The sequence below is a fragment of the Sorex araneus genome, chromosome 5, assembly GCF_027595985.1.
Source record: "Sorex araneus isolate mSorAra2 chromosome 5, mSorAra2.pri, whole genome shotgun sequence".
NCBI lineage: Eukaryota > Metazoa > Chordata > Mammalia > Eulipotyphla > Soricidae > Sorex > Sorex araneus.
In genome coordinates this window covers 90,159,163-90,284,068 of record NC_073306.1, presented here as the reverse complement: position 1 = coordinate 90,284,068, position 124,906 = coordinate 90,159,163, and the positions used below count along the sequence as shown (strand labels likewise).

The following is a 124,906-nucleotide window of genomic DNA, read 5'->3' as shown; positions in this document are numbered from 1 at the left end:
TACTGGTGTCCTCAGGTTCCATCCCACCCACCATTCTGCCTCTATGTCAAGCACGTTTCTTTTTTTTAACTCATATTTTTCCAGTGCTCTCTCTCTTCCTAACCTTTATACTTTAATAACATCTTTGTCATTTTATGTTTGTTTTTGTTTTTTTGGTTTTTGGGTCACACCTGGCGATTCACAGGGGTTACTCCTGGCTCTGCACTCAGGAATTACCCCTGGTGGTGCTCAGGAGACTATATGGGATGCTGGGAATCGAACCCGGGTCAGCCATGTGCAAGGCAAACGCCCTACCCGCTGTGCTATTGCTCCAGCCCCCCATCTTTGTCATTTTAAATAAACATTTTAATCAATTTTGCAAAAGCTCCACAAAATGCAAGAAGATTAAATGTTCTTGTATTTTGTAGAGCTTTTGCAATTCTTGGAGTATCTCAAAACAGAGAAGGCTCAAGGCTGTGGACATGACTGAGTGGTAGATTGCTTGTCTTGAGTGTGCGGGCGCCTCCTATTCAGTCCCCAGCACTTACTCCCAGAGATGATTGATTATTCCTGTTGATTAAATCATGGATACTTTCTTGGCTTTTCACACTCATATATGAGCATCTCAAAATAGTACTACCTTTTCCTGGAGTGATAGTACAGGGGGTAGGATGCTTGCCTTCACACAGCCCTCCTGATCACTGATGCCCATATAGTCCCCAGAGTGATCTGAGTGTCGATCCAGGAGTAATTCATAAGCATTGCCTTGTATGTGGCCCCCTCCCAAAATAAAAAAAGTCTTGCCCTGAGAATGATGTGTCTTAAAATATGACTGAAAAGTAAATTTTGGCTCAAAATGTTACTTTAGCCTTTAGAGGTGGGGTTCTGCAGTCAGTTTGCAGGTCCCAGACATCTTGAAGATGGAGACTCAGTTACAACTGAGATGGAGACTCAGTTACCCAGGTGCCTGGAGTCTGCTGTGGGAGTCTGGATGACCAGGAGCCATCCCCTCCCCCAAACCAAATGGTCTTTTCTCCTTTAATAACTTGTTAGAATCTAGAATGATTTTCTTAAATTTTTGTTGTTGGAGCTGGAGCAATAGTACACTGGGTAAGGTGTTTGCCTTGCAGCCGGCTAACCAGGGTTGGATCCCTGGCATCTCCCATGTTCCCCCTGAGCACAGCCAAGAGTGATTTCTGGGTACAGAGCCAAGAGTAACCCCTGAGCACCCTCAGTACTGGGGGCTAGCTGTTCCTGGCTCCGGGCTCAAGAGTGACCCTTGGTGGTGCTTGGGAAATGTTCTGTGGGACCTGGAATTCAAACCTGGGTAGCATCATTGCGGCTGACTGAGGCAAGGCAGTGCCTTCCCTCCTGGAGTCTCTCTCGTACCCAGGGAATATTTTCTTATCCATAATATTTTCTTATCCATGAAATCCTTTATTTTGATGTCTAAAGGTTTTATATCTAATATTAAAGTCTAACTAGTGAGAAATTTTAGTTAGTTTTCATCTCATGTGAGTCCTTGACCAGTTTTGTAATGTATTTGGGGAGTTAATATTCCCATTTAGGAAGTGAATGCTTTTACTGTTTGGGAGAAGGATTACAGTTAAATGGTACGGAATTTTCTTTCTTATCTAGTCAGCCCTTTGACTGACTCTTCGAGTTAGCCATGCTCACTTGAGTCCTTACTCATTCATTTGTGTTCAGAGTTCCTATTCTTTAACCACTTGCACTGTCCTTAGTGTAGTTATAATGTTAAGGTCTAGCCCTTCCCAGGAAGGTAAGGAATTTAGACAGCAGGGCTGGAAGATACCTTAGCAGACAAGTTCACAAGTGAACACGGGAGCGAGCTAATTGAAGGTTAGAGAGGAACTGTAGCTCTGTGGTGGGTGAGTGTGATCTCTCTAGAGTCAGACTTATTGGGATCAGCACTTGATACTTTGGAGGGGATAGTACGAGAGATATTACAGGGGTAAGTCCCTTGCCTTACATGTTGCCATCCTAGGTTTGATCCCCTGAGCATCTCCAGGAATGATTCCTGAGCACAGAGCCAGGAGTAAGCCCAGAGCACTGCCAAGTGTAGTCCAAAAACAAAATAAAACAAAAGAGTACTTTCCTAATTGGTTGTGAGGGTTTATTGAATACATACACCTAACCTAATGCTAGCACACAGTAGGGACTTTACAAATGATGGGGAGTGGGGGGGTAGGGAGGATCCAAAGTGACTGTGTCCTTCCTCCTGGTTCAGGGTTCTATTAAATGCGCTGAGGCTTTTCAGGGATAATGTAGAGCAGCTAGATTGGAAGAGAATCTGGGATCTGTGGCCAGGACTCTCCTAGGGTTCCAGTCCCAAATTAAGGACATTGTAGGGGTCCAGTGGTGATGAATGAGAGGTAGAAAGGGGAAACCCAGGAAAAGAGGGCTGAATAGGTAGTACGACAAGTAGAGTGGTTGCCTTGTACATAGCCCACCTGGGTTCAAGCCCCAGCATCACAAAGTGTCCCTGAACAAGGCTAGGAGTGATCCCTGAGCACAGCTGGGTATGGCTCCAAAACAAACAACCAAAAGGAAGCCCAGTAGTGACTGAAGTTGTGAAGGGCTGAGAGCCAGGAATAGAATGGCTAAGTCTTTCCAGTCCATCTCCAGAGGGCACACACCAATCCAGAAAGAAGGTCAAGAACAAGCAGCAGGGGGCTGGAGTGATAGCACAGCAGGTAGGACGTTTGCCTTGCATGCGGCCGACCCGGGTTCAAATCCCAGCATCCCATATGGTCCCCTGAGCACTGCCAGGAGTAATTCCTGAGTGCAGAGCCAGGAGTAACCCCTGTGCATCGCCAGGTGTGACCCAAAAAAAAAAAAAAAAGAACAAGCAGCAAATGGCTCCTTTAAATCATGAGCAGGATCGGAGCAACAGTACAGCACAGCGATAGCACAGCGGGTAGGGCGTTTGCCTTGCACGCGGCTGACCTGGGTTCGATTCCCAGCATCCCAGATGGTCCCCTGAGCACTGCAAGGAGTGATTCCTGAGTGCAGACCCAGGAGAAACCCCTGAGCATCACCAAGTGTGGCCAAAACCAAACAAAAACCAAACCAAAAACAAAAACCCAAAAAACACATGAGCTTGGGGACATTGATGGAGGGAAGTGGACACCGATGAAGGGATTGATTTGGAACATGGCTGAAACTTAGTCATGAATAACTTTGTAAGTCATAGTGCCTCAATACATAAAAATAAACCAGGTGCAGGGGACTGGAGAGACGGCACATGGGCCAGGCGCAGGCTTGCTTGCAGGAGGCCCGGGTTCGATCTCCAGCACTGTAATATCTGCCCCATCCTCCAGGAGTGACCTATGAGCACTGAGCTCAAGTAGCTCCTGAGTCACACAGAGCGGGGCTCCAAGTAAATGAAAAATAAATAAATAAAACCGCGGGAAGGCTAGATGGGGCTCCCTGCAGAGTGCATGTTTCACCTGTATGAAGCTCTGAACTTGATTCCTGACACTGTGAAAAATAAAAATAAACAAAAATCAAAACCATGGAAAGGATCAGGGGAGGGCTCAGAGCATTTGCCTTGGTACACTGGACCCAGCGTGCGATCCTTAGCACCACATGTCCCCCACTACCAAGTGTGGTCCTGTGGCCCCCAGTACTGCTGGCCCTGAGGGAAGCCAAAAATAAAGAAATAAAACTGCACATGGAGGAACTCCTGTTGTCACTTTCTGTAGCTGAGAAGCAAGTTCAGTTCTGGGCAGCGCTTTGCCAGGCTGGGGCGCAGCCAGAGGCAGCTGCCGGAACAGAACACAGCCCATAACGTCTCTATCACCGAGGCCTTCTTGTAAGCAGCCCTGATGCCCTCAGGACAGACCACTGTGTTATATGACAGGGTGAGGCCAATATGCTATAGAACTAGTTTCAGGGAAAAAAAGTAATGTGGAGGGCTGGAGTGATAGCACAGCGGGTAGGCCATTTGCCTAGCATGTGACCGACCCAAGTTCAATCCCCAGCATCCCATATAGTCTCCCAGCACCGCCAGGAGTAATTCCTGAGTGCAGAGCCAGGAGTAACCCCTGAGCATCGCTGGGTGTGACCCCAAAAGCAAGAAAAAAAAAGCAATGTGGAGTTCATTCCCAATTCAATCAGCTTAATCAATGGTTGAGCAAATAGCAGTACTCCTACATTATTTTAAAAAAATAGTTTTGAGATATAAAGCACATGCATACAAAGAACTATCAAGCATGAAAACTGGTTTTAATCCTCAGTACTGCAAAAAGACAAGGAAAAAAAAATGAAAAAATAGCTTTTCCTCTAGGACCTAGAAAGTTAGTTTGTGAATTCCACTCAATTTAAGAAACATCTCTACAGTCTTATTCTTTTATTTATGTTTCTTTTTAAATTTTTTGGGAGGGGTCCTACACTCAGCTAAGCTCAATTTCTACTCCAGGCTCTGTATTAATGAATCAGTTCTAGTGGGTTTGGGGGACCATATAGGGTTCTGGCAATTAAACTCTGGTTAGCTGGATACAAGGCAAGCTTTTTACCTGCTGTGCTATTGCTCCTTGGTTGTCCTTTCTTGTTTAGGACTGCATTGAAGTGGTGCAGTCTTTGTGGTCAGCCAGAATGGTTTTGAACTGATTGTGGTGAGTTGGTTCTTGTATCACCTCCATCCTCCACCAGTGATGTGATTATGGGTAAGTTACTTGGGCCTCAGTTTCCTTACATATAAAATAGTAGTTATGATACCTGCTCCCTGTGAAGTGCATCCCAGAACACTTGATTCACTGAATAAGGCTTCTTAGGAGCATGCAAAGCTCTTTGATGGTCTAGGCTGTGGAGAAACAATCCCCTCAGAGAAATTCTCCTGCTGTGGCTCTCAGACTGTCTATACCAGGGTCTCCAAGGAATCTGGTGGGGAGAGGGCGGGCTGGGGGAGAGGGAAGGACTTCAAGGCTCATCCCAGAATTGCTTAGTACCCATAAAAATAAGGCCTGGGACACTGTACTTAACATGAAATTAAGTCATTTTCTGCATACCCAAATTTGGGAACCACCATACAGGACTTTTGTGTGAGTTTTTTAAAGTGAGAATTTTAAGTGAGAATGTTGATGAATGCTTTGGAAGTTCTTATAGGAGGCATGACAGCACCTAAGACTTTACTTTGGGAGGAAGTGGTAGTAACCACTTCTGAAAGTTGAAGACCTGTGTATGAATCAGTGAGAATCTCTGCAACTTCGAAGAATGACCTATCTGATAGGTCTCAGGTAGAGAGCTTTCTGATAGGACCTCACAGAGATTTAGTCTCTTCAGGGAGTTGCCTTACTAGCTGTAGTCTTGAGAAGGATTAAAACAGTGGTTTGAATGGCAGAGAATCTTGCAACCCCAGAGTTACCTCCTTTCTGTGGGTACCACTGGGATGCTTGTGTTCCCAAGAAGCAGCTATGAGAGTCAAATTGCTCTCATCCAACATGGAGTAACCTTGGGCAGAATTCTCATCACACCCTTTTCTTTAACTTCCTGTGGGTCTTACCCAGGCATGGATGTGTTCAGCTTTAACCAGTATCTCTTCATCTATGGTTAGAGTACAGAGTTATTTTGTCCCTTGGGCTAATTAACACACACTCATTCATACATAAGAGCTTAGAGATGTTCTTTTTCCAGAAATTTAAGGAGAGAAAATCTAAGAGATTTTTATCTTGAGTCTGTGGTTGGTCTTGTATATATTTTCATGAATAAGAGGGAAGAAATAAAAAGAATATGGCTTAGAATTTAGTCATACATACCCTTTTGTGAAACCAATGAATTATTTGCCCCTGAGCACATGGGTCCACAGGATTTTACACACATTTATTGGGAAACAAAGCCATCATAGAGCTTATCCACGGAGTGCTGAGTTGAGTATCTCTGTTTTTGGTTTGTTTTGTTTTTGGGCGATATCTAGCAATGCTCAGGGCTTACTCCTGGCTCTGTGCTTAGGGTCTCTGCTCCTGGAAGTCTCAGGAGACCATATAGGTTGCTGGGGATTGAACCCAAGTCAGCTATGTCAAAGGCAAATGCCCTAGCCACTATATCTCTTTGGCCCGTCTGTTCTATTTTAGCTTCTAGAGGGATGAGCAGGCCTATTGGGTACACATGTTAGAGGACCCAGTTTCTATTCTATCTTCTGACATATCAGTTCTCTGTTCACAGAGCTTTTCCATCTTGAGGTCATAAATTCCCCATCACAGGAAGCATTCAAGGTAGAGGATGGATAGCAGTTTTGTCCAAATGTCTCCTTATCTGTCTTTTCATTCATTCTCTCTCACACACACCCATTCATGCATAGCAAGAGCTCCGGTGAGCGCTCAAGTGTGGAAAAATAGACTAGGAACCAGGAAAAGAGCACAGTGGGAGAGTACATGCCAAGCAAGTTCAAGGCCCTGAGTTGGATCCCCTGCACCACTGGGTTCCTTGAGGACTTCTGGTGAGTGGTGACCCTCATTTTCCAAAGATCAGAAAAATGGAATGTAAAAATAGATGCATAAGAAATAGTCTCTGCTCTGAAGTGCCTTAGTATGATGAGACACAGCAAGTCATGCTGTGTGGTGACAGGGGATAGACCTGTACTGAGGGCTGTGGAGGCCAGAGGGAGGGGAGCAAATGGCTGAGCCCTTTATAGCATCAGAAGTTGACCAGGTGACCATTTAGTCCCCTTTCCAACTCTGCTATCTTCCCAGCGGTGGGGCCGAGAAGTGACTTGGAGGGCTTTATCCAAGCCGTTCCGACACATGTGCAAACAGACCCCACAGTGCAGCAGTGAACTTGTTCTTCACACAGTTTCAGGGCACATCATTCTGCTCCCCTTCCTTATGACCAAATGGCACCTCCTTACCTCTCATAGGAAGAAACTCTGGACCTGCTTCTATTGCTCTGCTTCTGTATTTCCTGATGCCACACAGGCCTGAGCCCTTCCCAGTCACTTGACCATCTGCCTCAGCCTCCTCTTTGGACTGAAAAGGCAGCTGAGGAGACAAGGCAGGTGGCAGCTCAGTTGAGTGCCAGGTGGCTGTCCCTGGACTGGAAGCACCGCCTTGTGACTATTCCCACAAACTTGGAAGTCTGAAAGTGTTGCTTTCCCTCCAGATCCTACTGGCTTTCTTTTCTTCTCTCTTTTTTTTTTTTTTGCCAGTTTCCAGAGAATTCCCCCACCCTCTGCCTCCCACCAAGGTCGCCACTCAGCAGCCTTTGATAAATGTCATTTTTTTTTTTGAAAGTTGCCTTGGAGAAAAGGCAATTTGACTGCAGTGAGGCAGAACAGCAAGCTGAACACCAGTCACCCATTACTGACCAGCGAGCCCAGCCCTATGAACAGGGCCAAGAGGAGGGGACCACTGCCCAGGGTGCCCAGGGCTCCCCTGTCCCAGAGCCCAGAAGCCCCGCCTGGTGCTCTGGCCTGAGGGGGCTTCCTCTGCCTTCTTTCCCTCGTCCTAGCCCTTGGTTTTCCCCTATTTGCCTCCTGGCTGGTAGCTGAAGGTCCCTGTGAATCCCCCCACTGCTCTGGGGGCGGGAGCCCCATGCACCGTGCAGCAGTGGGCCGCTGATTAGCGCGGGGAATAAATAACAGCAAGCTAATTATCTCCTGATTGCGGCTTGCCTCGCTAACAAGGCCGTGCTGGAGCAGTGATGCGGCAGTTGACAGGATTCCAAGCCTGCTCCTGGGTGCAGGGAAATTTCCAAGCCTTTCCACGCGGCACTGCCCTTCTCAGCTCCCCCACCCTTTGCAGCTCTGAGCCGAGCACCCCGCTCAGCTTCACCTTGGAGTGCAGAAGCCTCACTCCAGACAGCCGGTGGCAGTGGCAGTGGCGGGGGGTCCCGCGCTGGGGCGGGAGCTGGCTTGGAGAAACAGGCAAAGACTTTCTGGAGGTTTGGGGGGTGGCCAAATGCATGGAGAGATGGGTCCTCAGGGACCGTGTGCACAGCACTTAGTATCCTAATTACATCTGCCAGGCCCACAGCTTGAGGGAGTGGTTCCCAGCAGTGCCGCCAGCAGAGAGGACAGGTGGACTGCTAGCCCCAGCCCCGGGCTGGGGCAGGCTGCCAGGGGTCCCCTCTGTCATTGACCACCGCCTTAATCACGCTTACAGCCTGTGGAGGAGGTGTTTCTTTCTGTATGAAAGTCAGGCAGACCCTGGCGAGGGACCTAACTTTAAAAAGAGGCTATCACAACTCTAACTCAGAGATGGACTGTGGGGTCAGAAACTCTCCCACACTCCTCAGGTCCCCAGCGCTCCAGCACCCCCCCCCACCCTGATTGCATTCCATCATCCCCTGACTGCCCCTCACTCTGTCTTGAGAACTTGCTAGGAGGAACATGAGTGAGGAAGACCCTCTTCAGAGAGCCTGAGGCTTCTCACAGCCAGGGTGGAACCAGCAGTTTGTTACCTGTTTAAGAAAAGTGGCACATTGGGGGCTGGAGCGATAGCACAGAAGGTAGGGCATTTGCCTTGCACCCGGTTGACTCGGGTTCAATTCCCAGCATCCCATATGGTCCCCTGAGCACCACCAGGAGTGATTCCTGAGTGCAGAGCCAGGAGGAACCCCTGTGCATCGCCAGGTGTGACCCAAAAAAAAGAAAAAAGAAAAAAGAAAAGTGGCACATAGACAGGTGGGAGAATGCAGCAGGGAAGGGAATGCATACATTCTCGTGTATGCTACCGGTTGGGTCCAATCCCTGGCACCAGATATGGCTCCCAGCACCACCAGGAGTGATCCCTGAGCTCAGAGCCAGGAGTAAATCCTGAGCACCACTGGGTATGACCAACCCCCACTTTCCACCCAAAAGAAAAACGGGCGGGGGAAAGCCAGAATGTAGAGGTGACCTAGTCTTCTAGGAAGAACACTGCACCCCCCCTCACCCACACCACCCACACCACCCCGCCAAGCACATGGCTCACTATGGAAACCCGAGGGTGGTCCTCTTTTAAAGGGTGACACCTCTGCAGAGCGGGCATGCAGCCATGAGACAGGGGCCAGCTGTTAGGCTAGCTGGATGTTTTGGTTTGAGAATTTTCTGGTTTGGGGGCCACACTTATGCTCAGGACTCTCTCCTGGCTCTTTGCTCAGGGATCACTCCTGGCAACCCTGGGGTTCAGTAAACAGTGCCAGGGGTTGGACCCAGGTCAGCATGTGGAAGGAAAAGCCCTGCCCACTGTACTCTCGCTCCTGTCTCACCAACCAGATGTCTTTATGTGCTGAGGAGGTATCCATGAAATAGCATTGCCCCCACCCCCCACACCCATGCTCTCCTTGAGAAGGGAGGAAAGGTGGGGCTAGTTTCAAAATTCTTGCGCTAAAGAGGAAAACATGTGTCCATGGGTCCCTGCCCCCCCCCAACTTCTTTTGTTTTTTGGGTTTGGAGGCTTAGTGCTGGGGTTGCTGCAGGACTATGTGGATTAAACCTAGATCTGCTGCTTGCAAAACATGTGCTTAGCCCCTTGAGCTATTTCCTGAAATGCCCCTTGAAGAGAAGCAGAAGATGGGAACGCTGGGGTGACAGTCTCCCCACCTCATGGCGTTCCCATGAGTCAGTCATCCTGCTCTGGGGAGAGACATCAAGCAGAGGGTCACATTCAACATTAGGTTTTGGTACTTAGGAGGGTAAACCTGGCCTGGTCTATTAGGCAGACTAAGCTGATTGATAGGACAAATAACCCCCAGATCTTGGGATTTATCACAGTGGATGTCTGTGTCTCTCTTACACAGCTGCTGAATGCAGAGGTCTGCTCGGTGGGCTTCCACAGCCCGGCTCAGTGACTTAGCAGTGTCCCTCCATGGCGCTGCTATGTGCTGCAGGCTCTAGAATCCTGCATCCTCTATGTTCAGCACAGGGGGACGCACACAGAGCTGCAGGGGTCCGCTCTGGAAGTGGATTTGGTCCCTTCTCTTCACCTGCACTCGTTGTATGGCATGCTGGGAAATGTGGTCAGGCTGTGAGCCTGGGCAGGCAAAGAAAATGATTTTAGTAAACAGCCCAGCAGGATCTGACCTACTCCTTGGACTCTGAATTTATCAATAGGGCAAATAATTTCTGCTTTGTCATTGCGCCATTTGCTTGAGTATAAAATAGAATAACAGGAACCAGAGTGATAGTACAGTGGGTAAGGTAATTGCCTTGCATGCGCTTGACTCCAGTTTCAATCCTTGTCACCCCAAGGGGGTCCCCTGAGCCCTGCCATGAGAGATCTCTGAGCACAGGGCCAGGAGTAAGCTCTGAGCATTGCTAGGTAATAATTTATTTAGGTCACATCCAGCGATGCTCGGGGTTACTCTGGCTCTATACTCAGAAATTAGTCCTGGCATTGCTCAGGGGACTATGTGGGATACTGGGTATCAAACCTGGGTTGGCCACATACAAGGCAAACACCCTCCCTCACTGTACTATCATCCCGGGCCCCTAAATAAAAATTTAAAAAGGAAAACATATTATGTGGAAGTTTTAAAAATGCAGAATGATGGAGTCAGAGCAATAGTACATTGAGTGGGGCTCTTGCCTTGCATGAGGTGACCAGAATTTAATCTCCAGCACCCAATGTGGCCCCCTAAGCCCCACCAGGTGTGATCCCTGAGCACAAAGCCAGGTGAAACCCTGATGGAGGCCAGGTGGAGCTCAAAAACAAAACAAAAAGGGAAAAACGCAGAATGGGGACGACTGGAGTGGTAGTACAGCAGGTAAGGAACTTGTCTTGCATGCAGCTGACCCAAGTTTGATCCCTGGCATCCTAAATCGTCCCTTGACCTCCTGCCATAGATTGCTTCTGAGCACAGAAGCAGGAGTAGCTCATGGGTGTGCCCCCCCAAATGAATTAAATACAATTTTTAAATGAATTAAAATGCAGAATGAGGGCTGGAGCGATAGCACATCGGGTAGAGCGTTTGCCTTGCATGCGGCTGACCCGGGTTCAAGTCCCAGCATCCCATATGGTCCCCTGAGCACCGTCAGGAGTGATTCCTGAGTGCAGAGCCAGGAGTAACCCCTGTGCATCGCCTGGTGTGACCCCAAAAAAAGCAAAAAAAAATGCAGAATGAATGCTTACATACACTCATTATAGTCTGCTTTTCATATTTATTTAGAAATAGCTTTATAGATACTAGAATACACTATTCAAACATTAGAGTGTTTTGTTGGAGTTGAGATAACTCAGGGTCATTACCCCCAGCACTGTCCACTATGGCCCTGGTGGCCCCCAGAGCCCCCTCACATCCGCTGATTAGCCAAGTATCGCTGGAGGTGTCCTGAGTTCCCTGAGCCTTCCCGGGAGCCCTCCCTGCCTCCCCCTCACAAAATCACTTTATAAGTGGAACAGATCTCTGGGTTGTGAGACAAATGTCTGAATGGCTTTGGAAGTAATTTCAATGTGGATAACGATAAACTCTCTCATAAATCAAATCCTTGAAAAGTTATAAGGACCTAACCTGGGAGATGGCTCAACAGACTGGAATATAGAGTCCACAGGTTCAATCCTTGTCACCATATGGTCCTTCAGTACCACCAGAGTGATATCCCCTTCCCAGCTCTCCACCTGCGCACTGCCAGGGGGTAAGGCATTTGCACCCCACCAGTGGCTCAAACCCTGGCACCACATATGGACCCCTAAGCACTGCCAGGAGTTACTCCCAAGCAATAACAAAACACAAACATATAAAAAAATTGTAGGGCTCCTGCCGCTAAGATGTGATCCCGGGGGCCGCACGTGTGTGCGGCCTCTCCGCAGCTGCACGAGTGTGACTCCAGACGCCAGCTAAATTTTTCGGCACGGGCAGCTCCTCGCAGAATGTCTACAGACTGAGAACTAAGCTGAGGCCCCATGCCCGCCCAGGAGGGGAAAGGTATTTCTCTCCCTCACCTTTTCCTTGCCGGGGGTGAAGGGCGTGGTGACCACCATATTACGACGACCACAGATGGGGTTTACAAGCTTGCAATGATCCAATATCTGGAAGAAATCTCCCTGGACTTAGTTGCTAAAGTACAGAAATCCAAAACCGCATGGCCGCTACTGCGGCCCCGCGACCTCTTATCTATTCACAACAGGTCTGACTAGTGGGGTACTCCTAACAATAATAGTGAATTTTGTGTTGAAATATTGAATGTAACCATAGTAAATAGAAAGTAAAGTGAAATTTATCAGTTACATGGCAGGGGGCGGTGCGGAGGGGTGGGATGGGAGGTGTGCTATTTTTTTTTTTTGGTGGTGGGATATGGGCACTGGTGAAGGGATGATTTTTTCAGCATTGTGTAACTGAGACTTAAGCCTGAAAGCATTGTAATCTTCCACATGGTGATTCAATAAAATAAAATAAAATTCTTTTTTTTTTTTGAAGTAAACAGATTTTATTTAGAGGCTTTTTGAGGGAAGGAGGAAGGGATAAGTGAAAGAGAGAATAGTAAGAGTAACGCGCTCAAGAGAGAATGTGGGCTTCTCCAAGGGTGGAGAGAGCCCTTACATACATCCTAGCACTAGACATGAATGCATGAAAGTACACATCTCAAGAGGGGAGATGCAGGCAACACATGTGCTCGGCCACATAGTAGCAAGCAACACATGGGCTCAGGCAGCATATGCACCAATAAAATAAAATTCTTAAAAAAATTTTTTTAAATTTAAAAAAAAGAAAATAAAAGTTGTAGGGCCCATGGGTGTAACTCAGAATTAGATATAGTCCTTGCAAGTGTGATTTCTATCCCCACAACTTGCAGTGAAGTGAATTAAAATAAATTCAGAGGGGCTGGAGCAATAGGACAGCGTGTAGGGCGTTTTCCTTGCATGCTGCCGACCCAGATTCGATTCCCAGCATCCCATATGGTCCCCTGAGCACCGCCAGGAGTAATTCCTGAGTGCAGAGCCAGGAGTAACCACTGTGCATCGCCGGGTGTGACCCAAAAAGCAGAAATAAATAAATAAGTAAATAAATAGGTAAATAAATTCAGAACTATAGAATGAGAGCTGGAGTGATAGTACAGCTGATGGGGCATTTGTTTTGCATATCACTGACCCAGATTCAATCTCTGGCATATAGTCCCTCAAGACTACCAGGAGTGATCCCTGAGTGCTGAGTAAGCCCTGAGCATAGCAGGGTAGCACTGTAGCACTGTCATCCTGTTGTTCACTGATTTGCTTGAGCGGGCACTAGTAACGTCTCCATTGTGAGACTTGTTGTTAACTGTTTTTGGCATATCGAATATGCCACGGGTAGCTTGCCAGGCTCTGCCGTGCGGGCGGGATACTGTGGGTAACTTGCCGGGCTCTCTGAGAGGGGCGGAGGAATTGAGCCCAGGTTGGTCTCGTGCAAGGCAAATGCCCTACCCGCTGTTCTATTGCTCCAGTCCAAGCATAGCTCTAGTCTGAACATAGCAGGGTATGGCCCCCCCAAAAGAAAATTTTATTAGAGTGCATAGCAGGGCATCAAACTGGAAGTAACTCCTGCCTGGGCACTGCTGGGATTAACTAAATAAACAGCAACAACAAAATTGTAGACTGTGTCCTTGTTTGGGGACAGAGAGGTAGCTCAGCGGGTATGGCAGACCCAAGTTAGACTCCCAGCATCCCATACGGTCCCCTGAGTCCTTCCAGGAATAATCCCTGAGTGCAGAGCCAGGTCTAACCCCTGAGCATCACTGAGTATGCCACCCCCATAAAGAATGTGTCCTGTCTTTTTCCCCTTTTCCTTTGATCTAGGTTAATATTTCCCAAAGTGATGGTATGGGGAGGGGGTGTTGCATACCCCACTTAGGATGGAATTTAATGGGGTGGGGAGAAGTTTTGTATTTTCAGGTGCAATCAGAAGCACTTTCTGTTTGCTTAAAGATGTTAACTGGAGAGAAAGTGGGGGGAGGTTAAGGCATCTGCCTTGCAAGTGACTGGCATTGGTTTGATCCCAACACGGTCAGAACTGAGCACCACCTGAGAACATGTTTGTGTGTTCGGGAGATGGAGGGCAAGCAGAGAGCTAGAAAACAAGAGAAGTACAGAGGAGATTGGGGGTTGTATTTCTCTCTGCTAGTCCAAAGAGTTACATTTATGGGTTGCATTTGTTTCTTTGTTTCTTTGTTTGGGGTCATACCCCGCAGTGCTCAGGGCTGACTCCTGGCTCAAACTCAGGGATCATGTCCCGTAGTGGTACAGGAACCCAATGTTGTTCTGGGAATTGATAACCTCATTTGACAACCAACTTCCACATTGATAATAGGTTTGAAAATGGTGACAGATACATGGGTGACCAATGTATAAGGCTTGTTGGTGAAGCTTCGTCTTCATGGAGTTTCCTGGATATGGACAGTTTCCTGGACAGTTTGCACATCCTTGACTCCTTGGACCCAGACAGTTTACTCGTGCCTGATAGCTGCATGCACTCCCAAGGAGCTCTTCTCCTGCATGGTGGGTTCACAAATCTGTCTGTACACCTCTAAGGCCCACGCGTCTGGAAGCTCGCTCCATGGCTCAAGGAGCAGAGCAGCCCCGCTTCCTGCCACCCTTCTTGGCAGGAGCCATCATGTGGGCCCAGAAGGGAAAACTGAGCTCATGTATTTAACACAGACAGTTAGAGAGCCAGTACAGCAGGCGAGGCGCTTGCCTTGTATGAAGTTCACTCTCATATGGTCCCTGTCACTCCCTATGGTCCCCGGAGCCCCATCAGGAGTGATCTCTGAGCACAGAGCCAGGAGTCAGACCTGAGTGCCACATGGTATGGCTCAAAATAATAAAATAGGACATTTTGCCTTGCATGTGGCTGACTCCAGTCAGATTCCTGCGCCACCTGGTTTCCCAAGCACTGCCCGTGGCTGACCCTGGAGCAGAGTTGGCAGTAGTTCCCAGGCACCGCTGGATGTGGCTCTAAAGCCCAATCCATTAATAAATAAAAAAATAAAAAGATAGCAAGAAACGTAGAACCCACAACGCCTGTGCCTTTGGACTCAGCCAGAGAGAAGGCGGATGAGAATCGGGTGTTTACCAGAGGGAGAAGCATTGTCATACAATAACAGCAGGATTTGGGGGTGCATGACCTAGATTGGGTCCTGTTCCCTACAAGGTAAGGCACTGGAAGCAAGAGGATAATTTTTTTTTTCAGGCTCAGACAGTTACACGCTTCTCCTAAGAGGGCCATGTGGCTAAAATAATAATAGAAGCCACAGTCCTAGCTCACAAGACCAAATATAAATCATTTGTAGTAGTTTTTTCCACCCAGATATCAACCAAAGCGGAAACTCCCTCCATTCTGACACCTCATGAGTCCTCATTGGTGACCATCGCAATGTGCTGACCTGATAACAGTGTGGGGCTGAGGAATGGGGGCAAGGATCGGCAAAGACTCCAGATTGCGCCACAGCGCGTGGGCATGTGTCCCCCGATGCAGCATCTGTGTGTGCACATGTGTCTGTGAGCGGAGACCCAGGAGGCGCTGATGAACACCGTTAGTGATTCAGCAACATCTGCTAGTGCCGTGGGGAGCATCTCTGCTGGAGGGAAAAACCCCTTTGCTTCTGTCACTCTTGGCAGAAGCATGTGTGGACACAGTCAGCACAGAGCGTTCTGGGGAATCTGGGTGCTCATCCGCATCCTGCAGATGGGCTGATGTTTCGGTGGGGGGGCGAGGGGAGGAATGAAAGCCACCATTACATCAGGACACATTCCGAATAGGAGCCTGAACAATAGTATAGCTGGTAAGCTGCTTGGCCTTGCCCCTGGCTTACCTGTGTTCAATCCCTGGTCCCCTGCCCCCAGGAGGGATCCCTGAGCACAGATCCTGCCTTGAGCACTGCCGTGTGTGACCCCAAAACTAGACAAAAAAACACCCAGAAACAACAAAGCCCGTCCCCGCTTCCGTGCAGCGAGCTCTGATACCACTGTCTCCTCACAGGCAGAATCATCTCACCAGAGGCCAGGGTCAGTGTGTCCTGGAGTTCCATGGGCTGCCAGACCATGGACACAGGGAGCCCTACTCTCTTCTGTGTCATTCTGAAAGTTGCTGGGAATTTGGGGACAGAGGACTCTGGTTTCCTGTCATCATCTGGGGAACTCCCCAGACCCCCAGCGACTACACCTTTGGCTGTTGATGCTATGGCGCGAGGTGGTCCTGGGCCTGAGGGAGGGTAAAGGGAGGCCCCGCTGTACCCACAACTAGCTTCTGCCAGCGGTTTGAGGATGCAGGTCCTCAAGGCATCTGGGTGGAACCACCAGGAGAGGGAGCACTCCTAAACATAGGACTGGTGGCCATCAAGCAGGCGGGAACACTTGCTTTCTCCTCCTTAACACCGACAGTTATTTGTAAAGTCTCCTTCTGCCTGGACGGTTTGTTACTCTGTCACTGAAGAGTCAGTTCAGGGGGCAGAGCCTTGGCACAGCCGGGAAGGTCCTTATCTTGCACAAGGTCTACCCGGGTTCAGTCCCCAGCTCCCTACAGAGACCCCCCGTCGTGAGTGATCTCTGAGTGCAGAGCTAGGAGTAAGCTCTGAGTACCCTCAACACCTCCCCTAGAGAGCCAATTCAGGCCTGAGAGTTCAGGAGGTGAGACGCTTGCATGTAGCCGCTTCGCCTGCATCCCTGGTTCAGATCCCTGGCACAGCCTAGTCCCTTGGGCACCACCACAGGTATTCCTGAGGGCCAGGAGTACTCCCTGTGCACTGCCCTGGGTGGCCCAAAGCTTCCTGCTAAATCAATCAATCTTTTAAATATGTAAGAGCCTGGGGGCAGTGCAATAGTACAGGAAGTAGGGCATTTACCTTGCATAAGGCCGCCTGGGTTCAATCTCAGGCATCCCGTATCCCTGAGCACCAGCGGGAGTGATTCCTGAGAATAGAGTAAGGAGCAAGTTCTGAGCGTGGCTGGGTGTAACCCAACAACAGAAAAGTCAAAGCCAGTTCCGGCCTGGGGGTGTGGCTCAGTGGCACAGCGCAGGCAGGGGGTCCCTGCCGTGGTGTGGGGGTGGGCACCTGGGGTGCCAGTGAATACCCCTCTGATGGGCCTTCCTGGGACCCGGAGGGGAGTGAATCACTGTTCCCGAGGCAGGAGAGAAGGGGAACACAGACCCTCTCTCTTTTCTCCCCCAACCCCGCCAAGGGCCGGAGTCCCCACCCTGAACCCAACCTCCCTGGCTGTTAAGCACAGAGAGGGGGGCAGGGCCAGCACCCAAGCGGCCATAGGTGTCAGCTTGCTGGCCTTGAAGGTCTCCTGGAGACCAGAGTGGGTAACCTGAGCCCCTTCCTGCCCCTGGGATCCCAGAGGGGGAACAAACAGAGGTTCCCAAGAGGCTGGGTCGTCCGAGAGGGAAGGAGCTGGGCTCTCTGGGCTGAACTCCAGACTCGGCAGTTGTTGGGGGGGTGGGAGTCGGGTGAGGGACAGAGCAGCAGCCACCCCAGCAGCGGCCAGTGCCCCGCCCCCTCAGACAGACGGGGTATTGATCCCACTCACCTCCCCCCCTCTCCACTTCATGGCGCAGCTAATGGCCTGGAAAAAACTGGCCAGCTGTTCCCCAGCTGTGACATAATGAGCTCAGGGACGATCAATACCCCGTTCCGGTCTCTAATGAGGCCGCTGAGTGGCGGGGGGGGGGGGGGGGGGGGGGAGGGGGGATGGAGTGGCCTGTTTCCTGAGGGCACGCTTCCACTCCTGCCCCCAGCTGCTGTCTGCTCCTGTCTGCTGCTGTCTGCTGCTGTCACCTGGGCCAGGCGTCTGCACCCTGGAGGCGGGGCGGGGCCCTCCAGGGGCCTTAGGATGTGGTGGGGGGAGTGGGTTTCTGGCCGACCCTATTAGGTGGGGGTGGAAAGCAGCAGACCCCAGCTTGCTATCAGACCCTCTCTCTGCACCTGGGTCATCACCGGCCAGTGGCCTTTGGTCTCCATCCACCAGCTCCCGCCACGATGGGGTGGGCCCTGCCCAGGAGCCGCCCCAGTCAGGCCCTGGATGCCCACCCCCAGCTCTGGGCAAGAGTCTGTGAGCAGCTCCCAGCCTCAGCTTCCTCTGCTATTTATACCCTCAGTCCAGGAGGGAGGGATCAGATTCTCCGCATTCACCGCAGAGGAGGGAGTGAGGGTGGAGAGAGCCGGAGGGGAGAGGGACCAGAAGGCAGGAAGGCCAGAGGTGCTGAGAACAGGACTTGAGCGGCCAGGAGAGTGCGAAATGAGGCCATGAGGGAAGAAAGAGGAGACCGGAGAGGACAGGCCTTGGGGTCAGGCCCCAGGAGTCGGATCCCATGTCTCCAGCAGGGAAGCAAAGGTGTGGTGGCTGGGCCCTGCTCAGGGAAGGTGCTGGGGTCACAGTCTCATGGAGTGTGGTGGGGGTCTCACCACAGAGGAGAGCCTGCAGGCGGGGGCTTGGAAAGGAGTTAGAGCAAGTTAGAGCGATGTGGGGAGGATTAGAGGTGTTAACTACGGGGTCCTGAAGTGAGGGCTGGAGGGTCTTTCTACTGCCCTCGCTTCCGGCAGCCTCATCTGGGTTGGCCACTAAAGGCCACTAAAGATTGGTCCTGGCTACTCAGCCAGTTGAAGCCATCACACACAAATCGGTCCCAAGAACCCCACCCCCGCTTTTCCCCCAGAGAATCTAGGTTTCACAAAAGCAAGTAAATTCTCCCTCTCCCCTCCCCCCCCTCTCCACCTTCTTGGCCCTCCAGGGGCCCCTTTGAAGGGTCTTTTGGGAGCCACTTGACCCCTGTCACTGGCCCCACCCCAGTCCCAGGACTGACATTCCCCCTGACTGCTTACAGTGACCTGGAGGACTGGGCTTGTTTATGCTGCTGTTTCAAACACACTCCCCGCTACCCCCACCCCGCGGTGTCAGTGCCCAGGGACAAACAGTCACTCTCAAGGATCATGCCTGTCAACTTGCGCTCAACATCCAGAGCTGCCACACACCATTGAGAGCATCGCAGGATCTCCTGGACTCAGGGCAGGGTCAGTCTGCGGAGAACAGACTTTGCATGCAGGAGGCCCAGTTTCAATCCACTTCACCGCATGATCTGCCAGGAGTGATGCACCCCAGAGCTAAACTAGCAGTAGCCCACAAGCACCTCTGGGTGTGGCCCCCGAAAAGAGCAAACAAGTGTCATCTGTACAACACGGGACTTGAAACTGGGACCCAGAAATCCAGAAACCCTTCCCTGATGCCAGCCTGTCCTTGGAGTGGGAGGGGTCTTCTTACAGGCATCTTGGCCCTCCTGTGTGGTGCTCCAAGTTAAGAATTTTGGAGGGTCAAAATGATGAAAAGTCACAGAGTTCACAGATCTTCAGGACACCCCCAAACAAAGCAGGTGTGTGTTTTTGGTAGGTTGGGTGGGGTGGGGGGGGCGGTTCGGAGAATCCTTACCTCGACAGCAGGCGACTCTTTGCAGTTCTGGGTCAACACTGCCCCCTTGTGGCTACTGGCTGTCATGGCCGCCTACAAGCCTTGAGGTGGAATTGATTGGTTCCTGCTTCTCACCCAGCTCCTCCCCACAGGGGACTTCTGACCCAGGCAGAGCTGAGTGCAACCCTACAGGGTACTGAGCTTTCTCTAAGGGCATCCTCAGGCAAAAGGGCAAGGGCTGAGCGTCATCCTGGGTGAGGACCTCTTGCATCTGGAGCCCTAAAGAGCCTGAAGCCTGCATATCTGGCCCTCTGGTTTGGTTTCTAGGCAGCTCTGGAGCTCTGAGGAAAACTTATGGAGGATAGGCACTTGCCTTGCATGCCACCAATCCTGGCTCAGGCCTTGCAGAGGTCCCTTGAGAACTGCCAGGCAGAACCCTTGTGTGGGGAGCCAGGAGTAAGCCCTGGAGGTGTGGCCCAAGACAAACAAAATCCAGCCTTTGGAGGGAAGGCGATGGTTGTGAGGGAGGCCTCAGGGCCCACTCCCTCTGCCTGTGGTGTGCGTGGGGGATGGGGCGGGGGGGTGCAGTGGCAGAAGAGAGGTGACTGCTCAAGGCTGACACCAGCGGTATGTGGGTGACTGTCCCAGAGGTATAGATCAGAGTCCCCCTCCGCTCCCACGAACTTGGTACTGCTGGGGAGTGCTCCCCGTCGGAGCCCATATTCAGGGAGCCCAATCAGGATCTTTCGTGTTTGGCCAGAACCAAGAAACCCACCAGAATAAGCAGCCTTCTGGTGTGAGTTGGGCCGATCAGGCCAGGCAGGTTCTGGTGCCATGGTGACTCCATAGGGCATGACTCCATAGGGGAGAGCTCCGGGCGCTGCAGTGCCACTCCCCCTTCACCCCTCCACGCCCAGTGTTCAGGGGTTGGACAGAGTTCTGGGGCCCCCATTGGGAAATACAGGCCTCACTTAACCCCCAATTCCACGTCCCCTCCTGCTCGCCCTTTCTGACTTCACTGTCCTGTGCTCAGGGCACCACCCCCTTTTTGAGCACTGTAGGGGGCCTTTTTCTTTTCTCTGGGCCTGGGCAGCCAGGGACCTTCCCAGGCTCCACCTTCCCAGTTCCACCTCTTGCTCTGGAACTGGCAGGTCAAGTAAATGGCAGTTGTCTGACTCACTGGAAGACAGCAGGAGGGGACATCTGGGCCCTGCGTCTCTCTGTTTCCCTGTTCTGGTCTGTCCTCTCTCCCTCCCTCCCTCCCTCCCTCCCTCCCTCCCTACCTTCCTCCCTCCCACCCTTCCTTCCTTCCTTCCTTCCTTCCTTCCTTCCTTCCTTCCTTCCTTCCTTCCTTCCTTCCTTCCTTCCTTCCTTCCTTCCTTCCCCACACCCAGAAGAGCTCAGGGGTTATTTCTGACTCTGCACACAGGAATCACTCCTGGTGGTGCTTGAAGGATCAAATGGGGTGCCAAGGATCAACTCTGGGTCGGCCACATGCAAGTGAAGGACCTACTGGCTGGACTATCCAGCCCCTGTTCCGGCTCTTTCTGCTGTCTTGACTTCTAAGATTATCTCAGTCTGGCTGATAAGGCCTTTTCTTGGTCCAGCTCATCAACCTGTTCACACACACACACACACACACACACACACACACACACACACACACAACACACGAGTATTTCTCAGTCAGGCTGGACAGTTCACAGGGCCCGACTCATATTCCATATACGCATCCACTTGGACTCAAGGCCCGTTCCTTCTCTCAGACTCTTTTCCTACCCTTACACTTTTTCCCTTTAAAATCTCATCCCTCTTCAGGCCCAGGGACGGCTTGGGCTAAAGCGCCTACTCTGCAAGCACAAGGTTTTGTGCTGAATCTCTAGTGCTACCCACTGTGCCATGTGTGGTGCTGAAGGTTCTGTTCCCTGACTGGCACCATGGCAAAGTGTGTGATCTCCCGTGTGTGCAACTCCCAGTCATCACAACCAAAAAGAGAAGAACAATAAAGAAAGTCTTAATAAAACTCCATTTTATTTTTATTTTGGTTTTGGGGTCATGGCCAACAGTGTTCAGGGCTTATTTCTTACGATGTTCAGGGATCATTTCTGGTGGTACTCGGGGAACCATACATGGCTCTGAGGATCTAACCCGGTCAGCTGGCAAGACCAGGGTCTTGTACTTTTTTTTTTAATTAATTTATTCTTTTATTGAATCACCATGTGGAAAGTTACAAAGCTTTCAAGTTTAAGTTTCAGTCATACAATGCTTGAATACCCATTCCTTCACCAGTGCACATATTTCACCACCAAGAATCACAGTAAACCTCCCCCCCTCCCTCCCACCTCCCCAGCCCCCCACCCCACCTGTGTAACTGATAAATTTCACTTTACTTTCACTTTACTTTGATTACATTCAATATTTCAACAAAAAACTCACTATTATTGTTTGGAGTTTCTCCCCCCTAACGTCGGACCTGCTGAAAAGGAAGCATTTGATAATTTGTTTTCCATTGCTGAGAATGAAGAGCTATGAGGTCAAGTGGCCACACTAGCGGCCGCACGGTTTTGGATATTTGTATTTCATTATTTCATTATTTATTTATTTATTTTACAGTTACAGATTCACACATTTTTATTCTTGTTTTTCCCTCATGCAATGTTTAAGAGACCACCTCTCCACCAGTGTCCATTCTCCACCACCAATGAACCCAGTATCCTTCCCACCCCCCAAGTCCCATACCCCCCACCCCACCCCACCTCTGTGGCGGGGCACTCCAATTTGATATCTCTCTTTCCTTTTGGGTGTTGTGGTTTGAAATAGGGGTATTGAGTGGTCATACTGTTCAATCTCTAGTCTGCTTTCAGCATGCATCTCCCTTCTCGCGCAGGATCTCCAATCACATATTACTTGGTGTTCCCCTCTCTATCTGGGATGATTTTCCCCCAGCGTGTGAGGCCAGCTTCCAAGCTATGGAGCCAACCTCCTGGTATTATATCCTACCATTCTTAGGTATTAGTCTGGTACTCTGTTGTTCTATATTCCACAGATGAGAGCAATCTTTCTATGTCTGTCCTTCTCTTTCTGGCTCATTTCATTTAGCATGATACTTTCCATGTTGATCCACTTATATGCAAAGTTCATGACTTCATCCTTTCTAACATCTGCATAGTATTCCATTGTATAGATGTACCAAAGACTTTTTTTTTTTAAGTAAGCAGATTTTATTTAGAGGTTTTGGAGGGGAGGAGGAAGGAGGAAGGGATAAGAGAGAGGGAATAGTAAGAATAACGCGCTCAAGAGAGAACGTGGGCTTCTCCAAGGGTGGAGAGAGATCTACACACATCCTAGCGCTAGACATGAAAGCATAAAAGTACACATCTCAAGAGGGGAGATGCAGGCGACACATGTGCTCGGGCACCGCATGTGCTCGGTCACATGGGCGCAAGCAGCACATGGACTCATGCAGCATATGCACCCTGGGGTCTTGTACTTTTTGAAAACAACAGTTATGTTTAATTTACGTTAAAACTTAGAAAAAGGAGTGGAGTGGGGACCTAATCCCTGAGCCTGGCAGGGCCTCAGAGCCAGTTTGACAGGCCTGGACTCTCCAGTCTGTTGGGTCCCCTCTGGCCATTTGGGCCTCGATGTCTGGCATCCAGCTTGACCTTGGACATGGAGCCTTGGGCCAGGAGTTGGTGGGGAGGCTGGCATTTTGTAAGGTGGCCAGGCAATGTCAGGAGACTTCATACCACTTTTCCCCTCCTTCTGAAAGGCAGGCTGGACAATCAGGCCATGGGGCTACAGGCCCTGACTCCCCCCACCCCCTTCCCTGCTGTGCACTTGCTCTCTCTCTCTCTCTCTCTCTCTCTCTCTCTCTCTCTCTCTCTCTCTCTCTCTCTCTTTCTCACACACACAGACACACACACGGCAACCACATTACCTATTGTACTATCTCTCTGGCCCCTATAAAACTCCATCTAAGAAAAAAAAAACGGTTGGGTTGGAGAATAGTATAGTGGATAGACTGCTTGCCTTGCATGTTGCTGACCTGGATTGAATCCCAGCATTCCAAATGGTCCCCCAAGCACTGCCAGGAGTCATCCCTGAGTGCAGGATCAGAAGCAACCATTGAACATCACTGGATATGGACCAAAATCAAAACAAAAGGTCCTGTCTTTCCTTTAGAATGCATCAGCTTCCTCAGTGAAGCCTTCCAGAGTTCCTGAGAGGGTATGTTTATGTTTTTCTTTGAATGTACCGAGAATTGGACTCTCCTTTGGAATTCTTACATTTCAGCCCCATCCTAGATGATAAAACATTGCAAGAGAACAAGGTTGTTTTGTTTTGTTTTGGGGCCACATCCTGTGGTGCTCAGGGCTTATTCCAGGCTCTGCACTTAGAGTGTCACTCCTCGTAGTTCTCGGGGGATCATATGGGATGCAGGTGATTGAATTGTAGCTGGCTGTATGCAAGGTAAGTTCCTTCACCCCTGCACCCCTGCACTTGGCCCCAAAAGGCAAGGTTTGTATGTTTAGTTTTTGTCTCCCTTTCTCTTACCCCTCCAAAGACCATTGTAGTAGCTGCTCAATAAACAGAACTTGAGTGATGTGGTGCCTGCAGTTTGGGCTGCTGGGAAAGAAAGAAATTGGCTTGGGGTGCTCTAAGGCTTCAGGGGACTAAAGGAACATGCTTGGGAAGAGGAGGCCAGGACCTGTTTGAGGAAGTATGTGGGGGACCCTCAGAACCTTGGGAGGAAGGCCACCACCCTGGTGGTGGCAGGGCTTTGGGAATATAGTGAGGTGAGGATGAGCACTGAGTGTGGTGGTCCCACAGTTTCTTTTTGGGGGTCAGGGCTGGGATGGAACCCGGACAAGTGCTCTGCTGCTTAGTCCCGGCACTGGTCTGTCAAGTGCTTGCTTGTGTGGCAAGAGAAAGGATAAAGGGCTGGAGTGGTAATATAGGAGGGAGCGCGTTCACCTTGCATGCAGCTGACCCGAGTTCAATCCCCAGCATCCTATATGGTCCTAAGCACTGCCAGGAGTAATTCCTGAGCACATAGCACATATCCAGGAGTAACCCCTGAGCACTGCTGTGTGTGGGTCCCCCTAAGAGAGAGAGAGAGCGAGCGAGCAAAGAGAGAGAGAGAGAGAGAGATTGAGAGGGCGAAAAGGGAGAGAGAACAGGGATAGAGCTCTGGAGGCCTCTGACCCCTTCTCCTCACCCCTCAGCTGTTGCTGGGCTGAGCCCTAAGTCTGGGCCGCCGAACATGTGCTCAGCAGAGGGTCCCTATTTCTTTCTTTCTTTCTTTTTTCTCTTTGGGTCACACCTGGCGATGCACAGGGATTACTCCTGGCTCTGCACTCAGGAATTACTCCTGGCGGTGCTGAAGCTGCAGGGGCCCAAGTTTGGTCAGCCAGATCTGGGCTTATGTATGTGGAGGTGCGTGACTGGGAACTCCCAGTCAGAGCAAGGAGAGGACCCAGCTCTTGAAGTCTAAAGAAAGGTTTCAGAGACCCCTCCCCTTCGACCCCCCTCCTCAGACCGAATAACCATCCAATTTGCATCCGGCTGCTCTAAGAAAGCCTCAGTGTCTAGGAGCCTCAGTTCCCATGTCAGCAGCAGGGACAGAAGCACCAGGCATCATGGCCGCGTCTGCATCCACAGTCGGGTCTGCGCTCATGGCCATGATTGTGTCTGTGCTCATGGCAGACCCGTGCCATAGCCAGGTCTGGGTCCACGACCATATCTGTGCCCACCACTGGGTCTGTGTCCACAGCCAGGTCTGTGCTCATGGCCAGTCCACGCATCTTTCTTCTGAAAATGAACATCACATCTGTGGTCAATCTCCCTTGCCCCAACCTTAGAGCAAAAGGACCAAGAAGACTTGGTGGGCACAGTGAGGGCAGAACAAGGCATCGAGAGGGGCTGGCTAGAAGAACAGACAGAGGGGTCCTGCCCTGGGCACCCCACCTGCAGGTTGCATCATGCCAAGGACCCAGGAGCTCTCGGGGACCTCTTTGGGGTCCAGCCCGGAGCCCCAGCTGCTGGCTGGGGAAGGCTCTCTGGCCGCCTGCAGGCCTGGTCTGCATACGCACCGTGGGTGTTCCTGCCACGCTTTTGAGCCCGGTTCATCCGAGGCCCCCAGTTTCTAATCTGGTTGGGAAAGATTTATTTTTGGGTCCCTGTAACCTAGCAATGGGCTCACATGACCAGTGGCAGCTGCAGGCTGAATATACTGTTGGCTCCTGGCTCCTGGCAGGGGGTGCAGGCCAGACTGTGGGGGAATAAAGAGAACGGAGAGGGTCTCACGTCTGCCTGCCTCTGTCTCCCTCTTCAGCCCTCCGGGCTCCCTCCCAGACTGGGGGCAGGGTCACGGGGGCCTAGGGGAGCAGGCATGCCTGAGATGGGTAGAGGGGGTTCTGGGTGGTGGGAGCCGGGGTGGGGTGTCCATGTGGTGCAAGAGGAGGTGCTGCTGGCACCCCCTGGCGAGACCAATCAGGGCTGGAGGCAGCTGAGCAGACAGTCCATGTTGTGGAGTGCAGGGACACCCTCACGGCTGCTGGAATCCCAACGTTCAGCATCTTCCCTTTGTTCCCCATGAAACTGTTCATCCTCTGGCAGAGCTAGCACAGTCGCTGTGCTCATCGTGAGTGGATTTATCAGCCTCTTCCGGGAGGGCAGGTGTGACCAGAGGCAGGGGGCACAGGAGGGTTTCCAGGCTGGCAGCAGAGATGAGAGAGAGGCTGGGTTTGCCCCCTGGCCTCACTTGGAGGAGGTATAAAAGGGGTGGGGTGGACACAAACCCCTCAAGAGGTGTGGGAGACCCAGGGCAGGGCAGGCCCACAAGGGGGGCAAATCCAAGATGGAGAAGTGAGCACTCAACTCTAGGGGTGCTGTTGTGAGACTGGGTGGGGTCCCCTGGGTGGGCCCACAGTGCCGGAGGTCTCCTGGGGTGTGGGATCACCCTCAGTTTCTCTGCTTCCCTCTTCCTGCCTTCTCTACTGGGCTAAACTCTAGGAGGAGGGATTGGAAAGGAGCTGGGGGCGTGAAGGTCAGTGGCTAGCCACTTCCTGATGGGAGTGCTGGCGAGCACAGAGACACACCGAGCGTGACAATTACACAGACTGTTTAACCCAGTGTAATAAGTAAACAGTTATACCCAGTGACAATTAAAGTCTGTGTGACAGTTACACAAAGATTGTTTCACCCAGTGTGACAATCACACACAGAGATAGTTATACTCAGTGTGACAAGTACACGCAGTGTGACAATTAACAGACACTGTTTCACCCAGTGTGACAATTGCACACAGAGACACTTACACACAGTGTGACTATCACACAGAGATAATTGTAGTTTGACAATTGACACCCAGTGTGACAATTGCACACAGTATGACTATTACACCTGGTGTAACAATTGTACACAGAGAGAGGTGTGAGGTGAACCCCTGAAATCTCACACTATAGCAAACCAGCAATAAGTTCATGAAAACATAAAAATCTGAAAAGATAACTAGTCCCATACTAAGTTTCTCCCCAGCTGGGGAGTTTCTTTTCCTTTCCCTTTTCCTTTCCAATAAAACTTTCTATTAAAAAAAAATCAAAAAGAAAGGAAGAGGGTCTGGGATGCAGTTCAGTGGTAGAGCACTTGCCTTGCAACTGGGAAGCTTCAATTTTGGACCCCGAGCACCACAGAGTCTAGACTGGAGCCTGGAGTACCCCTGAGCACTGCTGAATGTGCTCCCCTCCAAAAAAAGAAAAGAAAAATAGAAAACAAGAAAAAAATGGTTAAAACCCCAGCTGATAGCTTTCAGATGTTTTTAATTGGTGCGGGAGGGGCACAGGGCCACCGCCAACAGTACCCAGGCCTACACCTGGCTCTGAGCTCAGGGACCACTCCTGGGGGTGCTGGGGAGTGAAGCCAGGTTGTCCCTGGGAAACGCCTGACCCGCTGTACTGTATCCCAGGGCCATAGTTGGTATTTAATGAGACTGTGTGAGAAGCGCCTCCCCAGCAGGGACGATCCAGGCCCAGCTGCAGCAGTGACCAGCCGTCCCCAGGTCAGGAGAGGACATTTGCTCTCTCTTTTCATCTGCTGAGTCAACAAGACTCCAGCAGCTAAGCCAAGCCGTGGAGTCCGCTGTCTCCTCGGATTCGCCTTCCCCAGGAGCTCTCTAGGAGGGGCCTCAGGACCTGGACACTGGCCTCCAGGTCACCATTGTCTGGTCAGTCAGGGAAATGCATGAGCTCCCCAAAGAACACAAGAAGCAAATCCCCCATCCTCTGACATAAGCTGAAGAGTGAAAATTGTGGCCCTTGAGGGGCCAGAGCGATATAGTACAGCAGATAGGGTGCTTGCCTTACATGCGGCCAACCTGAGTTCGATCCCCAGCACCTGAGCATTGCTGGTTGTGGCCCCAAAACAAAAACAAAAACAAACGCACACACACAAAAAAAAAAAAAAGGAGAAGAAAGAAAACTATTGCCTTTTTATAGATGAAAGAACCCAGGCATCAGAGGTTTACCCACAGGCTGAGGTCTAACCACCAAGCTACAGAGCTGAGTCCAACCAGAGGGCAACTTTCCCACCACGCCGAGGCTCCTTCTCCTGTGGTACTGGTGACCTGGAAGGTACAGGCCTGTGTCAGTCAGGACCAGGCCTTGGGGGAGACATGCGGCTACTTCTCAGAAACACGTTTACCTGGTGCCCCAGGGTGTGATGGACAGAACACCAAATGACCTGGATAGCACATAGCAGCAGGTCTGATAATACTCATTTGTTGTCTATAAGTTTGGTTGATTCTTTTTTTTTTGCTTTTTGGGTTACACCCGGCAATGCACAGGGGTCACTCCTGGCTCATGCACTCAGGAATCACCCCTGGCGGTGCTCAGGGGACCATATGGGATGCTGGGATTTGAACCCGGGTTGGCCGCGTGCAAGGCAAATGCCCTACCCACTGTGCTATCACTCCAGCCCTGATTCTTTTTTTTTAAAAGAATTTTGATTATTCAGATTATTACTATCAAGAATGATGCAATGATGTTGTAGTTTTCTTTTTCTTTTTTTCTAATATATTTTTTTCTTTTTGGGTCACAGTCTGTGATGCTCAGGGCTTACTCCTGACTCTGTGCTCAGGAATTACTCCTAGCAGTGCTCGGGGGACCATTTGGGATATCAGAGACTGAACTGGGGTCGGCTGTGTGCAAGGCAAATGCTTTCCCTGCTGGACTATCGCTCTGGCTCCTGCTGTAGTGTTCTTCATGAATAAACAGACCATAAGTAACTGTGTACTCTACCCTTGTACACTAGTTGTGAACAAAGTCTCCGAGATCTAACACAGCTCTGCATCCTGCTCACCTCCCCCACCCCCGCCCCTTCCCTGGAACAGGGTCCACCCCAACCCCTCCACCAGCCGGCACTGAGGCTGGATTCAAGTATAAGAGAAGTCAGTTGTTTTGCTACGCAGGTTAAGGTGTGGGAAAGAATGATCCATTGTAGCTTTGTTATATATATTATATATTAAATAAATTATATATAATACATATACATATATATTATTCTCTTAAACACACCTGGAGGTGCTCAGGGCTTATCCCTGTGTCCTGGGAATAACATGCAGTGCTAGGGATTGAACTGGGGTTGGCTGCATGCAAGACAAGTAGCTTATCCCCATATTGTCCTTCGGGCCTCTCTGGGGTTCTGAAAATAGCTCATCTACAGTTTTAATCAAACTATAAGTTTTGATTCACCTATACGTGAATGTTTCTGGTATGTGGGCATACATAGTTTGGTTGTCAGTTTGGAGATTTTCCTTCCCCCACTTTAGGAAACCAAATCCAGGTCCAGGCCCCCACAGCCTCCCCACTCTGGGCAAGGCATGTGCTCTACAGCTGAGCTGCAGTCCTGCCTTTTAGGGAGAAATTTTCTATGGAATCTGGGTGGTTTGCTTGCTTGCTTGCATTTTGTTTTGTGGGCTGGAGCTATAGCACAGCCGGTAGGGCATTTTCCTTGCACGTGGCCGACTCGGGTTCGATTCCTCCGCCCCTCACAGAGAGCCCGGCAAGCTACCGAAGTATCCTGCCCACATGACAGAGCCTGGCAAGCTACCCATGGCGTATTGGATATGCCAAAAAACAGTAACAAGTCTCACAATGGAGACATTACTAGTGCCCGCCCAAGCAAATCAATGAGCAACGGGATGACAGTGACAATGACAGTGACCATACCCAGAGGTTCTTGAGGTGACTCCTAGCTTCGTGCTTGGAGGTGGTACCTATGGTGTTGTGGGGAAAGGGGGATGGCATGCAGTGTTAGGGATTGAAGCTGGGGGTCCCACATACAAAGCATATGCTCTGAACTTCTGAGTTATCTTGTGGTGGGATCCAATTCTGGGGTCTCTGGTTTGAGAGGCCACCCCTGTTCATGCTCAGGACTTAATCCTGACTCTGTGCTCCTGATTGAGCATGGGAGACCAACTGGGGTCCCAGGGAATTAAACCTGGATTGGCCACGTGCAAAATAAGCACCCTACTCGCTGTACTGTACTATCTCTCCAGCCTCTCCAGTTTTTTGAAGCATTTTTCCCCAGTGCTGGAGACTGAAGACCAGCTTCACACATGCAGGCGTTACCCTGTGGCTGAGTCAGCTGGAGCCTGGGCCTCACAGTAGATCTCCTGGCAGGCCTTCAGGAAGACCGTGAGCACATACGACAGGAGGAAACGCTTTGGCTCCAAGTAGCTCTGGGCTCAAATATTGGTATATTGGTTTTGTTTTGGTTTTGCTTTTAGGGCCACACCTGGTGATGCTGAGGACTTACTCCTAGTTCTGCACTTAGGAATTACTCCTGGTGGTGCTCTGGGGATCATATGGGATGCCAAGAATCAAATCCGGGCTGGCTGAGTGCAAGGCAAGCACTCTACCCGCTGTACCATCTCTTTGGGCCCTCTGAGCTCAAATACTTCTTGTGGCTGCCACTAGCTCTGTGACCTGGGAAGTATCAGTCAACCTCCTGTCCCATTTGCTCTCCTGTAAAATGAGGAAAGGGAGCTGGGCATAGAGGAGATTAAGGCTCAGCTCTGCCTGGTCAGGTGCCTCTTTGTGATTTGCCCAGAGAGTCATTGTTCCACTAGCAGCCTGGGTCAGTCACTGTTCTGGGAGAGAGTTCCAGGATCTGCTTCTCAAGCTGTGGAAGATGTAGCTTTAGGATGGGCAAGTGTCAGGGTAGAGGATTCTAGAGAAGGAACATGCTTGAATCTTTTGTCCAGAGAACTGGTTCTGCCATGTGTATTTTTGTATTTTTGTTGGTGTTTTTGCTTGTTCATTTTTTTCGTTTTCTTTTTTGCTTTTTGGGTCATACCCAGCGATGCACAGGGGTTACTCCTGGGTCTGCACTCAGGAATCACCCCTGGCGGTGCTCAGGGGACCATATGGGGTGCTGGGAATCAAACCCCAGGTCGGCCGCGTGCAAGGCAAACGCCCTACCTGCTGTGCTATTGCTCCAGCTCCGTTTGGTTTTGGTTTGAGGGCCACATCCAGCAATGCTCGGGGAGTTCCTCCTGGCTCTGTGCTCAGGGATCACTCCTAGCCATGCTCTGGGGACCATATGGGATGCTGGAGATTGAACTGGGGCTGGCTATGTGCAAGGCAAGCGCCCTCCCCACTGTACTAAAGCTCTGGCCAGTACCATGTGTGTCTTGGGTCATCTCTCCACCTCTCTGCTTCTCAGAAACATGGTGCTTCTGTCTGTAGGATGTCCTTAAGGAAAAAAAACCAGGGAGGGATGGAGAGATAGTACAGCAGGCAGGGTGCTTCCCTTGCACGTGGCTAACCTGGGTTCAATCCGTGGCACCAGATATGGTCTCCCAAGCACCGCTAGGAGCAATCACCAAGCACAGAGCTAGGAGTGAGCCCTGAACACCAGCAGGTATGGGACCCTCACCACCCCCCTAAAAAAAAAAAGCCGGGGTCACACCCAGTGGTGCTTGAGCCCAGAGCCATTGCCATTCTGGGAACACATGACCGTGGTTAGACTTTTAGGCCTTAGGGGCCTCCAGGGAACTACTTGGTGCTACTGGGGGCCACGGAGGCGTGGTACATGTGATGTGAAGATCAGACTCAGGCCCTCCCATCTTCCCATATGCCAGACATGTGTTCTCCCACTTTAGTCATTTCCCAGCCCCTGTCTTACAACTCTTCTCAGTGTTAGGGTTCTCTGCTCAGCTCCCAGTCTTGTGGGGGGTCTGGAGGGATTGTTTTCTTCAGAGCTATGGGAATGTGCAGAGCCGTGTTCTTTCATTTCTCCTCCAAAGGCATATCTCCCAGCCATGGACCCTCCCACCTGGGGGTGCCACTGGCTCTGTCTGATCCTACAGACCCACCCCAACCTGAGTCTTCCTTCTGTGCCTTTGGGGAGTAGGTAGCTGTCAAGACCCCACTTCCCTCACCTTTCAGCCTGACTCAAGTAATCACAGTCTAAGGGAAAAATAACAATGAGCTTTCCCCAGGGGCGTGGGCAGGCTGAGGACGAGGCCTTTGGCTTGACTACTAACCTGTGCTCTGTGGACACCTGGTAGCCTGCAGAGAGGTCGCACCACAGGCCTCACCCTGAGATTGGGCCCTGCATGGGGCCTGGATCTGCACCAACACCTCTGCTACAAGGCATTTCTGGCCTGCTGTGCCACAGAAGCAGGCAACAGCAGGGCCATTGGGAACCCTGGCACTGTCCAGCTCACGCTTCCTTAGAAATCATGAGAAGCTTTCGGAATGGGGATGTGACTCGCCCAAGGTCCCACAGCAGTGCATACAGGAGTCAGGTAACTGAGTGTCCCTTTAGTTTCCTCAGCCTGGCCGGAGGGTTGCCCTTGCCTGGACCCCTGAGACTCTCGAGACCCCTCCAGACACCTGAGAGAAGGGAGAGGGTCTGGGCTCACTCCCAGGCGCCTTGCCTCTCATGTGGGGTTTGGTACCCTGCTCCAGAATCATCATCGGCAGAGAGGGGCTGGGAGAAAAGCAGGAGGCCATTAGGACCCAGAAGCGCTCAGAGCATCCTGCTCTGCCGCTGCCTCTCAGCGCTCACTGCAGTGGTTCAGGCTTCAGCAGCCTTGGAGAAGCATCAGCTGAGAGCAGCTATCACATGGGAGCCGCTCAGCAAAGGTAGGAGTTGCTGACTAGGCCAGGAAGGGGGCCCAGACCCAGGGCCTGGGGCTGAGCACTGAGGGACCCCACAGAAGGTAGCCCTGCACCCCATAGACCAGCCCACCCTACGGGATGGTGGGCAATTATATCTAGAAAGGGGCTCCCAGGTATCCCCAAGGCAGTCGGGGTATGGGCATCTGGGAGACCTAGAGATGGGGTTGGTCTCTGTTGAAGGACTACCTACATGCTGCAGGCAAACGGAGCTCCCCATCTTTTTTGGCCCCTGATCCTAGCGATGGGGGTGCCTGCAGCCTCGGTACGGTTCTCTGGCATCCTGGTCAATGGACCATTGTGTCCTGGGTGTGGGCACCTCTTCTGGGGACAGGAGTTCCCCCCCTCCGAGATCTTGGAGGGTCATGCCCTGGTGTGAAGGCAGGCTGTGCTAAGGACCCAGGGTCTGGGACAGGTGCATGCAGAGCCCGGCAACTCCTTGCTGGCCTTGGGGTGGCCACTTATGTCCATTGGGCACCCCAAGACAAGGACATCTGTAACTCGGCCATGCTCCTCTGAGGGTCCAGCCCTCAGACCCTCTGGTAGCAAAGTCTTGTGGCTCAGAGCAGGCCCGGAGGTGAGGTGGGGCTGGCTGAGAGGAAGCAGTGGGGAGACAAGCGTTCGGGGGAAGGCACAATGGCAGGAGCTGGAGTGGAGCGAGGTTCCAGGAGGCCATTCGCACTGGCCCTCCCCATCACAGCCAGTTCCAGGTGTGAGGGGATGCAAGCGGGCAGGTGCTTGAGGCTGTCTGCTGGGAAGAAAGCCGGAATCCTGGAATTTTGGAGACAGGGTGTGTGGAGAAATAGTGGCAAGGCCCAGGGAGTCAGAAAAAGAGCTGTAACCAATGTCTTCCTGTGTAGGGCTTCGTGAGGGCTGCCAGCCCATGTCAGGCTTCGGGGGACCCTTGGCCTGGGGTTCCTGAGTGGGCCCCATGGCTTACCCTGATGTCCATACAGAAATGGAGGGTGCTTTACCCCTCTGCTTCCTGGACCCTCAGAGCCATGTCTTTTGGGACCCATACCCTGATGCTAGAAGGGTTGGGGATGTCATGGCACAGAGAGTAAGAGGCAAGGTGCCTTCTCTGGCATTACTTTGCACGTGTTTTCCCCCTCTGGGAGTCTTTGTCTCATGAAAAGCTGATGCCTCCACAGGTCTTTATAAACCCCAAGTCTCTGAAATGAGCTTTTGGTTATCTCCAGGCAGTTGATTTATGTGAGGGCAGCCTAGGAGCCCAGGCTGCCCTTTTCTGGAAGGCTCCCCAGCCCTCACAGAGCCGAGTGACTGAGCTTTCCTGGAGTACAGTGGCAAGGAGGGTGTCAGAGATTCCACAGATGAGTCTGAGCTTTGAGTCAGTTCACACAATTACATTGCGCATGTATTGACTGCATGGTTTGCTAGACGTTGTCTTGGTGCCAGGTTGGTGGTCATGCTGGAGTCAAGGTTGATGGTCAGGCTGTAACTCTGCAGTTGAGCTGGGGCCTATCTCCCCCATGGTCCTTTGTGTTGCATCTGGACTGTCTGCAGTCTCACGATTCAGTCATTGATGCTGCCAGATGTGGAAAGCTTCGGGGCCGTTAAAGCCCCGTTCGATTCTCCATTTTATAGATGAATAAATTGAGACCCACTGGAGAGATAGCACAGTGGATAGAGTGCTTGCCTTTCATGTAGCTGACCTGGATTCTATCCCTGGTATCCTATATGGTCCTCCGAGTACGCCAGGAATAATTCCTGAGTGCAGAGCCAGGCGGAACCTTTGAGTGTCAATGGGTGTGGCCCTCAAACCAAATCTCAAACAAAAAAGATTCAAAACCACCATTCTAAGAGCCAGAGCGATAGTCCAGCAGGTGGAGCATTTTCCTTGCATACTGCCAACCCAGGCTCAATCCCTGGCATCCCATCTAGTTCCCGAGCACCGCCAGGAGTAACCCCTGAGCATCTCTGGGTATGACCCAAATCCCCCCCCCAAAGAAAAACCCCACAAACAAATAAATAAACAAAAACCTGAAACCCAGGAAACTCATCCACATCCAAAGCTTGCTTCATATTTGTGCTCTGCTAAGAAACCCTGGATAGTATTGAGAAGTGGGAAATTTTATATAATTTTATATATCTTTCTTTTTTTTCCTTTTTTTTTGGGGGGGTCACACCTGGCGGTGCACAGGGGTTATTCCTGGCTCTGCACTCAGGAATTACCCCTGGCAGTGCTCAGGGGACCATATGGGATGCTGGGAATGGAACCCGGGTCAGCCGCGTGCAAGGCAAACGCCCTACCCGCTGTGCTATCACTCCAGCCCAATTTTATATATCTTTAGACAACTTATCCCAGTTATAAGCAGACTCAGGGTGAGAATGAAACATAAAAACATATTTGTTTTTATTTGGGGGCTGGGGTGAAGGCCACACCAGGCATTCTCAGGGCTTACTCCTAGCTCTGCATTCAGGGTCTGGTGGTGCTCAGGAACCGTATGCGGTACCAGGGATGGGCCTGGGTATTTACATGCAAGGCAAGTGCCTCACTCTCTATACTCTCTCTCTCTCCAGTCCCTATTTTAATTTTTTTTTTTTTGCCTTTTGGGTTACACCCAGTGATGCAAAGGGTCATTCCTGCCTCTACACTCAGGAATTACCCCTGGCGGTGCTCAGGGGACTAAACCTGGGAGGACTCAGGGACTACTTCCGGTAGTAGTATGGGCTGCTGGGAATCAAACCAGGGTTGGCTGCGTGCAAGGCAAACGCCCTACCCACTGTGCTATTGCTCCACCCTTAATTTTTTCATAAACAGGTTTGATCTGCCAATTTAATCAGGAGAAACATGAGGTGCTGACATCAGACTTTTTCTCCTAATTGCTTCCCGTTTTTTTCTCTGCTTATTCCTCACCAACTAGCACATCAGGGCCATCTACACCCTCACACATATATCTACACATTTACACTCTCCCCGCAGACGCCTATTCCTGCTCCTTACTCTGGGAACATGTTTACAGGTTAGTTCCAAGGGGGTTTTGGGGAAAGGAGCCTCCAAGGGTCACCCAAAATCTGGGAAACTAGGGAGGGAGCTCGGGCCTTTAGAAGTTAATGAAGGAACAAAAGAAAGGGCCATAACCCCCTGACATCCACCCCCACCCTCCCCACACACACACATGGGGCCACCCCAGAGAGGCTCAGCTGCTGGGCCTGTAGGTTCAATGTTCAAGGCAACTTGAGTCTCTGGTGGTGCTAGGGGTGGAGGACATGCTGGGCTAGGGATCACACTTAGGGCCTCACACATGCTAAGCATGTGCTCTGCCACTTAAGCAGTGCCACTTGAGTGTCTTCGAGCAGAAGGGAAGTTTTATTTACTTTTGGTTTTTCTTAAAAAAAAAAAACAACCACAAATGGTGGTGCTCTGGGGCTACTCTTGGTTTGGTGTGCAGTAGTTGCCCCCAGATCAGGGATTCAACCTGGATCTCCCTCACAAGATACACTTTTTGAGTCATCTCTGTGGCTCAGAACTATGGTTTATTTTTTGGTTTGTTTTTGTCTTTGACTACACCTGGAAGGACTCAGGAACTACTTCTGTTTGTGCTGGAAGATTGTTGCTGGTGGCACTCAAGGGCCATTGGTATCAGGGATCAAACTCGGGTCTCTCACATGCAAAACATGACACCATGGGTCAGTCCATCAAGCTATCTTCCTGGACTCCAGGAGGACCATTTAATTGTTGTTGTTCCTGTTGTTTTTCAGTCATATTCAATGGTGCTTAAGATCTATACATGCCTCTGAGTTTGGGGTTCCTCCTGGTGGTACTCAGTGGACCATGTGGCACCAGAAATTGAACCTAGACCTGCTGCATGCAATCAAGTGCCATGTGCTCAGCCAGTTAGGCTCTCTCTCCCCACACCAGAAAGGCAGTTTTATTTATTTATTTGCCTGTTTATTTATTCATTTATTTCGGGAATGGGTAAGCTCTGCAGTATTCAGGTCCTACTCCTGGCTCAGTGCTCAGTGAGCAATCCTGGCAGTGCTTGGGAACCATATGGCATGCCAGGAATTGAATCCGGGTCAGGTGTGTGCAAGGTAAATGCCCTACCTGCTGTATTATCGATCTGGCCCTGTGAACTTAAAGTTTTAAATGTCCTTCCATTTTGGGGGGTAGTGGAAGTGGGGTGAATTGAACCCCTAGCTTTCTTCAAGCCTTTAAATTCCACTGCTTCTTCTCAACCTTCCCCCAGTGGCAGTTCTGTCAGACGGGATCAAGGGAGAGTCTATATCCCCTTTCAGTGCTAGCCCCAAAGCAGTGACAAAGAGCCATTCTTAGAGGTGGTTCAAATTCAGTGACTCTTTACTGAATGATGCCTACCTGCTACACCTCTGTGGAGGGCACCTGCAAGCACATGGATGGGGGTGGGCTAGAACACTGGCCTTAGGGCCACGTGTATCCCCTAAATGTGCCACTGATGAACAGTGTAAGCTTTGGTAAGTTACTCACCCTCTCTCGGCCTGAGGTTTTTTTTGTTTCTTTGGGCCATACCTGGTGGTACTCTAGGCTTACTCCTGGCTCTGTGCTCAGGGTTCACTCATGGTGAGACTCGGGGATGATATGTATTAACTGGGACTGAACCCAGGTCAGCAAATACTATCTCTCCAGCCCTTGTTCTGTTTTTGAGGCCACACCCAGGGGTGTATGGGAGTTAATCCTGGTGGTGCTTCAGGGAGTAGGCATGCAGTGATGGGGACTGAACCTGGGGCTTCCACATGCAAAATATGATTGCATATACTTGGCCCTTTAAACTGTCTCTCTGGCCTCTAGGTCTCAGCTTTTCTTTGGTGGGGCGGGGTCCACTTTGGGGCCATACCCATCTGTGCTCAGAGCTTTAGTTACTCCTGGCAGGGTGCTCAGGGATCTTATGTGGTGCCAAAGATCAAACTAGACTAAGACACATACTGTGCAAATGTCTTACCTGGGATCAAACCAGAGTTGGACACATGCAACCACAGTCTTACCCTCTCTCTTTGACCCTAGGCTTCAGTTTTATTGATTGCAGAATGTGGCGAGAATAATGCCTACCTCCTAGGGTTGTGTGAAGTCTAAAACGAGTTCATCTTTGTCAACTGCTTACAACAGCATGTGGAAAGTCCCATATATAAACGTTATTTTCATCAGTATTGTTGTTTATAAATCTCACAGGATCCTCCTGATATAGTTGTGAAGTCAGTTTTATCCCCTTCCTTTTACAGTTGGCCGTATGAGCAGCCTGAAAGATCGGAAGTCACAGAGTGAGCCGTTGTTAGATCTGGGACTAGAAACCAACACTGTGCTCCTTCTGCTCCCTGCCAGCTCCTGAGGTGATGGGAAGTCAGAAACTCACATAAGCCACGTTGAAACTGAGGCGCTGTTCTGAAGCTCAGTTGGACCCTTTGAAAGGGGGACAGAGGCTCCAGAAGCTCCAGATCACAGTCCCTGAAAGGGAAGTGGGGTCTGGCGAAGAGAAAGAAGGAAGCGGAATGGGAGCCAGAGATCTCTCAGAAGATGGGGTGCTGAAAGTTTGAGGCTCCTGTCTGTCTCCTGATCTGCCCAGCTGCCGAGTTGCACCCTGACCTGCGCTTCCTCTCTCCAGAAAGATGAGCCGTTGAGCCCTCAGCTGCTGGTCTGGTGCCCTGACGCCTCTTCTGACCTCTCCCCTCCTCCCAGATTGGGAAGCCTGGGCCTGGGCTGGCCACCTCAGGGTCACTGGACTAGGATGGGGGATGGGCCTGTGACAGGAGGTGCCCTGGGTGTCCTCTTTCGGCCCCATGGAGTCCTCACCCAGCCCCCAATCATCAGGGAACTCTTCCACTTTGGGGAAGGTCCCTCAAACCCCAGGTCCTTCAACTGCCAGTGGGGTCCCCGAAGTGGGGCTGCGGGATGTGGCTTCGGACTCTGTGACCCTCTTCTTCATGCTCCTGCTGGACTTGACTGCCGTGGCTGGCAATGCCGCTGTGATGGCTGTCATCGCCAAGACACCAGCCCTCCGCAAATTTGTCTTTGTCTTCCACCTCTGCCTGGTGGACCTGCTGGCTGCCCTGACCCTCATGCCTCTGGCCATGCTCTCCAGCTCTGCCCTCTTTGACCATGACCTCTTTGGAGAGGTGGCCTGTCGCCTCTACTTGTTCCTGAGTGTTTGCTTTGTCAGTCTGGCCATTCTCTCAGTGTCAGCCATCAATGTGGAGCGCTACTATTATGTGGTCCACCCCATGCGCTATGAGGTGCGCATGACTCTGGGGCTGGTGGCTTCTGTGTTGGTGGGCGTGTGGGTGAAGGCCCTGGCGATGGCTTCTGTGCCTGTGTTAGGAAGGGTCTCCTGGGAGGAGGGAGCTCCCAGCGCCCCCCCAGGCTGTTCACTCCAATGGAGCCACAGTGCCTACTGTCAGCTTTTTGTGGTGGTCTTTGCTGTCCTTTACTTCTTGTTGCCCCTGATCCTCATCCTTGTGGTCTACTGCAGCATGTTCCGTGTGGCCCGCGTGGCTGCCATGCAACATGGGCCCCTGCCCACATGGATGGAGACACCCCGCCAACGCTCTGAGTCTCTCAGCAGCCGCTCCACCATGGTCACCAGCTCGGGGGCCCCTCAGACAACCCCACACCGAACGTTTGGGGGAGGGAAAGCGGCAGTGATCCTCCTGGCCGTGGGGGGCCAGTTTCTGCTCTGCTGGTTGCCCTACTTTTCTTTCCACCTTTATGTGGCCCTGAGTGCTCAGCCCATTTCCATGGGGCAGGTGGAGAGTGTGGTGACCTGGATTGGCTACTTCTGCTTCACTTCCAACCCCTTCTTCTATGGGTGTCTCAACCGGCAGATTCGCGGGGAGCTCAGCAAGCAGTTCGTCTGCTTCTTCAAGCCTGCTCCAGAGGAAGAGCTGAGGTTGCCCAGCAGAGAGGGCTCCATTGAGGAGAACTTCCTGCAGTTCCTTCAGGGGACTGGCTGTCCCAATGAGTCCTGGGTTCCCCGACCGCTCCCCAGCCCCAAGCAGGAGCCACCTGCTGTTGACTTTCGAATTCCAGGCCAGATAGCAGAGGAGACCTCTGAGTTTCTAGAGCAGCAACTCACCAGTGACATCATGTCGGACAGCTACCTCCATCCAGCCCCCTCACCCCGACTTGAGTCATGATAGACTGCCAGATTCTTGGAGGGAGATGGAGCTGGTAGCCAGTTAGGGCTGCAAGGACCACCTCATAGGAGCATCATTTCCCAGCTGGTGGGGCTGGGCCTAGGTCTCTGTACACAGCTTTGACAGTGTTTTCTGGGTCAGGAAGAAGATGAACATGTGGCCTGGACTTGGCTGTGATTCTTGACCACTGGGTTTTGGTGAAATGGAGATGAGAGTAAAAGGTTACAAAACTGAGACAATGGTACTCAGTCACAGCACTTTAAATGTCTCAGGGAGCAGGGAAACTCTAAGCATAGAAGTTGGAGCATATAGGGTGACAGGAAAGGCTGGGAGTTATTCCTGGGATGTTCGGGTACTTCTTTTCTCAGTGTAATGGTCCAGGGAAGTAATTTCATCCAAGCAAGGTAAGAAAATGATTCATGTTTTCTTGTTTCCTTGCTGGTTTTAAAATGAATTTGATTACAGCCCAAGTGTTTCCATTTGAGTTAATAGATCCTTTTCCTAGATTTAGACCTGAGAGCTCCTTGAGGTGAGAGGACCAGCTGGGTCTGTTCCTTTCCTGAGTTTGGCCGGAAGCAAGGGGAAGTAGCAATCAGGTTCTATAGAGGAGAGAAAAGCTGGCTGCAGTGCTCTCTCTAGGAGAAGCTCTTCTGTTCTGGTTTTCTGCCTTTTCTCCTACATGTGGAGATCAGCATTGGCTTGATATCAGCAGAAACAAGAGTAAGGCAGGATGGCCCTTTCTCTTTGGCGTCTAGGATGAAGGGAATATAAAAAAGGGGAGTTTGATGGATGAAGGAGATTACACTTGGAATTGCTAAAGAGGCTGGCTACAGAGAAGCCGGTAATTTCCCTGACATAATATTGCAAATATTCCTCCCCACCCCTGCCACCTCCCTCTCAGACTGACCTCCCTGATTTCTCTCTTCATCGCAGACTCACCTCCAGCCCCTTGGATAAATTGGGTATAGGAAACTAAGGGTTGGGTATAGGAAGTATGGGGTTTCCATAGTCCACTAAATGCCTCCCTTCTTTCCATTCCTTGCTCTCAAAATTAGCTTTGATACTGACAAAGACCTAAAATTTCTCTCCTATCAGCAGCCCTGATTTGGAGAATGCACAGGAATTGGTCTTGGTTGTTCACTCACTGAGCCTGCAGTAACTTTGTTGGTTAGTGGAAGTTGGTATTTATGAACTAAGGGAATAATTGCGGTCTCTGGACAGGCCACTATCCAAGCCACTTCCCTTAATTGAATCAGGTATCATTTATGGTTTAAGGCCGGATCAGAGGGTGGTGTGGCTTGTAATTGAACAAATTTTTGATTTACCGAATATCAAAGGGGAAGATGGGCTGATGGGAATGGAATAGTTTCCCCTTTGAACAGCCAATAAATACTTTGTTATAAAAAGTCATCCTGATATCAGCATTGACTCTTTTAGTTTAATCTAGTACAAAATAGTTGAATACCCAATATTCTCTGGGACCCATCCAGAAGATTATGGTCATTGCTCTCAGGAGTTCATAGCTTAATTTTATCAGATGCCTTGCTTTTTTAAACAGAGCGTTTAATTTATATGTGGTCTTTGGAATGTGTTTGAGAAATATATCGAAGAACATACATATAGTTTGAATGTTTAAGAATTCAGTCTATTTTAGCACGATATCTACATGGAGCCTTCTTGCAGATTGTGGAAAGAGGGCTATAAATGGAACTCTAGTTAAAATAATTATTTGATGAAACTGGTCAAAAGTTTCTCTCTTAGATAGAAGAAAAATATCAAGGTTTCTGTCTTCCTATCACTAGACTTACTCTAGTAGAGTGCCTATTACATTGAGGAAATCTGCGATAGAATACAAACTGAGGAGAGTCTTTGGTAACAGGAACACATCTTCCCTCCTCCCTTTTAAGATAAATTTAGAATGGAGGGCCCTCATTCTTAGATAGGAAATTGTTTCCAAACATTAGTGATTAGCTTGGTAGGCCCTAAATGTTGCCGGCAGATGGCAGTGTGAGTTCATTGGAGACAGAATGGTCCCGGACATGGTAGGGGAGGGAATGGAATCAAACACTATTTGGCAGCCATCTTGTCAATTTGTCTTGCCTTTTCCTTTAACTTTTGCCCTGAAACAACCCTTCCTTCACATACATCACAGAAGAAAGCCCTTTGAGCTGAATTTAAGTGAAAGGGCATTCTCAATTTAAATTGAAATTTCCTGACACTGTGATCTCACTTGGCACTCCTTTCTGAATTTGACACATATGGGTGCAGCGGTCATTTACTCTTCCCTCTTAAGTGGATGTGGTAGGAAGTAAAAAATTCTATCAAGGGGGCTGGAGTGATAGCATAGCGGGTAGGGCATTTGCCTTGCACGCGGCCGACCCGGGTTCAAATCCCAGCATCCCATATGGTCCCCTGAGCACCGCCAGGGGTGATTCCTGAGTGCAGAGCCAGGAGTAACCCCTGTGCATCGCCAGGTGTGACCCAAAAAACCAAAATAAATAAATAAATAAATAAATAAATAAAATTTCTATGAAGGGGAGAACTTTCCCATCAGTTTCTGCCTAGACCACCTTCTATGAGTTTATTCTACTCACTGGTGTTGTATGGTGAAGTTCACAAATAATTGTTGGCTCTGACTTCAGTTTCTGGATGAAACATGACCTTCTCTAACCTACAAGAATTAACAGGCTGAAGCAGCCACGAAGTCCTGTCTCACTTCCCTGCTCCCTGGTGGTGGTGGGGTAAATCACAACTCTAGATGAAAGCCATCTGCTGTTAGGACTCTGCAGGTAGCATCTTAGAGTGGAATGGTAGAAAAGGGCTTTACTAGGCATCAGATCTGCTTGTGGAATTGTGAAAGACGTTTAATTTCTGAGCTGGATTCATTCCCTCATCTGTGAAAATGAGGATGACATCTCCTACCTCACAGGGTTGTTGTGAGGCCCTGAGAGGGGACTTGAACTCAGCTGTGCCTGGCAAATAGACATTAAATAAATATTAGGTTCTCTTCCTTTTCCTGTTCCTTCTCCCTCCATATTGCCATGGAAAAGCACTCCCTTTTTAAAAGTCATTTGGAAATGAATAAGACTTTTCAAGCTTTGAAGGTGATGATCAGATGGTGGTTCAAATTGGTAAGGTGACAAATTAGAAGAACCCCTCCCCCCCAATTAAAGGCAGACAGACCTTTCTCCTGGGACCTTAAAATATTAAGGTTTAGAGTCTACTAGGGAAAAGATGTTGAATAGCATGAAAAGACTTGAGGGCCCTGAAAGTAAATGGAAAGCTATTGTTGATTAAAAAAAAAAAAAAGATAATTTAGAGTCACCTTGATGGGAGCACCCATGTTACGAGTTTAAAAGGCTATTGGGGGGCTGGAGCGATAGCACAGCGGGTAGGGCGTTTGCCTTGCACACGACCGACCCGGGTTCAATTCCCAGCATCCCATATGGTCCCCTGAGCACCGCCAGGGATAATTCCTAAGTGCAGAGCCAGGAGTAACCCTTGTGCAGAGCCAGGTGTGACCCAAAAAGCAAAAAAAAAAAAAAAAAAAAAGCTATTGGCCTGGGACTCTCCTGGGGAGTAGGTATTATTTTCAGATTGGAGCAAACATTTGTATCACAACTTTTCTTTTCTGTGTGTGGTTCCAGAAGAGGACTCTTTTTTTTTTTCCTTGGCTTTTTGGGTCACACCCGGCAATGCTCAAGGGCTATACTCCTGGCTCTGCACTGTGCAGTTCCTCCTGTCGGTGCTGGGGGACCAACTGGGATGCCAGGGATCGAACTACGGTCAGCTGCGTGTAAAGCAAGCGCCCTGCCCACTGTGCTATCGATCGGGTCCCAAAAGAGGGCATTTTAGATTCCAGGAATGTCGGTCTCGGGGTGAGGGCCGAGATGGATTCATCTGGGTAAAACCCTACACCGCAGGCTGATCTGTGGGGACAAAAGTGGCGAAAGGCGGCGCTGGGTGTTCTAAGGGAACTGCAAACTCCCCTCTCAAGCAGGAAGCGCCTGCGGGCAATCCTGGCCCATTCAGGAGTTGGGCAACTTCCAAGAGCCCCGACAACACCCGTCCGTCCAGGGGGGCACAAGGACCACACTTTGGGCGCAGGAGCAGGTCCTGGGTCGGCGGCACGGGCAAAAAAGGGAGCGGGGAGGTCGGGTCGGTTCTCCTCTTACAGTGCTCTGCGGCTGGTCCCCAGCCCAAAGACTCGGCCGAGACGACTCCGAGAAAATGTCCTACCCTCGGGACAGGTGCCGGGAAGTCTCACAGAGGAAGATCTAAGGGGCTTTCTGGTCAGCGGGAAGCTGCAGGCAGAAATTCCCGCGCGGGGAGTGACTTTTTGAGGGGAATCCCCAATTCCTCGCTCCCACTAAACCCGACTGTGGGCCTTCGGGGAAGAGCGCTCGGGGCCAGGAAGCCAGTCGTGCGCTTTCCCACTCTCACGCCAGAAAGGCGGCGGCGACTGCAGCCCGCGGCCCCGCCAGCCCCCGCCGAAACCCAGCGGCCGCGCTCCGGGACTTCCGCCTCCGTCGGCGACCGCCCCCCGCCTCTGGGCGAGAGCCAGCCGTTTAGGCGGCGAGGCGTTTCCGGAAGTGTCGTGCGCCGGATATCCGGTTCCTCCGGGCGCCCGGGGAGTCGAGCTAGAGGGCCGCCGCCCAAGCCGTAGTCGCGGAACCTGAAGCTCGTCGAGCGGCCGTGTCCGCGGGGTGTGAGCGAGCCCGGGCCCGGTCCCCTCTCTCGCCGCCGCCATGGGCTGCACGTTGAGCGCCGAAGACAAGGCGGCGGTGGAGCGGAGCAAGATGATCGACCGCAACCTGCGAGAGGACGGGGAGAAGGCGGCCAAGGAAGTGAAGCTGCTGCTGCTCGGTGAGGGGCTGGGGAGGGGCTGGCGGGACGCCGGGGACGGCGTGGGCACTTGGGCGGCCGGAGCCCGGGCCGAGCCGAAAGGACACCTCGGGCTCCGGAGGGCGTGTCGGGCGGGGGGCGGGATGTCAGGGGCGGCCGGCGCGCTGAGGGGGTGGGGCTGGGGGCGACCGGGGACCGGGTGAAGGGTCGCTGGAAGGCCTGGCTGCGGGGAGGGTTTGCTCGGGGCGCGCGGCTGTCCGTCCGTCCGTCAGCCAGCTCCGGGCGCTGGACCCATGAGGGGGCGGGGGCCGAGTCGCCCGTCTCGCCGCGCCCGGGTCGTTGGCTCCAGAGGGGGCATCCCGGGAGCCTAGGCGGCGGCGATTCCGAGTTAGACGTTTTCAGAGAGCAGGACGAGCCGGGGTGCAGAGATTGTCGATTAATTGCCTCTCTGTTTTTTTTTTTTTAACTTTTTTTGGGCCACGCCCCGCAGTCTTCGGGGGCGTGTTCCTGTTCCGCGCGCGGGAAGTCCCTCGTGGCGGGGCTCGGGGGAGGCCGTCTGTCGTGCTGGCCCTCGACCCCGGGCCGGCCACGTGCGCGGCCAGCACCGCCTGCTATCGCTCCAGCCCTCCTACCCCGATCGGGGGGCCGGGATGCGGGCCTGCCCCCTCGGGTTTCCGTTCTCGCGCGGTGTTGGAGCGCCTTTCCGTGCTTGCGTTTAGGACGGGGGAGAGCCACGGTGCGAATCGAGGGGACGCGGGGCCCGGCCCGCTGGGACTGGGCAGAAGCGGCAGCTGGCTGTCGTCAGCGGCTGGAGCTGCTGGGAAGGCCCGGGCACGGTGATTGCGTGGGAACCGAGCTATCCCAGGGCAGGCCAGGGAATTGGGCGTGTCTGCCCGATCGCGGTGGCAGTTGCTGTTCTCTCCCTTCAAAAGGAAAGCTGTTGGCCTACAGGAGCGTCTCTTGAACTGATACTCTTTTGAATGGGACTTCTTATCTACAGTCGATACGTTTTTTTCCAGCAGGACTAATTTGAAATTTTTTGAGACTTAGTAAATGGTAATTCCAAGGCATTCCCTTATTAATAAGGCAAGCCCCAGAGCTCCCACTATTGTAGGTTTTTCTAGGAACCTTTTAGGAAATAGTGAAGAGGGGTGATGGTTTCTGTAAGTCAAGGAACTTTTCAAAGCCATTGATTTTTGAGAAAAAGGAGTAGCTTTGAGGAAAGTATCAAATTTTCTTGACATAATCAATAACCCAAGGCTTCAGAGGACAGAAAAATGCATCACGGTAATGATCCAGGGTACTCATGGATGTACTGCTCACCCTCTGCTAGTCTTTTCCGGTTAACATGCTTGCTTGTTAGTAGCTTGGACTGAGTTGCCTTGGTAACTGAATAGAGGGGAAGTTAAAGCTATCACTAGAGGCTGGAGTGTAAGCTTTCAGCTTGAGTACTTGATCTTTTCAGGAGGCATCAGTTCAAACTGCAGGTCTGAGCTGCCTCTCTCCATAGCAGGTGTTGTGAGGAAAGGAGGCCTGGGCCTTTACTTGGTGTTCCTGAAAAATTTGCTGTAAATTAGCATGAGCCAGCTAATGTTTGTCATGCTCTTGGTGCCTCTAAGAGTTTACTGTCAACCACAACACTCTGGCAATAGCATTTTCTTGATTGGTTTTAAAAGTTAAATTGTATTCTTATCTTTGGTGAATGTTTTTATTAACTTTGACCAGAGAGATTCCCTTAGGACATTAGATTATTGTAATACAGTTGTAAATTCTGAGGCTTTCTTCCAAATGGCAGGATTTGGCAGCTGAACTGGTTCAAATGACTAGAAAAATCTTTACCCAGGACTTTATAAATAGTGCCTTTAATTAAATACAAATTAAACATGATGACTTAGGAAACTTGAAAAGCTTTCTTTAAAAATGAAAGTACTAAAACATTTGCTTTTGATTTGCCAATTTCATTCCTTTTTTTAAAAAAAAGTTTTTATATTTGTAAGCAAGTTCAGCTAACCAAATTGAAATAACTTGCATAGATACTCTTGAATCATGCTTGAACCATGTTATAGTATGTATATGAAATTATCTTAACTGCTGTTTATATCCAGAAAATGCCTCATTGATGTAGTCATGTGTCACAGATTATATTCTAAGAAACCTGTTATTAGGCGATTGTGGTGGTTGTATGAAAGTCCCAGAGTGTCATCACACAGACCTGGATGATCCAGCTTACACTAGACCTCAGCTTTGGAGTGTAGCCAGTTGGGGCCACCTCCTGTATCCTGCCTGTTGACTAAAACATCACCAGGACTATAGAACCAAAGTCATTCTTACTTTCTAACTGTGAGACTGTTGAATTTAGTTTAAGCTGAGGTTTATCTACTTATCCCCCTTTCTCCTGGCATATGATAGGTGTTCATAAAATTTTATCATATTAACACAGTGATTCACAATGTAGACTCAGAAATCATACTTTCAAATTACAATTCCCATTTGCCTTCTGGAACTAATCTTTATGAAGTTATTTCCTTAATTTCTCGCTGCCTCAGTTTCTTCATCCTCCGAATGGAAAAGAATAGAGGTACTTCATAAGCATGATTATGAGGATTAAATATGATAATAAAAAGTAAAACATTCTGGCAAGGACTTTTAACTAAGTGATTATTAGCAAATTGTTACTAAATAAAAAAAAATATGTTACAGGGGCTGGAGCGATAGCACAGTGGATAAGGCATTTGCCAGGAGTGGTTTCTGAGTGCAGAGCCAGGAGTAACCCCTATGCGTCGCCAGGTGTGGCCCCCCCCCAAAAAAAAATAAATGTTACAGATTTTGGGTGCTATAAGAGGTTAGTATGGACTGAAATAGTTAAGGAAGAGTATGAATTACAATTTTTTGGTTATTGTTGCTTTGAATTTCTTTTGTTTTAGATGTGTTATTAGGAAAATCTGGATATGCCAAATCCATAATGAATTATTATATAGAAAGGCAAAGGTATGTTATGCAGTGTTTTCTGACCAGAGTGGTGTATAGGTATGCGATTATTTTGTAATTTTTAAATGCTAGATTGATTGTTCACATTTAAGTATCTGCATATTATTGACTACATGCTATAATTTATACTGTACATAGTATAAATATATATTATAAATGTACTATCATTTTAACCTCCCCACATGATATTCTTTTTTGTGTTTGTGTTGAGTTTTTAGGCCATACCCAGAGGTGCTGGTCAGAGGGGGTCCAGGTGGTATGAGGAATTGAACCTGAGCCTCTGGCATATAGAGCATGCACTCTTCGCCCTTTGAGTTATTTTCCTGGCCCGATGATATTCTTCACAATGTTTTCCATTTGGGGGATATATAGGATTCATTGTTAAATATTTTCTCAGGACCCATCTGTGCAAAATTGTGCATGTGGGAGGTGAATAGGCAGAGGTTTTGAATCAGCCATTAAAGGAAAGAAACCTTGCCCTTTAGGCTGTGAAAAGCCTGCATGCAATTCCAGCCTTTAATTTCACAGGCCCCTGCTGCCACCTGTGTGGGAAAGACCAGGTTAGTTACCCACTGCGATTTTGGAAACTAGGACCAAGTGACCCATCTAAACACAAATTATTGGATGAGCGTTATCTCTTAATTCATAAAGGTTTATTCCTAGAGTGGTTACTGTCTCAGAGAGAATAATCTCAAATTCAAAACACTCACTTTCTTGTTCTGCTGGGATATTAGGAATTGTCATATGTCCATCTGAGAGGAATGACTTGACCACATTTTTTCCTCTTTTGAGAATATACTGCCTGTACCAGCCAGCTGCATTCATGTAAACTGGACTTGGTGCTGGGTCAGATGGAAATGCTGCTGATCAGAACGTTCTGTTAATTACTTTTTCCTGGCAGCCCTCAGGTTTAAACTTTGAAAAATAGTTTTCTTCCTTCAGGCAGCAGTATTATTTTAATTTTAATTTTTAATTTTTTATTTTTTGCTTTTTGGGTCACACCTGGCGATGCTCAGGGGTTACTCCTGGCTCTGCACTCAGGAATTACTCCGGGCGGTGCTGGGGGACCATATGGGATGCTGGGAATCAACCCGGGTCGGCCGCGTGCAAGGCAAACGCCCTACCTGCTGTGCTATGGCTCCAGCCCCAGGCAGCAGTATTATTTTAATCATCATATCTTTACATGAGCCAAAAGTTAAGAAAAAGAACATGAAAAGTAGAAATTGGAGCCTGGGAAATAGTTAAGTGTTCCAGGGTGCAGGTTTTGCATGCTTGGGACCTTCCTGGTACACATATCCTTACCACAAGCCCTTAAACCCCCAAGTATCTCTGGGTGTGATCCAGGTGGTTCATGTCACTCCAGAGCTAGAGTGGCAATCGTTGAACTCTGGCATTGAATGGTCCGGCTGAATGTTGCCAGGAATATTCCCCAACCATCCTAGACACTGCCTGGGAGCCCTCCCCTCCCTTTCCTCCCTGCACCCAAAAAAGAAAATTGAAAAGAAATTGAGATTGTCAGAGCTGGAACTATAGTACAGCAAGTAGGGAAGTTGTCTTGCACATGGCCAACCCAGGTTTGATTCGTGGCATACCCTGGTCCCCTGAGCACCACCAGGAATGAGCGATCCTTGAACACAGGGCAAGGTAATAAACCCTGAGTATTGCTGGATGTAGTCCCCCCCCAAAAAAAAAGAAAGAAAGAAATTGAGGGGCCGGGGAGCCTGGTAGGATGCTTGCTTTGCACGCAGCTGACCTGGGCCCGATCCCCACCATCCCACATGGACTCCCGAGCACCGCCAGGAGTAATTTCTGAGTGCAGAGCCAGGAGTAATTTCTGAGCATGGTTAGGTGTGACCAGAAAACAAAAACAAAAACAAAAAAAGAGAGAGAGAGAAAAATAAAAGGAGAAGAAATTGACATTGCCGAATAGATTTTTTTTTTTCCAGCACTTACTATTCTTTGTGTCTTTTCTTTTTGGGTCACACCCAGCGATGCTCATGGGTTACTCCTGGCTCTGCACTCAGGAATTACTCCTGGTGGTGCTCAGGGGACCATATGGGATGCTGGGAATCGAACCCCGGTTGGCCATGTGCAAGGCAAATGCCCTACCTGCTGTGCTATCACTCCAGCCCCCTCTTTGTGTCTTTTCAATTTTTCTGTCTTGCTTTGTTTTGGGAACACACTATATGGTGCTCACGAGGTGACTCCTGGCTCGTCTTCAGCCTTGACCCTGGCAGACTTGGGATTCATATCGGATGCCGATAATCAGGCCAGGTCAGTCATGTGCAAGGCAGGCACCCAACTCACTGTGCCCTACTTGTACTATCACTCTGGCCCCTCTTTTCAAACTTGAATGTATTTACCACTTTTGCAGTCAGAAAACCTGATCCTTTTCAGGAGTGATATGCTAATTCTATTTTTGTTTGTTTGATTTTGGCCACACCCAGCCATCCTCAGGAGGCTGTACATTAGATCAGCTGCCAGGTAAGCAAGCGCTTCTACTTGCAGTGTGCTAATTCTGTATTAGACAGCACTGACCATAGAGTGCCTGTTTAGTATTTATTGGATTTGACAAAGCATGTAGTCTTTTAGTCAAGGCTGCCAACTGTTTTTCTTCAAAAAGTTGTTTTGAAATTTTGAGCTACACCGGGTAGTTCTGGGGGCTTACTCCTGGCACTGTGCTTAGGGATCACTCCTGGTGGGGCTAGTGGACTATATGGGGTGTCAGGATTGAACCAGGGTCAGCTGTGTGCAAGGCAAGTGCCTTACCTGCTGTGCTATAACTCCAGCCCTCAGAAAATTCAGCAGCCTTTTGAACTTTTGCACTATTAGAAAAAAGTCTTAATAAAGAAAAAAAAAAGAAAAAAAAAAGTCTTAGTTTAGGGATAGTAAACTCTGGTGGAACCCAGAGCACTGCCCTCTACTCTGTCGTGCCTTCCTGTGCAGGCACTTACTTTACAAATCTAAAGACTAGATCCTCGTGAGCCCGTTTCTAAGATCATGTTCAAGTTGAACAAATCTAGGCTATTTATTTGGTTCATGTCATGTATATTATTTTCTACTACATAATAATATCAGGACATGGAAAATAGGATATTTCATTTATACAGAGTGCTGTGTGGTATGAAGACTAGAAAATTAATGTGATCCTTACACAATGTTATTCAGTTCATGCATCTTGAATTACAGAAATGATGCAGATAATTGCTAAGTAACAGGATAGCTGCATAGATAAAGTTCTAAAGAAAACTCTTAACTTGCTGAACACGTAAAAAGAATTATCCCAAAATGAACACAGTTAAAACTAGAAATCAAGTACTAGAGTGTTTCTATGTTCTCTTCAACATTTCCATTATCACTATGAATAGTGGCTTTCATGTTTTTAACTATCTAAACGGTTTATGTTAATTTAAATTAAAAACTGTATAAAAATAATGCTCTTTGTAACTTGTAACAAGCAAAGAACCTCTGAAATTGGACCTCAGTGTGCAGAATAAAGAAAGTGAAGCTAGATCTTGAGGACTGCTCCAATGGCCAAGTTCGTGCTTAGCATGTAGGCAACTGGGTTCAATCCCTGGTACCACATGGGTTCCTGTGCACCTCCAGGAGTGACCCCTGAGTAGAGGGGTCACTGGTAGTCTCCAAGCACTTTCATGTATGGCTCCAAAAGCAAAGCAAGAAAATAAAGTTCAGAAATTAGGACTGACTTTCCATTTTTCAATCTTTCGACTCTTTTATATATTTTATTAGTACTATTAGTACTAGTCTGCCCAAAAAAATTAAACAAATTTAGCATCCACTGCCTTAGAGAGACTTTGAGAACATTATTTTAATTTTTGTTCTCAACTGCTAATATTATTATCCCTCTTGAGTACTTTTAAGCACTTTTCCTACTCCTTTTCCCATGACACGTGTCCCCTCCCAAATAAAACAAAAGTAAATATAAGAAAAAAAATAGCACATATTGGGCCCAAGTGCTAGTACAGAGGGTAGGTAGGGTACTTTCCTTCCAGGCAGTAGACCTGGGTTCAATTCCTAGTACTGCATATGGTTATCTGGGCCCTGCAAGAGTTGATTCTTGAGCACAGAGCCAGGAATAAGGCCTGAGCACTGCCAGGTGTGGCCAAAACAAACAAACAAAAATCCAGCAGCACACAAAGCTAAAATTTGAGAATTCTGCTTTGCCAAACGTTTTCACATATTCCCTAACAAAAACATCAAAGCAAAAGTAACCTGTTTCTCTCTTCCCTTAACTTCAGACAATTTTCTGGTGCATTGAATAGCCAGTTGGTCAAGGATTCCTTGGAGGAGCTCCAGATAACCTGAGCATTGCTTGGGAAGCATCACCCTCCTCAAAAAAAAAAAGCATTAAAAAAATTGGGGGCCACACCCAGCAGTGCTCAGAGCTTAATTCTGGTGGAGCTTAGGGGACCATATGGGATTCTGGGGATCGAACCCAGGTTAGTCACATGCAAGGCAAGTGTAATACTGCCAGCTGTATTATCATTCCAGCCTTAAAAAGATTTAGAATGACTTCTCCTTAATGAAACTTCCCCCATTTAATGAGTTAGAACATATTTATTACCATTATTATTATTACTTAGTTTGGAGACCACATCATGTCAGACCACATCTGACCAGTAACGTCTCCATTGTGAGATGGGTAGCTTGCCAGGCTCTGCCGTGTGGGTTGGATACTCTTGGTAGCTTGCTGGGCTCTCTGAGAGGGATGGAGGAATCAAACCCGGGTCGGCCACATGCAAGGCAAACGCCCTACCCGCTGTACTATCGCTCCAGTCCGATTTATAAGTAAACAGTGGTGATATATATATGACTTGTGATTATGGTAGCCAGTTTTGGAAGGAAAAAGACATAAGAAAAATCCTCTTTGAAATGGTGACATTTGCGGTGCACCTTAAAAGAAATAATAGTTAAGTATAAAAACTCAAATTTGGGAGAGCTGATAGATTTGCCTGGAATAAAGAGTGGATATAGAACAGTAATAGGAGACAAGAATGGTGTGCAGAAAACTTGGAGCATTAAGGGTTTTGTATATATCATGCATCTATTTTAGTAGTTGATGCATAATAAAATAAGCTACATTTTATTATAGATAGACCAAAAGCTAGAGATAAATTATGGAGGAAGTAATGTTAGAGACTTTATAGTCTTCCTGTTACTAATTGTCTTTTATTTGCAATACTGCTACTCATTCATGCTGTGACAGAAGTAAAGACATTAGTAGAAGTTAAATATACATATGTGGGGGGGAGGGCACACCTGGCAGTGCTCAGGGCTTAATTGTGGCTCTGTGCCCTGGGATCACTTTGAGAGGGATTAGGGACTATATATGGTGGTATTGAATTCGGGTCAGCCATATCCCAGACACGTGTTTTACCTATTATATATACAGAGCCCCAACCCATTTATTTCTTTTAAGGTTTTGATTTCACAGCATTAGTGAGACATGTATTAGGCATGTAGTAAAGTGCTGTATGTGTCCATCAGTGATTGAGAGACATAAGTATGATGTGATCTCCTTCGTCCCTTATGATTCCCTGAATTCTGCCAGGAGTGATCTCTGAGCACTGCTGGGTGTGGCCCATAAACCTAAAAATAAAATAAAACAGCTATTCGAAAAAATTTTTTTTGAATGGAGATGGCAGAGCTCACTGGATTTTACCTAATGGCTGCTGTGCCCTGTGGCCATTGTATTGCTGTAGTATATGGTCATAAGGAGCCAAGTTTTGTACTAACCAGTACTCAGTACTCAGCTCTTGCATACTTTTCCCTATTATATCTTACTCCAGTGATTTTGGCACTCAAGTCAGAATTTTGTACCTAGAGTGTCAATGATTATTTTATTGACAATTCTTTTTCTATCCTGAAGGCCTCTTGTTATATTTTTACTTATAAAAATTTGAGGTAAATGGAATTTTTGTTTGGGGGCAACATCTGGTGATGCTTAGGGCTACTTCTGGCTTTGCACTATGAAATTACTTGTGAAGGTGCTTGGGGGACCCTTTGAGATGCTGGGGATTGAACCCAGGTCAGCTGCATGCAAGGCAAGTGTCCTACCCGCTGTATTATCTCCATCCCAAGTTATAGGGATCTTAATGGATAAAATTTAGCATTACAGTTGCCTTAAGGGGTTGTCTTCACATATGTATATAATTATTTGGGCTAAGTATAGTCTTTGTGTGCATGTGTTTGCATAAATGCTATTCAAGGCATATATTTGCTTCTCTAAAATATAACTGTAGTTAGAACGTTTGATTTGGGGGTTGGAGGTGTGGCTCTGTAATAGAAACCTGATGTATATGTATGATGGAGAGTCGAGAGAGTATACAGTAGACAAGGTACTTTCATTGCTTGCCACTGACCCAGGTTTGATCCCAGACACCATATGGTCCCCTAAGCACTGCCAGGAGTGATCTCTGAGCACAGAACCAGGTGTAATCCCTGAGCACAGCAGGATGTGGCCCCAAACAAAATGTGTGACAAGGTTTGATTTCAGACACTTCTGGTCCCCCGGCTCTGCCAGGAGTGACCCCCAAGTGTCACGTGTATAACCCAAAAATGTTTGATTTATGTTGGCCATGTATCTACGGGTATTATATTTTGCTTTTTTTCCCTTTGCTTTTTGGATCACACCCAGTGATGCACAGGGGTTACTCCTGGCTCTGCACTCAGGAATCACCCCTGGCCGTGCTCAGGGGACCATATGGGATGCTGGGATTCGAACCTGGGTTGGCCGTGTGCAAGGCAAACGCCCTGCCCACTGTGCTATTGCTCCAGCCCCAATATTTTGCATTTCTACCTAGAAAAATTTAAAGCTAGTAAAAAATGTGCCTTTTCAAAAATTATTTTTAGTCATGTCGTAGTTATGTTCTGTAATAATTCAGCCTTAGCATCATAATGACTTTTTGCCTTGCTTTCAAAGAAGAAAAGGAAACACTCACCAAAGGCCAAAATTTGAACTTTGAGGCAATCAAAGAACAATACACCTCCTTGATCACAGTGATTGCTCTTTAAGCTGTTTTTAATATTCCATCAAAGTAAGGAAGGCCAGAGTGGTAGTACAGCCAGTAGGGCACTTGCCTTGCGTGCTGCCTAGGTGGGCTCCATCCTCGGCATCCCATATGGTCCTCTGAGCACTACCAGGAGTAATTCCTGAGTACAGAACCCGGAGTAACTCCTTGAGGGTCCCCGGGTGTGACCCCATAACCAAAGGACTCTCCCCCCATAAAAAACCCCACTTCGTAATTGACCTATTGTATTAAAAAGAATGAATAATCTTAGCAGCACTCAGATGATTTTTTTCATATTCTCTTGCTAATATAACAGAGCCACCAGGGCTAAGTATGCTGTTTGTGTTTATCAAATTAACATTTTCTCTAGGTGATTTATGAATGTAAAATATGCTCAACTCTCTGCTTTATGGTTTATTAGGTTTGTAAAATGGTAGGATTATGCCCTTGTAATTGCCGGAACATATGAAAGAATCCACACACTACTGTGAAAGCCGACCCTGTTTTAGTTTTCAGACTTTTATGTATCTCTTCTGTCTCTGCATATTTGCCTTCTGGAAATACTTAATGAAAAGCAATTAAAAAAATAGAAAATGCAGTTGATACTAGGGAGGGACACATAAGTGGCTTCATAGATTACTAGTAGTGTTTAATTTTTTATGTTGGGTGGTAGGCATACAGGAGTTTCTGTTTTTGCATATGTTATAAATCTAATATATCAAGTATTAATAAAGACACATTAAAGGCTACTGAACCCGTTCATTCTCTTAATTATTTACTTATTTTTCATTTCTTTGGGGGTGGGCGCCTGGAACAGAAAATTCGGTCAAAGGAGCATCCAGTGCGATGGGGATCATAGAATGTAGAGAGACTTCCTGGGTCTGCAGGAAGAGCCTGCAGTCAGGCCACAAGGAGCATCAGCCAGCTTTTTGTTTCTGCCTTTAAGTTCTGTTCCTTTCTCTTGGCACTGTCTTCTCTTCCCCTCTGTCTTCCCTTTTTTTTTTTTTCTTTTTGGGTCACACCTGGCAATGCACAGGGTTTACTCCTGGCTTTGCACTCAGGAATTACCCCTGGCGGTGCTCAGGGGACCATATGGGATGCTGGGAATCAACCCGGGTCGGCCGCGTGCAAGGCAAACGCCCTACCCGCTGTGCTATCTCTCCAGCCCCTTCCCTTTTTATCTTAAGTTGGTACTTACCTCCATCTCTTGTCTGCTTTGGTCCACCCATTCTCTCTTCTCACTTTCTGTGTATCCTTTTCCTCTCAAGACTACGAGTTTGTCTGCACATTTGTTTGTTCTCTTCTCTCCCGACCATCTTCCTGAGTCCTTCCCTTTATGACATTGATGATGCATGAAGTCCTGTATTGGTAGCCTCAACAATCTTTCTTGTTTAGGAAGAGGTTTTCTGTATCTCCTGGTGCAGATCCCACTGATAATTTGGTCCTCAGCTTTTGAAGTTTGATGGCAGGGGGTGTCAGCCCTCAGTCAACCTGTGACTGGGTGGCGGCCTATCCTGTGTCGGTTACTCCTGACCCAGCAAAGGGAGAGCTGTGACCCATATGTCCTGGAGGTCATTGTCCACTGATAGGGAATATATGGAAGTCGACTTGAGTAGGGAGGGCAGACAGTTATTCAGAAATTGTCAGTTAAGTTTAATAAAATTTCTTCTATGTGCTAATTGCCTCCACAAATAGTGGAGACCCATTATCTCTGTCTGACCCAGTCCCATTTCTCTGACCTCTGTAGTCATAAGATATTTAGGGCATCAGGAATGTGGCTCAGGTGAGGCGCATGGATTGTATACAGAAAACTTGATTTCAATCCCCAGGCACAGCAAAGAAGATGGGGGTGGGGGTGGGCGTGGAGATACATATTGAGGGACATAGCTCAGGTTAGGAGAGGTAAATAGCATTAATAGCTCCTTGAACACTGCCAGGGACCGTCCCTACTTTTAGATTCACTTATCCACTAAAACATTTAAGAATACTCACTATGTTTTGTGCACTTTATTTTACTTTATATCATGTACTAAGCAGTTGGGATAGGGTTTGATAGTTATCCTTAGGAAAAAAATCAGGAGGGTTGTGAGTAAGTATGAATTTATTATTAGTGGAGTTGTGGGGTGAGAGTGGAAGGCATAGCCAGGAATGGGTGTAGAGCTGAGTAAAGATAGTGGAGGAATGGAAATCTGTTTCTCTTAACTGCCCACGTTGGAAATTCCATCCATTGCAACCGGCATTTGCAAAATGTGATTAAGCAATCTCCGAATCGCACAGAAACTCAAACCATTCATCCCACAGTTATTATGTGCCTACTCTGCCCTAGATTGTGCTCCAGATTTTTAAAAAAAATTTTGGGGAGGGGATACGGTGCAAAAAGAAAGCACTATGTTGTGCTTTTGAGGAGTGTGTTTATGAGTTCAGGACCAAAGGGCCCTAAACAGACCCAAATAATTGCAATGATTTGATCAAGCATTCACTTTATGGTGTTTGATGCTAGCGTTGGGGCAAGACTGAGCCTTCTCATGGTGCCTTAGGAAGTACTCACAGAGGGTTATACCAATGGGAGTTTCAGTTTTTAAGGAGTAGCCAGATAGGGGCTGGAGTAGTACAGTGGGTAGGATAGCACAGTGTTTGCCTTGCATGCGGCCGACCCAGGTTCGAATCCCAGTACCCTATATGGTCCCCTGAACACTGCCAGGAGTAATTCCTGAGTGCAGAGCCAGGAGTAACCCCTGTGCATTGCTGGGTGTGACCCAAAAAGCAAAAAAAAAAAAAAAAAAAAAGAGTAGCCAGATTAGCAGTACCTAAATCACACTTTTTTTGTCGGGGGAGGGGGGGGCTGGAGTGATAACACAGCGGGACGGCGGGTAGAGCGTTTGCCTTGCATGCGGCCGACCCGGGTTCCATTCCCAGCATCCAATATGGTCCCCTGAGCACCGCCAGGGGTAATTCCTGAGTGCAGAGCCAGGAATAACCCCTGTGCATCGCTGGGTGTGACCCAAAAAGCAAAAAAAAAAAAAAAAAAAAAAAAAAATCACACTTTTTTTTGTTTTTTAAGAAGAGTAGCTAAAGATGAAAGGCAGTTTGGGATTTAATCTTGGAAATGAACTTTCCCTGTAACTGATGCTGAAAATGAGTGACTGACCAATTACAGCTCTTAGAACAGGAATTAATAGCTGCTCAGAGGGAATGGAGAAATTTTCAGCAGAGGTTTGATTTGAATGGAATTGTCAAAGATGTTTCTTTGCAAAGACCTGGCACATTTGGAGGAACAATGGGCTGGTGAAAAATGATTCTGGTGTTTTAGGCTAAGGAACCATTCTAGTTTCACAAGAAAATATATCTGACTCTTATGTGCGTCCATAAATTCCTAAACTTTTTTGTATTTAAAGTCTCTGGTCTTTATAGACCTAGTCTCCGAGGAGGCATATTTGCTTTAAAAACAGAAACAAACCAATAAAACAGATGGAGTAATAGGTTTCTCCCCCTATAATAAATATTCCCCCCACTCCGTGGTAACTATTCTAATCTTTTACTGAATTAGGAAGCAACTGGTTTTTTTTTTTACCTTTTTTTTTTTTTTTTTTTTTTGCTTTTTGGGTCACACCCAGCGATGCTCAGGGGTTACTCCTGGCTTTGCACTCAGGAATTACTCCTGGCAGTGCTTGGGGGACCATATGAGATGCCGGGAATTGAACCCGGTTCGGCCGCATGCAAGGCAAATGCCCTACCCACCGTGCTATCGCTCCGGCCCCGAAGCAACTGGTTTTTGTATCAAGTATGGTACTTTGAAGAGCATTATGATAAAAACATTTTTACCTTCATCTGAATTTTTACTCTCTTAACTCCTTACAGCTGTCAATGAAAAGAAATTAATGGAAACCAGAAATACTTTTTTTTGTTAGTTTGTTTGGCGGGTCTACTCCCAGCTCCTCTGTGCTGGGGGCTTGGGTGAGGGAACAGGATGGAACATAGGCATCGCTTGGCTTTGTGGGGGGCAGTATGCCATGTCAGACCTCTTGCTTACAAAGCTTGTGCTCAGCCCTTCAAGGTATCTTTCTGACCTGAAATATTCTTGTATTTAGAAATAGCATGGACTTAGTGTCCATTTTAGTTCTAAGCACTCGTGACTTTTGTTGTTCTTAAGAATATCCGTCTAAAAAAAAAAAAGAATATCCATCTAACTTGAATGTTCTGCTACTTTTAGACTATAATTATAGAATATCCCCAAGCATAAGAAAATGTCTTCTATGGACTTGGACTAGAGAGATGGTTCAGCTGGAAGGACACTTGCCTTGCATGTGGCTGACCCAGGTTTGATCACTGGTACTCTATATGTCCCTTGAGTCCTGCCAGGTGTGGCCCAACTCTTCCCTGCCTCCCTACTGCACCCCCCCCCAGTTGACTTCCAGAAAACTTCTCTATTATTACTGCATGCTTCCTTTAATTCTTTCTTTAGCCCCTCTTGGTCTGAGAGTACATGTTTAGCAAACATATTGATCATTATATTAGTTAGCTATCCTGGCTTGTTGTTGGGTTCACAGAAGATTCTTGTCTTGTTTGAAGCATCATGTGTCACAATTGCAGATTTAATCATAGAATAGAGCATCTAGGCCAAAGCTTTCTATTTTCTATATCAAGAGCTAGGCATTATGAATTGACCTTGATAGATCTAGGGCTAAAATGGCTCTTCCACAGAGTTTATTACTAGATAGGGTCATTAAAAACCTTTTTTTTTTTTCCCTTTTTGGGTCACACCCAGCAATGCACAGGGGTCACTCCTGGCGCATGCACTCAGGAATCACCCCTGGCGGTGCTCAGGGGACCATATGGAATGCTGGGATTTGAACCCGGGTCGGCCACGTGCAAGGCAAACGCCCTACCCGCTGTGCTATCACTCCAGCCCCCTCATTAAAAACCTTTTTAAGTGTCTGTGTTACATGGAAAAAGTGAGAATAAGCTAGAAAAGAAACCATTTATTTACAGAGCAGGCTTTCAGCTTGCTGTGAGAGAGAAGCTAGTTCTTATTGTCTTCATAAGTTCCCATATGTCTGGAAATAAGGGGCATTATTAGAATGTAATACTAACAGGAGGATTGTCCCAAAATAGTGCCATATAGACACCTAGCTCTCTAGAGCTCCAGAAAAGGGACTGTGTACTCTTGTTATAATGTTGGGCTTTTAGGAACTTAAAGATTTCTTATCAGAAACTTGTATTTTAAAGGAAAAGGGGGCATTTGGCACAGAGACTTGTGAGGGAAGCTCGGAGAGGGGTGTGGGGTGTCTGGGTAGGGGGATTGATCAAAGAACAGATGGGTAGGAGTGTGGAAGAGGAGGGAGTAGGCAGGAGTAATTGGACCGAAATGTATTTAAGGGAAAGAGTGGTTTTTTTGGTTTGTTTTCGGGTGGGGTGGAGAAAATGACTAATCCTTTGACGTAATTTGCTGTGGCCTTAAGGCTATACGTTGCTGTTAAGTGTGTGAATTCAGATTCTATCTAGGGTCTTATTATTTTGAAGCAGTTGTTAAGTATAACTGTTTGCGCTGGGATTTTGAACCAGCATTAATTAGTATCCAAGAATATTTTTTCCCAGTGGTGGAGGGAAGGTAGCAACAGTGGTGGGATTGGTGTTGGAATATTGGATACCTGTAACAAATCATCATGAAACACTTTGTAAACCATTGTGTTTAAAAGTGAGGGGAGGTGGGGAAGAATACCTTTCCCTTTTCTTTCTTTTTTAGACTCTTTGGACTTTAACATTACTTGGTGACATTCCAGAACAGTGAACATGGTTTTCATAAATAATAGCTGGTTCACATTTACTGAATACTTAGTATATGCCAGACACTTACTAAACATCATCTGTTCACTTGTATTTTACGTGGAGGGAAATTTATTCTGTCTAAAGGCATAGAAGAGTAAAACATCAGGTACCTTCTTTAAACTGCTTTTCTTTACGTCAGAGCTAACGAGAAAAAAGAAAAGACATGGGGTCTAAAACACTCAAAACACAGCTTTTGAGTTATCACCCATTTTATAGAATTTTAAAAATGTTTATTCTGGGGTTTTTGGCCACCTTGGTGGTGCTCAGGGAACCATGGCGGTTCTGGGGATCAGATGGGTTGACTACATAGAGAATAAGAGCCTTAATCCCTGCTGTTACTCTGGCCCTAGGGTTAATTTGTTTTGTTTTGGGACCACATACTCAGGGGACCATATGGGATGCCAGGGGATTGAACCTGGGTTGACAGCATGCATGGCAAGTACCTCACCTACTATACCATCTCTGGGACCCCCTAGGGTTCATTTTTAAATTGGTCTTATGTGAGCTGGATGTATCTTACTCATTACTTACATTAACTTTTTCATTCTCTGACTTAAAATACCTTGCAAAAAAATCCATTATCATCTCTTTTATTTTTTTGCTTTTTGGGTCACACCCAGCAATGCACAGGGGTCACTCCTGGCTCATGCACTCAGGAATCACCCCTGGCGGTGCTCAGGGGACCATATGGGATGCTGGGAATCGAACCCGGGTGGCTGTGTGCAAGGCAAAAGCCCTACCCGCTGTGCTATTGCTCCAGCCCCCATCTCTTTATTTTTTTATGCCTGCTATAGAGTAGATATTATGGGGAAAGAAATAGGGAGGTTTGTGATATGGTACTTGCTCTCAAGGAGTTCCTTTAAAATTAAGAACATACTTGGAAAAAGAAAATGATTCATGGTACATTATAAGCCAGTGAATCATTGTTTTGTCTAACTATGTTGGTGATAACATATGCTAACTGTATACACTCTTGTACTGTTTATTTTCTAAATTTATTCTACGCCTTTATTCTCTGTTGCCTTGCTTTTATTAAGATCACTTAGCCTGTACTTTCCTTTTTCAAAAATCTCTAGCTTTACCCTTCATCCTTTTCTTCATATTTATGTAGGCTGCCCTTTGGGTATACATTCTTGGATTCTGGGGGCAGTGGGTGCTCATAAGCAACTCACAGGAGGTCTGGGTTACCCACCAGTGATTCTTGGCCAGCCAGGTTAGTGGCTCAGTGCTGGAGCCCAAGGATGCTATGCTATTAAGATGATCCTGTAGTGCCGGGGACACCGGAGGCATCCAGGGCTACTCGGGTGGTACTGGGAACCTCAAGGGCTGCATCTGGTAATCCTCGGGAGACTACTTTGTGCTGGGAAATCAACCTAGTTTCAGTGTGTCCCAACTGCTGTACTGTCTTCAGATCCTGGGACGTTACCCTCCCATCTCTGTGACCCTCCCTGTATGTCTTACTTGCTACCCAGTTTCACTAGTCATCTCCCCATTTCTTTCTTCTCCAACCCATAGATTCTGTCTTTGAAATTACTTTGTTCACCTTTTATAGTCTTTGGAATCCTAATACCCTGGTAGAATGAAGATTGGCAAATGACTCTCCCCTTAACTTGGGGCGAAGGAAGGAGATGTAAAATAGAGAAAAGAGGAAGGACTTTCCAAAGATCATATATGGTGGGGGAAGCAAAGTAAAAATGGGAAGCAGTTTTGGGGAAATCTGAGTGAGGTGTTAATTTCAAGTGTAGTAACTACTGAGCAGTTGGGAATTATTAGATTAGTTCGTCCGTTTCTGGTAGTGCTATTGGAAATAATGAGAAGGAAGAATTTTAAACTAGAAGTTTGAGAAAATAACAGTAGTATCATATAATATGTACAATGGCAGGCTCAGATGAGTGAGGAGTAGAGAGGATTAATTTGAGAAATGCATGTGAGAAGGTTTTGTTACAGCTTGAGGTAAGGAGAGAAGGGGTAGATTCTAGATGACTCTTAAATTTCATAGTTGGAAGAGAGTAGAGTTGGCGACACTTTTCCTGGTGATTTAGAAGCTGAATTGGTCAAACAGCTTTGGTATAGAGTCATTCATTCTCTATTTGTATGAAACGTCATTGAGCAAACTATTTGATTCTGTGGTCAGTGTTCAGAGGTGCCTACTTTTAAGAGATGGAAGTAAATGCCTAATAAAAGCTTAGGTAATTATAGTATTATAATAAAAAGGACAGATTGACTATCCTCTTCCTCCTGTGTGTATGTGGGGGGTGGGGATTGAACCCAGGGCCCCAAAATTTTGGGTTTTTGTTTCTTGTTTCATTTTCTCTGTGATCATGGGGTGGGAGAGAGTTGGGCCATATCTGACTATGTTCAAGGCTTACCTCTGGTGTTGTTCAGGGAACCATATGTAGTAGCCAGGTTCAGACTCAAGTAGGCCATAATAAGGCAAGCATCCTTGTGTGCTGTATTATTCATTAAGTCCATTTTTTGTTGTTGTTTTGATTGGTTTTTGTTTGTTTCGGGCCACACACAGCAATGTTTGGAGGTTACTTCTGGGTCAGTGTTCAGGAGTTCCTATAGTGCCAGTGATTGAACCTAAGTCTGTCCTGTGAAACAAGTGCTCAACCTGTTGAGCTGTCTTTCCAGCCTCTTTTGTTTTGTGTTAATTGACTTCCCCAGTTGTGCTGGAGCCCCAGGCTATCCCCCCCACCCAGATTCTCCTAGAAACTGGCAAAAGTGTTACATAGGCAGTATAATAGGTCTGAGGTGTAGTGCTTGGACCTGGCTGTGCCATGCTGCTTTGGACCAGTGGTTCAGGGAGCTACAAGGTCAACCCTTGATGCAGGGTGCTATACCTGGTAGACTCTGGGGTCACTTTGGTGGTGTGTTGGGGACATCTTATTGCTCACTGATTTTATTTTGGATAATTAAAAGTCATAGGGTGGTTTGGAGGGCAGAATTATATTGTGATTTGGTTTATATTTTGCAAAGGAAATGAAATAAATACTTAAGTTTGACCTATGTTCAGTGTCTTCACCTTGTTTGATTCAGAGGATGGGTTCATACAGGTATTATGTTCCTATGTCTCCTTTAGGATACCTGTATGATTCAAAGAGGCCCTGGAACACTTTCAGTGACTTATATTTGGTTGCTGAGGTATATAAAAGGGAAGTGAAGTACTTTAAGGGAGACACCCAGTAGGTTTTTTCTGGTTAACTGGAAGTTCCACCAATGTTTTCTCTGGAATGTGTGGTTTTCACTCATATAGACTTAAGCCAAGCTTATACTTTTGTGTGTGATACAGATTAATTCAGAGTTTGGTTTTCTTTCAGGTGCTGGGGAGTCTGGTAAAAGCACCATTGTGAAACAGATGAAGTAAGTTGGAATATGGCCTTTTATAAGAATGCAGAGTATCTTTCCCTTTTAGGCATGTGATAATGATTTGTGAGTTTTGTTTTTTGTTTCAAAGAATCATTCATGAGGATGGCTATTCAGAGGAAGAATGTAAGCAGTACAAAGTAGTTGTCTACAGCAATACTATTCAGTCCATCATTGCAATCATAAGAGCCATGGGACGGCTGAAGATTGACTTCGGGGAAGCTGCCAGAGCAGTGAGTGTTTCTTATTTTCTCTTCACTTGCTCCTTTTCAGTACTTTATGTTAAGCAAAATTTACTTCATCTTTCAAGGAAATGAATTTAAGCAATGAAATAAAATAAAGTACTGTGCACTCAGTTGAGATACTCGTTTTAGAACATAATAGTTTGTCATCACAGAGAGCTTAGGAAATGTGGGATTCTATTGATTGGATTCTGTGATAACTGTTTTCTTTACTTCTCATACAGCACTGTTGACTTATATTAGTAAGTGATCATTGAAACTGAAGTAATCTAGAATTGAGGGTGTGCCTCAGTTATAGAGCACTTGGTTTGTGTGTGTGAGGCCCTGGTCTGGACCCTAGCACCACCCAAATTGGAATAATCTAGAAGTAATGTCCCTGTGATAAGTAGGCTCTGCTTTGAGATGTAGAGATTAAAAGCAAAAACCAGTCTCCCAGAGTAGTCTCCTAAAGATAAATTTTAGAGGCATTTTTTTTCAGTTATGGTGGTGAGGTATAATTACTGTACCACAATTCCACAAGCTAACCACCATTATAAACACATGACCGTAGCAATAAAGAAATGAAAAATTTAAAAGAATACTATATACTTGCCCTTTATTGAATAGTGGCTGTAGAACTGTCTTATGTCAAGTATAATTCTTTTCTTTTTTCCTTTCTTTTTTGCGTCACACTCGGCTATGCACAGGGATTACTCCTGACTCTGCACTCAGGAATTACTCCTGGCAGTGCTTGGGGGACCATATGGGATGCTGGGAATCGAACCCAGGTTGGCCACGTGCAAGGCAAACGCCCTACCCGCTGTGCTATTACTCCAGCCCCTCAAGCATAATTCTTACATGTGTCAGATATTTAAAAGTTGTGTTATGATATTTAGTGGATTGTGAAGGTTTAATTTGCAAAATACAATATGTGGTATGGTGGGGAGAGGCTGACATGAAGGCAGGGCATGTTATCAATAAATTCTAAGAGTAGGCTGAGAATGTATGGCATGAGTTCCTAGAAATAGATGTGTCATCATTGTGTTCATACCTAGTTGCCATGGGCAATAAAAGGGAGTGACTTGGGGCAGCCCCCTGAAAAGGCTCTTTTGTAGGGGGGTTCTGGATTGGGGGCCGCTGCCAGGATAGCATCCACGGCCTCACACAGACAGTATAAGGGATTGATACTCAATAAAGAAGTGAAAATATGACTGGTGGAGGAGAGGTGGTGTGTGTGTGTTGAAGATAGTAGACTGGTTAAGGCGCTTACCTTATACAGCCAGTAAGTGTTCAATTTGTAGCACCGCATGTGGTCCCACAGCCTCGCTAGGATGATTCCTGAGCATGTAGTTGTAGGATAGTTTTAGAGTAGGAAGTCTTGTAGAAGTAATCTAAAGGATGGGGCTGGAGCAGTAGTACAGTGGGCAGGGCGCATTCCTTGCACGCGGCCAATCAAGGTTTGATTCCTTATATTCCATATGGACTCCCAAGTCTGTCAGGAATAAGCCCTAAACACAGCCAGGTGTGACCCCAAACTGCCCCCATATATATACTCACAAATCACATATATATATATATATACACATATATATATATATATATAAATATAGTCTAAGGGATGATCTAAGAGATAAAGCCCTAGATACAGGGTTGTAAAATGATTAAGTATAGCAGAGAAAAGAGAACTGGGGACGTTGCACAGTGGTAGAGCATTTGCCTTGCATGTATGACTCCTTTCCCCATCCCTGAGGAACAAAACAAAGAAATGCCAACATTTCGGTTAGAGAAATAGTTCAGCTGGCTGGACCATGCGCAGCAAGCCTGAGTTTCAATCTCTGATACACATGGTCTTTCAGGTACCACCAAGATTGACCTTGGAGCACTGAGCCAAAAGTAGCTGAGCACTAGTGGATGTGACATAAACTCCTATGTTCATTCTTCCTCCCAAAATAAGAAGGAAAGAAGAAATATGTGACACAGAACTTTAGGTTTTGTAAAAAGATACCATATTATGCAAGTTAGAGATTATTTTTTGAAGCTTTCATGCAGGGGAAATTTGATAGTCAAGACAAGAATAAACATGGCTGGAGCGATAGCACAGTGGGTAGGGTGTTTGCCTTGTACGCAGCCGACCCAGGTTCGAGTCCCAGCATCCCATATGGTCCCCTGAGCACCGCCAGGAGTAATTCCTGAGTGCATGAGCCAGGAGTAATTCCTGTGCATCTCCGGGTCTGAACCAAAAAGGAAAAAAAAAGACAAGAGTAAACAAAATCTTTTCTTTTTATCTTTCTCCTTATGTTTCTATTGTGTGGAGCCCAGGGCCACACTTGCAGGTGCTCCTGGGGCCACATGAGGCTGGGGATAGGCCCTAGAGCTTTGTGCATGCAAGATGGGCTCTTGACCACTTAAGCCAAGTCCTTGGCCTCACCTTCTCTCAGCTCATGCTTTCCTTCCTGTCCCTCTCTCTGTACCAGTTCTCTTCTGTGTTCTTAATTTCCTCCTCTCTCTTTCTTATTGCTTCCTGTTTCTTACATCTACTTCTCTGTTTACTCTATTTGATAACTGTTCTGTCAGTAATATGGTATTTATTCTCTGTTGATGTAATTTTTTCCTGTATCTTAGTCATTTGTTTCTTAGTTTCTTATTTATTTATTTATTTGTTTGTTTGTTTATTTATTTATTTATTTATTTATTGCTTTTTGGGTCACACCGGGCAATGCACAGGGGTCATTCCTGGCTCATGCACTCAGGAATTACCCCTGGCGGTGACCGGGTCGGCTGCGTGCAAGGCAAACGCCCTACCCGCTGTGCTATCACTCCAGCCCCAGAGAAGAGGGGAATTTAAATGTTAGTTTTTTTTTTTTTTATTTAAGAGAGTTTGGGTCTAAAGAACTAATAGAACATAAGAATCTTAGGAGAGAGGTATTTTAGTCAAAAGATGCTAAGGCTGGAGATGCTGGGGTTGGTAAAATCATACAATCATAGCTAAGCATGACTGCTTAGTTTGGGGGGTACACAAATCTTAAGGGTTTTTTTGTTGTAGTTTCATCTATGGTATGAAATGAAATGTTTTTCTCTTGTTTATTTTGTCCTAATAATTATTTGTGATACTGTTGATTGTTTTCTGTCCTCCTTTTTTTTTTTAACCCAGTGTATGCTTTTATTTATTTTTTTTAATTAGCTTTTTGGGTCACACCCGGCGATGTTCAGAGGTTACTCCTGACTCTACACTCAGGAATTACTCCTGGCGGTGCTCAGGGGACCATATGGGATGCTGGGATTTGAACCCAGGTTGGCCGAGTGCAAGGCAAACGCCCTACTCGCTGTGCTATCGCTCCAGCCCCTGTATGCTTCTTTTTATAATAACTATCTTTATAATTATTTAGAAATCTCTCGAGATGGCTGAATATTGGATTTGAAGTAGAGAAATCATCCTATGAGATTTGTGTTTATTTTGAAAACTGTCTCGCTTGTAGCAATGGGTAGAAAAAAGCAAAGCAGTCACAGATTGCATACCCCATTTCTGTCCCCTCTGCTGCTTACCTATCTTAGATTTGGAAACCACTTGTAAAGCTGTGTCTGATTCATAAAGTTTTGATCAAATCTTTCTTGTTACTTTCTTTACCTCTGCCATATCTTCTCCCCTTTCTAATTTAGGGAGTTAATCATTCTTTGGGGAAACCTTTCCTGCCAGGATTTGTTTCCCCAACAAGGCCTTACAGGCTTTAAGTTCTTTAATCGCCTCTTCCCTTAAATTTGATAACATGTCACTTCCTTTACTGTGTTTAGATGTTACTTGCTAATATGCTAGTTTCTCCACTTTAATATTATAAACTTCTTTTAACAACATGGGAATTATTACATGTGCCTGTCTCACAGACCAGGTTATTTTCTGTCAAAAATGAAGAGTAAGTAACCAGGATGGGGTTCGGTAGGCCAGATGGAAGAGATCTTTTTAGAGTGCCTGTTGTTGGCTACAGTGGTGCAAGGAGTGAAGATATTCCCCAGCCCAGCTCTCCACTTTCAACTATATTGACATAAGAAGGGAAAGCCTTCGGGGTCTGGAGTGATAGCACAGTGGGTAGGGCGTTAACCCGGGTTCGATTCCCAGCAACCCATATGGTCCCCTGAGCACTGCCAGGGGTAATTCCTGAGTGCAGAGTCAGGAATAACCCCTGTGCATCGCCGGGTGTGACCCCAAAAAGAAAAAAGAAAAAAAAAAAAGAAGGGGAAAGCCTTCATTGTAACATTCTCTCAAACTGCTGTGTCAAGAGAAGGCTCTTTCACTTAATCTAAAATAACATGGCATATATATTGTTTGTATTATTATTATTTTTTTTTTTTGCTTTTTGGGTCACACCCGGCAATGCACAGGGGTCACTCTTGGCTCATGCACTCAGGAATCACCCCTGGCGGTGCTCGGGACCATATGGGATGCTGGGATTTGAACCCGGGTCGGCCGAGTGTAAGGCAAACGCCCTACCCGCTGTGCTATCACTCCAGCCCCCTATTGTTTGTATTCTTAAAGAAACTGTTCAGTTGTTTAGAAATGGAAACTCATCTGTCCCTCTTTCTTCCCTGCTGTTCCCAGGATGATGCCCGGCAGTTATTTGTTTTAGCTGGCAGTGCCGAAGAAGGAGTCATGACCCCAGAACTAGCAGGAGTCATCAGACGGTTATGGCTCGACGGTGGAGTGCAAGCTTGCTTTAGCAGATCTCGAGAGTATCAGCTCAATGATTCTGCTTCCTAGTAAGTAGGTTTTCTTTGTGAAATTAAGGCAGAAAATAACTTGGTGAGCCTAGAAAAGTTCATTGTCCATCCCTAAGAAGATGTTTAAGGAACATGTTTATAGAGTCTTAACAGTTGTCTCAGGTTCGAATTTGTAGTCATTTTTATATGACCTGGAGAAAAATATTTTGTTTTTGGAATGTCAGTCTGAGACTTGGCAACGTAAAAGTTGTGCCAAGGCTTTTTATGATAAGCAAGTGAACTGGAGCTAGCTCGGTTGCTGCTGGATCCAGGATCTGCAACTACCCTCCGCATGAAGGCCATGCATTGATTGTCAGCTTATAGAGGAAACCAGAAATGTGATAGCCCGTTTTTATGGACCCTACTTTCTGTGGTTCGCTGTTCTATGGATTTCTGTAGTACTAGTCACTACTTAAAGAATTTTTGCCGGATTACAATGGTAGACTTTGTATTGAGAGCTGAGTCTTGGAACAAAACTGAGGCATCTGTTTAGCAAAGAAATTCTCTTGGTTAAATGGTTGTAGAGCACTTGTAATTTATACTTCTACTGAGCTCTTTTACACACTGTTCTGTTTTGCTTCTTTTACAGCATTTTTTAAAATAAGGCTTTTATTCAGAATTTTTTTTTTAATGTGCTTGGGGAGGGGTGGGTGAACGAGCTTGGTATGTTTCTGATACTTGTATTCATCTCTGTAGTAAATAAATGTACATTTAAGCATTAAGATATTTTCTCATTATAGTTTCTTTAATACTGGAATTAGTATCTAGTTTTATGCAAGAGCCATTAATGATTTACTTAGTGGGGATGGGAGTAGGGGTTGCAATTTGAGCCACACTTGGCACACCAACAGGTGCCTGGGCCAAACCACATCTCAAACTTACGCCTCCCAGTGCAAAGCATCCTTTCAACCCACTGAGCAGTTCTCTGGCCCCTCTTGGCTCCTATAATAATATTTTCAGTTGTAGATATTGACCATTTGTTTTCTCAGTAGACACTAAATAATGCTGGATCATAATTGCCTTTTTCATTACACATGCAGTAAGCTCTGAATCCTCTAATTGCACCTGAAAATGATAGAGCACACACCAAGTCCCCCCGCCCCAACAACACACACAATTATTGGTACAAGCTTAACTGGTTCCTTAATATTAATGATGGTACTTAATTTTGTAACAGACCACTAATTACTCACTTACAATGGTGCCACATGCTTTTCATTTTTCCAGCCATATTATCTTCTGGAACTGAAATTGTGAAGAATTTAGTTTAACTTTGAAGAAATAAATTATTTGCTAAACAAGTTAAGTGTCTGAATGCCTTTTGGCTTAGGTTTTGTGCTACACAATAATAGTTGATTCAGTACTATTCAAGATTTTTAGGAATCTTGAATAACAACAATACTTTTATATTTCTCTTCTCCCCCCTCAACCCCCATTTGCCTTTAGAGTTGAAGTCTATGGAATTAAAACCACTTTTTTTTTTCTTTTTGGGTCACACCCGGCGATGCACAGGGGTTATTCCTGGTTCATGCACTCAGGAATTACTCCTGGTGGTGCTCGGGGGACCATATGGGATGCTGGGATTCGAACCCGGGTTGGCCGCGTGCAAGGCAAACGCCCTACCCGCTGTGCTATCACTCCAGCCCTGGAATTAAAACCACCTTAGCATTTGTGAATCTACATTATTTATATTTGTTTTTTGTTTGGGGGTTATATCCAGTAGTACTTAGGGGCTATCTCTGGGTCTGTGTTTGGGGGTCAGTAGTAGTACATGGGGGGCTGTGAAGTGCAGAGGATTGAACCAGGGCCTCTGCATACAAAGCGTGTACATTCTGCCATCTCTCCAGCCCCTACAGAATCTACTTACTTGGCCTATGCTGAATTCACTTTTTTTCTCATTAATAATTTATGTGATTGTGAACATTACAGTTTTATGCTGCCACACAAAGTAACAAGATCAGCATCTACTTTTTGTGGATGTAGGAATGGAGTTCAGGAATAGTACTTATCTTGCATGTGTGGTTCCTGGGTTCTAGAACAATCCTGGCATAGCCAAAAAAAGTAAATGTGTACTGTAGGCAAAAACTAGTATAGTTTAAACTTGCTGTGCACATGATTAGTTTTACATGTAAAATTAAATGTGTGTTTTATTTAGTTATCTAAATGATTTGGATAGAATATCCCAAAACAACTACATTCCAACACAGCAAGATGTCCTACGAACAAGAGTGAAGACCACAGGCATTGTGGAAACACATTTCACCTTCAAAGAGCTGTACTTCAAGTAAGTCATTTGTCTTCTGTTATGTGTGCTAAACACCTACCTTTCCTTTAGTTTATGTCTCTTAAGGCAGAATTTCTTTAGGCAGTATTCTTTGGCTTATAACAGTGGTTTTTATAACAGTAGTTGTCAGTCCGTGGACTGATGTCTGTCCACAGAAATTTCCTGCTAGTCTGCAGGTTTGTAAAATGACTGTGAAAACCACTGATTTAGAAAACGTAATCATTGCAGGGCCAGAGAGATAGTACAGCTGGTAGGGCATTTGCCTTGCATGCAGCCAACCTGGGTGGTCCCCTGAGTACCGCCAGGAGTAATTCCTAAGTGTAGAGCTAGGAGTAACCCCTGAGCATTGCTGGGTGTGGCCCCAAAACCAACAAAAGAAACAGAAAACTTACCATTACATTCATCAATTTCTATATGAATTTTTAACTGAATCAACTCCCAAACATTTCTTATTTTTCCAAATAGCATAAATTACTTTTGTGGAGGTCTGTAAATTCAGAATTAAGTTGTAACTTACCTGTCAGTGGATTTAATCATATTGTTACCGATTTATTTTATTTTTAATTTTATTCTTTTCAGCTGCTTTTTTGTTGGAATCACCAAACCAGGTATTGAATGTTTGTTGTTTAGAAGGGTTACACCAGTATTAAAAGACTAGAAAACCAATTTTGTGGCTTAGTTATGTAGCTTTGTTCTGCTATTTTGATATTATAATAGAATTGCTTTTCTCATCAGTGTTGATCATTTCTAACTGGATTGCATTTTCTTTTAAGTTTTCTGGAATGGAGTTAATATTGCTATGGCTTATGAAGTAGTTTGTGTAGAGTGTCTGCACAACTGAATTCATAATACTGCATAGAATGGAAAGCTGACCTGTGGTGGAGGTATTTTGGGAAGGTGTCATGATATTGAAATAGGGATTGTTTCAGAAAGAGAATCCTAGCTCTCACACAAAGGGTTTTCTCATCAGCATTAGCAGTTCTCAAATAGGTTTCAGCTTGTCTTCTGTGCAGTGTTCACTGTATATATTAGACCTTTTTGGTTCCTGTTTTTTGTTTTTGTGACTTTGAGCTTAGGAGTAAATTTACCCCTTGAATATATGATGTACTTTTTAGTTGTTGCTTATGCTTGTTTGTAGAACATGGTGTTAGGCATTATTGCATGTAAATGTGATTTCCAGTGTAGAGCTGTTCCGTTTTCTTTGTTCTGAAAACACTAGCTTCACAGGATTTGTGAAATCCAAGAATTTAGACATTACTAGATACCAGTTGAGATCTTAAAATCTTAATACAACAAAACAAATATGATAACAGGTACAGAAAAATAAGTTTAGATGAATATTTTGAAAATAGAGTAGCTTCTTGCTTTCTACTAATTAATTTCTTTGATAGGAGTAGCAAAAGCCACATGGATTCTCACCTGTGAAACTCAGAGATGTCTCTTTAGATTCGTGTATAATTAAATGTTGTGACTTTTATTTCGTGTGGGAAACTTACTTGTTGATGTTGTCACAGATTGATCTTACTGGTGGAGCTTTTTTGTTGCTTTTTTTTTTTTTTCTGGCCACATCCTGCAGTTTACTCAGGGGTTACTTCTGGCTGTGAACCATGAGGGATGGAGGGGATCGAAGCATGTAAGGAAAGTGCCCTAACCACTGTACTATCTCTTTGGCTTTCTACTGGTGTGTTTTATGTTAGGACAGAAGCCAGATGCACCCACTTTATTATTGGCATGTAGATATCTTGCTATGAAGTAGTATCACTTCTTCCTTTTTCCTCTTTTCTCTAGGCAGTGCCACTATCCATTCATTCAAACATTTATTGAGCATCTGCTATATGCAAGGCATTGTATAATTGCTAATTTGCCTCTCAGTTATGAGGTAATGTTTGTAAAATGTTGATGTTTCAGTGAATGATAATGTAAATACTGATATGGTGTAAAACCCTACTTTGGAATGTCACAGTGTTCTGTTAGTTTTATGGCCATCATGGAGGAAATGGAAGAGTAAGCTGAAATGGTTGATGTTCTTCTTGCAAGACTTAATGATGAAATAAATATTAGTTGTCCTAAAACCTGTGATATTAACCCTCATTAAAGCCAAGTTATGATGGCATCATTCAAGGTGTTATGACTAAAGTTTGTAAAAAATAGTATATGGTCAACTAAAAGAAAAAAAAAGAGTAGTCATGAAGAAATAACCCTTCTTCATTGTAATTACATTCACTATTACGTCGCACTTCTCTAAGTCTCTGAAGCAAGAAGTCTATCAGTTTGGACTCAGGATTTCTGTAGATCTTTCACACTAAATCAGCTTGGCAGAGTTTAACTTTTAAAAATGTTCAAGGGCCAGAGCGATAGTACAAAGATAGGGTGTTAGCCTTGTTCCCAGCCAACCAGGGTTCGATCCCCAGCATCCTGTATGGTCCCCCAAGCATTGCCTGGTGTAATTCCTGGTGCACACCAGATGTGCCTCAAAAAAAAAAAAATGTTCAGGGCCAGAGCTGGAGAGATAGTACAGGGGTTAAGGTGCTGGCCTTGCCCATGCCAACTGATTTTATCTCTAGCTCCATATAATAAGGTACCAGTACCCTGAGCACTGCCAGGAGTAATGCCTGAGCACTGCTGTGTGTCGCCAAAAAAAAAAAAGGGAAAAAAAAAAGTAAAGAAGAAAGATTAGGACTTGAGAGACCTCTCAACAGGCTGAGCCCAACATGCTTTGTATGCAGTAGGTCTAGGGCTGACCCCTGCTGTCACGTGGTCCCCTGAGCACAAAGCCCGGAGTAGCTCCTGAGTACCACCGAGCATGACACAAAAACAAAGTCTTCGAGTATCTGTCACCATTTACATGCATGCCTTTTACTCTATTACAAAATGACAATGTGTAGGTGCTCCTTGTACTATAGGAGGTAGATGTTGACAGAGTTTGGCAATTGACTTAGAATATTAAATCATACTGGGCTAATGCAATAACATTAATTTTGAGTGAAACATTAGTGTGTCTTCAGTGGGAAATTATGTTAAGGTCAACTAAGACTAGGATTGGGGAAATATTTTTAGATATGATGAAAAATAAAACGTGTTTTTAGATATTGAGTTCTTAGAGATCTTCTATAAAATATAATTTGTTTTGGGGCCAGACCAGTAGTAAAGTGGGTAGGGTGTTTATCTTGCATGTGACTGACCAAGGTTCAATCCTTGGCATCCCAAATGATCCCCTGAGTACCTTTAGAAATAATTCCTGAATGCAGAGACATTCACTGAGCATCACCAGATGTGGCCCAGACACACACATATACACCATACACATTGTGTGTGTGTGTGTGTGTGCATAATTTTTACCTAAATAATTTTCAGATCTCTCAGATCATTTTTCTTTTTTTTTTTTTTTTTTGCTTTTTGGGTCACACCCGGCGATGCACAGGGGTCACTCCTGGCTCATGCACTCAGGAATCACCCCTGGCGGTGCTCAGGGGACCATATGGGATGCTGGGATTTGAACCCGGGTCGGCCGCGTGCAAGGCAAACGCCCTACCCGCTGTGCTATCACTCCAGCCCCTCAGATCATTTTTCTAAAAGTAAGGAAAACAAACTTTTGAATTAGGAGACAGGTTTGGAAGCCCAGAGTGCAGAGTCGGGACATAGTCTTCCATTGTTGTGAGTCGAGGTGTGAACCATTTAGAGAGGTCAGGCAGTAATGGGGATAAGGGCTTGGGAGCTTGAGTCAGAGTGCCTGGGTTCAGATCCCTGTTCTATTTATTAGTGATTTGCCTTTAGGTGAACTGTTGAACATATCTGTGCCTCAGTTTCTTTATCTGGAAAAGAGGAAAGATTGTGCTAAAATATATTTAGAATAAAGTAAGTTCATCTACTTACCACTTAGAATAATATCTGGTATTGTGGTAAACCACTTAAATATTAGTTATTATTTTTATTGATCTGTTCTCCTTAGCTCTTCATTTCCCCTCTTCCTTTAATCTGTTTCATTGCTTATTCCGCTGGCTTTTGGCATGTCTGATACAAGCTTTTATAGAAGAGAGGCTTAGCTATTTTATAATGAGAATTTCTAAATTTCATTTTCTCACATTTTTTATTTTTAATCCCAGGCAATTATTTTGACTGTTTTATCTCCTTGTTTGTCTTTCATATTATAAATGGGATTTTTTAATACACAGTGGTGGGAAGTTCCCTAACTGAAATGGTTAGGGAACTTCCTTAACTGACACTGGGGAGAGGTGTGTGAGTGGGTGTAGGAGTGTTTGTGTGTGTGACCTTTCTCAATGTGTTCTTTCTCCTTAGGATGTTTGATGTAGGTGGCCAGAGATCAGAACGAAAAAAGTGGATTCACTGTTTTGAGGGAGTGACAGCAATTATCTTCTGTGTGGCCCTCAGTGATTATGACCTTGTTCTGGCTGAGGATGAGGAGATGGTATGTTGAGCTTCTGGTTACAAACCAAAACCTAAAATACTTATCTAGTACAGTCAAAAAGTGGAAAATAACTTTTAGAGATTGTGTATCCATTTGCTCATTGAACCAGAATTTAATATTCTTAATTTTTCTCCATGTCAGTGAAATTCAAATTGTTAAATCATGTTCTGCTATGTTTTTTAATTTTATTATTTTATGCTTATATACTTTAATGGGATTTGTTAATAGTGTATTAAAATCTGACTGGAGCGATAGCACAGCTTGTAGGGCATTTGCCTTGCATGCAGCCGACCCGGGTTTGATTCCTTCATCTCTCTCAGAGAGCCCAGCAAGGAACACCATATATATATTTTTTTAAAAGCAGAATACACTTCAGATTAATTGTATGGCATGATGATTAAGACATTCTCTACAATAAATTGCTTCTTGTGCTGGAGTTTGCACTTGTTACAGAGTTGGGGATCATACTTGACATCAGATGGCCAAGTTCTCTTTCCTTTTTTAAGAAATATGGAGCCGTGGGGCCTGGAGTGATAGTACAGCGGGTAGGGCATTTGTCTTGCACTCGGCCAACCTGGGTTCAGTTCCCAGCATCCCATATGGTCCCCTAAGCACCACCAGGGGTAATTCCTGAGCGCAGAGCCAGGAGTGACCCCTGTGCATTGCTGGGTGTGACCAAAAAAAAGCAAAAACAAAAAAACAAAACAAACAAAAGAAATATGGGGCCAAAAGGAAAGAGAGAACAAAAGGGAATGCCCTGCCACAGAGGCGGGGTGGGGGTGGTGGGAAGGATATTGGGATCATTGGTGATGGAGAATGGGCACTGGTAGAGGGATGGGTACTTGATCATTTTATGCCTGAAACGCAAGCATGAAACTTTGTAAGTCTGTACCTGTACCCCATGGTGATTCACTAATAAAAAATTTTTTAAAAAAAGAAAGAAATACGGGGCTGGAGAGATAATATAGGGATTAAGGTACTTGCCTTGTACATGGTTGACCCACTTCTATCTCTGGCATCCCATTTGGTCCCTCAAACATCAATAGAAGTGATTCCTGAATGCAGAGTCGGGAGTAATCTCTGAGCATTGACAGGTGTGGCCCAAAAGGAAAAATGTGTAACAGTGAGGCTGGAGAGTTAGTACAGGAAGTAAGCATTTGCTTTGCATGTAGCTGTCTCTGGTTGGTTCTATCCCCATCATTGCATTTGGTCCTTGAGTATTACCTCCTGGTGCTTGTGTGGACCTCTCCTTCACCAGAAGACCCCCTCATGGGGAAAAAAAGTGACTTATCTTGTCTAAGTGGACATGATACATTGCTCATTAGCTATTTCTTCTCTCATCTTAAGAATCACAATGGTGAGGATAACTAGTTTTATGTTATCACTTGTTTTTCATAATGCCCTTTAGTGCTTTTAAAATTTCTTGGTATATTTTTCTCACTGACAGTTAATGTTTCCTAGTTAACATTTTTTTGTTGTTGACCTGTCATCTTTTTGTTTTTTAGAATCGAATGCATGAAAGCATGAAACTCTTCGACAGCATTTGTAACAACAAATGGTTCACAGATACTTCAATCATTCTCTTCCTCAACAAGAAAGACCTTTTTGAGGAAAAAATAAAGAGGAGTCCGTTAACCATCTGTTATCCAGAATACACAGGTAAACTGTTGCGGAAGATTATATCGGAGGTCAAAGTCAAATACTTTATTGACGTTCCTACAACTCCTTTTTTGTTTTGAACAATGCATGTCTAGCCTTATGTTAGACATAAGTGGTTACTGGTAATTGGTATCAGCATTGGTATCAGCATTTAGACATAAGAGTCTTTATGTCTAAAGTGCTATGCTAGATATAGTTGAGTTTACTGTGTTAAAATTTTCTACCTTTTCTTTTTGTTTCTTGTTTTGAATGCACCTGGCAGTACTCATATGAGGTGGTGGGGTACGAACCTGGGTTGACTGCATACAAGGGAATCACCTTAACCACCTGCTGTGCTAACTATCTAGGCCCCATTTTCCTTATTTTTTTAAGATTGTAAAGATAGGGGCTGGAGTGATAGCACAGCGGGTAGGGCGTTTGCCTTGCACGCAGCCAACCTGGGTTCGATTCCCAGCATCCCATATAGTCCCCTGAGCACCGCCAGGGATAATTCCTGAGTGCAGAGCCAGGAGTGAACCCTGTGCATCGCTAGGTCTGACCAAAAAAGCAAAAAAAAAAAAAAAAAAAAAAATTGTAGAGATAAAAATAAATTTAGCATCAGTGCAGTGTCTTTGAACAAGTATCAGGAGACTTTACTCTATTTCAGGAAACTCATTTAATTATTTAGAGAAAAACGTAAACAATTTCATCATAGTATTAAATGTTCGCTAATAGAAGAACAGGTGAAGTGGCTCACTTCTATAGAGTCAGCATAGTCTTTTTTCTGAAAGAAATGAGTTCCAGTACAGGAATAAGTGATTGTTAGAAATCCATAGGCAAATGAGGAAATAGAAAGCATTTTAGAAAGCGGAAATAGCATGTATGAGAATATGGAGGTAAAGAAAAGATCTTCCGGGGTGGAGAGAGAGCTCAGTGTCTGAGTATATGCTTTACATGCTGGAGGCCTGGGTTTGATCCCTGGCACTTCATTGTCCCCCTAGGACTGCTGGGTGCTCAGAAACAGAGAGAGATGTGATAGGATGGGGGAAAGGGAGAGAGGGGGTGTGGAGGAAGAGAGGAAATGAATCTGTTCAGTAACCTAAAAGGAATTTGGTATTGTTGGGGTCTGAATGTTGTGAAGGTGTTGGAATGATGGGCAGAGATGATCATACAGTCTTGTATTTCATTCAGAGTGAGTAGGGAGCTATTGACTGTCTTTGGGGTATATGATGTAATAAGGACTATGCTTTAGAAAGATTGCAGATTGCAATACTATAGATACTAAGAAAGTCGAATTGATAAAATAAGGACTCTGAAGGTGAAGATACAGGAATAGAGCCAGAAAGAGTATAACAGGTAGCATACGTGGCTTGCATGAGGCTAACCTGGATTCAATCCCTGACACCCCATCTGGTCCCCTGAGCACTGTAAGCACCTCTGCCATTAGTGATCCCTGAGCTCATCCAGGTGTGGCCCAAAGACAAAACAAAGAAAGATACACTATCAAAATCAAGGATGAAAATGCAGACTTTTGGTGAGGTGGGATGTATTGGGATTTGGGGGATATACCTGGATGTGCCAGGGCTTACCTCTGACTCTGTTGGAATGATGGGCAGAGATGATCATACAGTCCTGAGGACCCTCCAGAAGTGGGCTGCTGGGGATTGAACTCTTGTTTGAGTACCTGCAGGGCAGGTGCATTACCATCTGTACTATCTCTCCAGCTCAAGAATGGAAACATTTCTTAAGAATCCAGTTAGATAGTTCACTGGGCTTGAGCTCATGATTTTCTAGCACTGAGCCATGTATGAACCCAAACACAACAAAAAAGAATGTAGTTAGGATCAGGAAACAGGACTCTCTCAAGACCTCTGGAAGCATTTTTCTCCATTTTTTTTTAGTAAATTCCGTATAAAGCTTAATATTTTTTGTTATCATTTCTTAATATCATTAGAATTTTGATTTGGATTGCAATGCAACAAACAAATGAAAAGAACCTATGATATTGAAACACAAAAGATAACATGGATCAGTGGAATAGATGGAACTTAGAAATAAATCTACACATTTACCAGTATTTAATCTGTGATAGAGGATCTATGAACATACAGTGGAGAAGCGTGTCTCTTCAGCTAAATAGTATTGGGAAAATGGGATTGCCACATGCAAAAGAATGATGCCTGGGGGGTTGGAGAAATGGTGTAGTGGGTAGGGTGCTTGCCTTGTACAGTTGGGTTTCAATCCCTGGCAGCCTATATAGTCCCAAGAGTTCTGGACCCTGAGTGTAGAATCGGGAGTAAGCCCTGAAAACCACTGGGTGTGACCCCAAAACAAAAACAACAGCAAAGAAGAATGAAGCCTGGTCAGACAGCTTGAAGGCTTGAGTGCTTGCTTTGCCTGCAAATGACCAGCGTCAGCCCCTGACACTGCATGGACCCCAAGCTGTGCTAGGTGTGTCTCCAAAAATCAGAAAAGAAGCTGAACTACTGTAATCCCATATATAAAAATTTAAGTAGCTTAAAAACATAGCTGTAAAACGCAGCCGGAGAATGCTCCGGACCTGAGACCGGGCCAGTAATACTGGGGATCCAGACAGAGGAGGTACAGCCAGCACACCTCCAGATGGAGCCCTGGCGACACTGAGCAGCAACTAACACGGCTCCGGGATGCGGGACTGGGACAGCTTTGAACCACGCAGCCGCTAACGCGGCTGCACGACCTTTTCTAAAAACTGAAAACATACAATCTTTTAATGGAAAACTAATTATCAAATGCTTCCTTGGTAGTAGGGCTGTGTTTCTTGGGGGGGAACTCCAACAACAGTAGTGAGTTTTGTGTTGAAATATGGAACGTAATCAAGGTAAAGAGAAAATGAATTGAAATTCATCAGTTATACAGTTGGGGATGGGGGTGCAGGGGCAGGGGGGTATACTGGTGTTTTTGGTGGTAGAATATGGGCACTGGTGAAGGGATGGGTGTTTTAATATTGTATAACTGAGACATAAACCTGAGAACTTTGTAACTTTCCACGTGGTGATTCAATAAAAATTAAAAACAAACAAACAAAAAAAAACCATAGCTGTAAGATCCCAAACCATAAAGTGGATAAAAGGTAACATAGGTGAAATGTTTTGTGATATTAAAAAGTTGCTGTGAGGAACTCAACCCTAACAGCAAGGGAAATGAAACTAATGCAAAATATTGGTAGGGCCTGAGATGTTGTCAGGAAAGCTACATAAATGCAGATATGAATGATGGGCTAAGGGCCACCTCCCAGTAGTGCTGGAGGAACATACATTGTCTGGGATTAAATCCAGGCCCGCCCCCATGCAAAGCGTGCATGTCATCCCCTTGAACTTTCTCCCTGACTTAAAGTGAACTGGTAGGCCAAAACATGAAGATGTAGTGTAAGCCTCAAATGGCCTCTTTTCCTCAGGAAAATTGGAAATTGTTCATCTTTTGAGAATGAGGAGAGATATGAGAATTAGATAATTTTATAGAAAACTTTTAGTGATCTTCTAGGATGGGAGAGAAATCCTACTCCAGACAAGTAAAAGGATTGACATGAATGTTCCTGCTGGGAATCTTCAGACATAGCAAAGAACTCTCAGAGTCATGTTATTTTTTTGGTTACTTCCAGAGTCTCTTGCTTTGGTTTTCTTAAAAGGATTTTTCCTGATTCCCACCCTCCCTGGCACCCCCCCCGCACACACACCCTCATTGTTTTTGTGCCAGACAATTTTCAGTCAAGTGAATGTCTACAGATCTCAGGGGACCTATTTCAGGCATCTATAAACTATCTTCTTTCTATTGTTTTTTTTTTTTTTAAATTTTTATTGAGTCACAATGTGGAAAATTACAAAGCTGTCAGGCATAAGTCTCAGTTTTACAATGTTCAAACAACCATCCCTTTACCAGTGCACATATTCCAGCACCAAAAAAAACCCAGTATACCTCCCACCCCGCCCCAAGCCCCCCAGCCCCCCCACCCCGCCTGTGTAACTGATAAATTTCACTTTACTTTCTCTTTACTTTGGTTACATTCAATATTTCAACAAAAAACTCACTATTATTGTTTGGAGTTTCCCCCGTAGAATCAGACTTGAAGAGATAGGAGGTCACGTGACCTGTATTTTACTAAGTCCAGGGAAATTGTGGTAGAAATTGGATCAGTGCAAGCTTGTACCTCTCATTAGTGGTCCTCATAAGCTGGCGGTCGCCATGGCCTTCACCGCCAGCAAGGAAAAGGCGAGAAGAAAAAACCTTTCCCCTCGGGCAAACATGGGGCCCCGGCTTAGTTCATAGTCTGGAGACATTTCTGTAAGAAGCTGCTGGTACCAAAAGTAGTTTAGCTGACCTATGGGGTCATGCTCGTGCAGCTGCGGAGAGGCTGCACACGTGCAGCACTGGGGGTCACATCTCGGCGGAGAGCGGGGCTGGTACCGCCCCCTTCTCGAGAGCCCCCGAGTGTCCCATTGCTACAAGCTCATACTTCTCATTAGTGATTCCTCGTAAGCTGGCGGTCGCCAGGCCCTTCCACCCCCGGCAAGGAAAAGACGAGAGAGAAAAACCTTTCCCCTTCTGGGCAGACATGGGGCCACAGCGTAGTTCATAGTCTGGAGCCATTTCTGCAAGAAGCGTTAATCATTTTTATATTCAATTGTTAATGTTCTTATGTTGTAGAAATAACTTGTATGTCACAGGAATAATTGTCTTTGTGGAATTTTCCTGGCTTTGTAGCTAGTTTCCAGAGTTCTGAAGACTCACAGGTAGACAGGTCGTTGGAGGAAGCAAGTGGTTAAAAGTTATAAATACATTGTTGGAACTTTGGGTCTTGTTTTAAAAATTCACAAACCATGGTATAACATTGACTATTTAGAAGTGTATGGTTCTTCCCCTTTGTACCTATTAGTTTACCTCTGGTTATTTAAATTATTGCTAAAAGACTGAGCACTAAGCTCCCTTAAAACTGGAATGATTTTGAAAGCAAGCATGACTTAGCCTTTTGAGTTGTTATTTCAAGATCACAGCAAGACACACGTGCTCTCTAAACTTTTAATTTTTTTGTTTTGTTTCTTGGGCCACACCCGGCAATACTCAGGAGTTATTCCTGGCTCTGTGCTCAGGAATTACTTGGTGACCATGTCGATGCTTGGGGACCATATTGAACCTGAGTCTGCCACATGCAAGGCAAATGCTTTACCTGCTGTGCTGTTAGTCCAGCCTCTCTTAACCTTTTTTAAAAAAATATTATTATTTTTTCCCCTGTTAACCTTTTGTTTTATTTATTTATTTATTTATTTATTTATTTTTGCTTTTTGGGTCACACCCAGCGATGCTCAGGGGTCACTCCTGGCTCATGCACTCAGGAATTACCCTGGCAGTGCTCAGAGGACTATATGGGATGCTGGGAATCGAACCCGGGTTGGCCACATGCAAGGCAAATGCCCTCCCCGCTGTGCTATCACTCCAGCCCCTCCCTCTTAACCTTTTAAACAATTGTATTCTCCTAGAAATCAGCCTGCTCTTCCTGCTTTAGTTTCCTTTTAGATTTGTTTTTTAACTGAAAATTTAAATGGAAGGGAAAGAGATGGTTAAAGTAGAGAGGGAGAGGGAAAAGGAGTGGGAGAGGGAGGAAGAGAAGGGGAAAGGAGGGGGGAGGAGCGAAGCAGGAGAGGGAAGAGAATCTTATTCACATTTAGCCTGGTCTTGAAAAATCTATTATAGAAAAACTGACTTTAGAAATACAGAAGTCTGTCCATTTATTGGGTCGTATTCCCTCTCTCTGTAAGTAAATGGTAATGGCCTAATTTAGATGAGCTATTACAATTTGAACCAAAAAATATTGGGTATCTTTCAGGTTCCAATACATATGAAGAAGCAGCTGCTTACATTCAGTGCCAGTTTGAAGACCTGAATAGAAGAAAAGATACCAAGGAGATCTACACCCACTTCACCTGTGCCACAGACACCAAGAATGTGCAGTTTGTTTTTGATGCTGTTACAGATGTCATCATTAAAAACAACTTGAAGGAATGTGGACTTTATTGAAGAGTGTTGATCTTAGTAAAAGGTAAAGCTTTAAATCATCTGTCTTCAGTGCTGTGTGATATCTCTTGATTTCATAAACTTTTTCTAATGAAGTGTTCTTCTTTTTTTAGTCACTGCAGTGTGGAGTGTTGCCAGATTTCTTTGTTGTCCTCATGGGGCAGCTGCAAGCATGGACGGGACCAGGAAATGGCGGCGGCATGCAGAATCTTAGAACTTTTTAGCACAATCTTCTTTATTAGGGAACTCTTAATTGACTTGAGTTGCTAACATCAGACATTGGAATTTGAACACCTATAAAGTTCGATTCTATTGGGAGTCATCTATTGGATTTCATAATGTTTGAGGCAGATGTGAAATTGAGGTGCTGCATTCCAGAACTTCAATATATAGCTTAGTCATTTTTCCCCTTCTTGTCCAGCCACCAGTAATTCATTTTTAGGTGTTTTTTTTTTAATCAAGAAAAGAATAACTTTACTAAATTTTACTTCTTTGTGAAAGAATCCTTTATTAAAACAGAGTCTTAACTATGCACATAATGTGACCAGATCACCTTGAAAATGTTCCTCTTAGTAGGAACTTTTTGTTTTTAACTCTTGGTATGGTCAGAATATAATGTTTCCACAAGACTTAGTTCTTTACAGTTCTTGGAACTATAATTACAGCTTTTTTGGATGAAATTCACTTACTGTCCTGGTATTAATACCAGTTGGCATGATTTCTAAATGGTATTTATCTTGGAGGGTTTGTGTGAAGTATACTAGCTCTCTATTTTTTTAAACTTACCATTGAAGGTTAAACTGGTTAAACTGATGCTGATACCAAATTAGTACATAAATGTTGATGTTGTATGATAAAGTCAGCTTCTTGGATACAGCTATACCCTGGACAGCTGTCCATTAGAAATGCAAATTGCTTATTTCCAAGTAGAACCAGTGACTTTGCTGCTACTTACTACCTTAACTAAATTGACCACTTAGATTTTTGCTTGTTTGTCTCAATCATAGGGAATTTTGTAAAAGATGACCCTTGTTTTCCATCTTCCATGGCCTTTCCTTTGGGGAACATTTGAAGTGTATTAACAGTGCATGCTTTTACTTTGTGAACGTGGTGCCAAGTCCCTGTTTGCCATCGTTTTTTAAATGTAGCCATGTTAATTGTACTAATCCTTAGTCAGTACCTTCTTTTGGCGGAATTACTGCATTTGGGGACAGTTTTCCACTTTGTTGTGTGTACAGATTTTAATGTTATAGTTGGCAGCAGTATTAAAATGGTGAGTAAAGAATCCAGGTTTGTTCCTGTTTGTAATACACCCTTTCTAGAAATAATTTCTTCTGTTTCTGTTTTGCTCCTGCTGAATGTGCTTTGGCCTTTTGTCTGAAATTGGGTTTAGATCGAAGCCTTTCCTGAAAGTCGAGTCCTTTGCTGTAATAAGTGTTGTTCGATCTTGGCCCACTGAGGGTCTAATGTCATATCTGTATAAGTGATGCTTAGTTATAACTCATTTTCCAGATTTACATTTGGATTGTGTGCAGAGCTACATATACCCACTTAGCCTGCAGATCCTTTTGTACAATGTACTCAAATGTCATTAAATACTGAATCGTCCATAGGAGGAAGGCAAATAAAGAGAATACATTTTGAGCTTTCTACTTCGGTGCTTTGAACAGTGCCTTTTGGAGTCCAGTCCTTTTGGATTGGATTCTTTTCATCTTTTCATGTGACTTTTCATGAGTTTTTAAAAGTTACAAGAAGTTGGTCATCAAAGCTGACTCAGCAAATTACAGCCCTTCAGTGCCTTTATTGGTGTTTTTATTTTAATTTATTCTGTTTGGAAATGATGCAGATATTAGCACCATTTTTTTTGGGTTTGGGGAAACTTGATCTAAAAGTACTATCTTCCATTGGTGATTGACTTATGCACACAATGTAAATAGGGTTGGTAATTCTTGTTTATTTTTAATATCTCCTTGTATTCTTCTGTAATATAGGATCATCTGGAAATGGAAACTGGAGACATGATTCTTTAATTGTATTCTTCCCATAACTTGGGCTAATGGGATGGTATTGTTGATAACTAAAGTAACATAATCTAGAAAAATTCATTTTATTTTGAAATGCATTTTGTATTTTTAAATAATATGCCTATATATTTGAAATTTTTTTTAAGTCCTTTGTCAATTTTTTTAAGCCCTCTGGGAAAAGTCTCCATTTTCCTACCTCTACACTTTATATTTGTTCGATATTTACATGAATATCATTGCCATTACCTCATCATCCATGTACTTATCAACATGTGTATTCATTTTATTCGTTTCTTGAGTACTCAGTGGTTTGCCAATCAATGTGCTTTGAGATCAGTTTCAGATTGACACCTCCCAGGTCGACTAGCTATTGAGAATCTTTAAATGGTGATTCTGATCACCAGCCTTGTAAAATCACTAATTTGAATTTAGAAATAAAGTAATCAAAAACCAATTTTTGACTACTTTTCCTGTAGTCAAACTAGAATGTGGGAGGGTAACACAATACGTACTAGCCTTGAGAAAATTGTTATTTGTTGTTGAAGAAACTAACAGTCACCTTCTGTCCTTTGGAGAATTCTGGAGATATGTAATGTGTCATGTTTCAGAATTCAGATGGCCAGGCTTTCTAAGAAATCACATCTAAGAAAAGGAAAGGTTAATGAGTGAGGATGAGGAACAGGAAATAGACACTAGCAGGAAAGACTACAACAGGAGCTTAATTTTGTTGACTTTTCCTACTTCATTAAAATCTAGGGCTATACAAATTGCCTGCCATTAGGCCGTTTGAAAGGAGGAAGTTATCTGCTTCTTAGTGGCCTTTTTCTCCTTTATAAAATTGGACTTGGACCATTGCCTGACTTAAAATTCCAGGAATGTTCCCCACCACCACCATGTTTTTTGGGTTTTGGACCACACCCAGTGATGCTCAGGACTTAATCCTGGTGGTGTCCTCATACCCAGAGGATGCTGGGAATTGAGTCTGGTTGACTGCTTATTCACTGTCTTATCTCTCCAGCACCCACAATTCCAAGAACTTAATAAGTAGACTTTGAGATTACATTTTCATTTTGGATAGTTAAAGTTCTAAATCTTTAATTGAGTGTTATTGCTTTATTGTAATTTAAACTGGATTGTTGTTTTTCATGGGTGCTATAATCTAAGAAGAGATTAACCAAATAAAAACAATTTTAATTGTTTACTTGTGGGGGTAGGAAGATTGTATGAGGGTTGAAGGGCTCACCTTGCATGTAGCAAATTCTTACTCAAGTGCCAGCACCACATTGTCCCCTGAGCACCACCAGCAGGTATGGCTCAAAAAAAATCAACAAATAAGTAAATTGTTTGCTTGGGTCAGGATGTAAATAACTGGGTTACCTGCCTTGTGTTTTAGCCCCAACACTAAAAAAAATTACGATTTTCTTGCCTAGTTTGTGTTTTTATTCTTTTAAATGTCAGGTATGTGCACATTTTGGAATATTTAAAAATAACTGATTGTTCTTCTAATTTGCCCACTTTACTTTCTACGTCCAGGTTTCTGTCATCTAATTTGTAGCTGTGACTTTCTTTGGACAGCGCTTGCCTGCCTCGACTAATATTTCATCTCTACCCATTTTCTTGCACAGAAGAGCCTGGCAAGCTCCCTGTGGCCTATTTGATTTGCCAAATATAGTAACAATAACAGGTCTCATTCCCCCCTGATCCTGAAAAAAGCCTCCAATTGTTGGGAAAAACGAGTAAGGAGAGGCTGCTAAAATCTCAGGGCTGGGACGAATGGAGACATTATTCGAATGGAGACATTATTTGCGCCTGCTTGAGTAAATCGATGAACAATGGGATGATAGTGATACAGTGATCCATTTGCTTAGTATATGTTTCCTGCTGGTAGAACTCTCACTATATTGGTAGTTACCTAGAGAGTGAAATTAATTTCACTCAAAAATTTGGCTTTGATTGGTTTGGGGGCCAATCCAGCAATACTTTGGAGCTATTCCTGACTCTGCTTAGAGGTCATTCCTGTGGATTCTCTGGGACCTTGTACAAAGCGTGCAGTCAACCTATTGAGCTATCTTTCCAGCCCTCCATACACAGTTATTTCCAAAATCTTTTTTTCGTAATGTGTACTTTAAGAACAAAGTAATCTCAGTTTTCCAGTGCTGTTAGATGATTTTTGTGTTCTCCTTTAGGCTTCACAGTATATATCAGAGATTTGACTTAGACCAGACACAACTTTCAACAAAGCACAAGAGAAAACAGGGCTGTTTTAGCAGTCTAGTCGATCTTGTTATTAACCTCTGGAGGTAAAAGAGGTAAATGATACACAAACCAGGTCTTTGTTTAAGCCCCTACCCCTCCATTTTCTTGTAACCTTTCATGAGCTGCCTCTGTTCTGAAATAGCATATTTCAGAACAAGCTGGGGCAGGATACTTCAATATTCTTCCGTTGACATTCCAGGTGTAGACCAGGCTTAACATACTCTCAGGCATGATAAGTATCAGGAAATGTCATAGCGCTTTAGATATATCTGGAGTGCAAAATGAACATTCAGATTCCCTGGCTAACTTGAGACAGAAGTAAAAAAATACTTCATAAGGTTCTGGTGCTTTTGGAGCCAACATTTAGAGACAAAGATGAACACAAACCTCAAAAATCACTAATGAATGACTGAATTACATATTACTTGCTTAGGAGAAGCATCTTTTATACCTAAAGAACTTTATACACATACCAAATGTCAGTGAAAAGTATTCTAGCTGATGTTGAAAAAAGGTTGACTTTTTTGAGAATCCGTTTTTTTGTACATCATTTGAATTGCTGTTTCCAAAAACCTATCAGTGATCGTGATACCCTGGGAACTATGTGATTGATGTCAGGGAGGCCTTCCATATGCAGAGTGTGTGCTCAGTCTATAGAGCTCTCTCTCCACACCATCATTTTAGTATTAAGCAAGATTAAGATGAGGCTAGAACGATAGCACAGCAGGTAAGGTGCTTTCTGATCGGGTTCAATCCACAGCACTCCATATGGTTTCCCAATCCCTGCCATTAGTGACCCTTGAGTGCAGAGCCAGATGTGGCCAAAGAACCAAAACCAAACAGAATAAAAAATTCAGACAGAACAAGAAACTTGGAGTTTCCAAGCATTTTGGTGCTTTTAGACAGGCAAATATAAGAAAAACTCTGACATTCTATTCTGTATATGTGATAATGAGTATTCATTCATTTAGAGTTGGTTAATAAATAGTACAAAATTCACTTAGAGTTGGCTGGTTCTATACTAGGAGTTCCGGCTCATCAGGAAAAAGATTGAGGGAAGTAAGCAAATACTGAGTTACAGGCCCAGTGCTGATGTTTTTTCTTTAAAATATTAGCAGATATGCTATTGGAGGTGCAGCCATCTCAGTGTATTTGCAGCTTCTAAGTTGTAGATCTTTTGACAGCAGGAATATTAAATTTTGAACAACCTGGCTAATCTGTCCACAGTGCTCTTATCCAATGGCCCAGCACTTCACATGTCCCATTGGGATTTTTGTTAAGGAAAACATTTGTAGGAAAGTGCTAATAGGCCTAACAATGCTAGAAATTACCTGCTCTAGCCATTCCCAGCTCTTGTAGGTTCTGCCCTTAATCTGGTTGGGGGCTGGGTTATTTGGAAATGCTTTGCAAAGCATTCTTTTGGTTTTGTTTTGGGGCCACTCCAGTGGAACTCGATGGCCACTTTGACTGTGCCCAGATGTGCGGGGCTTGAGGGACGTGCTGAGAATTGACTCATGCACTCATGCCCTCCTCTCAATGACCATTGAGCTCTCTTTTCAACCCTGAATTTTTTTTTTCTGATGCTAGATTATGCAGCATTATGAAAGAGAACTCTTCTAATGCACACTCATGTTGACCATAGCTGGTGTTTCTCAACATCACTTGCCCATGACTCGTTTTTTTTGTTTGTTTGGTTTTGGGTCAAACCAGTGATGCACAAGGGTTACTCCTGGCTCTGGACTCAGGAATTACTCCTGGTGGTGCTTGGGATGCTGGGAATCAAACCCGGGTTGGCCCCATGCAAGGCAAATGCCCTACCTGCTGTGCTATCGCTCCAGCCCATCCCTGACTGTTTTGAAGGCCTGAAACTACTCCTACTATAAATTGCTCTGAAATTGATGAAGGTGACTGACAAGGTCTATTTTGCCTTTCAGTTTATGCTTGTGCCAGTGTGTACTTTTTCTTGGCCCACAGTCAAAAATACCCTCTTATGTGATCTGCAGCATGTCTCAGGAAATGTTATCACATTTATGCCCAGCAGGACCACCAGAGGCTTTGGCACACTTGTGGTCCAGCCCACACTGAACTCTGCAGGCAGCTGACAGGGGCTGTGTGGGTAGAGGAGTGTGCCCACTGCCTGCGCCCTGTGGACTTGTTTTAAGGCTCATGCCCCAGGACTGGGGATTTCCACCCAGGAGATGGGACTATTCTGGTTTGGATCATGTGAGTTACGTGTAACTGGATTTTCTTTAAAAGAAAATTATTTCAAGCAGTGGCTAGAGCAATAGTACAGTGGATAAGGTGCTTGCCTTGTATGCAGCTGACCCGGGTTTGATTCTTGGCACCCCCTATGGTCCTTCCAGGAGTTATCCCCGAGTGCAGATTCTCCTGTGATTTATTTATTTATTCATTCATTCATTCATTTTTCAAAGTATCAGCTTCCCTCCACCATTGTCCCAGTGTCTTCTATCCTCCCACCCCAGTGCTGTCCTGTCTGCCTCACATATCCCTAACAGTGATCTGCTTCCTACCAAAGACCAGTTCTTGGTTTCTGTTGCCTTGGGGCAGTTTCCTTACTGTGTTTCTTTATATCACACATAGGAGGAAGATCATTCTGCATCTGTCCCTGTACTTACCTGACTCAGCATGATACTTCAGGTCCATCTATGTTGCAACAAATTGTACGATTTCCACTTTTGCATGGATTTTTTAGAAGTTGAGAGTATGAACTCCTGAATGTCTATGTTGTTTAAAGACTGCATTTTTGTGATGCTTTCTATAAATTTTTATTATGCTGGGGATTAAACTCATTTTGTACTGCTAACACCCTTATTACACTCCCAAAACAATAGCATGGTTCCTTTGTTTTTTCATTGCAACAGACATAAAGATTTGCCATTTTAATTTTTCAGAACATAGTGGTATAAAGTATAATTCACAAAGTTGCACAGCCCAAACCACCATCTCTAGAACTCTAATCTTTCCAAACTAAAACCCCATTAAGCAGTAACCTCCTTTCCCTCTTTTTTTTCCCTCTGGTAACCATCATTCATTTTCTGTATATAAAATTGACCACTTTATTTTGGGAGTAGGGTTTGGGCTACACCTAATGGTCCTCAGGGCTTATTCATGCTTATTCAACTCACTGGTGTCCTTGGAGGACCATATAGGGTGTGGGGGGATTGAACTGGCGTCAGCTGCATGCAAGGTAAATGCCCTACCTGGTATGTTATCGCTCTGGCCACCAAATTTGACCACTTTAGATACCTCATGCAAGTGAAATAACGTGACTGTCCTTTGTACATTACGCACTTTTATTTATTTTTTAAAGTCACCAGATTTTTATGAAGTAGAACCTAGTTTACATTCTGTGTATTGTCGCCAATGCATTACACAATACACAGGAAATACTTAATGATGTTTGGCCTCTAAGGATATAAACAGGAAATTATTGGAGAGTGGAGAGGAGACCTCCCAAGCAATGCTCAAGAAACCATGGGAAATCAGATCATTATTTTTTGCGCGGACCCGATACTTCACTATTGGAGTTCTGAGATGCAATTCTGTGTTAGGGGTCTCGAGCCACACCCAATGGTGCTTGGGGCCCTTGTAGGCTCCACCCTAGAGTCTTGGAGGGCCATGCGGTGCCAGAGCTCTTACTCAGTGCCCTGCAGAGGCCCCTGAGCTTATTCCCCCAACTCCAGGGAATCCTATTTTTAACAAATTGAAAGTATTTTCCTTAATATTTGGTAGTTTCACATTCATCTTGAGACATTTGTATTTTATTTAGAAATGACTTTACTATGCATCTATGACTTGAAAATGGTTTGGAAATAAACTAAAAAATAACCAGGGAAGGGGCCAAAGAGATAGTACTGTGAATAAGATGCCTCACACACAGCCAACCTGGATTTGTTCCCCTGTACCCCAGATGGTCCCCCAAGCACTGCCAGTAGTGATTCCTGAGTGCAGAACCAGGAATAACCCCTAAGCATTGCCCAGTGTTGCCCAAAAAACAAAAGAAGGGGCGCGGGGAAGGGATTGGTGTTGGAACATTGTACATTAAAACTGAATCATGAATAACTTTGTAATACACAGTGATTCAATTAAAAAAAAACCAAGAATTTGGTTTCGAAATAGGCTAATTTTACTAGGTAGCTAAATTAGGACTTTATACATATACTCAGCCATCCCTTAAGTACTGCCAGATGTACGCCGCCCCCCCTCCCCCCAAGGCTGCAGTCAGTGTGAAGATTTCCTTTGTCATTCTTGGAATTAGATTTTAAGCATTTTTGAATATGCTAAAAGGTCTGTGAGTTTCACTTGCCTGCCAGAGGGACCTATTGGTTGGATTGAGTGAACCAGTTAGTGATGATTTAAGCACGTGCCATTGAGGAGAGTCCCTCAGTAGCTCTTGAGTGTGGCAAGTCTCACTTTTTTTTTTTTTAAAGTCTCCAGTAGGAAGAGTAGTTTCCTATTTTTCTGGAAATTTTCCCGAGTTGATTTCTTTTCAGGGAATCAGAATAACTATTAAATGAGTCCAATTTTAGCAGCTGCAGATTCTCCTTCACTGTATTTCCAGCTCATATGGCTCTCTAGTATCAATATTGCCAGTAGCAGCCTAAGTGTGAATGTGTGTTTCTGGCAAGGAGCAGATTTTCATCTTAATTGATGCTTACTTTTATATACTAGATCTTGGGTGCCAAGAGCTTTTCCTCACTGGTAGTTGTAAATGCTAAATCTATACTTGACTTCACCACCTCCTGTCAGGAGAAACACAAGCATTCATTTCCCCTCAAAGGCTTTTCAAAGGAATAATTTGCTGGGCCTCGTCAGGGAGATGTTGTTTTCAGCCAAGTGTCACATGGAACCAACTGCAAAGATGTTCAGTGCCTAAGGGAAGAGCTGCTGCTTTTTTTGTTTATTCTGAACCATGGCAGTGGAAATGAGAATGTTAGAATGTCCCACTTGTTCTAAAATCTACAGGAGACTTAGCAGCAATAAAATGAATATTCCAAGTGTGAGTATGTTGATGTCCTCCAAGTTTATTCAGAAAATACTTTATACTGCTGAGAAACAGCTACTGGGGTATAAAGGGGTAATCTTAATAAACATTAGTTGCCCGAGAGTGGCCTTAGAGCAGTACTGGGTAACATCCCCACACACACACACACCACCACACACAAACACATATCCTCAGTAAAATGTGGAGGGCTGGAGACATTTGTTGGGGGGTGGGGGGAGGTAAGAGTCTTGCCTTAAATGTGGCTGGATCTTGGAGTCAGAGAACAGTGGATAAGGTGCTTTGCATGCACATGCCAAACCTGATGTGATCCCCAGGCCCAGACTTAACACCTGGCACTGCATATAGTCTCCCACCCCTCAGCACCACAGAGAGTGGCCCACACCACCCCCCCATTCCAAAATATGACTGATTCCAGTTTGATCTCCAGCATCGCATGTGGTCCCCCAAGCACTGCTAGGAGTGATCTTTAAGCACAGAGCCAGGAGTAATCCCCGAGCACTGCCAGGTATAGCCCCCAAATCAGAATTTTAAAAATTGTTATATTTGGGTGTGCTTTAGAAACAGTAAACCCACATCTCAGCCTGCTATCCAAATGTTTGAGTTAAGTCAGGTCTGTTAAGGAAAATGGTCCACCATCCCATATATTTTTGTGGCCATGATCAAAGTTTTGGGTCATGATCAAAGGAGACATGGAGATATCAAATAAAATTGGCAAGAGTGAATTCACACCAGCTGGCAGGCTGTCCTAGGCAAGAGCGGCAGCCTCAGCAGAAGCATGGGATTTTGATTAGGAAAAAAACACATCCTGCCACACCTGTCATTTTCACAAACACCCACAAAATTAGCTTAACTCACTGGGCCCATGTCCTGGCACCCAATAAATAGCACAGCGGTAGGGCGTTCGCCTTTCACGCAGCCGACCCCTAATAGGCGGAGTTTCACTCAGAGTTCGATTCCTCCGCCCCTCTCAGAGAGCCCTCACGACAGAGGCTGGCAAGCTACCCGTGGCGTATTGGATATGCCAAAAACAGTAAAAACAAGTCTCACAATGAGAGGCGTTACTGGTGCCTTGCTCGAACAAATCCATGAGCAACGGGATGACAGTGACAGTGAAGCAAACATTGATACAGGAGATCGAAAAAGTGATTACATAAAGGAATCAAGCATTGTTCATTTAACCAAATCACTCTTGTGGACCCCAAGCCATTGTTCCTATTTTGCTCCGTGACTGGCAGGCGTCCTTGTGAAGGGGTTACAAGAAATATGTATACAGTTATCAAATAACTCCACTAAGTAAAAAGTAAACTTCTAAACTAAATGTCACGTTTTACTATAACAAAAAATCATACCTGAAGAATAGCTCAACATGTCTGAGGAAGAGACTTTCTCCTGCACCCACTATACAATTCTTGACCACTGATTCAAATTTTGAAGAATTTAATTTTTGCCTTCACATGCTCACACCGAGCCTCATGCATGAGCAACCATGTGACAAATCGCCATAAGGGAAAATATATATATATTTTTTGATAAAATCATTAGTTCACTAAATACCAGGTAATGAATTTTATATATATGTATACACACACACACACACACACACACACACACACACACACACCTCTCAGAGAGCCCAGCAAGCTACCAAGAGTATCGTGTCTGCAAGGAAGAGCCTGGAAAGCTCCCCGTGGCGTGTTTGATATGCCAAATACAGTAACAATAACAGGTCTCCTGTGACCCTGAAAAGAGCCTCCAATCATTAGGAAAAATGAGTAAGGACAGGCTGCTAAAATCTCAGGGCTAGGACGAATGGAGACGTTACTGGTGTCCGCTCAAATTGATGAACAATGGGATGACAGTGACAGTTACAGTGCAGTGATTAATAAAAAGAGTTGTGGTAATTGAATTTTTTTTATTTTTTGCAAACTGTAGAGTTTACTGCTTTGCTTGCAATAGTTCACTAAATATCAGGTAATGAATTTAATAAATGGCAGCTTTTATATGTTGGTTTTACTCTTTTTTTTTGTTCATTCATTAACCACACAGCTTTTATGCACCTCCCCATCAGTTAATGTTTGGGGATGATCAGAACAATCCTATGAAGATATTTTTATTTTATAGATTAAAGGATTGAGGCTCAGAATAATCAAGTGTTAAACATTTTTGTGTGTAAGCTGCAGAGGTAGTTCTGGAACCTTGGTGTTCTGACTCTTGACTTTGCACTTTTTTGTGGGGGAGGATTTATTTTTTGGTTTGGGGGGGCATACTTGGTAGTGCTCCGGACTCTTGACTTTTTGCTCAGGGACCAAACCTAGGTTGGCTGCATGCAAGGCAATTGCCTGACCTTTTGTACTTTCTCCATCCCCAGCCTTTGCACTCCTAACGCGTCACAAACTAACCCACTGAGAATGTGTGAGGCCCTGCAGCAGTCATGCTTGCTTAGCTCCCAAGGAGAATGGATTCATTCTTTACAGTGAGTGCAGTTGCAATTTTCTGCTTGAAATCACCCAGATTTCAAACCTTCTTATTGAACGTATTCCTGAGAAATGGGGCAAATTAGAAGAGTCCACAGTCCTTGAGGTTTTCTTTGATGATAATATCTGTAACTGCATCAAACACAAATTTGACGTTCTGTGTGTCTGTAGCACAAGTCATGTGACTGTAGATTTCTTTGACATCTTTTCGCATGTTGAGGTCAAGGAACTGACTCTTGACATAATTCCCCGCATCTTCATAAGAGTTGTTCCCTAGTTTTCCAGAAAAATAGTGAAGTGGGATAAAGAAGCCCTTCTTAGTTGCTCACCTATTTTCTAGGTGATTGATTTGATCAGTGTTATCAAATCTGATTTGATAGCACTGGTTTATCCAGTGTTAGCTGAGCATAAATTGGGGGCCTGATTTTGTAGGGAGGATTCCTTATACTAGCATCCCAGAAATTTCTCACTTGAGGGCAAGGCATTTCTGCATCTCAACCACTGGTTTTCCTGGTCAATGTTGTCATTTGGACAGAAAGGGGCATGACTGAATCTAAGGACTGCTCTGTTCAGAGATGGATAAATTTTTGTCTATAACTCAACACCAAACTTTCTCCCTAAAGGCAATATCTTTGATGCCTCTTTAGAGGAAATGAGATCACCAGTGACTCCGAAGAGTGTGTTCCCATTATCAGCAACCCTTGACACTTACCATCGTACTCAGGAAAACAAATGCTGAGATGAACTTTCTTGATCTTCTCCTCAAAGAGGTCCTTCTTGTTGAGAAAGAGGACAATGGAAGTCGCCGCAAAGAACTTGTGGTTGCATATGCTATTGAACAGGTGTAAAGATTCATGCATCCGATTCTAGCGGAGGGAACAGGAAGCATTGGTTTGAGCTTGTTGCGGGCATGTACCTGCCCACTGGCCTTGCTCTCCATGAGAGACTAATACTCCAGATTCAGAAGAATAGAAGTGAGCTCTTGTTTAGTGCAGTGGCGAGTGCCAAAGTGATCTGACTTCCTCTAATCTTTCTAGCAGAGCTTTGAGACAGGGAAGAAGTTAGGAGTGTTTCTGAGTTTTTTTCCCTAGTTACTCTGAAAGTCCAGTGAGATCATGTATGCAGGCTGGTGTCCCTGCCAGCAGCAGCCAGACAGGTGAGAGCTTTGACAGCTACAAGGGCGGCAAATATAGGGTTGAACCTGGGCCTGGGTTCGCTTGTGCTTGTTCATGCCTCCAAGCTGGCTTTGAAGGGCTCCTGTTAGCAGTTTGGGATTGCTGTTTGGGCAGGAACATAATACGGATTCTTGGAGGCTCCCAGCGCCACTCCATGACACTTGAACTGCTTTGACTCCTCTCATGACCACCGACCAGGTGAGGAGCAGTGCTCTAGTGGGAGCACCAGAGGTACCCCATCCCTCATCCCTTCCTGTTTCTAGGGAGCAGGATATTAGTATCTGGAAGTATGTTGTTGGCTGACTTCTGGTGTCTTTTCATCTAATAAAGAAGGTACAGTCTAATGAGTAGTCTTTTTCTCATTGCTCCTCCTGAAAAACTCTTAAGACCTCATAAGCTTTGGGGTTGAAAATGGAAGATTCCACCCGAGGCTCTAAGCACCACCAGTGTGGCCCCAAACAAGAGCAACAAAAAAGATCCTGGGGGCTGGAGAGATAGCACAGCGGGTAGGGCGTTTGCTTGCACGCGGCTGTCCCAGGTTCAAATCCCAGCATCCCATATGGTCCCCTGAGCACGGCCAGGGGTAATTCCTGAGTGCAGAGCCAGGAGTAACCCCTCTGCATCGCCAGGTGTGACCCAAAAAAGCAAAAAAAAAAAAAGATCCTGGATCTGGAGCGATAGGACAGGGGGAGGCACTAGCCTTGGATGCCGCCCACCTGAGTTCAATTCCCAGCACCCCATATGGTCCCCTGAACACCACAAGAAGGGATCCCTGAGTGCAGAGCCAGGAATAAGCCCTGAGTGTGGCCCCAATGAAACAAACAAAAAACAAATGACACACACAAAAAGAAAGTAAGGATCCTGGAAAATGTAGATCCCATAGGACAAAATGACTAGTAGTACTCTAGGGGCTTCTGCCAGCCTGTCTCTTCTCCCTCGAATACACACCTTACTTGCTTGGCTCTATGTCTGCTTCTTCCCCTCAAAAACCCCTCTCTTGAACATATATATTTTTTTCTCTCCTTACATCTTCCCCAATAAGTTTAATTCAATAAAATCTATCTTGCTTCACTTAAAAAAAAAAAAAGGTACCCTAGAGGACTAACGCACATGCCTTGCATCCCACCTTCCCCATTCAAATCTCTGGCACCATACCTAGTCCCCTGAGTGCTGTCAGGAGTTACTTCTGAGTATAGAACCAGAAATAGTTCATGAGTGCTGCCAGGTGTGACCCCCAAAACAACCACTGAAAAAAAAAAAGTAGGGCCTGGAGAAATAGTGCACTTGCCTGATGTGACTGAGCCAGATTTTATCCCAAGCACTCCATAATGGGGTCCCCTCAGCACCAACAGGAATGATCCCTAAGTGTAGCTGAGTATGACCCAATAAAACTCTTTAAGCAATGCAATGTGAATTTGAATTACTAAGGAGAAGGAAGAGCTGGACAGGAGATTTTTGCGTCAAAAACGGCTCCCAATAGGGAGCAGATGCTTATGGGACATACTAGTTTTCCATGTTTTTGGCATCTAAGACTCAGAAGGTTCCTGGCTGGACTTAGCAAGATCTTGCAGAGCTCTTGTCTGTGGAACTCTACTTGAAAAAAATCAGGCTTCAGAGATTTCCCCAGAAAACTCCAGCTGCCATCTTGAGTGGCACATGAGAACCCTGACTTGCCAGTCTCTTGGCCCTGGCGCCTCATGGTACCTGTTTAAGCTCCCCAGTGAGGTTAATTCACACTCTGAGGTGTTGTGTAACATTCCTGATGGTGTGTGTTGTTTTCTTGGCCCATCATTTCATCCCCAGCCTCCCAGAGGCAGCACAATGGGCAGACTAGGTTTAATTGCTGAGAAAGTTTCGAGTCCCTTTCGTACTGCACTCCTTTAGAGCTTTGTGCAATCTAAGCAATAATGCAGATACTTACTCTGAATCCAAAATCATGTTCAGTAAACCTGAAGCTCTAAAGTGCATGCTAGCTTTCTGGAGAATTGTTCGCCTGAGATGCTGATTGGCTGACTCAAGGAGCATTTCTCCGCCAATAGACATGTCCCACAAGATATTTCGAGGGGGCTAGAGGTGGAAATAGCATAAATGGGGGATCATGGCATGAGACTAGGGGGACAAACAGAAGGACGGGGGAGGCCACATGAAGGAAACAGGTGAGACTTTTAGCGGTAGTGACAGCTTCTGAGTTGGGGTGTGGACAGAGAAAACTTGGAGCGGGTTCGTGGGGAGCTGTGTGGCAGAGGTCACTCACCACTTCATCATCCTCCACCAGTACCATGTCATAGGCACTGAGGGCTGCACAGAAGATGATGCAGGTGACCCCCTCAAAGCAGTGGATCCACTTCTTCCGCTCTGACCGCTGTCCTCCCACATCAAACATCCTGGGGGGAGAAGTGGCCACTCTCACGGGGATGCCCCCACCCACTGAGGTGCTTACCCTGGAAGGACGGGCATGGCTTCTTGGCCTGGTGCTGGGGTTGATGGTGGGTGGAGAGGGCAGACAAGGACATAATTCAGATGGGTATTCATGAAGGCACGAAACATGCACAGACCCTTTGTGGGGATGTCGTATGTGTACCCCAGGGACCCCAGGGAACCATGGACTGACCTGAAGTTTAAGTCTTTCACGGAAAACTTGGTCTCGATGATGCCCGTGGTCTTGACTCTGGAGCGCAGCACATCCTGCTCATTGGGGAGGTAGTCAGGGGCCGTGATGCGGTCTAGTTGGTTCAGGTAGCTGGGGCAAGGCCAGAGACACGGGTGACCCCCAACACACACCCCATCACACCAAGGTCCAGGAAGGGAAAGGCCTTTAATACAGTGAATTTGGGGACAGACTGGACAAGGACTATCCCTTCAGATCCTCATCTGTGCTGATAGAAGGAAGTGAGGAGTGGGCTAAGGGACACCCCTTTACATGTAGGGAAGGTTGTAACATTTCAAGCATTTTTTTCCTTGGGATTTTCCTGACTACAAGAGTTTTGGGGGGCTAGAGTGATAGCATAGCGGGTAGGGCGTTTGCCTTGCACGCGGCTGACCCGGGTTCGAATCCCAGCATCCCATATGGTCCCCTGAGCACCACCAGGAGTAATTCCTGAGTGCAGAGCCAGGAGTAGCCCCTGTGCATCGCCAGGTGTGACCCAAAAACAAAACAAAAAAAAAGAGTTTTTGTTGTTGTGCTTCTTTGGGTGGGTGGAGGGGGGTATTGTTTGGTAGGGGGTAGCCCCCCTACCTTGAATGTGATTTAGTAACTTAAATGGTATCAAAGGTCTCATCAAGAAGCAAGAGTAGGGCTGGGGATGGGAATCAAGTGGCAGAGTTCAGCCTTGGTATATGTGAGGTCCTGGGTACCATCCAGGTAGGACTGGTCCCTACCCAGCACCACAACGGGAAGCAGCAGGAGTATGTGAAAAGAGAAACGAGAGGCTGAAGCAATAGTACAGCAAGTGGGATGCCTGGGCTCAATCCCTGACACTCTATATGGTCCCCTGAGCACCAGCAGGAGTGATCTCTGAGCACTGAACTAAGAATAAGCCCTGAGCACAGCCTGTGTGCCCCAAAAACCAAAACCAAAAAGAGATAGGGAACTTGAGTCTGTATTACATCGACCTTGTTTCTATCTTGGACTGGAGGAGGGGGGTATAAAATATTTGAGATAACTGAGAATATTTGAACACTGACTTGGATATTTAATGTCATTGAGGCATTCTTACAGATTTAGCTGCAATGATGTGATTTTGTAAGATTTCTTATATTTTAGAAATATATAGTAAAAAATTCCGGATGCAACCACATATCTAGAATTGGCTTCAAATGAATCCAGTGGGGGAAGGAAGTAAAATGAAACAAGAGTGGCCCTGAGTTGCTAGCTGGAAAGCCAGGCCACTCATGATTTTGTTCTCTTTTTTCTATGTACTTGACAATTTCCATTTTTTTAAAAAAGGCAGAATACAAACATGAAATGAGATGACTGAAAGGAAAAGAAAATGAACACAAGTGGCTTCTGTGTCCAGAGATCTCACATTTGTATTCTAATTGATCTCCCTGAGTCTTCAAGTTTCATATTGCATTTCACAGATGAAGGATAAAGTCAAGAGTGTGCAATCACTTTCCCAGAAGGCATTGTGGTGAATTGTGAAAACTACTTAATTGTGTGGTCAAATAAACCTCGATCTAATGCAGCCTTTTTGCCATTTATCTGTATAACTTTGAGCAAATTCATGAACTCTGTTGAACCTCAGTTTTTCATCCTAAGTGAGATTAATAAAAAGTACTATCTCCCTTGACAGTTTGTGGTGCGAGTTAACCAAGATGAATGGGCTGATACTCCAGGCAAATACCTAGGCCCTTAGTAAATCACTATTCCAAGGGTAATAATCAACAGCCTCATTACAGGTTTGTAAAACCTACCTGGTTGAAATAGATTAGTAAACTCTGTGTCCCTTGTCTTCGGAAAACCACCTTTATAAGGTTGATTTTCTCTGATTCCTGACCAGCCTCCTTTGGTTTGTCCTGGCAGTCACTGTGCTTCCTGCTTTGACCCCTGACTGGAGAGACTATGGGCAGCACAGCGCCCTGCAGGCACAAGACTGAACTCTATCCCTGGCACTGCTCCAGGTGCTGAGCTCAATCCTGGTGGCACTGATGTTTGTGATCCCTGGTACCACAACAAGGTGTGGCTTCTCTGGTGCAACCAAGTATACAAAGCACTGCAATAAAAATTGTCAACCCCCTCCCCAAGTCTGCAGCCCCTAGCAAGTAACACAACCACATGTGCAGCTCCTGGTCATCGTAGCAACAAGGACAAGGGGAAAGGGAAAATGAACGAGGGGAAAAACCTTCTTTCTCACTCTCCTTAGATTGGCAGCGCTCAGGGGACCAGATGGGGAGCCAGGGATTGAACTTAGGTCAGCCTCATACAAGGCAAATTCCCTACCTGCTGAACTATCGCTCCTTCCCCAAGACTTACCTTTCATCTAGTGGCTTGAGTCAAACCTGGGTTACCAGCTGGAAAATCAGCCCTAAGGGAAGGTCTGAACCGTGTGTCTGAGGGTGGGGACCATGGGCAAGGCTGCCCATGTACTCCTGGTTCTGAACATGGATGCATGCCAGACTCAGAGGATGGGGGTGGGGGCTGCCAATCAGAGTACCCCTGCATAGGATATGGGGTCATCTGTAGGTTTCAGTGAGGCATTATGAAGAAGCAGGAACTGTGGCAAATGTGTCTGTCTAAAGACATTGAATTCAATTTACAGTGATTCAAAAAAGAAAAAAAAAGTTGGGGCTGGTGGTGAAACTGGGGACATTAGGGGAGGAAGTGGGCACTGGGGAAGGGATTGGTGTTGGAATATTGAATGCCTGAAATTCAATCGCATTATTTAATTACTTTGTAACTTTGTAATTTAATGTGATTCATAAAAATTAAAAGGAAAAACTAAAAGCATTGAATTCCAAGCGTGGCAGAGCACCACTCGGGCTTTACCCAACAGTGTACAGGACGAATCAGTCCTTGGGGCTGCAGCCTGTAGGCCCTGACATTTCATTTGTTTACTTTTGAGGGGGTGGTGGTTGGAGGCCAAACCTGGCAGTGCTCCAAGCTTACTCTGGCTCTGTACTCAGGAATGACTCCTGGTGGTGCTCAGGGAATCATATGTGGTGCTGGGGATCAAACCAGGATCAGCCACAGACAAAGCATGTGTCTTATCCCCTGTACAGCTATTTGGTCCCTGGCATTTTATTACCCTTTGGTTACCCTATATTTCTAGTTTGAGATAAAATAAAAGCATACACATAAAAAGACCCATTTCTGCTACTGTATAATAGAATTACTTCTCTGTCGTGAACACTGTGATAAAACTAATGGAAACTCTATGCCATCACATACACCTTCTTCATAACACTGATACTTCTCAGTTGTTCTTGTTTGTGAAACACACCATTTCCTATAAATAGTGCCAAACATCTGAGGGCGCATCATTAGCTTCTAGACCTTTTCAAGCTACACCCCAGAGCCCCAGTGTTACAGGCAGAATCATAAAATATTGAAGGGAATGACCTTCCCACCCTCAGGAGCCTGATGCAAACGGGGACAGTGTCCTGCCCGCTCTTGAGTGCTCCATTTGAGATTTGCAACTGGGTGTGATTCTCCGACCGGCCTGTGTGTGCCTTACACTATCCCTTCCCTCTTCCAAGACTTACTAGGATGCTGAATCATTGAGCTGGTACTCTGCTGCTCTGTCAAAGCAGACCTGCACCCCACCATCCTTCCAGAGCCTTCTGATGACCTCCACCAGCTCAGGGGGCATGGTTCCCTCCTCAATGGAGTCGGCCAGATTGTTGAGCTGCCGCCCATCATCCTGAAAGGCAGAAACCGGGCTGAGAGTGACACAGGAATTGTGGCCATCCTGGAGGATTCTGAGAATACTGCCAAGAGGGAAACAATTTCCATTGTCACTGCAGCTGGAAGTTGAGGCGGTCTCCAGCAAGACCCTAATGCAAGCACAGGTTCTTGGTGCTCTTCTGAGAGGCAGGGGAAGGCCATGGAGCCACCTTCAGCTTGGCTCAAGGAGAGCTAAGGTTCCAGGTGGAACTTCTCCATATCATTCTTCACCCCAGAATGTAGCACCACAAAATGGGGTTCCTTGGCTCTGGGAACACTGGAGACTTAAAGACTGTGTTGAGGTCTGGAGAAGTCATAACGGGATAGAGGTGCTTGCCTTGCATGCAGCCCAACCCGGATCAATCCCTAGCACTTCCAGGAGTCACCCCTGAACACAGAGCCAAGAATAGCCCTGATCACTACAGGGTGTGGTTCCCAAACAATGACTATTTTGCAGGGGCCTGATGGTTCAAGTGGCAGAGCACACGCCTTCCATGGGCAATGACCAACTTCAGTCCCAGTCCCAACACCACGTGGCTTCCTGGGCATTGCTGACTATGACCCCATCATGTTTTTTAAAATGATAAAGGCCACATTGTCCATGAGATAGACAAAGATAGGAAGACAGTAACCCAAACCCTTTGCCCTTCCAATGATTGGGATCTAGGAACTGGTTAATGCTGTAGGTTTCTTTTTTCTTCTGGTGTTTGGGCCACACCCAGTGGTACTCAGGACCCACTCCTCACTCTGTGCTCAGGAATCACTCCTGGAGGACTCTGGGGACCATATGGGATGCTGGAGATCAAAACCAGGTCAGCTCTGTTTGCACAACTGCCCTACATGCTGTACTATGACTCTAGACCCATAGTACAAAAGCTAGGGCTTTTGCTTCTAAAAGTTAACTCAGGAGACCTGGCATGACTCTGCAGAAAAGGCACCTCCCTTGCAAGCATGAGGCCACAGTTTCAGTCCCTGATGTCATCCACGTGCCCTGAACAGAGAGTAGCTCAGGTTTGTGTGAGCAACACAGCTAGAGTTCGGGACTCGGTACCCAAGTGTGCAACTGTAGTGAACCCACAAATAAACAAGCACACCCCCAGTGAGCAACAGAAGCAAGTGACCCAGCACCACAAACTGTGTGTGTGTGCATGTGTGTGCGTGTGTGTATGTGTGTATTTGTATGTATATGTAGGAGTGTGTGAGTGTGTGCATGTGTGCATGTGTGAGTGTGTGTGTTTGTGTATGTGTGTGTATGTCCATGTGTAGGAGTGTGTGTGTATGTGTGAATGTGTGTGTGTGAGAGAGAGAGAGAGAGAGTGAGTGAGAGAAAGAGACAGACAGAGACAGACAGAGTGAGAGACCTCTGCTCACTGCAACAACCTTAGTGAGAGGAAGGAGGTGGCAGGACTAGCAGAGCCATTTAAATAATAAAAGAAGGAGCCAGAGCGATAGCACAGTCATAGGGTGTTTGCCTTGCACACAGCTGACCCGGTTTGATCCCAGCATCACATAAGGTCCTCCAGGACTGATCCCTGAACACAGAGCCAGGTGTAAGCTCTGGGTACTGTCCGGTGGAGCCAGCCCCCCTAAGTAAACAATCAGGCAGAAGAAAGAGCAGATCTTGCAAACACTGATGGTGCAGACAGTACCTCCCCATCCCCCCACCCCCCACCCCACTCCCCCACCCTGCCCAGGAATGAGCATCCAAAGCTCTCAGCTCTTGGGCCCTCCTTTCCTCATGATTTACTTGCTTTGTTTTTGGACCACACCTGGCAGTGCTCTGATCTTATTCCCAGTTCTGCATTTAGGAATCTCTCCTGGCAGGGCTTGCTGGGGGGACTCTGTGGGGTGCCAGGGAATGAGCTCAGGTCAGTTGCATACAAGGCAAACGCCCTGCCCGCTGTACTATTACTTCGGTCCCCTCATGGCTGTTGCCTACTTCTCATCAGCTTTTCCTGCCACCCCCCCCCCCCACCATAAGCCGTTGCCACATACCACACAGCTTGGCTCAGCATAGTCGATGCCCAGCGTGGCCATGGCCCGGATGATAGCCAGGATGGACTGCAGCACGTTGCCATAGATGATGGACTTGTACTCCAGGCACTCTTCCGGCGTGTAGCCCTCCTGGTGAATAATCCTGGGAGGGCAGACCAGACTCCAGCTGGCCCCGAGGAACCAGACTAGAGCCCAGGGAATCTGGAAGGACTTAACGTATACAAGACCCATTGTCTGAACCAGAAAGATCTCAACAGGGGTGAGTACAGGCTCTGCACGCAGGGGGCCGAGTTTGGTCCCTGGAGCTCTGTAGGAGCCACCCTGAGCACCACAGGATATAACTCAAAAAAAAAAACCAAAAAACCTGGTTTCTCTTCTGGTTGCTGTCCCAAGGTGAGCAATGAGCGAGAGGCAAGAGGCAGGCAGATGAGGGCCATTGGGGACAGGGTCCTTTAGAGCCTTCACTTCTGGTTTCCTTACCATCAAAGAGGCCCCTCCCTCCTCCTGGCCCCACGCCTTCTCCCTCTCCCTCCATCCTCTGGGGCCTTGTTCCTACTCACTTCATCTGTTTGACGATTGTGCTCTTTCCGGACTCCCCCGCACCTGCAGGGAGAAATGCGCATGGTCCCATCTCTACAGCTGCCCGCTGCCAGCAGGTGGTTGAGACAGCCCGGCCAGTGCTGGCTTGGACATGGCTGGGGAGAAGAACCCACAGGGGCAGGTGGGTCCCTGCCCTTCATTTCTGTCAGCCTTGAGGCAGTGAGTCAGTCTAGATTCAGAGTGAGCTTCTCCCCCTCCATACTAGTAACACTGGGGGCTGGGGAATTCTTGCTGGCAGGGGATTGTTTTGTGCATTTGTCCCCCTCACCCCATCTCCTGCCTGCTGGAGACCAGAAGCATTCCATTACCCTGTTCCAGCCACAGTGTCTCCCCAGCCCCAGGGATGGCTCAGTAGCTTAAAGAGCCGCCTCGCAAGCATTAGGTTGTGCATTGGGTCCTTGTTTCTGTCCACATGTGTCAACAGCTGTGCCTTCTGGAACACCTGGCCCTGCAGTGAAAGGTGAGTCCCGGGCTCAGCCATGTGTGTCCAAGCACTAGACCTTATTTGCCACCCTCAACACTGCAGCAACAGAGGGAAGGTGAGGGGACGTCTCCAGGTAGTCCTGGAGTAGCAGCGACTTCTGCTCAGGGAAAGTCCTCTGCCATCCTTTCTGGGTACATCCATTTGTACCCAGAGGGTGGTCTTGGGGCAGGACCCGAGAGAACGCTGTCGTGTCACTGAAATATGATTTTCTCACTGTCTTGCTGTTGCTTCTATCCCAATACTCTCCTTGACACTCTGATCTTCCTCCTTCAAGACCCTCCACTCACCAGGGGTTAGAGGTTTAGGTACTTCCGTTGACCTGGCCAACTGTGGTTTAATCCCTGGCACCATGTATAGTTTCCCCAAATACCACTAGGAGAGATTCCTGAGCACAGAGCCAGGAACATACCCTGAGCACTGCCAGGTATAACCCCCAACCCAAATCTCACACCCCAAGAAAATCCCAGGCCTTTTATCACCTGCAGACTCACTCCCAGGCATCCTGTCCTGATGCCTGCGGCCCTCCCAGCTCACCGGTGCTGCCTGGTCCCTAGAGCTGCTTATCCAGATTGAGAAAGAAGCTGCTTAGGTTTAAAAGCTGCCCCAGTGCCTTCTTGCCCTGTCCACAGGCTCCTGTGCTCCCTGGGTCTGGGTGCAATGTCTTTCCTGTGTGTCCCTCCCGCTGGGGAAAGGAGGGACACTCGCCTGGGATTCCTCTGCTTCGCAGCCACCCCTGCACCCCCTTGCCTCCTTCTGCAGTGCTTGAAATTCTGTAGTCTTGGTTCTATTTGCAGCCATGGGCGGGTTCTCTGACTAACCGGATGAGGAGCTTAGCTTTTCCTAGTACACACCGGTGATCTGCTTAGGAGCTCAGACCATCTACTTCCATCTGTCAGGGGATTCAAAGAAACCCAGGCTGCTAGAGTGCGGCTGGAGAAATGGGACAGGGGTTAAGGCTCAGACCTTGCACGCTGCCAATCCTGGTTCCATCCCCTGCACTGTTCAGTCCTGGCACTGGAATGCTAAGTTGGGTGACTAAGAGTCACCAGGAGGCACCACTTGAGAGACATAAACCACCCCCAAAAGTTGCTGGAGGTAAAGATTCCATCTCTCTCCTCTTAGGACTCCCTAGTTTTAAAAAATGTTTTGGGGCTGGAGTGATAGTACAGTGGGTAGGGCATTTGCCTTGCACTTGGCTGACCCGAATACAATCTCCAGCATCTCATAAGGTCCCCTGAGCCTGCCAAGAGTGATTTCTGAGCATAGAGGCAGGAGTAGGCCCTGAACACTGATGGGGGTAGCTTCCTGCAAAAAAAAAAAAAAAAAAAAAACCTTTTTTTGGGAGGAAGGGGTTGCTGATGGTGCTTGGGACAGTGCTGAAACACAGGACTTCCGCACACAAAGCAGGAACTTCCAGGCATCTTCTCATGCCTCTCACCCCCAGTTTTTTTTTTTTCTTTTTGGGTCACACCCGGCGTTGTACAGAGGTTACTCCTGGCTCATGCACTCAGGAATTACTCCTGGCAGTGCTTGGGGACCCTATGGGATGTTGGAAATTGAACCCAGGTTGGCCGCGTGCAAGACAAATGCCCTACCCGCTGTGCTATTTCTCCAGCCCCTCACCCCCAGTTTTTTAAGAGGAGTCTAGTCTGGTGGTGCTCAGGGGTCCACACAAGTATAGGGGATTGAACTCAGGGCTTGCCAGCCATGTGCTCTACCAACTGAGCTATTGCCGTGGCCCATGTTTTACAGAATATTTTACTGAAAGCAAGAAGCAGTCAGTAGTGAGCACGGGCCACTGGGCTTGCCCCCGGCACTGCATGGCACTGAGGGGGTGGAAGGAAGGGCCAGTTCTGATCTCTGCATTCAGATCCGGGATCTCTGGTGGAAGAGTGCCAACGTGCCCAGGATCACCACAGTCACCAAGCCCAAGGGAAGGAGGTGTCAGGTTTGGTGAGATTTGGATGCAGGTGGGCCACACTGATCCCTCTCAATGCCAGAGCAGTCCTGGCACCCTAATTTTCCTTGGGATGTGGGGCTCAGCCCATGAGCTTCTGATCTCCACACCTAAGACTAGATGTGGGGGTGGGGGGAATGGAGACGACCTGCAGTCCTCCTCCCCAGGGGCCATGCTAGAACCCTGCCCCACTCCCCAGGCTGGGGGACAAGCAGGAGCTGGTGCTGGACTCAGGACCCCTGCCCAGTGCTCACCCAGCAGCAGCAACTTGACTGTCTTGGCTTCCTGGGCTGCGTCCTCCTGCAACCGCCGCTCCAGCTCCTTGGACCTCTTGGCCAGCTCCTTGTCCTCCGCGCTCGCACCGCTGCCCATCCTTCTGCCCTCAGCCTTCAGCACTGCCCGCTGCGTTTCTTAACTGGAAGATGGAAAATGAGGACCAAGGAAGTCAGGATCTGTCTCCTTGGCCTGGAGGTGGGGGGTGATGGAGCAGCTCTTTGTTCCTGCCTGGTGTGCCCTGAGACTCCCCACCGCAGTGGGGACGTGCTTAGTGGGGATTGGCACCGCGTAGGATGGGCCAAACCCATTAAGAGCTCAAAACGACAAAGGGCAGAGACGTGGGCTCCTGACTCAGGAAAGGTCTGCTGGACTGTGATCCAGGAGGAGAGGCTGCGAGCAGAGTCCCCAGAACCTCGGGATACCACAACGGCACCCCCCATCCTTTCGACAGGCTCACAACTCAGAGCCTCTTCCTTTTTTGGAATCCCCCATGTCCTGACATGAGGAGTCCAAGGCCAGGGCTAAGCACTCAGATGTCAGGGACTTCACAGACTTTAGGGCCCCTCTATATATCCTTTCCTCATGTCAGGCCCATCCTGCCAAGGGATTTCACTATAGGGGCCGGAGTGACAGTACAGCAGTTAGGATCCTTGCCTTGAACGTGGCAGACCCAACGTTCAATCCTTGGCACCTCCTGAAAGTCCCCTGAGCCAGTCAGGAGCAATTCTTGAGTGTAACCCCTGATCATCACCAGATATGGCCCCCAAACAGAACAAAACAAAATTAATTTTGCTTTAATTTTTGTCCTGATGACTCTATCACGGGCTGGAGCGATAGCACAGCGGTTGGGCGTTCGCCTTTCACGCGGCCAACCTGTGTTCCATTCCTCCGCCCCTCTCGGAGAGCCCAGCAAGCTACCGAGAGTATCGCACCCACACGGCAGAGCCTGGCAAGCTACCCGTGCATATTGGATATGCCAAAAACAGTAACAATAAGTCTCTCAATGAGAGACATTACTGGTGCCCGCTCAAACAAATCGATGAGCAATGGAATGACAGTGACAGTGACAGTGACTCTGTCATGAGGCTGAGGATGGGATGTGGCTCTACCAATATAGTGGGGGGAAAGAACTCGTGTCCCTCTGCATGTAAGTAACGTGCCCTTTACCCCTGAGTTGTCTCCTCAGGCCCAAAGTTTCTTTAATTTAATTAATTACAGTTGTTTGTTTTTTATTATCATTTTTTTCTTTCTGACCACCACCAGTGGTGCTCAGGGCTTACACCTGGCTCTGAGCTTGGAGATCACTCTCCGTAGTGCTCAAGGGACCACATGGGATGCTGGGGATTGAACTCCAGTTGGCCACATGCAAGGCAAACACCCTACACTGCTGTATGATTGCTCCAGCCCCTGAAAGTGTCTTTTAAGCTAAAAGGTAATCAGCATCATTCTCTAAGTTTAGAATCCTGACCTAGAAGAGGGCTTTTCAATTTTTGGTGTACATTAGAATTTACCCAGGGAGCTTTTAGAGTTTTGTTTTATTTGTTTGGAGGCCACATCTGGCAGTGCTTTGGGGCAACACCCAACTTCATACTCAGGGGTCACTCCCTATGGCACTTGGGGGACCATGCAGTGTTGGAAATCAAATTCAGGGTCTCAAACATAGAAGGCAAGTGTTCTAACACTGAGTCATATACCCAACTCCCTGGGGAGTTTTATTTTATTTTACTTTTTAAGCAGTGTCTTAATTTATTTGGGACAAGGGACCCAGCCCTGGCAGCCGACCTCCACTACCCAACCACTGCCAGATGGCTCCAGGCCACTTTCCACACACTCGGGCCGAGCCTCACGCATGAGTGAACATATTCCTGCGACACATCATAAGACACTACCTACCCATTTTCCACAAAATCATAGAAGGAAATATATATATATACATATATATATGTATATATATATGCCTATCGGAGAATATCCCGCCCTCACGGCAGAGCCTGGCAAGCTACTGTGGCATATTCGATATGCCAAAAACAGTAACAACAAGTCTCACAATGAAGACGTTACTGGTGCCCGCTCCAGCAAATCGATGAGCAATGGGACAACAGTGCTACAGTGCTACAGTGCTATTGGGTTTTGGAGTCACACCTGGCAGTGCTCAGGGACTATCCTGGCTCTGTGTTCAGGAGTGATCACTGGCAGGGACCTTATGAAGTGCCCAGAATTGAACCAGGGTCAGTACACACAAAGCAGGTGCTGTTTTTGTTTTCTTTTTTTTTTTTTTTTTACAAAATTTATGGAAGTTTCATTGGGAAAACTACTCTTTTGAGCAGTATCATTCATTCCACCATTCAACAATCATTGAACAAAAATACCATGACTATGGCAGGGCAGGCCTTCACCCCTGTACTATCTCTTGGCCCTAAAACTCTTCTCTCTCTCTCTCTTTCTCTTTCTTTCTTTCTTTCTTTCTTTCTTTCTTTCTTTCTTTCTTTCTTTCTTTCTTTCTTTCTTTCTTTCTTTCTTTCTTTCTTTCTTTCTTTCTTTCTTTCTTTCTTTCTTTCTCTCTCTCTCTCTTTCTTTCTCCCTCTCTTTCTTTTATTTTTTTATTATTATTATTATTTTTGCTTTTTGGGTCACACCCAGCGATGCACAGGGGTTACTCCTGGCTTTTTCACTCAGGAATTACTCCTGGCGGTGCTTGGAGGACCATATGGGATGCTGGGGATCGAACCTGGGTTGGCCGTGTGCAAGGCAAACGCCCTACCTGCTGTGCTATCGCTCCAGCCCTCTTTCTTTTATTTTATTTGTTAGTTTTTGTGGTGGCTGGAACTGAACTCAGGACCTCACACACGCTCTACCAACTCTACATTGGTAGAGCTACATCCTCAGTCCTGCTTTTCTCATTTTATTTTCTTCCTTTGGGGGCCACACCTGGCAACACTCAGAGCTTACTCCTGGCTTTGTGCTCAGAGATCATTCCTTGCGGGGCTTGGGGGACCAGATCTGGTGCTGGGGATGGAATCCAAGCTGGTTGCACGCACAGTTAGCACCTTAACCCCTGACTTCCTGCTTTTCTCATTTCAGAGCTGAGTTAAATATAGAAAAAGATCCTTCACATTAATAAACAAATTGATGTCTAGGACCCCAGCTGACTCGGGACCCCACTAGATCAGCCAGTGCTTAGGTGTCCTAGTTCCCAAACGAAATAAATCATTGTCAAGGGGAAAAATACAGCACAGCATTGCTGAACCAGTTTGGTCCTGTTGCCCGAGTGAAGCAGAGACCTTGGTGTCTGCCTTATCCAGTGGTGGCGGTGGGTGCAACCTTGTGCCACATAGACTTTGGGGTGGTGGGGGTGGGGGAAGATGTGAGGAACAAGAAACTATTTGCAAATTTTTTTCAATCTTAGGAAGAGGTGGAGTAAATTCACAGAGAAACAATTATGGGAACAATGAGCCAGTGCCAGGGAATTTAGGGCTGTTCCAAACTAATGTCCACCTCAGAAAGAGAATTCAACACAAAAACTATCAGGCTGATGCATCCGAGAGCAGAAGAAAGAAGGGAGCCGTCGTGAAGGGCACAGAGAGAGACCCAGGCACTGGCTTTGCACATGGTGGGCTCCAAGGCACCATGTGGTCTCCTGAGCACCACTCAGTGACCCAGAGCACAGAGAAGGAATAGCTCCCGTGCATCATGTGTACAGTCCAAAGATATACCCCTGATAAAAATAAAATGCATAAAATACACAGATTTTCATCAGAGAAGCAGAACTACAATAGAAACAGGGATAGAGATTTGGGTTGAGGCAGGAGCCTAGTGGAAGTGACATAGTTTGCTGGTAGGATTGAAGTTTGGGGGGATGAAGGCGGGAAAGGTGGGGAAGGCCAGAGAGGTGAGGACAGGAAAGGAAAACTGTGGCTAGCCAGTCAGGGGCCTTGAGTAAGGACAAAGGGTTTGGCTAAAATCCCTGAAGGGGGTGTAAGAAGTACAGCTGGACACAAATATCTGGGACGGAGAACAAGGAGAATAATGCCTGGCTGGGGTTGGCTCCAGGCTGGCTGCTGGGACGAGCTAAGAAACAACTAAATAGACTCCTGGGGTGTGGCTCAGTGGGAAGGCACAGGCCTTGCATCTGGGAGACCTGGATTCAGTCCACATTCCTGTCTCACTTCCCAGCACCACCAAAAGGAAACAAGTGTACAGCTTGGTTCTAAAAGGGCCTAGGGATAGGGCTTGCTTTGGGGAATTTTTCTAGCTAAGAGTCTTCAGAGCTTGGTCTGCAAGGGTTGCAGTGCAAGTGGGCTGCTGTTCAGGAGCTATTCCTCAAGAGAAGAAGGGGTGCAGGGGGTGGGGGCTCAGCGAGGACCAATGAGAAAAGCACGGGGAAGAGGTTGAGAGGAGAAAAAACTTTTTAGTCATACAGTAGATCCCAGAAGCTCAGTCAGGTGCCCACATGAAACAGAAAGCTGAAGAGCAGGGGATATCTGAGTCACTTCATTCCCACTCTGTTTTACATAGACAATGACACCCGCTGAGATTCCTGCTGGGGTTGCGTAGGTGAGGAGACTGATGCTAAGCAGTAATCAGGGCAGACATTTTTTAGTGAGGACAACATGCCAAAGGACCTGGGACTCACTGGGGAGGGTGGCAGGGTGCAGGGTGTTGCAGATGGGACCAGGATGAGCTTGAAAGCATTGTGAACCGGTTTGCCTGGGTAGGGAGCGTAGGAGTTGCCATCTATTGGCTGATTAAGTGGGTTTATTGGAAGTAGGTAGGGAAAAAGGGTGGGTGGGGGCATGTTGGGAGGCTGGCCCAGTGCAGGAGATCACTCCTGAAAGTAATGTCAAAATTTCCATAATTTTGAGGGCATCCGAGACCCAGTAGTGCTCAGGAGCTATGTCTGGCTCTGTGCTTAGGGCTCATTCCTGTTGGTTTTTGGGGGACCATAGGTAGTACTGGGGATAGAACCAGGGTTGGTGGCATGCAAGGAAAGCAATGTAACCCTTCTTTTTCAAGCTTCCAAATTTGCATCTTATTAGAATACATATGACATTCTATATGGTTATATGGTGTTTGAATAGTGGAGGGGTGTGGTTTGGACTGCATCCTTCATTGATCAGGGGCTAGTTCTGGCTGTGCTCAGGAGGGACCCCGGTAGTACTGTGGCGCCCCATGTTGTACAGGGTGTTTGAACCAGGGTCAGTGGACTACAAAGCAAGTGTCTTAATCCTTGCACTACCTCCTTAGCCTTGGTGTTATTTCTGGTTTGGGGCCATTCCTGGCTGTGCTCAGGGCTTCCTCCTGACTCTGCAGTCAGGGATTCACTCCTGGCAGACTCGAGGGACCATATGTGGTGCTGGGGATTGAACCCAGCTTGGTCAAGTGCAAGCCAAGAACACTACTCACTGAGCTATCTGTCTGATCCTGGTGTTTGGTTTTTAATTTTGAAATTTTGTTATTCATTGTTGAGAGTCCAATAACCTGAAAAGTCCTGGGAGGTAGGGTGGAGAGGCAGTAAGGGGTTAAGGCCCTTGCCTTGCACACAGCCAACCCCAGCTCTATCCCCAGCATCACATAAGATCCCTCGAGCACTTTTAGGAGGGACCCCTGAGCACAGGACCTGTAAGCCCTGAGGGTCACTGGGGTGTGTTATTGTCCTACCACCTCCAAAAAAGCACACATCAGTGGTGCAGGGAAGGTGATAATAGTGGTGGGATTGGGGTTGGACTATTAAATGCCTATGACAAATCATCATGAACAATTTGCAAACCACAGTGTTTATATAAAGTGTAGGGGAAGATTTATTTATTTATTTATTTATTTATTTATTTATTTATTTTGCTATTTTGGGTCACACCCAGCGATGCTCAGGGGTCACTCCTGGCTCTGCACTCAGGAGTTACCCCTGGCCGTGCTCAGGGGACCATATGGGATGCTGGGAATCGAACCCGGGTCAGCCGCATGCAAGGCAAATGCCCTACCCGCTGTGCTATCACTCCAGCCCTTGTAGGGGAAGATTTATAGAAGTAGGTTTTACCTATTTCATGTAAGCTCCACAATATATGAGTATAAAATTTCTTTAAAAGTTTTATTAAAGACAGGTTTTTTACCTGTCCTGACATGATTATTGCCATAATGAAATCTAAATATAAAATAAAATTTAAAGCAATATACTGTAGGTTCCAGAGTTAAGAAGTTACATATGTAAATGAGAATAAGCATTTTATTATATTGTATTAAAGGGTTTATTTTCCTTATTTGTTTAGGTTAAAGTCATATAGAAATCACAAATTGGCGCTCACTGATTTATTTTCTGATCATTTTATTTGCCATTTCTTTTTTTTTGTTTGTTTTGTTTTGTTTTGTTTTTGGGTCACACCCAGCGATACACAGGGGTTATTCCTGGCTCTTCACTCAGGAATTACCCCTGGCAGTGCTCAGGGGACCATATGGGACGCTGGGATTAGAACCCGGGTCGGCCGCGTGCAAGGCAAACGCCCTACCCGCTGTGCTATAGCTCCAGCCCCTTATTTGCCATTTCTTAAAGTGTTCCAACACTTAATTGTTTGTTGGAACAATTAATATAAATTTTTTATGTGCCTAAAGGAGCAGGTTGGGGATGGGAGGGAAAATGGGGACACTGGTGGAGGGAAAGTCACACTGGTGGTGTTGGAACACTAAATGCCTAAAATGACTGTATAGTGAACAACTTTGTAAATCACGGTGTTTTTAATAAAAATAAATATATATTTTTAAAATCACACACATAGGGCTAGAGCGATATAGCACAGCAGGTAGGGCATTTGCCTTGCACACAGCCGACCCAGGTTTGATTCCCAGCATCCCATGTGGTCCCCTGAGCATTGCCAGGAGCAATTCCTGAGTGCAAAGCCAGGAGTAACCCCTATTGCATCTTCGGGTGTGACCCAAAATGAAAAAAATTACACTCACAAAAGCCCAAAGGGACCCCAAGACCAAGTTAGTCTGGGGTCCAGTTTAGACCCAGGGGAGTCTGTTGTGAATGAGGAGGGTGGCTATTACAGATTATTATAGACCATCCCCCAACTCCTAGAGCACAAAAATAATAAATATTCACTGTAGACAATTGTTAAAATGAAGAGAGGTATAAAGAAAAAATTAAAGCTCCGTACAATCACTTTTAGGAGTGTTTTCTATGCAAATATGTCACATGATCAGGGTTGTACTGTATGTAGAGTTTTTGCATATATTTTTTCATTTAAATTTATATATACATATATTAAGCCCCATATATATACATATCTATATGGGTTTTTAATTTTTTGGCTTTTTGGGTCACACCTAGAGATGCTCAGGGGTTGCTCCTGCTCTCTAAGGATTACTCCTGGCAGAACTTGGGGGATCATATGGGATGCCAGGAATCGAACTCGGGTCGACCGCGTGCAAGGCAAATGCCCCACCCACTGTACTATCTCTCCAGGCTCAACATTTTATTTTTTTAAATTTATTTTTGTTTTCTTTTTGGGTCACACCTGGCAATGCACAGGGGTCACTCCTGGCTCATGCACTCAGGAATTATTCCTGGCGGTGCTCGGGGGACCATATGGGATGCTGGGATCCGAACCCGGGTTGGCCGCGTGCAAGGCAAACGCCCTACCGGCTGTGCTATCACTCCAGCCCCCCAGGCTCAACATTTTAATCTTATTAAAAATTCCCTAAAAACAATTTTTCTGTTGATAAACAACTTTGTGGAAATTTTTGGCAGCTATAATCTTTTTTTTTCCTATCTGTGGACTTTTGAGCCACACTGGTCAGTGCTTGGAGGTGACTCCCCGTTCTGTGCTTAGTGGCTGCTTCCTGCTGTGCTTGGGGGGGTCATATGTGCCCAGAAAAGAACTTGGGTGACCACATGCATGCAAGGCAAGCAGCTTAATCCCAGTACTATCTCTCCACCCCCTGCATAACACTTCTAAAAAAGCCAGTTTCTTGGAAGTGGAATTACTGATTCAAATAATATGAACCTTTGACAGACTCTTGATTCTATGTCACTCACTAAAAGAATTTCAGAAAGGATGATGCCCACACGTAGGTTTTGTGTATGCCCTTAGACACTATACCCTTGCTTATATTAGGATTTTCCCTTTAATCTTTGCTAATTTCATGGATAAACATGCTATCTCCTTGTCTTTGATGGGAGGAGGAGGGCATGGTTGGAGACCATGTCTCGTGCTGGTGCTCAGGGCTTACTCCTGGCTCTGTACTCAGGGGACCATATCCAGTACCAGGAATCTAATGGGTGGGTTGTGTGCAAGGCAGAAAGCTTACCTGCTGTACTACTTCTCTATCCCCTCTACTTTTTTTTTTACTTTAAAGTTTTATTGATTCTTTTTGAGATGAACTGCTCCCCCCTCACCCCTGCACCCCGCCATTATGGAGACCAGAATTTTTTAGTTTCCAAGGTGAGGGAGCAGCAGACCCTTATCATTGGCGGCAACAGATGCAGGTATAGGGTTCAGGGTCCAAAATCCAGCCTGAGAGGTGGGGGAGGTAGTTTAGGAAGGATGTGTCTGAGAGTTGATGGACCTGGGAGGGGATGGACAAACAGCATTAGTACTATTGGGCGGATGGGGAGGGCAAAGGGCTCCCGTAAAAGAGGAAACAGGGAAAAGACTAATTATACTGCTAGTGCATTTAATTACACTCATTGACGTCTTAGGGACTGCCCTCAAACTCCCTTTAGGTAGGATTCTCCGCCCCGAGAAGTAGGGGGATTGTTTGGGTGGTATCTGTGGATCCCTCAAAGCGCCCAAACCCACATCCACAGAGTGCGTGGCTTAGGAACCAAGGCCAAGGATACAGCAATGCCAACGGCCCAGGACAGACACTGTTCCAAATGCTTAAGTCATGCTGGCTCTATTCTAACACCCACCAGGAGTTGGGATACATGCTACAGGGGAAGCGCAGAAAGATCGCAGACATTTTCCCAAGGTCACTCAGGAAGGAGGTGGGAGTCTGAACCTCCACATTCTGGCTGCAGAGCCTGAGCGCCTACCCACAAATATAGAAATAAATGTGGGCTGGAGAGCCAGAACTGCAGGGCACACCCTGCCCGCCAAGCCTGCCAGAAGAAACTGACATCCGTAGAGAAAGAACGCCAGGGGGCGGGGGTGGGGGGACAGGACTTAGGCTAAAAATGTATCGCGGAACAATAATAACTTTTATTGGACGCTGATTTGGGGTCAGGCAACCGCGCAAAAGTGCATAACACTTGATCATCACTGTAGTGCCTCTGAGGGAGGAACCGGGACGACCCACACGCAACCTGTTGATGAGGAAGCACACACTCGCCCGTGACTTGCCCACAGCTGCCGACCGCCGGGTGCTGCCGCCCACGTGGCGCCCGGCCGAGGGGAGCGCGGCGCGGGCGTGGCCGGGCGTGGGCGTGACCGGGCCGGCGTGGGCGGAGCCGGCCCGGCGTGGGCGGGGCCCGGCGTGGGCGGGGTCTCGGACTTGGCCGGGCCTGGGGCGGCGGAGGAGCGCGGCCGTGCCCACGAGCTTCTGGTGGGGTCGCACCTGTTGCGTGGCTCCCTACCCACTGCAGCTACTGGAGTGCGATCCCGAGTCCCCCGGGAGGCGTGAGAGGAGCCGGGTCGAGTTCCGGGCCCGCTCCCTGGGGAGCACGTGGCCTGCCGGCCTCTGGAGTGTGGGGCCGGAGTCGGGGGAGTTGGGTCCCCGGGGTCTCCCGGCAGTTTGTGAAGGCTGCCTTCTCGCCCGCGTCCAGGTGCCAGGGTCGGGGCCCGGGGTCCCGCGCCCCAGCCCGCCTTCGTGGCTCTTTAGATCCTGGCGGGCCGACTCCCCGGGACCTCGCAGGGCTCGGGCAGCATGAGCTCAGGTGAGTGCGCGCGGGCCCGGGGACCGGGAAGCCCCCCAGCGCGGCCCCCGCGGCCCGGCCTCCCGCCTTCCTAGAAGGCAGCTGGTGCCGGACAGTGGAATTTCCCCAGGGCAGGCTCCTCCCTGCCGGCCGGGATTCTCAGTTCCACTCCCTCCTCCCGGGTGGGCTCCCCCAGGGGACTCGGGGGCAGGAGGGAATGGGGGGGTCGCCTGTTTTCCGCCGGGCCCGCCTGCCCCGCGCGGCACGTGTTCTGAGGTTCGGGGAGTCTGCCTGGGGCTCCTGTTTGCTCGGATTATTTTCCTCCAGGCTGCTGGACCAGCGGCCATGGACTTTGACTCTCCTTTGCCCCCGAGCCCGGGCCTGGGGCGAGGGCTCGTGCCGGGGTGGGGGGTGGGGAGCGGGGGGCCCCGGGGGGAGCAGGGGGGCCGGCTGGCCTCTCCCATCTGGTGCTCTCTCCCTCGGGCCCAGCCACCCGCAGTCGCGTCACTCCGGGGACCGCGGAGGGGCGGGCAGGGCTAAGGGGCGGGGATGGAGGCCCCTTCGCCGACGTTGCCTAGACAACGGGAGGAATCGTGGCCAGGGCCGCTTCCGCCGGCGGGGCGCTGCTTCCTGCCTCAGTCACTCCCGCTGGGGGCGGGGCGGAGGACGGGCTTGGAGGTGGCCGTGCCGGGCCCAGCTGCTGCGGCTCGGACGCCCCCCGCCGGCCCCGCGGCCCAAGCCATGGCATCCTACCCCTGCAAGGCCAAGGCCAAGTGTCCCTTTAAGAAGCGGGCCAGCCTGCAGGCCGCCTCTGCAGTGCCAGGTGAGCGTGTGCCCCCAGCCCCGGCGCGGGCTGTGCACGGCCACTGCTTTCTCTCCAGGGTCGCCGGGCCCCCGGAGGGTGGCGAGGGGACTTTGCCAGTGCCCTCTGTGCCGCGGTGCCCAGCATTCGGGTGGCTGGAACGGCCGGCTCGGGAAGTCGCTGGCAGCTGGTTGCGGTGACAGGTCTCGGTGGTGGGGATGCCCCAAAAGGGGGAGTGGGCGGAGGTGCCGTGTGAGGGGGGTGTGTTTGCACACGTGTCATCAGTACCCAGGCTGGGCCTGTTGGCGCTTGTGAAGGGGGGGACTCTGTGTGCACGGAACTGGGGTGCGGGCAGGATGCGCCACTGGCAGCGGTATCTTTCCCACTCAGGCTCGGCTCTCCTCTGGGGACCCCCGTTTCCAGAGCCCTCCCTGGAGTCTGACAGTTGGGTTCACCCTGTGCTAGTTGGTCTTGAAGATGGGGCTCACCTGTTTTTGCCAGCCGCTGTGCGCTTGCTCCTGGGGCATCTTGTGAGCCTCCCTCAGAAGTCTGGGGTGTCCTTGGGCTGGCCGGAGTTTGGGCTGCATGTGCTGCTTGCCTTGGTTGGGCTGCGTCGCTGGTAGGCATTGCTGCACCATTTGGAACAGGCAGCGTGGTGTGCCTGGCTCCCCTCGGCTTGCCCAGGTACAGCTGTCAGCTCTGGGCTGACAGGAAGAGCCACCCCTGCCTTGGTGACCAGGTCAAGGCCAGCCTTGCCCTAGCCACCAGTGGGTATCAGTCCTGTGGGCTGGTGACCTGCCTTTGGTGTAGGCTCAGGCCACTGATGGTGCTTAGCCTGGGGTCTGCTCAGGTGGGTGCCAACAGAGGGTCTGTCCCTGGGTCCTAAGGTCTGCAGGCCTTGGGGTGAAAGATTTGATATTGTAGCTCAAAGCCACAGTGCCCTGCTTGCTGAGCCTCTTAGCAGGCGGCAAAGGGCTAGTGGTCAAGAGGGTAGACCAGGTGCCTGGTTTTACTAGTTTTAGATTGATAGGAGTGGCTGAGAGGTAGTCAGGCTGGCGTGTGTGTGTGTGTGTGTGTGTGTGTGTGTGTGAGAGAGAGAGAGAGAATATGTGAGAGAATAAGTGAATGTGAATGAGAGTGTGAATGTTTGAGTGTATGAGAATAAGTGTGTGAGTATATGAATGTGAATGTGTATGTATATGAATGTGAATGTATGAGTGAATGTATGTGACTGTGTGAATGTAGGTATGTGAATGTAAATGTGTGGATGTGAGTATATATGAGTATATGTGTGTATGAGTGAATGTGAGTGTGAGAGTATGTGAGTGTATGTGTGTATGAGTGTGTGTCTGTGTGTATGAATGTGTGTGAGAGACTGTGTGTGTGTGAGAGAGAGAATATGTGAGAGAATGAATGAATGTGAATGAGAGTGTGGATGTTTGAGTGTATAAGAATAAGTGTGTGAGTATATGAGTGTGAATGTGTATGTATATGAATGTGAGTGTGTGAGTGAATGTATGTGACTGTGTGAATGTAGGTATGTGAATGTAAATGTGTGGATGTGAGTGTATGTGAGTATATGTGTGTCTGAGTGAATGTGAGTGTGAGTATGTGAGTGTATGTGTGTATGAGTGTGTGTGTGTATGAATGTGTGTGAGAGAGAGTGTGTGTGTGTGTGTGTGTGTGAGAGAGAGAGAGAGTGTGTGTGTGTGTGTGTATTGCTGAGACTGGGAACTTCCAGCGCACTCATCAGGAGACCCCACAGCTGGATCTTCTCGTCCAGGCTCAGAGAATGTGGAGGCCACTGCTTGTGCTAATCTCCTGTGAACCCTGGAAGCCTGTCCAGCGAGGGGCCTGGCGAGCTTGTTGAGGTTGGGGGTAGTTCTGGCTTCTGGAACTATTTTGTTCACCCCAATATTGCTGGGGGCCCCTGAGCTGCATGGTGGAAGTGGGATGGCCTTTGAGTCAGCTCCTGCCAGTCTTTCCACAGTGGCCCAGGGCCGTGATGCCTCTCGGGGAGGGAGGGTGTTGCACAAGGAGAAGGGGGATCTTGTGCAAACGGGCCTTAGGCTCTGGCTGACGTACACCCTGGGGATGAGCTGCTGCGCTGCCCTTCCTGCTCTGCCCTCTCCAGTAAGAGAGCGCACCCCTCATCGCTGCCTGCCAGCTTCTCTCTCTCCTCTGCCCTGCACTGCTCATTGCTTTGGCCTAGCTGTGACCTGAGACCCCCCCCGGCCCGCTACCCCCTGCCCAGTGGCTCGGACTGCATGTGGGCAGTTTGAGGGGCCCAGGAGACCATGCTCACGGATGCTGTTCTCTGTGGAGCCCTCACTGTGCCCTATCTCTGTCAGCCTTCTGGCAGCCTTAGAGCTCCCGCCTCTCCCAGGGAAGGCCTCATTCTGGGAGGGTCCCCAGCTGGGTTAGGAGGACTGTGTGAGCAATATAGGAGCTGCTGGGTGCGGCGATAGGGGTGCCGGCCCTGCCTTGCCTCCCTCTGCTCTTTGGCTGTCCAGGCCCTGCCCAGTACTGCCCCCAGGCCAGTGATGTTTTTCATTGCCCCTGCCCCCCTAGTCCACCCTAGCCACTATAGCTTACTCTCTTCTCCCCCTTGAGAGACCCACTTTTGATTAGATTCTGGCCCTGCGCAGGGTAAGGCTATGTTTGGTTTTGGGATTCCACAGGCCTCCAGCACCCCCCTTCCTAACTCTTGGGGTACCCTGAACTTTCTCAGTCCCGGACATGTGTCCTGCTGGGGTCTCCCCTGCACTTGGTACAGCCCATGCTGGCCCCTGATCCAGAGTTCTGGAGTTCTGGGTGCAGGCCGTGGGGCGCCAGCCTCGCCAGGTAGGGCCCGGGGCCCAGGCCTGCGGCGGGCGCCTCTTCTTCCCTTTTCCCTGCCTGGGACTGAGCGGGCTGCCGGGAAGTGGGCCCAGAAACTTGAGGGCTCACTGCATGGATGGAGCCTGCCACCCGGAGCCACAGTGCAAGGATGTGGGGAGGTGTGGGGGCATGTGGGGGCCTGGCTGGCGCCAAGCTGCCCTGGACACCCAGAGCTGCGGGGCCTTTTCACTCCTGCCCTGCTGCTGGCCCGGCCCGGCCCCCTGCTGCTGATAATCCCTGCCCAGGCCCTCCTGGGGCCTCCCGCCCAGATCCCAGCCCTGAGTGACGCAGGCCCTTTGGGGGAAGGGGGGCGGCCAGCAGAAGGAGGGCAGCCGGGGCGGGCCTCTGCTTGGCAGCTCCGGGGTCCTAGGGAGAGGGCAGGCCTCTGGGGAGGGCTTGGGGCTCCTGTGCCAGCCAGCTCCTCCGCTTCCTGCCCTCACTTCCCTGTCAGAGCCGAGTGGCGCCGTGGCCGCCTCAGCTGGGCTGTGGGTGGCGTGTGGGCTGTGGGCCTGGGAGGGGGATGCCAGGGCGACTCCCCGGGAGTGTCATTGTGTGGAAAGGGCAGGCCTGAGCCCGGGATTCGGACTCCAGGCCTAGAGTCAGTGACCCCTTCCTGGGGCTGACTCAGGGCCCCCCCTACCTGAGCCCGGGATTGGCGGGGGGGGGGGTGTCTGCTGGTGGGAGTCCTTTGTAAAAGGTGAACGGTTTATGTGATCTGAGAATCAGTGTGGGGAGGCCCCTAGAGGATTCCTCTGCTCCCCCTGCCTGGGCCTGGCTCAGGGCTTTCGGTGCTCCCCGCCAGCCTCTCTGACCCTGGGCATTACTGTCTCCACAGACACTCGGGGAGGCTTGGGGGCCCCCCCGCTGCAGTCTGCTCGCTCCCTGCCGGGTCCTGCCCCCTGCCTCAAGCACTTCCCGCTGGACCTGCGCACCTCGATGGACGGCAAATGCAAGGAGATCGCCGAGGTACGGCTGCCTCAGACCCCCATCCCGTGCCCGTGGCTGCGCCCTGCTCCCGGCACCCCGGGCTCCTGCTGCCGCTGCCCGCTCAGTGGCCTTGCCTTCCCTCCAGGAGCTGTTCAGCCGCTCGCTGGCCGAGAGTGAGCTCCGCAGTGCCCCGTACGAGTTCCCCGAGGAGAGCCCCATTGAGCAGCTGGAGGAGCGGCGGCAGCGCCTGGAGCGGCAGATCAGCCAGGATGTCAAGTGAGCCCGGCCACAGCGCCCCTGGGCGGCACAGGGAGCCCGGCCCTGTGAGGGGGCGCAGCGCTTAGCCCGGCCTCCTGCTCCCTCCTCCCTCACTGTGCTGCTCTCCCGCCTCCAGGCTGGAGCCAGACATCCTGCTTCGGGCCAAGCAAGATTTCCTGAAGACAGACAGTGACTCGGACCTCCAGTGAGGAGGGCAGAGGGACGGGGTGTGTGCGTGGGGGTGCCTCGGGGGTGCACGACGTCAACGTGCCCCCTCCCATGGCGTCTCCTTCCACAGGCTCTACAAGGAGCAGGGCGAGGGGCAGGGGGACCGGGGCCTGCGGGAGCGCGACGTGGTGCTGGAGCGCGAGTTCCAGCGTGTCACCATCTCCGGGGAGGAGAAGTGTGGGGTGAGTGTTGGCGGGGCCTGGGCTTCTGGGCGACCCCGGACGCCGCCTGCCCCTGAGGAGGGAAAGCTCCTTTTTCCCGAGCCATGGGGGTGGGGCCGGCTGCCGGGAGGGAGAGGGGCTCTCAGCCCCGGGCCAGAGACGGGGCACTCAGCCCGCCCTGCCTCCAGGTGCCATTCACAGACCTGCTGGACGCCGCCAAGAGCGTGGTGCGGGCGCTCTTCATCCGGGAGAAGTACATGGCCCTGTCGCTGCAGAGCTTCTGCCCCACCACCCGGCGCTACCTGCAGCAGCTGGCCGAGAAGCCTCTGGAGACGCGGCCCTACGAGCAGGGCCCGGACACCCCCGTGTCTGCCGGTGGGACCCCGTCCTGGCTCCCTCAGGCCCCGGGGGGAGGCGGGGCGGGGGCACCCGCTCTCTTGCTGGGTGCACTGCCTGCCGCTCCAGTGTGAGGCAAGCCTGGCCCCGCCCTTCTTGCCGCCCCTGCAGATGCCCCGGTGCACCCCCCGGCGCTGGAGCAGCACCCCTACGAGCACTGTGAGCCCAGCACCATGCCTGGGGACCTGGGCCTGGGCCTGCGCATGGTGCGGGGCGTGGTGCATGTCTACACCCGCAGGGAGCCCGACGAGCAGTAAGAGGGGCATGGGGCAGGGGGCACTGCGCTGGGGGGCACGGGGCTGGCTCGCTCTCCTCACGGGGCCGCCCCCCGCCCATACCAGCTGTACCGAGGTGGAGCTGCCCTACCCTGACCTGCAGGAGTTTGTGGCCGACGTCAACGTGCTGATGGCCCTCATCATCAACGGCCCCATGTGAGCCCTCTCTCCTCCCCACCCACCACCCCACCTGCCCCCACTGGGGCACCCTGCAGCCCTGGCCTGACTCCCAGCTCTCTGCCCCTGCCCAGAAAGTCCTTCTGCTACCGCCGGCTGCAGTACCTGAGCTCCAAGTTCCAGATGCATGTGCTGCTCAACGAGATGAAGGAGCTGGCGGCCCAGAAGAAGGTGCCGCACCGGGACTTCTACAACATACGCAAGGTACGCCGTGCCCCTGCCCGCCTCTCCCCCCTCCTCCCCGCCCAGTCCCTGCAGGACCCGGCAGCCCCCCTGTCCCCTCAGGTGGACACGCACATCCACGCTTCGTCCTGCATGAACCAGAAGCATCTGCTGCGCTTCATCAAGCGGGCGATGAAGCGGCATCTGGAGGAGATCGTGCACGTAGAGCAGGGCCGGGAGCAGACGCTGCGCGAGGTTTTTGAGAGCATGAACCTCACGGCCTATGACCTGAGCGTGGACACGCTCGACGTGCACGCGGTCAGTGGCTGGGCCGGGGGCTGGGGGACCCTGTGGGCCACGAGTGGGGCCGGTGGTAACCCGGGCATCTCCTGACCCCCAGGACAGGAACACCTTCCACCGCTTCGACAAGTTCAACGCCAAGTATAACCCCATCGGGGAGTCTGTCCTCCGGGAGATCTTCATCAAGACCGACAACAGGGTGGCCGGCAAATACTTTGCGCACATCATCAAGGTGAAGAGGGACCAGGGGCAGGGCCCCCACTGCTGGTGAGCGGGAGGCGGGGAGCCAGGGGGAGGTGTGGGAGCGGGCGCCGTCTGTCCCCGACCCTCCCCTTGTGTGGCTCTCAGGAGGTGATGTCCGACCTGGAGGAGAGCAAGTACCAGAACGCGGAGCTGCGGCTGTCCATCTACGGCCGCGCCCGGGATGAGTGGGACAAGCTGGCACGCTGGGCGGTCATGCACCGCGTGCACTCCCCAAATGTGCGCTGGCTCGTGCAGGTGCCCCGCCTCTTGTGAGTGGCCCCCTCGGGGCAGGGGGCTGGCTGGAGGGCCTCCCCGCTCCCTGCCCTGACCCGCCCTGGCGCGGCCCTCTCCCACAGCGACGTGTACCGCACTAAGGGCCAGCTGGCCAACTTCCAGGAGATGCTGGAGAACATCTTCCTGCCTCTCTTCGAGGCCACGGTGCACCCCGCCAGCCACCCTGAGCTGCACCTCTTCTTGGAGCACGTGAGGGGGTGGCCCGGGCGGGCAGGGGGCAGGGGGCAGGGCAGGGTGGGGCAGCTGGGGCCTGACCTGGGGGGCCCCCGTGTAGGTGGACGGCTTCG

At 47.4% G+C, this 124,906-nt stretch overlaps 4 protein-coding genes across 6 annotated transcripts in view; 3 read left to right on the top strand and 1 right to left on the bottom strand.

Annotated features, from left to right (window-relative positions):
* The first annotated feature begins 32,375 nt into the window (after window positions 1-32,375).
* On the top strand, window positions 32,376-42,608 carry GPR61 (G protein-coupled receptor 61). Its single transcript, XM_055140732.1, has 2 exons — window positions 32,376-32,440; window positions 37,691-42,608. Exon 2 carries the CDS (start codon window positions 38,246-38,248, stop codon window positions 39,596-39,598), a length of 1,353 nt encoding a protein of 450 aa, XP_054996707.1. The 5' UTR covers window positions 32,376-32,440; window positions 37,691-38,245; the 3' UTR covers window positions 39,599-42,608.
* Window positions 42,609-43,738: 1,130 nt separating this feature from the next.
* Window positions 43,739-83,475, top strand: GNAI3 (G protein subunit alpha i3). The gene is made up of 9 exons (XM_004620058.2): window positions 43,739-44,464; window positions 63,609-63,651; window positions 63,746-63,887; window positions 68,467-68,624; window positions 70,780-70,908; window positions 75,205-75,334; window positions 76,840-76,993; window positions 82,833-83,045; window positions 83,134-83,475. Exons 1-8 carry the CDS (start codon window positions 44,347-44,349, stop codon window positions 83,021-83,023), a joined length of 1,065 nt encoding a protein of 354 aa, XP_004620115.1. The 5' UTR covers window positions 43,739-44,346; the 3' UTR covers window positions 83,024-83,045; window positions 83,134-83,475.
* Window positions 83,476-84,815: 1,340 nt separating this feature from the next.
* Window positions 84,816-107,765, bottom strand: GNAT2 (G protein subunit alpha transducin 2). 2 transcript variants are annotated; one of them, XM_004620059.2, is made up of 8 exons: window positions 107,648-107,765; window positions 104,913-104,955; window positions 104,353-104,494; window positions 102,177-102,334; window positions 98,587-98,715; window positions 98,230-98,359; window positions 95,513-95,666; window positions 84,816-95,073 (listed from the first exon to the last, which is right to left on the bottom strand). In XM_004620059.2, the coding sequence occupies exons 1-8, from the start codon at window positions 107,763-107,765 to the stop codon at window positions 94,883-94,885; spliced, it is 1,065 nt and encodes a 354-aa protein (XP_004620116.1). In that variant the 3' UTR covers window positions 84,816-94,882. The 2 variants fall into 2 exon arrangements, with proteins under 2 accessions (XP_004620116.1, XP_004620117.1); XM_004620060.2 differs by having other exon boundaries at window positions 102,177-102,353; window positions 104,366-104,494.
* Window positions 107,766-117,149: 9,384 nt separating this feature from the next.
* AMPD2 (adenosine monophosphate deaminase 2) overlaps window positions 117,150-124,906 on the top strand; it is a 9,565-nt gene continuing 1,808 nt past the window's right edge. Inside the window, exons 1-14 of one of the 2 annotated variants that reach the window (XM_055138535.1) lie at window positions 117,150-117,537; window positions 122,034-122,164; window positions 122,271-122,401; window positions 122,520-122,588; window positions 122,682-122,793; window positions 122,961-123,147; window positions 123,280-123,421; window positions 123,510-123,599; window positions 123,695-123,824; window positions 123,906-124,100; window positions 124,183-124,314; window positions 124,431-124,594; window positions 124,682-124,808; window positions 124,894-124,906. The exon at window positions 124,894-124,906 is cut by the window's right edge and continues 151 nt beyond it. In XM_055138535.1, the coding sequence (XP_054994510.1) occupies window positions 117,528-117,537; window positions 122,034-122,164; window positions 122,271-122,401; window positions 122,520-122,588; window positions 122,682-122,793; window positions 122,961-123,147; window positions 123,280-123,421; window positions 123,510-123,599; window positions 123,695-123,824; window positions 123,906-124,100; window positions 124,183-124,314; window positions 124,431-124,594; window positions 124,682-124,808; window positions 124,894-124,906 (1,633 nt within the window). In that variant the 5' untranslated portion in view covers window positions 117,150-117,527. Of the gene's footprint in view, window positions 117,538-118,156; window positions 118,340-122,033; window positions 122,165-122,270; window positions 122,402-122,519; window positions 122,589-122,681; window positions 122,794-122,960; window positions 123,148-123,279; window positions 123,422-123,509; window positions 123,600-123,694; window positions 123,825-123,905; window positions 124,101-124,182; window positions 124,315-124,430; window positions 124,595-124,681; window positions 124,809-124,893 lie in introns of those variants that run through there. The other variant, XM_004620061.2, reaches the window with a different exon arrangement.

Bases quoted from the DNA above. Each gene is read 5' to 3' on its own strand.
- GPR61 (XM_055140732.1), top strand. From the start codon at position 38,246: ATGGAGTCCTCACCCAGCCCCCAATCATCAGGGAACTCTTCCACTTTG.
- GNAI3 (XM_004620058.2), top strand. From the start codon at position 44,347: ATGGGCTGCACGTTGAGCGCCGAAGACAAGGCGGCGGTGGAGCGGAGC. The intron at 44,465-63,608 runs GTGAGGGGCTGG...GTTTTCTTTCAG, and splicing joins AGTGAAGCTGCTGCTGCTCG to GTGCTGGGGAGTCTGGTAAA. The intron at 76,994-82,832 runs GTAAACTGTTGC...GGTATCTTTCAG, and splicing joins CTGTTATCCAGAATACACAG to GTTCCAATACATATGAAGAA.
- GNAT2 (XM_004620060.2), bottom strand. From the start codon at position 107,765: ATGGGCAGCGGTGCGAGCGCGGAGGACAAGGAGCTGGCCAAGAGGTCC. The intron at 98,716-102,176 runs GTAAGTCTTGGA...GCCTTGCCCCAG, and splicing joins CTCAATGATTCAGCATCCTA to CTACCTGAACCAACTAGACC. The intron at 98,360-98,586 runs GTCAGTCCATGG...TTCTCCCCCCAG, and splicing joins GTGAAAGACTTAAACTTCAG to GATGTTTGATGTGGGAGGAC.